Consider the following 144179-nt stretch of genomic DNA (forward strand, 5'->3'; position numbering starts at 1 on the left):
CAACCATGAGAAAGAGAGCTAGGCCAGCGGAGTATGATAAGGTGCCACATGAGAGGGTGAGCATCAAACTGAAAGAAGTGAGAGTTCAGGGTGTGGTGTGCCAATGGGTGCAGAATTGGCTCAGACACAGGAAGGTGAGAGTGATGGTGCGAGGAACCTCATCATGTTAAGAGTGGTGACCAGCAGGGGTCAGTGCAGGGGCCGCTGCTATTTTAAAAATCTTAACACATAATTCGCCTGCCTCCTCACTCACTCACTCACGTCCGTCCGAAGCCGAATGCGCAGTCGCCTTCTGCGCAGCTGCCCGAAAAACCTTACGAGACCGACATCCAACCCCAACTTCGCGGCAGGCGGCGGATTTACGGCCGCAAAAATTCAAAGAGAAAGGCGACTTCGATTAAAGCTCTAGAGGCCTGAAAGGCGATGTCGACTACAGCTCGAGGCCTAATTACGCATTCTGATTCAATTACGAATTCATTCAATACACCTATATCAGGATTGTGGTGCTTATACTTATTACTATTCTATATTGTACTGGAACATTCATCATTCAATATTATACTATAGGCGTGGAAAATTCATCAACTAACAGTACAAGCCTGTACAGTAATGAGTAAAGCGGACTACAATCATTACAAAACAACTTCTTCGTTGCTTATCATTTGTTCTTCATACACTGCTGACACAAACTCGTACCCCGTTTCATCTTACATTTTCGAAACGGGCTCTTTATCTAGTCTATAAATGATTTAGATAGGAATATAAGTAACAAGCCGGTTAAGTTTGCAGATGATACCAAGATAGGTGGATTGGCAAATCATTTGGAATCCATTAAATCATCACAGATGGACTTGGACAGCAGATGGGCTCGGGCAGATTTGTGGCAGATGAAATTTAATGTCAGGAAATGTAAAGAATAACACATAGGAAGTAAAAATGTGAGGTTTGAATACACAATGAGAGGTCGGAAAATCGAGAGTCCACCTTAAGAGAAGGATTTAGGAGTCATAGTGGACTCTAAGCTATCGACTTCCCGACAGTGTTCAGAAGTCATTAAGAAAGCTAACAGAATGTCAGGTTATATAGCGCCTTGATATGTGCAGTACAAGTCGCAGGAGGTTCTGCTCAGGTCTTTATAACACACTGGTGAGGCCTCATCTGGAGTACTGGGTGCAGTTTGGGTCTCCATTGAGAAGGAGCTGGGAGTCATAGTGGACTGGTCACTGTCTATGTGTAAGGAGAGGACAGAAGTGATCAAAAATGATTATAGGATGTTAGGTTATATAGCGCCATGATGTGTGGACTACAAGTCAAAGGAGTTTATCTTTAAGTAAATATAAAGAATTACATGTAGGAGCTAAAAATGTTAAGATTGAATACACAATGAGAGGTCTGAAAATTCAAAAGTCCACCTTCTGAGAAGGATTTAGGAGTCGTAGTGGACTCTATGCTATTAACTTCCAGACAGTGTTCAGAAGCCATTAAGAAGGCTAACAGAATGTCAGGTTATATAGCGCCTTATTGTGTGGAGTCCAGCAGGGGTCAGTGTTGGGGCCGCTGCTATTTTTAATATTTGTAAATGATTTAGATAGGAACATAAGCAACAAGCTGGTTAAGTTTGCAGATGATACCAAGATAGGTGGATTAGCAGATAATTTGGAATCCGTTATATCATTACAGAAGGACTTGGACAGCAGACAAGCTTGGGCAGATTTGTGGACAATGAAATTTAATGTCAGGAAATGTAAAGAATTACACATAGGAAGTAAAAATGTGAGGTCTGAATACACAATGGGAGGTCTGAAAATCGATTGTACACCTTATGAGAAGGACTTAGGAGTCATAGTGGACTCTAAGCTATCGATTTCCTGACAGTGTTCAGAAGCCATTAAGGAGGCTAACAGAATGTCAGGTTATATAGCGCCTTGGTGTGTGCAGTACAAGTCACAGGAGGTTCTGCTGAAGCTTTATAACACACTCGTCTGGAGTACTGGGTGCAGATTTGGTCTCCAGGCTACAAAAAGGACATAGCAGCACTAGAAAAAGGTCCAGAGAAGAGCAACTAGGCTGAGTCCAGGGCTACAGAGGATGAGTTATGAGGAAAGATTAAAGGAGTTGAACATTTTAACAGCTTAATGTCAGTAAATGTAAAGAATTACACATAGGAAGTAAAAACGTGAGGTTTGAATACACAATGGGCAGTCGGAAAATCGAGAGTACACCTTATGAGAAGGACTTAGGAGTCGTAGTGGACTCTAAGCTATCGACTTCCAGACAGTGTTCAGAAGCCATTAAGAGTCTTTATATTTGAATACACAATGGGAGGTTAGAAAATTCAAAAGTCCACCTTATGAGAAGAATTTAGGAGTCTCAGTGGACTCGACACTATCAACTGCCACTCAGTGTTCAGAAGCCATTAAGACGGCTAACAGAATGTCAGGTTATATAGCACCTTGATGTGTGGAGTACAAGTCACGAGAGGTTCTGCTCAGGTCTTTGTAACACACTGGTGAAGCCTCATCTAGAGTACTGAGTGCAGTTTGGGTCTCCATTGAGAAGGAGCTGTGAGTCATAGTGGACTGGTCACTGTCTATATGTAAGGAGAGGACAGAAGTGATCAAAAATGATTATAGGATGTTAGGTTATATAGCGCCATGATGTGTGGACTACAAGTCAAGGGAGTTTATCTTTGAGTAAATGTAAAGAATTACATGTAGGAGCTAAAAATGTTAAGTTTGAATACACAATGAGAGGTCTGAAAATTCAAAAGTCCACCTTATGAGAAGAATTTAGGAGTCTCCGTGTACTTGACACTATCAACTGCCACTCAGTGTTCAGAAGCCATTAAGACGGCTAACAGAATGTCAGGTTATATAGCACCTTGATGTGTGGAGTACAAGTCACGAGAGGTTCTGCTCAGGTCTTTGTAACACACTGGTGGGGCCTCATCTGGAGTCCTGGGTGCAGTTTTGGTCTCTGTATTACAAAAAGGACATAACAGCACTAGAGAAAGTCCAGAGAAGAGCGACTAGGCTGAATCGAGGGCTACAGGGGACGAGTTAGGAGGAAAGATTAAAAGAGCTGAGCCTTTACAGTTTAAGCAAAAGAAGATTAAGAGGAGACCTGACTGACGTGTTTAAAATTATGAAGGCAATTAGTGCAGTGGATTGAGACGGTGACTTTAAAATGAGTTCATCAAGAACACGGGGACACAGTTGGAAACTTGTGAAGGGTAAATTTTGCACAAACATTAGGAAGTTTTTCTTTACACAAAGAACGATAGACACTTGGAATAAGCGACCAAGTATTGTGGTGGACAGTAAGACTTTAGGGACTTTCAAAACTCAACAGTGAACAGGACTGGCGAGCTTTGTTGGGCTGAATGGCCTGTTCTCGTCCAGAGTGTTCTAGTGTTCTAATTTATGTGTATTTGGAGGATTCCACCAGGTGGCAGTGCAAGATGCTGTTGCGAAGGTGCAAAAAGAGACACAGAAGATGGAACCTTTAAATGTATCGTGTCATTACAATGGGGAATATGCAACACTTGTGAGAAATGGATGAAGAAAAGCATCATCAATATACTTTGTACTATGAAAGTACAATGTACTTTCATATGGCAGCATTTAAGTTTGGTGATTTGCTTCACTGCATCGAACCATTCATCAAACATCAAAGTGCACACATCCCTCCTGTTGGAGCTGCAATCTTGCAACAGCCGAATCCCTAACCCTTCTATTCTCAGACATTTTTTCGCTTTGCACGGACATGCAGTATCTGTCCCGAATTTGCTTCCATTTCGTCTTGCACGTTTCCACCTCCAGTTTCAAAGAGCTGCCAATTCGATGCCAGCTGTTCTGACAGGCATGTTTGCCATTATGGAGATGCTGACAGTAAAACAACAATGTTGACGTCACGTACCGAAGCTTGAACACATACGCCACCCACATTTTTTCTGCTTTTGCAGTTTACGCATGTGTTGCACTAATTGCTGATAACGTTCTTGGCGGAGCACTTGAAACGTGTGGCAGCCATGATGAGTGTCCGGAAGCATTCTGAGCGTCAAGTATAACCCATCCTGGGTTGCCGGATTTCCAAAATCAGAGATTGGGACAGCCACTATATCGAGCGACCAAAAAAAAAACATGTTGAGTATATTTACTTAATTTTTTAAAATCAAATTTTAGATAAAAATTGTTATATGAAAGAAAAGAAATAATGCCTATCATCATAGTAACGTTAAAGAAAATCTTGACTTTTGCTTATTTTACATATGTGAGTATTTAATACGAATAGTAATACAATATCCATCCATCCATCCATTTTCCAACCCGCTGAATCCGAACACAGGGTCACGGGGGTCTGCTGGAGCCAATCCCAGCCAACACAGGGCACAAGGCAGGAACCAATCCTGGGCAGGGTGCCAACCCACCGCAGTATTCTCTGTATGGTAAAATTAATTCAATTATTTTAAATTGCTTGAGTTAATTTTTTTTTTTGTATGTGACAGTAATTGTAATATGATTTTTGTTGCATACATTTGTTGTTTTGAAACGTTTTGAATGCTTTCTATTCATTTTGGTTATGTGTTAACTGTTTTTTTTTTTGTTAATAGGAGGAATCACAGAGCTTCAATAGTCACGTTTTATGTTCTCTGTTTTAATATTTAAGGTATGTTATTTTTTCTTTTATCTGTATATTGAGCTTTGCTATGAAGAGGATGAAAAATGGAAAGGCTGTTGGTCCAGATGACATACCTGTGGAAGCATGGAGGTGTTTAGGAGAGATGGCAGTGGAGTTTTTAACCAGATTGTTTAATGGAATCTTGGAAAGTGAGAGGATGCCTGAGGAGTGGAGAAGAAGTGGACTGGTGCTGATATTTAAGAATAAGGGGGACGTGCAGGACTGCAGTAACTACAGGGGGATAAAACTGATGAGCCACAGCATGAAGTTATGGGAAAGAGTAGTGGAAGCTCAGTTAAGAAGTGAGGTGATGATCAGTGAGCAGCAGGATGGTTTCATGCCAAGAAAGAGCACCACAGATGCAATGTTTGCTCTGAGGGTGTTGATGGAGAACTTTAGAGAAGGCCAGAAGGAGTTGCATTGTGTCTTTATGGACCTGAAGAAAGCATATGACAGGGTGACTGAGAGGAGCTGTGGTATTGTATGAGGAAGTCGGGAGTGGCAGAGAAGTACGTAAGAGTTGTACAAGATATGTACGAGGGAAGTGTGACCGTGGTGAGGACTGCGGTAGGAGTGACGGAGGTGGGATTACATCAGGGATTGGCTCTGAGCCCTTTCTTATTTACAATGGTGATAGACAGGATGGCAGACGAGATTAGACAGGAGTCCCCGTGGACTGTGATGTTTGCTGATGACATTGTGATCTGTAGCGAGAGTAGGGAGCAGGTTGAGGAGACCCTGGAGAGGTTGAGATATGAGGAAGAGTGGAGAGGAATTAAGGTCAGTAGGAACACCAAGACAGAATACATGTGTGTGAATGAGAGGGAGGTCAGTGGAATGGTGAGAATGAAGGGAGTAGAGTTGGCGAAAGTGGATGAGTTTAAATACTTGGGTTCAACAGTACAGAGTAATGGGGATTGTGGAAGAGAAGTGAAGAAGAGAGTGCAGGCAGGGTGGAGTGGGTGGAGAAGAGTGTCAGGAGTGATTTGTGACAGACGGGTATCAGCAAGAGTGACAGGGAAGATCAACAGGAAAGTAGTGAGACCATCTATGTTATATGGGCTGGAGACGGTGGCACAGGAGACAGAGCTGGAGGTGACAGAGTTAAAGATGCTAAGATTTGCATTGGGTGTGACGAGGATGGACAGGATTAGAAATGAGGACATTAGAGGGTCAGCTCATGTAAGACGGGTGGGAGACAAAGTCAGAGAGGCGAGATTGTGTTGGTTTGGACCTGTGAGAGGAGAGATGCTGGGTATATTGGGAGAAGGGTGTTAAGGATAGAGCTGCCAGGCAAGAGGAAAAGAGGAAGGCCTAAGAGAAGGTTTATGGATGTGGTGAGGGAGGACATGCAGGTGATGGGTGTAACAGAGCAAGATGGAGTGGAAAGAAAGATCAGAAGAAGATGATCCGCTGTGGCAACCCCTTAACGGAAGCAGCCGAAAGACGATAAAGAGTGAGCTGTGAATGGATTTTTATGTCGTTGCAATTTCGATTGATCGCAGTATTCGTTGTGTTACTGTGAGAGGAGGAGGAATCACAGTGCTTGAATAGTCACTTTTTATGTTCTCTGTTTTAATATTTCAGACTCTTAATAAGAAAAAAATAAAACGTCAAGAAATAAAGGGTGTATGCATTGCTCCTTTGTGGCAGTTTGTATGGCACGTTGCATACATATCACAACGCAGAAGCCAACCAAATCCAAAGGCCAGGATGCAATGGTACGGCGCGTGCGGAAGAGATCGGTAACATTTGCGAGAACTTGTCACAGTGCTCTGTGTCTACACTCAAACTGAACTGAATTTGAATGAATTGTTTGTGTTCAGTGGGCGGCACGGTGGCGTAGTGGGTAGCGCTGCTGCCTCACAGTTGGGAGACCTGGGGACCTGGGTTCACTTCCTGGGTCCACCCTGCGTGGAGTTTGCATGTTCTCCCCGTGTCTGCGTGGGTTTCCTCCGGGCACTCCGGTTTCCTCCCACAGTCCAAAGACATGCAGGTTAGGTGGATTGGCAATTCTAAATTGGCCCTAGTGTGTGCTTGGTGTGTGGGTGTGTCCTGCGGTGGGTTGGCACCCTGCCCAGGATTGGTTCCTGCCTTGTGCCCTGTGTTGGCTGGGATTGGCTCCAGCAGACCCCCGTGACCCTGTGTTCGGATTCAGCGGGTTGGATAATGGATGGATGGATGTTTGTGTTCATTACAGTAAGTGTCGGTATTTTCCGGAATGCTGTTCTGCCCCCCCCACACACACACATTGATCCGTGCCTATCCCAGGCTGTGCTGTCATCTGACTCCATTGTTAATGGCTTTTTCATAATATAATAAAACAAACCGTTGAAAAGAGACAATCTGAACCGTGTCTCCAAAGTGAGCAGCCTTCGGCTCGGCCTAATCCAATATGGTGAGCTTCTTGCCAACTGCGCGGTGCCTCGTCGGATCCTGAAAGTAAACAGAGCTGGGGAATACGCAGCATCCAAAACAATTAACCCTGGAGCTAAAAAGCGGCTCCCACCCAGCTGCACGCAACCATAATGAAGTGCTACCCTCAGGGAATTAGCAGGGGCCTCCACGGTCTGGGAGCTGGAGAAGCTGTGAATTAAAACAAAGCATGGTAGAACCAGAGTTCTTTGAAAATCGAGGCGATATCCAAAAATTATTCACATTATTTTTTTTGGGCAGGAAACTGTTTCTGGATTCATGAGTTCAATATTTTGATATGAATAAAATGAACATAACAAAAGAAAAAAAAAAGCATGGTGTGCGCTGTGATGGTGTTAAGGACAAAACAAAACACGGGACTCGGCGAGAGGCTCTCATATATTTATTTACCATGGGTTAATAAACTGCAGATACATGAATAATCTTAGTATTTCACCCCATGGATCCAAAATCCAAAGTTTGAATCCTGTGTCCGGTCAAATTCTCCCCATGCCTGGGTGGGTTTTTTATATTAGGGGTATACCAAAGATTTGCAGGTTAGTTTGAATGGTGATTCTCAAGTATCTGTTTGTGAAGGGGCAACAGGATGAACTGGCCCATCAGTAGCACACATCCGGCCTGGCGGTGGATTTGGCCTCACAGTGGATGTCTGCAGCCTGACCCAACTCCACCAAAGCTGCTTAGTGTCGTGCCCGAGTAGACTTCAGGCCCCCGGGTCCTTGGAGTGTTCCTGAGCCTGTGTGGGCAGTTTTTCCACCACACCCAGAAGTGGGGCAACGAGCACCTGAAGCACTTCTGGGTGCCTTATATACGAGGCCAGCGGACATTACTCGGTGAACCAGAGTCTGGAGGAGGGAGACAAAGCTTGCAGAGAAAGAGTGGAAGAGAAAAAGAAAGAAAGAGAGAAGAGAAGAATGGAAAAAGTGTTGTGTTTGTGCTTAGTGGGACTGTGTTGTGTCGTTTCCCACGAGGTGAAGAAAATAAAAAGCATTTGTGTTTTTATAAGTGCCTCCTGTGTCTGTCTGTGTCAGGCTGGGTGGCTGGCATGTCCCCTAGAGTTGTCACAATATATATATATATATATCCATCCATCCATCCATCCTCTTCCGCTTATCCGAGGTCGGGTCGCGGGGGCAGCAGCTTGAGCAGAGATGCCCAGACTTCCCTCTCCCCGGCCACTTCTTCTGGCTCTTCCGGAAGAATCCCAAGGCGTTCCCAGGCCAGACGGAAGACATAGTCCCTCCAGCGTGTCCTGGGTCTTCCCCGGGGTCTCCTCCCGGTTGGACGTGCCCGGAACACCTCACCAGGGAGGCGTCCAGGAGGCATCCTGATCAGATGCCCGAGCCACCTCATCTGACTCCTCTCGATGCGGAGGAGCAGCGGCTCTACTCTGAGCTCCTCCCAGATGACTGAGCTTCTCACCCTATCTTTAAGGGAAAGCCCAGACACCCTGCGGAGAAAACTCATTTCAGCCGCTTGTATTCGCGATCTCGTTCTTTCGGTCACTACCCATAGCTCATGACCATAGGTGAGGGTAGGAACATAGATCCACTGGTAAATTGAGAGCTTTGCCTTACGGCTCAGCTCCTTTTTCACCACGACAGACCGATGCAGAACCCTCATTACTGTGGATGCCGCACCTCCGCCTGTTGATCTCACGCTCCATTCTTCCCTCACTCGTGAACAAGACCCCGAGATACTTGAACTCCTCTACTTGGGGCAGGATCTCGCTCCCAACCCTGAGAGGGCACTCCACCCTTTTCCGGCTGAGGACCATGGTCTCGGATTTGGAGGTGCTGATGCCCTCCTCGAACCGCCACCTTATCATGTTGGAAGGGTTTGCGTGTCCCAATGATCCTAGGAGCTCTGTTGTCCGGGGCTTTATGCCCCTGGTAGGGTCACCCAAGGCAAACTGGTCCTAGGTGAGGGATGAGACAAAGTGCGGTTCAAAAGACCTTCTATGATGAACAAAAAATTTGGACGCCGTTTTCCCTCGCCCGGACGTGGGTCACCGGGGCTCCACTCTGGAGCCAGGCCTGAAGGTGGGGCTCGATGGCGAGCACCTGGTGGCCGGGCTTGCACCCATGAGGCTCGGCCGGGCACAGCCCAAAGAGGCAACATGGGTCCCTCTTCCCATGGGCTCACCATCTATGGGAGGGGCCATGGAGGTCGGGTGAAGTGTGAGTTGGGTGGTGGCCAAAGGTGGGGACCTTGGCGGTCCGATCCTCGGCTACAGAAGCTGGCTCTTGGGATATATATATATATATATATATATATATATATATATATATATATATATATATATATATAATCTACAGTATATACGCCTGATGAGCCCAGAATTAGGGCAAAACACGTGTCGCGTACTCTTTGCATTATTTGACAGTAAACTATTTCAACCGTATATACATATATATAAGCAAAGAATGCTTTTAGAAATATAAATAATGATTGTTTATTGTTATCAATTTACAAAATGCAAAGTGAGCGAACAAAAGAAAAATCTAAATCAAATTAATATTTGGTGTTCCTACCTTTTGCCTTCAAACCAGCATCAATTCTTACAGGTCCACTTGCACAAAGTCAGGGATTTTGTAGGATTCTAGCCAGGTGTCTGATCAACCAATTCTAGCAAACAGGTGCTAATGATCATCAATGTCACACGTAGGTTGAAACACAGTCATTAACTGAAACAGAAACAGCTTAAAACTGGGTGAGGAACAGCCAAACTCTGCTACCAAGGTGAGGTTGTGGAAGACAGTTTCATGTAGTGGTAAGATTGGCACAGCAACAAGACACAAGGTAGTTCTACTGCATCAGCAAGGTTTCAAGATGTGCAGTTCAAGCTCTTTTGAAGAAGCACAAAGAAACGGGCAACGTTGAGGATCGTAGACGCAGTGGTCGGCCAAGGAAACTTAGTGCAGCAGATGAAAGACACATCAAGCTTATTACTCTTCGAAATCAGAAGATGTCCAGCAGTGCCATCAGCTCAGAACTGGCAGAAATCAGTGGGACCCAGGTACACCCATCTACTGTCCGGAGAAGTCTGGCCAGAAGTGGTCTTCATGGAAGAGTTGCAGCCAAAAAGCCATACCTCCGACGTGGAAACAAGGCCAAGCGACTCAAGTATGCATGAAAACATAGGAACTGGGGTGCAGAAAAATGGCAGCAGGTGCTCTGGACTGAGGAGTCAAAATTTGAAATATTTGGCTGTAGCAGAAGGCAGTTTGTTCGTCGAAGGGCTGGAGAGCGGTACAATAATGAGTGTCTGAAGGCAACAGTGAAGCATGGTGGAGGTTCCTTGACCGTTTGGGGCTGCATTTCTGCAAATGGAGTTGGAGATTTGGTCAGGATTAATGGTGTTCTCAATGCTGAGAAATACAGGCAGATACTTATCCATCATCCAATACCATCAGGGAGGCGTATGATTGGCCCCAAATTTATTCTGCAGCAGGACAACAACCCCAAACATACAGCCAAAGTCATTAAGAACTATCTTCAGCGTAAAGAAGGACAAGAAGTCCTGGAAGTGATGGTATGGTCCCCACAGAGCCCTGATCTCGACATCATCGAGTGTGTCTGGGATTACATGAAGAGACAGAAGGATGTGAGGAAGCCAACATCCACAGAAGATCTGGGGTTAGTTCTCCAAGATGTTTGGAACAACCTACCAGCCAAGTTCCTTCAAAAACTGTGTGCAAGTGTACCTAGAAGAACTGATGCTGTTTTGAAGGCAAAGGGTGGTCACACCAAATATTGATTTGATTTAGATTTCTCTTTTGTTCATTCACTGCATTTTGTTGATTGATGAAAATAAATGATTAACACTTCCATTTTGGAAAGCATTCTTTGTTTCAGGCATTTTTCCACACCTGCCTAAAACTTTTGCACAGTACTGTATATATATATATATATATATATATATATATATATATATATATATATATATATATATATATATATATACTGTATATATATTGCATAGTTTACTGTCAAATAATGCAATATATATATATATATACAGTGCCCTCCATAAAGTTCTATATATTATATGTACAAATACAGTCAGTCATTTTCCAACCCGCTATATCCTAACACAGGGTTACGGGGGTCTGCTGGAGCCAATCCAAGACAGCATAGGGCGCAAGGCAGGAACAAACCCTGGGCAGGGTGCCAGCCCACCACATATATACAGTATATATACTGTGGTGCCCGGCAGGTGTTCATGCCTGGCCGGGATGCCCAGGAGGACCAGAGGAGGGCTTGTGGATCCTCCGGAACGTGAGGGGGTGTCCTCACTGGTTGCTGTGGGGACCACGGGTACAGAGCTTGGAAGCTCATCCCTGTAGGGGCCCGTGGTCACCGCCAGGGGGCGCCCCAATGCCTTGGGAGTGTTGGACCTCAGTACTTCCGCCACACCGGGAAGTACTGGGGGGAAGAGACTTGGAGACACCTTGTGGACTTCAAGTTTCACCGCTGGAGCTTCCGCTACACAGGGGTGTGGCTACGAGCCCCAGGATGCAGCTAGAGCCCTTCCGGGGTGAATAAAAGGGGCCGCCTCCCTCCAGTCAAGGGGCAAGAGTTGGGTGGAAGAAGGACGAAGCTTGGTAGAGAGGAGTGGAGGCAGTCCAGAGACTAATAAGGCATTGTGTTGTGGCCAGGACTTAAAGGGGTGATTGGTGCTTCGGCACTGGGTATGTGCACTATAAATATGATAAATAAACGTGTGTTTGGTGAAACCATCGTGTCTACCTGTCTGTGTCCGGGCTGTTCCCCACAATACATACTAGCTGATTACCCAGTGGCTTCGCTCACTGAGTGCAAGGGAAAAAAATAAAATGTAGTCTATAAGTTATTAAACAGTAAAACATTAACATTTTAAGAAGTAAAGATACATTGAGCACTACTGGAGTGGTTTCAGGTAAACTACATTCTAAAGGCGCTATAACACAACAGGTAAGTAGTACTAACAGCAGCTAAAATGTATTTGGATCATCTCTCGGTAGTAGATCCCTTTTGAAAGGCGCTACACGACCGCTGTGGTATAGAAATTAATTTTCTATGTGAATGTCCAAATTTCCGCCTGACAACCTTGCTCTATGTGCCTGTGATTTAAGAGAAAAATAATTCTGATAAATGTGGACGCTGCCCTTCCCTGCTTAACGGGCAGAAGGTCCAAACAATTCCCAAGTCCAACACTTTACATGAAGAGGTCTGTACATCTTATTAGATGTAAACTCTCCATCTTCTTAAAATAATTGATCACAAAAGCAACCTTGAATGTTGAGGGATTTCAGTGACCGAACTCACCTTAAGGGACAGTAAGTAGTTGTGCAGGGCAATTTACAAACAGAGTCCTGCTGGGATGGCGCCAAAGATTCGCAAAGATTTCCACTCTCCCAGGAGCCGACGGGGCACTTGAAGTGTCACAAACAGTGTGAGAAGAGAGGACGCTGCCCGAAACTGTGAAGCTCTCGACCCGGCGGAGCAGCCCAACATTCCGCGCCTCCCAGCGTTCACTTTGTTCTCACAACCTCTCACCACTGAAGGCGGTCTCGTCTTCACATTGTTTACAGCTCGGCGCAGTTAAAAAGTAGAAAGACGCAAAGCTGTTTTCCTCATCTCTTCTACTATCAAGTACTGCAACTAAAAAAAAGTTACAATGTGGCAGTTTCCACAACAGTCACGTGGATGAATAAATAAAACTTCTCTGTGAGAACGCGCCTGGCGGGATAGATTGGCGTGTTTGTGTTTACTTCTTTTCAATATCAGTAAAATAACTCTCACACAAATAATAACAATTCGTAAACACGATATAAAAATGGCGTCCACAAACGAAAGTGATTAGTTCCTGTATTATAATATGTTCTGTGGTCATACGTAATTTCCATAACGCATGGTCATACGTAATTTCCGTTTCAAATGCGAAAAGAATTTTATATATATATATAAAATATAGCAGTATAATAATACTATAATATAATAATAATATAATATAATACTCAGCCTCCCTGTAAAAGTCTATTCGGGGGTCCTGGAGAGGAGGGTCCATCAGATAGTCGAGCCTCGGATTCAGGAGGAACAGTGTGGTTTTCGTCCTGGTCGCGGAACAGTGGACCAGCTCTTCACCCTTAGCAGGGTCCTGGAGGGTGCATGGGAGTTTGCCCAACCAGTCTACATGTGTTTTGTGGACTTGGAAAAGGCATTCGACCGTGTCCCTCGGGGAATCCTGTGGGGGGTACTCCGAGAGTATGGGGTACCGGCCCCCTTGATAAGGGCTGTTCAGTCCCTGTACGATCGGTGCCAGAGCTTGGTCCGCATTGTCGGCAGTAAGTCGAACCCGTTTCCAGTGAGAGTTGGACTCCACCAGGGCTGCCCATTGTCACCGATTCTGTTCATAACTTTTATGGACAGAATTTCTAGGCGCAGCCAGGGTGTTGAGAGGGTCCGGTATGGTGGACTCAGGATTGGGTCACTGCTTTTTGCAGATGATGTTGTCCTGTTTGCTTCATCAGGCCGTGATCTTCAGCTCTCTCTGGATCGGTTCGCAGCTGAGTGTGAAGCGGCTGGGATGAGAATCAGCACCTCCAAATCCGAGACCATGGTCCTCAGCCGGAAAAGGGTGGAGTGACCTCTCAGGGTTGGTAGCGAGATCCTGCCTCAAGTGGAGGAGTTCAATTATCTCGGGGTCTTGTTCACGAGTGAGGGAAGAATGGAGCGTGAGATCGACAGGCGGATCGGTGCGGCGTCCGCAGTGATGAGGGCTCTGCATCGGTCTGTCGTGGTGAAAAAGGAGCTGAGCCACAAGGCAAAGCTCTCAATTTACCAGTCAATCTATGTTCCTACCCTCACCTATGGTCATGAGCTATGGGTAGTGACCGAAAGAACGAGATCACGAATACAAGCGGCTGAAATGAGTTTCCTCCGCTGGGTGTCTGGGCTTTCCCTTAAAGATAGGGTTAGAAGCTCAGTCATCCAGGAGGAGCTCAGAGTAGAGCCGCTGCTCCTCCGCATCGAAAGGAGTCAGATGAGGTGGCTCGGGCATCTGATCAGGATGCCTCCTGGATGCCTCCCTGGTGAGGTGTTCCGGGCACGTCTAACCGGGAGGAGGCCCTGGGGAAGACCCAGGACACACTGGAGGGACTATGTCTTTCGACTGGCCTGGGAATGCCTCGGGATTCTCCCGGAAGAGCTAGAAGAAGTGGCCGGGGAGAGGGAAGTCTGGGCATCTCTGCTCAAGCTGCTGCCCCCGCGACCCGACCTCGGATAAGCGGAAGAGGATGGATGTATATATATATATATATATATATATATATATATATATATATATATATATATACACATTTGCATTTAATCCATTTTAGCCAAGTGTAGTCGTTACATTTCTAAGATGTGTTGTATGTCAATTAGCACAGGTAAGTAAGAGTTTCACTGCACTCGTTGTACATGTGACAATAATTCTGTAATGACCGTATAATAATAAAAACAGTTGACATTGATGTATAATATCGGTTGTGTACAGAAATTACTGCAAGTGACTGAAAATGAAATTGATAAACAAGACTTGTGCCCAGAAGTTGGTTTCTCCCAGTGATTTCATTCCTGAAGTGCATTAAATGAATAATTTACAACACTTTATGGGGCTGGCAGAAGGCCCAGTTTCGGGAGATAGGAGGTGAACTTTGGTCCTCGCTGCCCCGGGTGTGGTAATATGTCCTTTTTTATTTTTATTTTTTTTTGTCCTTTCATGTCTAGTACACACATCTAGCAAAGCTTTGACTGGGTGATTTTTTTTTTTTATTTAAATCGTCATTGTCCATATTGATTTTTAGACTTGCCTGCTGTCCGTCATGATTATACATTTGCAATTTATCTGTCCGGCTTTCTGTTTTCATGTTAAAACATCAAGGCCCTTCTCAATTGAAGAAGCATCTGTTTTCCTTGAAGAGATTAGAATCTTTTTAAATGTGTTTGTAAAGTAAAAGATTTGTGGACATGACTCCTGGTTGACCTCAGGCCTGGAGGTCAGGAGTTAAGCTGTCCTTTCAGATTTTCTCCTTCTGTTTTTCTAGCCAGCGGTCACTTGCAAATATCCGAGCTGGACAGCGGACACATCCTGTGGGAGGGAACAGCTGGACACTGAGGGTCTGTTCCGGCTGCCTGGTGTCCAAGGCGGCCAGTAAAGGCTCAGAATTGTTGGGTCCCTGTGAGGAAAAACAGCCGGTCCAGATAAAGGATGGATGAATGAAGTTTTAGACTTTAAAAAGAGTTATGTTGTTTCAAAGTGGAAAGATTTCACTTACTTTTTTACAGAATTGTTGACAACTGCAATTTACTATTACCTACACTACTGGTTAAAAGTTTTAGAACACCTCCATCTTTTATGGAAATACACACAGTTTAATGTCTTAATGCAGGGGTCCCCGACTCTGTGGCTGGTGGGCCGCAGTGGCTGCAGGTTTTCATTCTAACCCTTTTCCTATTTAGCAAGTCGTTTTCGATGCTAATTAACTCCTTTTCCCTTCATTTTAATAGCCCTGTTTTTAAAGGATCCAGTCCTCTGAAATGATTCTTTGCTTCTTGAAATGGACAGCCAACAGAAATGAGACGTGAGGCGACCACAGTTAGGTCTCGGGGCTTCAAACTCCAACCAATGTCACGCCAACCAGTTCCTTAATCAGAAGCAGACACTTGTTGTTAATTCCTTGCATTGCAGACATTTCCAAAACTGTTTTTCCTAAGAACGCCGTCAAGATGTTTTGGTGATCTGAGCAGATCAGCCTTACTGAGACCTTCACCTTTCTTTATTTTCTGATATTGTGTGATGGGCACAGGTGAGTTGGCCATGTGGCGGCTGGTTTTGTGTCTCGCTATTGTCTGGCTGCCGCATAAGGAAAAGTAACAACTAAGGGGTCTGCGTAAATTAAATGAAATGAAGCAAAAGAAGTTGCTTTGCGGCAAAAAGTGGTCACTAATTAAGAAGATGATTAGAATGAAAACCTGCAGCCACTGCGGCCCTCCAAGACCGGAGGTAGACACCCCTGTTTTAATGCTTCTTGAAATTAAGACAAAGAACAAATAAACAATAGCAAATAATAAAATAAAATAAGTCAAGGAATCATTAAGTGTACAAAATTCATCCAAAAAGCCCCCTTTTGCTGATCTAACAGCCACACTTTGAGAACCCCTGTGATTCAGAATGCCAGTCACTCTGCTCACTTAACTATTGACAGTAACAGACATTTTAAGCAAACTTTTGTATGCCACTGTATGTTGTAGCAGATTGCCATTGTTACAGGTAATTCCACTTTGCCTTTGTTTTCCATGGAGCTTCATCGTGATTGGTATCCCTTTTGTGAAAAATTAACCTCTTATTTTATAAAGATTCTGCACTTGTCCTTATTACTAAGCCAGGGTTTGACAGTGACATCCCCCCTGAGTGGGAATTACTGGAAGTCTTTGGGACTACGTGCTTCAAAGCTCTTTAGTACTTGGGACTGTGAGCATACAACACAAATGACTGTCTCTAAAATTTGTATACAGTGTTTTCGGTTGACATCTCTAAGGGAAAGGGAGACAATTAAATAATCGAGGGTCCACAGGCAGATATTGTGAAGGAGAGCCCACCTAATGAAACAATCAAGTATCCACAGGCTACAATCACCAAGGAGAACCATCTCAATGACACAATTGAGTGTAATGCCAGTTGAAATGACCAAGGAGAAGCCGCCCAATGAAATAATCAAGTGTTTACGGGCTAAAAGGACCAAGGAGAGCACGCTCGATGACACAACTGAGCATCTATGGGCTGAAATCACCAAGGGGAACCCACATAATGAAACAAGTGAGTGTCTACAGGCTGAAATGACTGAGGAGAACAATCTCAATGAAATGACTGGATGTCTGCTGACTGAAATCACCAAGGAGAACCCGCTCAATGACACAATTGAGAGTCTGGCCAGTTGAAATGGCAAAGGAGAACCCACCTAATGAAACAATTGAGTGTCTACGGGCTGAAATGACTGATGAAAACACGCTCAATGAAACGATCGAGATGTTCATAGGATGAAATCACAAAGGAGAACCTGCTCAATGGCAAAATTGAGTGTCTGGCTGGCTGAAATGACCAAGGAGAACCCACCTAATGAAACAATCAAGTGTCCATTGGCTGAAATGACCAAGGAGAACCTGCTCAATGAAATAATCAAGTGTTTAAAGGCTAAAAGGACCAAGGAGAGCACGCTCAATGACACAACTGAGCGTCTATGGGCTGAAATCACCAAGGGGAACCCACATAATGAAACAACTGAGTGTCTACGGGCTGAAATGACTGAGGAGAACACTCTCAATGAAACGACTGGATGTCTGCTGGCTGAAATCACCAAGCTCAATGCTCAATGACACAATTAAGAGTCTGGCCAGCTGAAATGACAAAGGAGAACCCACCTAATGAAACAATCAAGTGTCCACAGGCTGAAATGACCAAGGAGAACCCGCTCAGTGACACAGTTGAGCATCTATGGTCTGAAATCACCAAGGAGAACCCATGTAATGAAACAATTGAGTGTCTACGGGCTGAAATAACCGAGGAGAACACGCTCAATGAAACGATCGAGTGTCCATGGGATGAAATCATAAAGGAGAACCTGCTCAATGGCACAATTGAGTTTCTACATGTTGAAATGACCAAGGAGAACACTCTCAATGAAACAACTGGATATCCGCTGGCTTAAATCACCAAGGAGAACATACTCAATTAAACGATTGTTTATCTGTGGGCTGAACTCACCAAGGAGAACCCGCTCAATGACGCAAGTGAGTGTCTGGTTGGCTGAAATGACAAACGGGAACCCACCTAATGAAATAATCGAGTGTCCACAGGCTGAAATGACCAAGGAGAACCTGCTCAATGAAACGATTGAGTGTCCATTGGCTGAAATGACAAAGGAGAAAACTCTCATTGACCCAATTGAGCATCTATGGGCTGAAATCACCAAGGGGAACCCGTGCAATTAAACAATTGAGTGTCTATGGGATGAAATGACCAAGGGGAACTCACCTAATGAAATAATCGAGTATCAACAGGCTAAAATGACCAAGGAGAACCCACCTAATGAAACAATCAAGTGTCCATTGGCTGGAATGACCAATGAGAACCTGCTCAATGACACAATTGAGTGCCTGGTCAGCTGAAATGACTGAGGAGAACACACTCCATGAAACGATCGAGTGTCCATTGGCTGAAATGACCAAGGAGAACCCGCTCAATGATGCAATTGAGTGTATGGCTGGCTGAAATGACCAAGGAGAACCCACCTAATGAAACAGTCAAGTGTCCATTGACATGACCAAGGAGAATACTCTCAATGACACAATTGAGCGTCTATGGGCTGAAATCACCAAGGGGAACCCATGTAATGAAACAATTGAGTGTCTACGGGCTGAAATAACCGAGGAGAACACGCTCAATGAAACGATCGAGTGTCCATGGGATGAACTCATAAAGGAGAACCTGCTCAATGGCACAACTGAGTTTCTACATGTTGAAATGACCAAGGAAAACACTCTCAATGAAACAACTGGATATCCACTGGCTGAAATGACAAAGGAGAACACTCTCATTGACACAATTGAGCATCTATGGGCTGAAATCGCCAAGGGGAACCCATGTAATTAAACAATTGAGTGTCTACGGGTTGAAATGACCAAGGGGAACCCACCTAATGAAATAATTGAGTGTCAACAGGCTGAAATGACCAAGGAGAACCTGCTCAATGATACAATTGAGTGCCTGGCCAGCTGGAATGACCAAGGAGAACCCACCTAATGAAATAATTGAGTGTCCACAGGCTGAAATGACCAAGGAGAACCCGCTCAATGACACAATTGAGCGTCTATGGGCTGAAATCACCAAGGGGAACCCACATAATGAAATAATTGACTGTCTATGGGCTGAAAGCACCAAGGAGAACCCGCTCAATAAAACGATTGTATGTCCAAGGGCAGAAATGACAAAGGAGAACCTGCCTAATAAAACAATCAAGTGTCTGGCCGGCTGAAAGTACCAAGGAGAACCCGTTCAATCAAACATGGAAACAGTGAACTTCTTTCAATAAATTCAGTAAACTGTTTGTACTGTCTTACATGATGAGCACTTTATTTAATCAGTTGAATAAATAAATTACAATAAATAGATAAATAATAGAGAAAAAAAATAATTCAGAGAATACATTTCAAGTCACACAACACGTTTGACAAGACTCGGGCAGACACAATTCTTTGGCTAACAACGTTTTTGTTTTTTTTTTATCGTCGTCATTCTCGTTTTTTTCTAATTATCCGCTACCAACCTAAAAATGAGACAACTGAAGGAGCCCAAAGATGGTTTTAAAGCGGCTCCCACATGATGGAACATTTCCAGTTTTTTTACTTCTCAGCTAGCAGCAAATGAGAATAAAGCGGGAAGAGGTTTTCAAGTCACGTCTGCAATTTCCGAGGGAGGTGGGATTTAATTAAGGAAAAGATGAGACGTGGCAAAGCACCGTGAAAGACATCTCGACACCTACGTGCAGTACACAGAGTGAATCTCCAAGCCCAAATGCTAAAATGGAGACATTTTTTGTGATTTGTACAACAGATGACCTCTTCTTCTTCAAGCTAATTCTTCCATGGCAGGTGTGTCGTTAAACTCTCTTTATCTGGTAGGGCGATTTCTAGTCCCCAGTCGGCACGTAAATGTTACTTTTTGGAGCAAAGATGTCAAATTTTCCTTTTCTAGACACTTAAAACCTCCGTTTAGAAGATGGCAAAACAGAACGAGTGGGCTGAGAAGCTGTTTACGATGTCAGATCTGTAATTGCCCATGTGATTACAACTAACATCATATCAGGTTGACGAAGTTTCAGTTAAATATATTTATAAATAATAAACAGTCAGCATGTCATTGTAGTTTTGTTTTCCGTGAACCTTCAGCTTCAATTTTTTTTTTTTACACAGTGTGTGGCTACCAAGAAAAAACTCAACCAGTCCCTCCAAGAGGATCTCCATAACCAGAGTGATTAAGAAACTTGACATCTCAGAAGCACCAAGCATCTTGGGAGTGCCCCGTGTCCATCACCAGGATTCCAAGCTGTCACAGCTCGAGTCTGGAGACAGTGCTTCCGTGTCGCTGATGATTCCCCACTGCTTCGGGATGCTAAGATGTTCCACGTTGCCCTTCAGGAGGTGGAGCAGCGAGCCAGGTGACTGAGATGATGATTGGCCACTTTGACTGTCCAACAGCTGCACCAGAAAAGTGATGTACTTCATTGCCATACGCAAAATTTCATTTTTGCTCAGCTTCTTCTCCGGTGGGTGAGTAGGAATGAGTTTCCGGAGCTCCGCAAAGGCGCTGTTCACGTTCTGTTGCCTCCACCGTTCTCTGGTGTTTGTCACAACCTTTCTTGTCATGCTGCCTGGCAAAGAAAGTCACAATTAGAAAACGATAGGAAAAAAAAGAAATGGCCCAGCTAGCCCTGGAACAACTTCCCACATGCTGCAATATATTAAAAACTAAGGATCTTCACCCCACTGCTCGCTTTGCGTGCCAGCCACTTCGTGTTTCTGCCACTCACGTATGTGGATTTCACTTTCACCAAACAACAAATCTTTTCATTCTCGTGGATACGCCTCTTCATTGGGAAGAAACACTACTTTTCCCTGATGGCAACATGAATTAGACGATCTACAAGTCACTGACTTAAAGTTTAAAGCCAAATAATATCTATATACTTTTGTCATATCACTTACTGTATGTCCATATATTCGATCTCTGTTCCGTTATTTCACTGAGTAATAATTTCCATTTGTTAGAACTAATGCGATCTTTACTAACATTTTTTTTGAGACATTCGAATTTTACTACTTTCATATTCTTTAACTTGCTCTGCATACGTTTTGGAACCTCTTTACGACGTTCTACTTTGTCTTCTACTCTTTGTCTTTTATTTCCGGCCCCAGACGTGCTTAAATCTCTTGGCAAAAAGTCTCGTTTCGCAGGACGTGAAAGTAGCTCTCTAGAAAAGTCTCGTCTCGTCCCAGGCTAAAAAGTCTCGTCACAGCCCAGGCTAAAAAGTCTCGTCTCGTCCCAAGCTAAAAAGTTGCATCTCGTCTCAGGCTAAAAAGTCTCGTCTCGTCCCAGGCTAAAAAGTCTCGTCTCGTCCCAGGCTAAAAAGTCTCGTCTCGTCCCAGGCTAAAAAGTCGCATCTCGTCCCAGGCTAAAAAGTCTCATCTCGGCCCAGGCTAAAAAGTCTCGTCTCGTCCCAGGCTAAAAAGTCGCATCTCGTCCCAGGCTAAAAAGTCTCGTCTCGTCCCAGGCTAAAAAGTCGCATCTCGTCCCAGGCTAAAAAGTCTCGTCTCAGGCTAAAAAGTCGCGTCTCGTCCCAGGCTAAAAAGTCGCATCTCGTCCCAGGCTAAAAAGTCTCGTCTCGTCCCAGGCTAAAAAGTCTCATCTCGGCCCAGGCTAAAAAGTCTCGTCTCGTCCCAGGCTAAAAAGTTGCATCTCGTCCCAGGCTAAAAAGTCTCGTCTCGTCCCAGGCTAAAAAGTCGCATCTCGTCCCAGGCTAAAAAGTCGCATCTCGTCCCAGGCTAAAAAGTCTCGTCTCGTCCCAGGCTAAAAAGTCACATCTCGTCCCAGGCTAAAAAGTCTCGTCTCGGCCCAGGCTAAAAAGTCTCGTCTCGTCCCAGGATTTTTTTATATAATAGAGAGATGTTAAGACACCTATATCAGCATTTCTCAACCTTTAAGTATTTATGACCTGAGTTTTCATAACAGTTTTAATCTCGCCCCCCTAACGTTTTTTTTTGAAAGGAGCCCACTAATACCAATTTGTTCTTTTTTAATTAGTGATATATCATAGATGCATATTTTATTATACCTACTTAACTTTTATCGACATTTATCGAACTCTATATTTATTTTTCTAGTATCAGAATGTAGTTTAAGTTAATTTGATTTGGTTTCAATAGATGTACTTTTCATATTTTTGATTCTTGTTTTTATTTTTTTCACCTCTTCGCGCCCCACCCCACAGTTTGAGAACCACTGACCTATGGGGCCTATTGCAGGTCTCTGGGCCTGAGTTACTCTCTCTCTCTCTCTTTGCCTGTCCCGCTTTCCTCAATTTTATTTGCTGCTATTCCTTGCTCTCCTATCATCCTACTGCTTTGAGATTTCTATACTCTCTTTCAGTTTTCATCAACTGCATATAATGTTTATATTACATTTATCTAACACAACCTGTTGGCCATAGCACCATTGCAGGTGGGCCACATCTGACCCCAGATGAAACCCCGTTCACCCTCACTGTTCCAATGATCACGGCGGGAGCATCACACTTGGAATCACGGTAGATCCTTGATGAGCTCCAAAACCTCCGCTCTGATGATCGTGCTCGATTCACCAAGGAGGAAAAGCGTTGATGATCGCACTTGATTTATGTAATGCTTTGATAGACAAACTTTGACGAGCACGCTTGATTCACCAAGGGGGACCACCCCACTCCCCACTGTGATATAGCGGGTCCACAGCTCTGAATAAATGGACCAGTTTTTAAAATAATCCATTTGGTCGTGTCAGTCTCCATGGGCGTGATCGTGCAGCCGCAGTGAGTTGTTGAGGTAATTGTGGCGAGATGCTCCTGCACGTGAGGGTGCGATTGTTCTCAGTTGCTTGTTCGGCTTCCAACAGTGCGTGATTGAGGTGCTGCGCCCACAGAGCCGTATAAGTACAGGCCGGCACAGGAGAAAAAACGAGAAAAGGAAAAAACAGAACAGAACAAAAGAGGCAGAGAGTGAGAACAGCATCAAGGTGAAAAACGAGTGGACGAGCGAGCCGGTTGAAAGAGAGGTCAGCGCGGTCAGGGGTCCCGGGTCAGATCGAAGGATTGGCACTCAAGGGACAGATCGTGCCCATTGAAGATGTAGAAGAGGGGGTTCGGTTGAGGTGGCATCTTTTCTAGGGATCCGAGGAATGACTGCATGTGCGAGGAGGAAGACGGGAGGACAATCGACCCCAAGCGGTCTGGCAGATACCGGCGGAGGCAGCCAAGAAAGGCGGGTCGGTAGTGTGAGGACGGCAGCGGATGAAGTCTCTCCAGCTGAGCGAGCCTTGGCTGAGCTGGAGAGACTGGGAAGGAGCTGTGTTTGGCTGATTTTGCCCCAATGATGTCTACAGGTTTTTAATTCTCATTTTAAACATTTGGATTTTTCATTGGTTTTTATGGATTATTTATTTAGGGACGTTTTTGAAGCACTGCACTCTGAACACTGTTTAGTCTGAGTATTTTTAATAAAAGAACTTGCACCTTTTTTGCACCATCCCCTTACTCAGTTTGATTTGTCCCCATCAGACCAGCTCATCCAGTTACATTATCGATGGTGTTCTGTTTGAGGGCTACCAAATGTGGAAGTGGGAGCAGGACCCGCACCGTCACAAATGGTGGCAGCGACGCTCATGCTAAATTCATGGAGGAGAAGCGTGTCGCAAAGACGCTGGCATGACAAAAACTGGGCTGTGACACCACAAAGCTTGGCAAGTCCCCAGGACCAGATAGCATCTGTCCTCGACTGCTTAACCCTTTGATTTAACAGGCTATAACATCATCATCCTTCACTCAGGATTCATGTTCTACCCCTCAGAATGAAAGCGAGACATTTCTACTTCAGAATTAGTTGTACTGGGCTCATATGTTACAGCAGAATAAGTTAGGCTTTTACAAAAAAAATGGCACTTTGAATGTATTCGTATTTCCATAGGTGTTACAATAAGCTTCCTAGCACTGCACAAGTGTCTGTAAATGTGTTAGGAACACCCAGGAAAAATATTATTATAAAATATCCACAAGGAATATGTTCAGATTTACTGTTTTGATGCAGTACAAAAAGCAGAATTCTTCCTTTCCGCTTATATTCTTTTATAAATAGTGTATCCATTATTGAAGACCCCCGGCTTAAGTATCATTTTGAGGGACAGATGTTACTGTGTCAGAAAATATTTCTATTTGGTAACGAAAGCATTTTGTGTATCCAAATGACAACACCAATGATGACAAGACTCAAAAGCGTCGTTATTAAAATAAAATTATGAAAAATACAAAGTGGAAAACGTACAAAATGGATTGTGGTGTCAGTTACAAGTTGAAACACAGCTCGCATTTAGTAGATAATAGTTTGTCCATCAAATTGTATGCAATTGAATTAGGATGTTCAAGAAAGTCTTGGGAGGGTATTGGGAGAAGGAGTTCCTGTCATACAGCAATGTGGCCATCTTTGAGGGAAGAAAGAGAAACAAAGCAACGTGTTATCAGGGTATGTAACATGGCATTTTAACAGCAAAACACTGCACTTTAATAACATTAATGAGGAAATGAAGTGTTTTATGTAGTTTTGAAAAACATTTTGCATTCGATCCTGATCCAAAGCAATGGAGATGAGTTTAAAGTGTTAATAAATTTAGTGAGTGCCTACATACACCCTCAATGTGCACTTTTTAAAAATCTCTGCAAAGATCAACAGATCTGTCAGCCACAATGATCAATGCTGTATCAACTCAAAACATCAGCAAGTGCGAATGGAGATTTCCATGATTACAGCGAATCCAAGACAGACAGATAAATACGTACATATCTAGTTCCATTCATATCTATTTATATATCTATCTAACAGATGGATAGGTAGATACTGTACATAGATTTGAAAGGCAATACATGATAGATAGATAGATAGATAGATAGATAGATAGATAGATAGATAGATAGATAGATAGATAGATAGATAGATAGATAGATAGATAGATAGATAGATAGATGATATAAAAGGCACTATATGATAGATAGATAGATAGATTTTAATTTAAGAGTAGTAGATAGATAGATCTTAAGATCTTAAGTTTTGTGTAGTAGGCAGCATAACATAAATAGTAGATGTGAAAGGCACTATATAATTTGTAGATAGATAGATGTGAAAGGCACTGTATTATAGATAGATAGGCAGATAAAGCGGTATATAATAGATGTCTTTCATAGATAGATAGATAGATAGATAGATAGATAGATAGATAGATAGATAGATAGATAGATAGATAGATAGATAGATAGATAGATAGATAGATGAGAAAGACACTATATGATAGATAGATAGATAGATAGATAGATAGATAGATAGATAGATAGATAGATAGATAGATAGATAGATAGATAGATAGATTATTAATGTAGAAGAAAATTACAGAGGGAATGCATGCAGACATAAAGGGCTGGACTATATATACAGTACATATTTATATGACAAGAATTCTAGTAGTCTTGGGTATACTGACAAGGTCCAAACACACATACTGTAAATATGACTTATCTGTAGTAATTTAACAAAGTGTAGCTATCTCCTAAGTATTAGGTATAGTAGAATTGCACATATTTATCAGTTACAGTTTCACAGTACAGAATGTCAGTCCTTGGCACAGTATATTGCACATGGCATCATTGTCGGTTAAGAGGTCTGCTAGATTGGCTCAGTACTATTCAGAACACAGAGGGCACAAGACCACCTGGGCTGAGGGGTGACTCATTATGCAGCCTGATGGCTGAGGGTAGACATGACCTCACATGGCACTCCCTGGAGCAGCAGAGTTGTCTCAGTCTGTTACTAAATGTGCTCCTCAGTCTCATACAGTACAAGGGCTGAATGTTATTGCCCAGGATAGTCAACAGCTTTCTGAGCATCTGTCTGTTCCACCACTTCCTCCACTGAGTCCCACCTGACTCCTAGTGTTCAACTGGCCTTTTCACTCTGTTTTGATCACCTACACTATTGCCATTTCTCCAGCACACAACAACATGGACACTACAGACTGACAGAAAACATATAAGAGTGGCCTGCCCACACCAAACAACCTCTCTGCTGGTACTCCACTGTTGTTCAGATGTACCCTCAGGTATTTGTAAGTCCTCACCACTTTCACATCTTCACCGTCAATAAGAGACAGAGCAGGCCTGACCCTCTTGAAGTCTACAATAATCTCCTTTGTCTTAGTGATGTGTTGAAATGTCAAGGAAATACTTTGTTTCCCTATTTAATTAGACGAGCTCATCTAAGATGACCTGCTCCTGTCAGAGCCACATTGGACTGGCACTCCATCGGGTTTTGTTCCTGCCTTGCACCCGAGTCTTCAGTACGTGGCTCTGTTCACCAGTATAATAAGCACATTCACAAAACAGATAGAGGTGGATGAGGATTAAGTGGGAGTGCACACTGCCAGTGGAATGGAATTAAATCACATAAAATGTCTAAAACCCGCACTTTGGGTGAAAGGGAGCTCTGCAAGTCTACCACAGGGAGTATAAACATTGAGATATCAAGACCCTCTTTCATTTGTTAAGAACTATTAACTGGGTGCAACAGGACTGAACATTCCAGTGAATGAATGGCACACACATTTTATTCACTGCCATCTTGGCGAATTGGCTTTAATTCTTTGAAGTTACAAATTAAGCATTTGCGATAGAAAAACGTATAAAGTACCATAAAATTAAATACTATATTATCAGTTACCTTTCCAATTTGCTACATCCCCAGCCAGAATGTAAAGGGTTCCAATTATTTTGGTGCATTTTTTTCCCCCTCAGTTTAAACTGTTTTCTATCTTTCGACTTATTTCAAATTAGAATTGAAGAATAGAATATTTCAATTCAATGGAAAATACACCTTGTTCGAGTAAAACGAATCATTTCGTAATTGGTTCTTGGTAGCGAAATGTAGGAGCCATAAACATTTACTCTTTATGAAGAAATTGTATACGGAAAGAGCAGCACCAGCCTGTTCAGCTCGGACCCCGTCGTTCAAATTCGAGTTTGCTTGCGCAGCTGTGACGCCGTCTGTTCGGTTCGGTTCACTTGTTTGAAATGCACTTGCGCTTACCGCACATATTTTCTCATTTCACAAATGAGAATTTATTCATAATTGGCATGTTTGTAATAATAGTTTTTCAAAAAATGCTGCTAAATAAAAAAGTAAAAATAGATGAACTGATGCATGAATGGGCATTGCTACCCCTGCTATAATAATAATAATAATAATAATAATAGTAAGAACAAAGAGGCAGCACCATAGCACAGTACTGAGTTCTGCTACGGCACTCGTGCAGCGTCGCACTCAAATCTCCAGCCTGCTGCTGTCTGTATGGAGTCGGCACATCACATTCTCCTCAAGTCTGTGCGAGTCTTCATCCACCAAACATGCGGGTTTGATTAATTAGTAACTCCAAAATAACCCATCGTGTGTGTGTGTGTGGACGTGTGTGTGATTGGGGCCCCCAATAAACGGTCACGTTGTCCACGGCTATTTAAATTATTATAATAATGGTGTCTGCGACTCTTTAACTGGAAAGAAAGAACAACATCTGAGAATGAGTGGATCTTTTTAGAAAGAGAAAAGTGCATCCTGACTACAAAGCCATTTATGCTTCAGTAACTAAAGATTTTTTTTTATTATTACCACGATTATATTAACTTCACCTGTTTGTTGTCTGGTACAAATCTTGTAATCGATATTTAACCCACTTCCTATTCTCCAAATGACTGGAAATTTTGCACACTTACTCACTTCCGATGACAATACACGAATCAATAATCACTTTCACTAATTATTCAATTAATGTTTATATGAAGAATAGTTCAAGATTTCACAAATAGATGACGGGATAGAAATATATAGAAATGGATAGAAATATTAAAGGAAGTGTTAAAATATTGATTACAAAAATATACTAAAACAAACCCAGGACTAAAAAGGTGAAAATAATGTATTATATATATATATATATATATATATATATATATATATATATATATATAAAATCTTTTTAAAAACCACGCTTATATTAATTTAAAAAGTGTACTAAAACGTACAAAATAAGTCTCTCATACATCACTCGTAAAATAAAAGGTGGGCGCTTTTCAACAATCAGCATTCAAAAAACAGCGCCCACCTTTTATTTTACGAGTGATGTATGAGAGACTTATTTTGTACGTTTTAGTACACTTTTTAAATTAATATAAGCGTGGTTTTTAAAAAGATTTTATATATATATATTTTTTTTTTAAATTACTGATGAAAAAGGGAATCGGGAATTACTGCACTTCCATACTTTCAAGCCTCACAGATGCTCAAAAATACAACAAGTTATACTCGTGTCGTGTTTTACAGATTTTGTATGTGAGTATACTCAGTATAAATGTGCTATAAAGTGTATTTTTGTGTGTGCGTGTTGTATGTTATATAGAGTATGAAGTGCTCATTTTTCTGCTTAATAGGAAATTAACATTTTCATTTTCTTCGGCATATATTTTTATACACTTTACATAGAACCCCTGACGCACTTTTCTGATATTTCTGGTTATACCTGAATGATGAAATGTGCCTGTTTTTGGATTTTTTTATTCTGCTTGTATACTGTTAAAATATATATAGATAAATAAATAATTTATATATATATATATATATATATATATATATATATATATATATATATATATATATATATATATATATATGTTGGCTGGGATTGGCTCCAGCAGACCCCCGTGACCCTGTAGTTAGGATATTGCGGGTTGGATAATGGATGGATTGGATATATATACACTCATATTTTATATACAGTATATATTATATATATATATATATATATATATATATATATATATATATATATATATATATATATATATATATATATATATATATATATTTGACAGTAAAACTATGCAACATTCCATTATCTGCTTCTCACAACTGAAAGAGGGCACCGTGGCAGATGTTTGCCGAATTGCAGACCAACCACAAGCGTTACCTGGTAGGTAACCACCCACACAATTCAGGTCGGGACTCAGACTACGAAGGCAAGGAATATATATGTATATATATATATATATATATATATATATATATATATATATATATATATATATATATATATATATATATATATATAATGTGTATATATATATATATATATATATATGTATATGTATGTGTATATATATATAAATTATCTATCAATCATTCATTCAGTTTATTTTTGTGTAGCACTATTCACTCAGTGCAGGCGCAGAGCTCTATGACAAGTTCACGGATAAATAAAAAAGCAAACCTTACATGCTATTAATTCCAAAATTAGTACAGTTACTTTTTTAAACAGACAGGAAAACAAAGCAGTTTAAAACTGATTAACAAAAATGCAACCCAGCGCTGTCTGTCCACCGATGGACTGCTGAACTATGGACAGTTTACGTGGTCTATTCTGTCTACTGTGTAGTGCTTTTCCTATCTATATATTATATTTTGCAATTTCTATTCATCTATAGTATATTTTACAAAGCTAGCCCCTGCTAAAGCTGCATATACTCCTGGCTACAGACCTCTAAGTAATACTGTAGGTTATGTGTAACCATACTAATTGATTAATGGTTGTTAATACAGCAATTAAAAAAGCTAAATAAAGTGACCTTAGAGCTAAATAACACTCGAGGCATAGGACCATAAACAAGCATTCACATGAAACCTCTGTGACCTCCAGAGTATCAAACAGAACAACACATTGAGTGAGTGAATGGAAAAGAGCCGGTGACATCCATCCTGTAGCATGAAGTCCGTATGGTTTATTTAGCTTGTTTACATAAAGCCAATTGCTTAATTAAATAAGATTAAAGTTAACTTACAGCAACTTTATTCTACTGTATGGGCTGAACATTATGAATAATATTGACCAGTACTTGTACCTTTTTAGAATATAAAGTCCTGTTAGAGTATATAGTGCCTTTCACATCTATCTATCTATCTATCTATCTATCTATCTATCTATCTATCTATCTATCTATCTATCATATAGTGCCATTCCTGTATATCTGCAGTATATATTATATCTTTTGCACATATACTGTATTTGTGCTTTTTGCAACTGTCTATCTAGTATATGGTGCCTTTCACATCTTTCTCTTTATATGTATGGATTAAAAAAGAAATACAGAGAGACAGAGAGCTTAACAGATGCAGAATGAAGTATTTAGTGTTTGTCATATTCAATGACATTTTTCAAATTTCCAAGTTCTTTTTGCTGCAGCCAGAAGAAGCATTTAGAAAGCAAAATGAAATGTGTATAATTTTACATGGCTGTACAAATTTGATATGGAACTGCGGCTTGCATGACTTTTAAATATGTACGTAACATGAGACACATTTACAACATTTACAATCTTTCTAAGAGGCCCATAGGATCCCACAAGCACACACACACACATAGAGATCATACCTGCTGCTGCTGTGATGTGACGTTATGTCCAAATCGGTAAGCAGGTAGCCAGTTGTTTCTTCTTCTCCTCTTCTGTTGCGCTCAGTCGCCCAGTCTCTCCAGCACAGCGAGCGCCTACACACAAATCCCCATTCTGTGTGCGGCGTCTGAAAGTCTCCGACAGGAGGGGGGAGGACAGGCGCTCACAATTTATAGCCAGTCAGCAGCTTTGTGTGATGCTTGTCATTACCTTGATCTGCCAGTACGACGAAAGGTTGATTCCCTTGGAGACTGTCACTTCGGGGATTTCATTTTTGTGTGGACTTTTACAGCTTTCACCTCTGATTTCACCCCTTGCTGCTTCTTCTTCTTCTTCAATAAAATTGGCTGCATAGTCTGAGTCCTCTCTTTCAAACCCACCACACACAGATGGGAGGGGAATTACTTTTTAATATTTTAAAGACTTAACCAATTTACATTGACATAGATTAAAGGCATACATTATAAACAGACAAAACAGTGCAAATTCATTACTTCTCTCCAACTCTTAGATAGATAGATAGATAGATAGATAGATAGATAGATAGATAGATAGATAGATAGATAGATAGATAGATAGATAGATAGACATGAAAGGCACTATATAATAGATAGATAGATAGGAAAGGCACTATATAATAGATAGATAGATAGATAGATAGATAGATAGATAGATAGATAGATAGATAGATAGATAGATAGATAGATAGATAGATAGATATGAAAGGCACTATATAATATAGATAGATAGATAGATAGATAGATAGATAGATAGATAGATAGATAGATAGATAGATAGATAGATAGATATGAAAGGCACTATATAATAGATTGTGTAGATACTACATGGACTGACATTGCAGCCAGTACTGGGGATGGTTTCTTATCCACACGGGAAGCTTCTGCCCAGGTTAGGTTTGAATACACAATGGGCGGTCTGGAAATCGAGAGTCCACCTTATGAGAAGGACTTAGGAGTCATAGTGGACTCTAAGTTATCGATTTCCCATCAGTGTTCAGGATCCATTAAGAAGGCTAACAGAATGTCAGGTTATATAGCGCCTTGATGTGTGGAGTACAAGTCACAGGAGGTTCTGCTCAGGTCTTTTTAACACAGTGGTGAGGCCTCATCTGGAGTCCTGTGTGCAGTTTTGGTCTCCATTGAGAAGTTGCTGGGAGTCATAGTGGACTGATCACTGTCTATGTGTAAGCACAGGACAGTAGTGATCAAAAATGATTATAGGATGTTAGATTATATAGCACCATAATGTGTGGACTACAAGTCAAGGGAGTTTATCCTTCAGTAAATGTAGAGTATTACATTAAGGGGCTAAAAATGTGAGGTTTGAATACACAATGGGAGGTTGGAAAATCGAGAGTCCACCTTATGAGAAGGATTTAGGAGTCATAGTGGACTCTAAGCTATCGACTTCCTGACAGTGTTTAGAAGCCATTAAGAAGGCTAACAGAATGTCAGGTTATATAGCGCCTTGATGTGTGGAGTACAAGTCACAGGAGGTTCTGCTCAGGCTTTATAACACACTGGTGAGACCTCGTCTGGAGTACTGGGTGCAGTTTTGGTCTCCAGGCTAGAAAAAGAACACAGCAGCAGTAGAAAAGGTCCAGAGAAGAGTCCAGGGCTACAAAGGATTAGTTCTGAGGAAAGCGATCAAGTAGTGTGGTGGACAGTAAGACTTTAGGGACTTTCAAAACTCGACTTACTAAGTGGAGAGGACTGATGAGCTTTGTTGGGCTGAATGGCCTGTTCTCGTCCAGATTGTTCTAATGTTCTAATTAGGGGCTATGTGGGGTGGTTCCCGCAGTGGGGCGTATATAAAAGGAGACTTGACACAAAGTCCGTCATCATTACCAGCACTTCTCCACAACAAGGACGTTGCCCTTCAAGAAACGTGAATCAGAGAAGTCTCTAACGGACTGCTGGTCCTATCTTTTTGTTTCCTTCAAGTGTTGACGGGGGGCAGAATTTCATTGCCGATTAATTAGGGTGCTAGCAAACACCTCATAGTGCTAACATCATCTTTTGATTGTCTCCCACAACAGGAAAAAGGGGAAAAAAATACCAAAAAAAATTTTTTTTTTTTTCCAAAAAGTTAGCCCAAGGCTATCAAGTCCAACCTTTAAGCTAGAAATCAGTACCCACAAAGACTGAAGGAAACATTTCTGAAACTGGAAAAATCCAAAATAATACTCTTAGTGATGAAGTTGACTCCACAAACGTCAGCTACCAATGAACCTCTGATTGACTGACTCCACAGCCTGAGCTATATATCCCTCATCAGTGACATCATGGTGGCCCCGCCTCCAGGAAAATTAATCAACATGCAGCACATGGCCACCATCCAGCATCACGATCAGAGAGGATAACTAGTCAAACATGGACCTTCCTTAGAAACCTCAGGATTCTTCCTTACCCAAAACATGTTTTTTGGTCCCGTCGACTTATTTAGAGTTGCCTACCCTGTACGACTTTGAGATGTGAAAGGAAAACCCACAAAGCCACAGAAAGAAAGAGTGAGAATTCGAATGAGAGTGGGAAATCTCCAGACAGGTTGTGCCTGTGCTGGGATTGAGACCCAGGATTCTGGTGTCATGTCTCAGTCAGGGTTCCTCGCCTAGCTGGAGTTCTAATTTATTTGTTCATTTTGGATTCTCTGATTTCCATTGATTATGTCCATCATACTTTATTTTATTTTTATTTGATTTTGTCTATGTATGCATGTAAGTTGCCTTTGTTATGTTTCATATATTTTGTGAGTGGTCCTGCAAGAGGCGGAGCCAACCTGCTAATCAGGTAAGGACAGGTCAGGTCAGGTCAGGTCAGGTTGGGGAGCATGCACTGGTATAGTATGGTATGGGGGATCCCCCATAGTGTCGTAACTCATTTTGGACTCTGTGAGCAACACAAAGTCAAACCAGCGGTACCCAAGGATTCTCTGATGAGACACACATGAAGGAGTCCAGTCTTCATCTCAGGTCACTGGATAGCGTCCATGTCTCATAAGACAGGGAGCACCAAGACTCTAAAGACTTGGACCTTCGTTACATTCGAATATAATTGAACCACATACATACTGCGCTATCACCACTGGGGTGCCCCAAGCCTGACTCGTATCGCTCAGTGCCTACAGGGACCTCCTCGAGACCTGCTCCCATTTCCCACCACCATATTTTGGCCTCCAGCCAGGCGACGTCTGAAGCAGAAGTTCACCCCTGCTCCTGCTACGCTCAACACGAGCGACCTCAACCGCCACATGGTCCTCTTCAGGGGTCCTCATTCCCGACTGCGTGCCTTCACTCTAAACCAGAAGTTCACCACTCGGGTTCTCAATAGTGAGGAATCCTGCAAGCCAGATCACCCTGGGGGAATTGCGCCACATGGCCGTAGTGCCGTAACTGACACTCCCTCACAATGCAGGTCACGTGCCTCATTCAGGACTCAATGAGCAACACAAAGTCAAACCAACGGTAACCCAAGGATTTTCCGGAAAGACACACATGAAGGAGTCAAGTCTTCATCTCAGGTCACTGGATAGCGTCCACGTCTCACAAACAGGAAGCACCAGGACTCTGAAGACTTGGACCTTCGTCCTTTTGCACAGATATCAGGAGCACCAAATACCCCTTTCCAGTGTCCTCATGACCCCCCATGCTCTCCCAGTCCGTCTACTGACTTCATAGAAAAAGTCACCAGAGTCACATGAATGTCACTGCTGAGGTAAGTAAACCTCTTGATGAGGTTGACACTCTCTCCACAGACAGACACACTGCTGATGGCCGTGCCCAACAGGTCATTAAAGGTCTGGCTCTTTGGTTTTTATCAGGACCCTCGCAAGCCCACACCTTCAGACTCCTCACCCAGTCTCTCAAGAGCCCCATCACAGCCTCCATTGACTCCGTGAAGATCACAGCATCGTCAGTAAAGTCAGGATCAGTGAATCTCTCTTCACCAGCAGATGCCCCACAGCCGCTGGATCCCAAGACCTTGCCCAACACCCACTCCATGCCAGTAACAGAGCAGAGTAGGAGCAGAACACACCCCTGACAGACCCCAGAATCAACTGGGAAAAACACAGAGGGTCTGCCTCCACCCTGCACAGCACTCACAGTACCAGTGGACAGCCCGGCCAGGATATCCAGCAACCCTGAGGGGATCCCGCAAAGTCTCACGATGTCCCACATGGCAGCTCGATCAACTGAGTCCAACACTTTACGAAAATCGACAAAGGCTGCAAAGAAAGTCTGCCGATACCTGCTAATCACAGCCCTCTGACTCTGGAGGGTCTTCTACAGCTCCTGGTGGGTCACTGTATATGCGCTCTGGAGTTGGTCAGTTCCTGTGCCTTTCGCTGTGCTTTTTGGGTGGTTTTTTTTTTGGATTTTGGCCATTTTGCTCCATTTTGTTTTTTTACGTCGCCTTCGGGATTCGTTTGCTTGGGATTGTCTGTGTGTTGCACAAATATTTATTTTTTTCTCTGCCTTTGGACAGTTTGTGGAAATAACCCCTTTCATTTTATAAAGACTGCGGTGGGTTGACACCCTGCCCGGGATTGGTTCCTGCCTTGTGCTCTGTGTTGGCTGGGATTGGCTTCCAGCAGAACTCCATGACCCTGTAGTTAGGATATAGCGGGTTGGATAATGGATGGATTTTATAAAGATTCGATGTGGCCCTTTTTGTATCTAGCCAGGGTTTTTGATGGGAGTTTCCCCCTCTAGTGTGAGTTTCCAGAAGTGCTTCTGGAACTTTTTGGGACTCCCTTGTGCCCAGTTTATAACATCTGGAACTCTGAGGCAGTAAAACTAAGCACTGTACCACCATAGCAGCAGATAACAAATGAATTTCTTACAACATGTGGTGGTGCCACAGAGGCAGTATAGTGAGTCGGGTCCACATTTCTTCCCTGCTTCTGCTATACATTCTCCATCACTCAGATGGGCATGTTGCAGTACCTCAGAGTTAAGTCATTCATTCATTTTCTGGAGCTACTTATTCCAATACAGAATAAAGAGCACTGGAGTCTCTTTAGATGGGTTTGGCAACTATGACACTGAGGCCCCCACCCCATTGTCATGCATGCTCATATGTAATACCACTCCAGGACAAGAGGGGGAGTTGTTGCTAATAGCATAGTTGCACCCAGTAAGTGCAACAGGCCCCGGCCCTTGTGGTCAGAGTCCTATAAAAACCGGACATCCCCGTGAGGAAGCGTCTCATTAGGACCAGAGCTTGCGGAGCTCCCCCAAGACAGACCTGCTCTACTGAGCCAAACTGAATTAAGAAACCGACCCAAGATGATGACTGCCTATTATTTGTGTTCTTTTGCACCATCGTGAGCCTGTTTCTTCTGCTATTTGCCAGCATCAGGTTAAATGGGACAAAACCCAGCTGGCATCCCAACAATTCTTTGGACGGCCCCTCGTCCCCCCAACTTGTTACTCACGTCGCATAATCCACAAGTCAACTCGTCCTGTCAAAGGCGCCCAATGTCTCACACGTGTGTTTGTGTTAAAATATTTTTAAATAAACCACCTTCTGCAAAACGCTATCGTGACAAAAGTTGAATGGTCGGGTTAAAGGTGCCATTAAAAGACATTAAAAAAATATTCAACATTGTCAATTCACCTTAAATGCACAAACTAACATCTAATTCATAATCGACAGGCTAATACCGTGGAGCATTTTAAAAAACTGCTAAAAACACATTATTTTAACATGGCTTTCTCATAGCTTCATTTTAGATTAATTCTGTTTAACAAGGCGCTATATAAGCGCCCGACCTGACACAGACTGGACATGGGAGGCACAAATAAAAATAAAACAAACTTATTTTTCTTCAGCTGGAGGGCATGTCTTCCCCGTAATCCCTCGCCCCCCCAGCCACAACACAGTCCCAAGCACAAACACAACACGCCTCTCTTCTGGCACCAACACTCCTCCCAGACAACCTCGTCCTCCTCCTCCTCCCGACTCTCGCTGCTGAGTGGTGGCTGCTGGCTCCCTTTTATTGGGCACCCAGAATTGCTCCAGGTGTTTGATTGCCGACATCCGGCTGCACTTCCGGGTGTGGCGAGACCAATGCTCCTGCTACATCACCCCCTGGCGGCGCCTGCTGAACCCAACAGGGCTGCACAGAACTTCAACTCCCATGGAGCCCTGCGGGAGGCTGAGAGAGCGGTCCAACCCAGGGGGGTGGCCATCCAGCATCCAGGGGGAGGTATTGCACTGTCCATATAATATATAGTGAAGGGGCGGCCCAGCCGGGTCCGCCACACCTGATATGCATTTAATTATCAAAATCATTCATGGTGGCTCCGTAATCTGTACTAACCCCCTACTTTATCTTCTGTTCTTTTTCCAGTTTTCTGTGATCTGCGCCCCCACCACCTGATCAAAGCACCGTGATGTCCCTCCATTGATGGATTAAAGGCCAGAAGTCCACATGACCGTCATCATCAAGTTCTTCCATGAGAACCCTGAATACCATGAAGACTGATTGAGGTCATTGATGTTAGGTAGAATGCCTAGAGGGGGCCGGGTGGTCTCGTGGCCTCGGACCCCCTGCAGATTTTTTTTTTTTTCCCCAGCCGTTGTTGTTGTTGTTTTCTGTCCTCCCTGGCCATCAGACCTTACTTTTATTCTATTTTAATTATCCACCCATCCATTTTTGTTCTTTATTTCACCTTATACAATTTCTTGTATTAGGAATTTGTTAGTTTTTGCATACCCCTTGGGGTCAGAGCGCGGGGTCAGCCATTGTACAGCGCCCCTGGAGCAATTACAGGTTGAGGGTCTTGTTCAAGGGCCCAACAGAGTAGGATCTCTTTTGGCAGTGACGGGGATTCGAACCGGCAACCTTCGGGATACCAGCGCAGATCCTTAGTCTCAGAGCCACCACTCCGCCCTATATTTTCCTATTTTCCAACCTGCTGGAGCCAGCACAGGGCGTAAGGCAGGAACCAATCCTGGGTAGGGCGCCAACCCACCACAGGACACACACACACACACCAAGCCAGGAACAATATACGGGTGGCTGCCCCAAATCTTTTTCAGTGTGTCGAGACTCGTTCTTTCACACCATACATCCATCAGCCAACCCGCTATATCTTAACACAGGGTCATGGGGGTCTGCTGGAGCCAATCTTAGCCAACACAAGGCACATACACACCCACACACACACCAAGCACACACTAGGGACAATTTAGAATCGCCAATCCACCTAACCTGCATGTCTTTGGACCGTGGGACGAAACCCACGCAAATACGGGGAGAACATGCAAACTCCATGCAGGAAGGACCCAGGAAGCAAACCCGGGTCTCCTAACTGCGAGGCAGCAGCGCTACCCACTGTACCACCGTGCCGCCCCTATGATAATTAGTTTTGTCTAATTTTATTTCTTATTTATTTTGTCTTTTTTTCTCTTTCTTCATTATGTAAAGCACTTTGTGCTCCAACATTTGTATGAAAATGTGCTATAGAAATTGTAGCGTGTGGCCAGGGCTCTTGCCCGGCTGGGACACCTCCACGCTGGGAGAACCAGGGCAGCAAGTGTGGCCAGAGCGTTACCTCCCCCGGGACGCTAGATGGCAACCCCCCTGGGTTGCAGCAGTACCTCAGACTCCTACAGGGCTTCATGGGAGTTGGAATGTGGGATCCGCAGGCGCCGCTGGGGGGTGTTGCAGCAGAGCCCTTATGGGCAGTTCTTCTGCCACACCCAGAAGTGCTGCTGGAAACGAGTAATCAAACACCTGGAGCACCTCCGGGGGCGTTAGAAAAGGAGCCACCAGCCACTACTCGGGGAGCCAGAGTCGGGAGGAGGAGCAACAAAGCTTGACCCGAGGACTGAAGGTAGAGAAAGATAAAGAGAAGGAAGAGACGTATGGTATTCTGCTAGATAGATAGATAGATAGATAGATAGATAGATAGATAGATAGATAGATAGATAGATAGATAGATAGATAGATAGATAGATAGATAGATAGATAGATAGATAGATAGATAGATAGATAGATAGATAGATAGATAGATAGATACTTTATTAATCCCAAGGGGAAATTCCCATACTCCAGCAGCACCTTACTGATACAAAGTCAATATTAAATTAAAGAGTGATAACAATGCAGGTATAACAGACAATAACTTTATATAATGTTAACGTTTACCCTCCCGGGTGGAATTGAAGAGTCGCATAGTGTGGTGGAGGAACGATCTCCTCAGTCTGTCAGTGGAGCAGGATGGTGACAGCAGTCTGTCGCTGAAGCTGCTCCTCTGTCTGGAGATGATCCTGTTCAGTGGATGCAGTGGATTCTCCATGATTGACAGGAGTCTGCTCAGCGCCCGTCGCTCTGCCAAGGATGTCAAACTGTCCAGCTCTGTGCCTACAATAGAGCCTGCCTTCCTCACCAGTTTGTCCAGGCGTGAGGCGTCTTTCCTCTTAATGCTGCCTCCCCAGCACACCACCGCGTAGAAGAGGGCGCTCGCCACAACCGTCTGATAGAACATCTGCAGCATCTTATTGCAGATGTTGAAGGACGCCAGTCTTCTAATGAAGTATAGTCGGCTCTGTCCTCTCTTACACAGAGCATCAGTATTGGCAGTCCAGTCTAATTTATCATCCAGCTGCACTCCCAGGTATTGTGCTGTGCTTGTGCTGGGACTGTGTTATACTTGTGGGGAACGGGGAAGGCGTTTCCCACAAGGGAAAAAGAAAAAAATAAAACCTGTGTGCCGTGAACTTGTGTCCCACACGTGTTTGTGTCGGGTTCAGCTGGCGGTGCCAGCCTGGTGGTCCACAAAATAAATGTTGTTGTTGTTGTAATCCACAGGTCCCAAAACCCCTCAATTGATGTAAGGAGTGAAACAATGCACAGGAGTGTGAGCTGCAGAAATTGTATAAAAACTGACTGTATTATCGTAGTACAGTAATCCCTCACTTATCGTGGGAGATAGGTTCCAAGGCCGACCGCGATAACTGAATTTCCGTGAAGTAGGGACACCATATTTATTTAATTATTTAACGTGTATTTGGACGTTTTTAAACCCTCCCTGTATTGTTTACAACCCACCCTTTACTCTGTTAATAACAGGTACAACTGCTAAGCAATATGAAATCGGTAGATAAGTTTACACTTACTGTATAGGGAAGTACACGTAGCAGCTTGTCGGCGGTCATGACGTCGTCGACCTTGTTGCAAAGATTCCTAAAGCAGATTCCATCCAGACTACTGCCTTATCACGTCCACTTGCAACTCGTTTTGCGCCCTGGTTAAAGGACACTGCGGCCGTAGATCTTATATGCTTTTCCTCCTTTTTAAATAAAAAGAATCGTGGACTCATTGATGCTGTAATGGTGTAGCTGTTCCCTTCCTTCAACATATCCAAAACGTTTACCTTTCCTGCAATCATTTGCATCTTCTGTTGGCGCTTGGACACGGCCCCTGAATCAGTAGCACGTTAATGCTGAATGAATGAGATGAGACTTCCTGGTTAATGCAACACTCCGTCGCTGAGCCAATCAGCAGCACACAGGAACTTAACTGCGTGCTCTGATTGGGTAGCTTCTCAGCCATCCGCCAATAGCATCTCTTGTATGAAATCAACTGGGCAAACCAACTGAGATAGCAAGTACCAGAAGTAAAAAGACGCATTGTCCGCAGAAACCCGCGAAGCAGCGAAAAATCCGCGTTATATATTTAGATATGCTTACATATAAAATCCGCGAAGTCGTGAATCCGCAAAAAGTGAACCGCGAAGTAGCGAGGGATTACTGTATTTCCCTCTACTCACCCTTTACCTGTTTTCTCAAGGGTAAGTGTTCTCGTCAAGTTCGTTATCGGGTTGGTCTACTGTTGCACTTTAAGATTAACACACACACATACACAGCTATACGCACACACACAGACCCTAACCACAACAGTGCCCCATGAATGACACACACACGCTGATTAACCCTTAGCACTTTAAACCACACAAGTGCTTCAGGTATAACACAGCCTGTTACTCAGCACTTACTTATTATCGGCACGAACAACATACGATGTTTTAGTGATATCTCAGACCTAAATATTACTTTTGGTCTACAAGAATACATTTAAACATACAAAGACTCAGCACTCTTGACTATAGGCCATTTATCAGCCAAGAATACCTTCTTCTCGTACTGTTCTCCTACTATTGAGTGAAGCTCTCACCCTCAGCCTTAATAAACCTCGCAGCACAGAAATAATGGCAAATGTCTGGCTGCTCCAGGTGCTCAAAAAAATCTAACTTATTACTTCAATCACTCTAGACATTAAGACAAAGCATAGAAAGTTAAAAGCAGCATGGTATTTATTACAAGAAAATTAATAATACCACTGGAATTCAGTTTTGTCTTTAGCCTCTTGTTTGCTAATACCTTCACCAGGTCCAGAGGGCGTCCCGTAACTGAGCCTGCCCTTTTTAATTTTCTTCATTACGGGTAAATTTCATGTAAATGTTCAGATTCACAAAACAAACCACAGACACCTGAAATAAATTACCAATAATAATAATAATAACAATTCTTTCCATTTATATAGCGCTTTTCTCACTACTCAAAGCGCTCAGCAATTGCAGGTTAAGGGCCTAACAGAGCAGAGTCCCTTTTGGCATTTACGGGATTTGAACCAGCAACCTTCCGATTGCCAGTGCAGATCCCTAGCCTCAGAGCCACCACTCCGCCAAGTGCAATGAAAGACAATCGGACTTTAGTGACCTTCGAATCTTGACTCGATGTCATGGTGGTTTCACGCAGGTGCGACTGGGGATCATCTTCCTGCCTTACCTCTGTTGAGGTAAGCGACACCACTCTGGGACGAGAGTCCACCATCTCTCCTTTTACACCCACAGCTCCGAGAAGCCACCAAGTGAGGGCAAATTGACCCAACAGCTGCGCCCAAAGCAATGCCCCAAACCCATAAAACCGAATGGTCACTGCAGTATCAATGTCTACTATCGGACCTGGAACATGCCATCGTGTCATTAACAGCTTCCACAAGCTTAAAACCAATTATTGGGCTGAGGACACCATCTCCGTGTGGGTCCATCGCATCCCGCTTTTATTTAATTTTACTTTATTAAGGGGGGGACAACCAATTGGTGCCCCAACATTGCAAAGCCACTCGTGCAAGTCTGTCCCTCACCCTCGGGTCACACCGGACAGGACTGGTGAGCTCTGTGAGGTGGAATAGCCTGTTCTCATCGAACTTCTTGGATCCTCTGGGACAGCGTTGTTCAAAGAGGTTTTAGACGGGGGACACAAATCTAAAAGCTGACGGTCACTGGTTGGTGTGATTCTCCATTACATTTCCTAAATTTATTTGGCAAAGGAGCATTTCTGTAACAAATACTGCATTTTCGTTTTCAAAGATTCCAGATTTCAGATAGGGATCCATAATAACGTGTTAGCCATGAAGATCGACTTCTTAGTCAGTGCCCTGCCAGCACCAGCAGCATGGGGGTTAAAAGACTAAGTGACATAGAAGTGACTTTAGAATGACAGCTGCATGGTGACTGCCATCAGCATTACTGCAGGTGTGGAACTGAAGTAAAATTTAGTTGTTACCGTTCACCAGAACATTAAAAGCCTTCTGCACCTACCTGCCCACAGGTCGTTCGACCCACTCGTCCTGAGCAAACTCCTCCAGTCGGGTCAGGTTTGAAGGGGGTCTTCTCCAGACATCATATTTCAGTTCTGTCCATAGATGTTTGAATCAGGGCTCCTAGAAGGCCACTTCAGAACAGTCCGATGTTTTGTTCTTAGCCAGTCTTGACTCAACAGAATATCTCAAATCATAACACAAATGGATAAAAATGATGGGACCCTTCACCTCATATTTGGTTGCACAACATTTAGAGTTGGCAGTCACGGCACACAAGCGATTCCTGGAGCTCTCCATGAGACTTCTACACCTCTCCGCATGTCGTTCAGCCCTCTCGTCCTGAGCAAACTGCTCCAGTCGGGTCAGGTTAGAAGGGGGTTTTCTCCAGACGTCATGTTTCAGTTCTGTTTGAATCAGAGCTCCTAGAAGGCCACTTCACTGCAGTCCAATGTTTTGTTCTTAGCCAGTTTTGACTCAACAAAATATCTCAAATCATAACACGAATGGATAAAAATGATGGGACCCTTCTCCTCATATTTGGCTGCACAACCTTTAGAGCAGGGGATCCCCAACTCCGGTCCTAGAGGGCCACAGTGGCTGCAGGTTTTCATTCTCACCCTTTTCTTAATTAGTGACCTGTGTTTGCTGCTAATTCACTTCTTTTGAATTCATTGGAATTGACTTGCTGTTGAAGACCCTAACCCTAACCTAAACCTAACCCCTTAATGAGATACAAAATAAACCAAAACATGACCAGCAAAACATGACCGACATTGTCCATTATACAATACAGTCATATGAAAATGTTTGGGATCCCCTCTTAATTCTTTGGATTTTTGTTTCTCATTGGCTGAGCTTTCGAAGTAGCAACTTCCTTTTAATATCTGACATGCCTTATGGACACAGTAGGATTTCAGCAGTGACATTAAGTTTATTGGATTAACAGAAAATATGCAATATGCATCATAACAAAATTAGACAGGTGCATAAATGTGGGCACCCCAACAGAGATATGACATCAATACTTAGTTGAGCCTTCTTTTGGCCTCTAGACGCTGTCCTCCTATAGCCTTTGATGAGTGTCTGAATTCTGGATGGAGGTATTGTTCACCATTCTTCATACCAAATCTCTCCAGTTCAGTTCAATTTGATGGACAGCCTGCTTCAAATCCTCCCATAGATTTTCAATGATCTTCAGGTCAGGGGACTGTGACGGCCATTCCAGGACATTGTACTTCTCCCTCTGCATGAATGCCTTTGTAGATTTCCAACTGTGTTTTGGGTCATTATCTTGTTGGAATATCCAACCCCTGCGTAACTTCAGCTTTGTGACTGATGGTTGAACATTATCCTGAAGAATTTGTTGATATTGGGTTGAATTCATCTGACCCTTGACTTTAACAAGGGCCCCAGTCCCTGAACTAGCCACACAGCCCCACAGCATGATGGAACCTCCACCAAATTTGACAGTAGGTAGCAGGTGTTTTTCTTGGAATGCGGTGTTCTTCTTCTGCCATGCAAAGCACTTTTTGTTCTGACCAAATAACTCCATTTTTGTCTCATCAGTCCAAAGCACTTTGTTCCAAAATGAATCTGGCTTGTCTAAATGAGCATTGGCATACAACAAGCAACTCTGTTTGTGGCGTGAGTGCAGAAAGGGCTTCTTTCTCATCACCCTGCCATACAGATGTTCTTTGTGCAAATTGCGCTGAATTGTAGAACGATGTACAGATACACCATCTGCAGCAAGATGTTCTTGCAGGTCTTTGGAGGTGATCTGTGGGTTGTCTATCACCATTCTCACAATCCTGCTCATATGCCGCTCCTGTATTTTTCTTGTCCTGCCAGACCTGCTGGTTTAACAGCAACTGTGCCTGTGGCCTTCCATTTCCTGATTTCATTCCTTACAGTTGAAGCTGACAGTTTAAACCTCTGAGATGGCTTTTTGTAGCCTTCCCCTAAACCAGGAGACTCAACAATCTTTGTTTTCAGATCTTTGGAGAGTTGCTTTGAGGATCCCATGCTGTCACTCTTCAGAGGAGAGTCAAAGGGAAGGAAGCACAACTTGTAATTGACCACCTTAAATACCTTTATATCTCATGATTGGACACACCTGTCTATGAAGGCTTAATGAGCTCATCACACCAAGTAATCAGCATTGAGCAGTGACAGGCATTCAAATCAGCACAATGACAAGGGGACCCACATTTGTGCACAGCCAGTTTTTCACATTTGATTTAATTTCATACAACTAAATACTGCGTCATTAAAAATCTTTGTTTGGAAAACACCGCAGTACTCAGATGTTCCTAGGAAATGAAAGACATACCACTGTTATCTTTATTGTTGAAAGGAGAGTCAATTATTATGCAGGCTGAGAGGGGGTCCCAAACTTTTTCATATGACTGTATCTGAAAATAAAGAAATATAAAGGTCTCAGGAATGTTGATCTGCGCAGGTCCACAAAACATTTCAACAGAGCTGCTCTTAGAAAAGAGGAAATCAACCATTTTGGAAATGTCTGCCATTGCACAATGAGAGCAGCAACAAGCCATGGAATTAAAGAACGGGTTTCATTAACGACAAGAGTCGGCGCCTAATTAAGCAACTAGTTGGAGTGAAATTGGTTGGAGTTTGAGGCCCTGACTTAGTTGGTCTTCTCTTGGCTCCCTCACTTCACATTTCATTTCTGTTTGGGTGCCATTTAAAGAAAGAAATGAAGCAATTCAGAGGAACAATGGAGAAATTCAGGGGAACAAACCTTACTAATATTAATTCATTACATTAATATAGCACTTCTGCGGTGGGTTGGCACCCTACCCAGGATTGGTTCCTGCCTTGTGTCCTGTGTTGGCTGGGATTGGCTCCAGCAGACCCCCGTGACCCTGTGTTCGGATTCAACGGGTTGGAAAATGGATGGATGGATATATAGCGCTTTTCTCAGTACTCAAAGCGCTATCCACACAGGGAGGAACTGGGAAGCGAACCCACAATCTTCCACAGTCTCCTTACTGCAAAGCAGCAGCAGCACTATCACTGCGCCACCAATTCAATTCAAATTAATTTAAAAGAAGTTCATTAGCAGCAAAACCAGGTCCCTCATTAAGAAAAGGGTTAGAATGGAAGCAAAACATCAAAAGGTTGGGTCCATTGCATTGATTCTGCAAGAACGGGCTGCCATCAGTCAGGATTTGGCCCAGAAGTTGATTGCCAGCCTGCCAGGGTGAATTGCAGGGCTCTTGAAAAAGAAAGAAGGGCCAACACTGCAAATATGGGCTCTTTGCATAAACGTCATGTCATTGTCAATAAAAGCCTTTGAAACTTCTGAAGTGCTGGCAATTCTACTTCAGTATACCAGAGAAACATCTGACAAAAAGATCTAAAAACACTGAAGCAGCACATTTTGTGATAAATAATATTTGTTGTGGCAGACGGCAGGCCTGGATGGACCACGAGAGGGACAATACCTCCCCTGGGCAAACGAGAGGGCAGCTGCCCTGGTCTGCATGGGGGCCACGAGAGCAGAGCTGGGAAGCTCATCCCTGTTGGGGTCCGTGTCCATCGCCAGGGGGCGCCCGGATGATTAAGGAGCCCTTGAATACAGCACTACTGCCACAACCAGAAGTAATTCCAGGTTTACCCGGAGTGGGTGCTCATATGGCACTTCCACCACACCAGAAATCAGCAGGACAAAGTAATATTTACCCTCAAGTTCTTAAGGAGGCTAGCGAGTACAGATATAAACTCTTGACACATATCTGTAGGAAGTCACTGCGCACTGGAGAGATTCTGACGGACTGGAAAATGGCAAATATCATCCCATTATATAAAAAGGGTGACAGGGCAGATCCAAGATACTAGAGGCCATTAAGCTTAACGTGCATCACAGGAAAATTAATGGAAGGAATTATTAAGGATAAGATCGAGCAACACCTGGCAAGGACAGGAGTTATTAAGAACAGTCAGCGTGGGGTCAGAAGAGGGAGGTCGTGTGTAACTAACATGCTGGAATTCTACGAGGAGGCAACAAAAGGATACGATCAAAGTGGAGCAGATGAGATGATTTATCTGGACTTTCAGAAAGCATTTGATAAGGTGCCACATGAGAGGGTGGGCATCAAATTCAAAGAAGTGGGAGTTGAGGGTGTGTGGTGTGTAGATGGGTGCAGAATTGGCTCAGACACAGGAAGCAGAGGGTGATGGTGTGAGGAACCTCATCAGAACTGGCTGATGTTAAGAATGGTGACCAGCAGGGGGCAGTGTGGGGGCCGCTGCTGTTTCTAATAGATATAAATGAAAGTCATCACAGAAGGACTCGGACAGCAGACAGGCTTGGGCAGATCTGTGTACGATGAACTTTAATGTCCGTAAATGTAAGGAATTACACATAGGAAGTAAAAATGTTATGTTTGAATACACAATGGGGGGTCTGAAAATCGAGAGTCCACCTACTGAGAAGGTTTTAGGAGTCGCAGTGGACTCTAAGCTATCGACTTCCAGACAGTGTTCAGAAGCCATGAAGGAAGCTAACAGAATGTCAGGTTATATAGCGCCTTGACATGTGGAGTCCAAGTCACGGGAGGTTCTGCTCAAGCTTTATAACACACTGGTGAGGCCTCATCTGGAGTCCTGTGTGCAGTTTTGGTCTCCATAAAGACATAGCAGCACAAGAGACGGTCCAGAGAAGAGCAACGAGGCTGATTGAGGGCTACAGGGGATGAGTGATGAGGAAAGATTAAAAGAGCTGAGACTTTACAGTTTAAGAAAAAGAACATGGAATGGAATATAAAGTATTACACACAAGAAGTAAAAATGTGAGGTTTGAATACACAATGAGAGGTCTAAAAATTGAAAGACCACCTTATGAGAAGGACTTAGGAGTCGTAGTAAACTCAACACCATCGACTGCCAGACAAGCCACTAAGAAGGCTAACAGAATGTCAGGTTATATAGTGCCTTGATGTGTGGAGTACAAGTCACAGGAGGTTCTGCTGAAGCTTTATAACACACTGGTGAGGCCTCATCTGGAGTCCTGGGTGCAGTTTGGGTCTCCAGGCTACAAAAAGGACATAACAGCACTAGAGAAAGTCCAGAGAAGAGCAACTAGGCTGAGTCCAGGGCTACAGGGGTTGAATTATGAGGAAAGATTAACAGAGCTGAGCCTTTACAGTTTAAGCAAAAGAAGATTAAGAGGAGATCTGACTGATTATGAAGGGAATTAGTCCAGTGGATCGAGACGGTGACGTTAAAACAAGTTCATCAAGAACACGGGGACACCGTTGGAAACTTGTGAAGGGCAAATTTTGCACAAACATTAGGAAGTTTTTCTTTATACAAAGAACGATAGACACTTGGAATAAGCGACCAAGCAGTGTGGTGGACAGTAAGACGTTGGGGACTTTCAAAACTCAACGATGTTTTTTTTTGGAAGAAATAAGTGGAGAGGACTGGCGAGCTTTGTGTTAAGCATGGGGCTGAATGGCTTGTTCTCGTCTGGAGTGTTCAAATGTTCTAAAAATAAAATCTATCAGCAAACACCTGGAGCACACCTGGGGGTCGCCTCACTCCATTGGACGAGCCAGAGTCGGGAGGAAGGAGACGGAGCTCGTGTGTGGAGGAATAAAGGTGGCAGAAAGAGAAAGAAGAGCAAACTAAGAGGGGACGGAGTCTTGCGACTCAATCATTGTGTGTTGTGCCAAAAAGAACAAGCAGTAAAGGTGTGTGTCTTGGACCTTGGTGTCGTGTCTGCTGTGTACAGGGGGGCTGCATTCCCACAATCCATCCATCCATTTTCCAACCCGCTGAATCCGAACACAGGGTCACAGGGGTCTGCTGATGACCCAATCCTAGCCAACACAGGGCACAAGGCAGGAACCAATCCAGGGCAGGGTGCCAACCCACCGCAGATTCCCACAATGTGTCATTCTCAAAACTTTTGGCCACGGCTGTAAGCAGTGGGTTTGGATTGGTACTAAAATTTTGACTTCGAGATCGATGTCGGACCTCACTACTGATTCCAAAATGGTTTCCCAAGCAAATAATGGATAACTTCCAAACCTCCCCATCTTTCTCCAGCCTCTTTGGAGCGCCATCCCATTGTGCCGCACTATAAACTCTCTTGACAGCATGAAGTGTGCAATCATCGAAGTAACACGGGTGGAGTGGTCGGGGGGGGGGATTGTGCGGGGGGGCTTGGTCACCCCATAAACACATCCATCCATCCATTTTCCAACCCGCTGAATCTGAACACAGGGTCACAGGGGTTTGCTGGAGCCAATCCCAGCCAACACAGGGCACAAGGCAGGAACCAATCCCGGGCAGGGTGCCAACCCACCGCAGGACACACACAAACACACCCACACACCAAGCACACACTAGGGCCAATTTAGGATCGCCAATCCACCTAACCTGCATGTCTTTGGACTGTGGGAGGAAACCCATGCAGACACGGGGAGAACATGCAAACTCCACGCAGGGAGGATCCGGGAATCGAACCCAGGTCTCCTAACCCGTAAACACGATTGTGTTAAAGTAGATAAGCAGGGGAAGCCTGTGGTCTCATTTTGTGAAGTTCTGTGAAGCCTGTGGTCTCGTTTTGTTTCGGACGGACATTTTTCGACATTTACAATAGCGAGTGCTGAGTAAAGGAAAGCCGACGGTAACGAAAATCCTAAATCTGTTTCACAATTTGGGTTTTTCGATATTTTTCCACCACCGGTATCCCACCCAAAACAAAAGGATGACCAAAGTGCGGGTAATTACCGAGTTACTCTCGCATTTACATAACTGACTAACGTATCTCGCTGGCTTAGCAGTCACTTTGCCCCGACGACTGTCAACTTGCGGACCACCACTGCTCCAGATCTGCTCCTACATCCATAAAGATGCGTCGGTTATCCTAACTGGCAATCCCCAAACTGACGCTCTGTGGTTGTGGACGTCTGCGTGAACGGGCCTTGCAAGGACTGGCATCCTTTATTCAGTGCTGCCAAGTTCTGTCCAAATGCCCCCCACCCGGATTGCGACCTTGAATTGGATTACGCGGGTTTGAGAATATAAAGCTTCCTTTGACCAGGAAATTCATTAACAGGCAGATGTTTGGGATGAGGGAACAAGGAAAACGAAAACAAACAGAAGACATTAAGTAGAAAGTGTGACTTCTCCAACATGATGCCCCTTGGCCATGTCAGAGGTGGGAGCCTTTCTTGCAGTAAATGCTGGGGTCTGCTCGTGCATCATCTCTGAAGCCGACCCCCCCAGGAATGAAAGATGCCCATCTTCCTTGTCCATTTCGGTTTTCCACCTCAACTGTTGGCAGCCCTAGAGATCAAAAACTAATGTCTAGTTTAGGCAATTGTTACTTTTTTTTCCCCCCCTTCAAGTATGTTGTTTCAAAGATGTTGCTTTCCATAGAAACTCTCGTCTGTGCTGAGTAGGAATTTACATAATCCGATTTAAGGGATTATCTTGTGGCCTGCTAAACAGCCTCTGCGGGCCTAAGCCAAATTCTTACTATTCATCACCCCTGCTACACGGCCAAGAGGCTGCACCTGCACAGCTAGCTGCTCCTTACAACGCCTGGAGCCGAAAAAATGAGCAACATCCCGTCCCCCAAATAAAATAACACAGCTCCTCAGAGGCATTGCCTTTAATTGATCCATCTGGATTATCCTCAAGAAGATGGAAAATGAAAGCCCACGCAGTTAGCCTTATCCGACGGGTCATCAGTTTCTGAAAAGGCCCACTGCGTCGCTTCTTATGCCTTTTCTTCTCCTGCCGGGTCTGATAGACACGTTTGGTCGGGTTTGCTCTAAAGGATGCTGCCTACAGGAAAAAAAAAAAAAATGACGAAGAAAAGGGAGTTAGGAGTGGCCACCTCCACCGGCAACCTTTAGCAAACCTTTGGGAATGGAAATGGGGGCTTAATACGTGCTGGGGACGTCTATGACATCCCACCGAAGGACTTTGTCTCACCGCAACGTTTAGATACACTTTGTGGAAACAGCCTATGGATTTCTGGAGACCCTGTGCTAGAAAAGTGGTCTGCAGAAATGAACAATATGAACCAAAAAATGAATAAAGAAATGAGTGAAAGAAAGAAACAAATGAAGGATGGAATACACAACGTATCATCATCAGGCTGTTAGCCACCTTAATAAAAGAATAAATGTCTATCTCTGTGTCCGCCTGCATGTTATGTCTCTGTCATTCTAAAAGATGCATCACAAACATCTGTAGTGATAAAATGCATTGCCTTTGGTATTCCCACCAATGGCACATAGCAAATATTAACACTGCTTTTACAAATCCCCTACCAAATGACACACAAATGCATTGCATATTTCATTCCAATAGGCGGCACATTACAAACACACTGCTTTTCCAAATCCCATACCAAATGACATATAACAAAATAAGACACAATGCACATGTCATTCCAAGAGATGGTGCATTACAAACACTAACTCTGCTTTTCCGAATCCCATACCAAATGACATACAAGAGTAAAAGGCAATGCATGTTTCATTCCAACAGATGACATATTACAAACACACTACTTTTATGAATCCTATACCAAATGATATATACAAGAGACAAATGTATTGCCTGTGTCATTCCAACAGATGGTGCATTACAAACACTAACACCCATACCACATGGCATATAACAGAGTAAAAGGCATTGCATGTTTCATTCCAACAGATGACATATTACAAACACACTGCTTTTATGAATCCTATACCAAATGACATATAAAAGAGACAAATGTATTGCCTGTGTCATTCCAACAGATGGTGCATTACAAACATTAACACTGCTTTTGTGAATCCCATACCAAATGACATAAAACAGAGTAAAAGGCACTGCATGTTTCATTCCAACAGATGACATATTACAAACACACTGCTTTTATGAATCCTATACCAAATGACATATAACAAAATAAGACACAATGCACATGTCATTCCAACAGATGACATATTACAAACACACTGCTTTTATGAATCCTATACCAAATGACATATAACAAAATAAGACACAATGCACATGTCATTCCAACAGATGGTGCATTACAAACACTAACTGTGCTTTTCTGAATCCCATACCAAATGACACACAAGAGTAAAAGGCAATGCATGTTTCATTCCAACAGATGACATATTACAAACACACTGCTTTTATGAATCCTATACCACATGACATATACAAGAGACAAATGTATTGCCTGTGTCATTCCAACAGATGGTGCATTACAAACACTAACACCCATACCAAATGGCATATAACAGAGTAAAAGGCATTGCATGTTTAATTCCAACAGATGACATATTACAAACACACTGCTTTTATGAATCCTATACCAAATGACATATTAAATGTGTTGCCTGTGTCGTTCCAACAGATGATGCATTACAAGACAATCACTACTTTATACACCAGAGACAAATGCACTGCATGTGTCATTCCTGTGGATGGTGCACCACAAACACTAGCAATGCTTTAACAAATCCCAAACCAAATGACATATAACTGGGCCAAATGTGTTGCATGTGTCATTCCAACAGACAGCAAATTATAAACACTAGCAATGCTTTTACGACTCTTATAGTAAATGACATATAACAGAGTAAAATGTATTGCGTGTGTAATTCCAACAGATGGCGAAATACAAACATGAACACTGCTTTTACAATTCTCATATCAAATTGCATGAAATGGGGACCTATGGATTGCATGTGTCATTCCATCAGATGGCACATTACCAACACTAACATGGCTTTTACGAATCCCACAGCAAATGACATATAACAGCGTAAAATGCATTGCATGTGTCATTTCAATAGATGGTGCATTATAAATACTAACACTGTTTTTACAAATTCTATACCAAATGGCATATAACAGATTAAAATCCAGAAAGTATTCCCAGCGCTTCATCACTTTTTCCACATTTTGTTATGTTACAGCCTTATTCCAAAATGGATTAAATTTCCTCAGAATTCTGCACATAACACCCCATAATGACAACGAGAAAAAAGTTTACTTGAGGTTTTTGCAAATTTATTAAAAATAAAAAAATTGAGAAAGCACATGTACATAAGTATTCACAGCCTTTGCCGTGAAGCTTGAAATTGAGCTCAGGTGCCTCCTGTTTCCCCTGATCATCCTTGAGATGTTTCTGCAGCTTCATTGGAGTCCACCTGTGGTAAATTCAGTTGACTGGACATGATTTGGAAAGGCGCACACCTGTCTATAGAAGGTCCCACAGTTGACAGTTCATGTCAGAGCACAAACCAAGCATGAAGTCAAAGGAATTGTCTGTAGACCTCCGAGACAGGATTGTCTCCAGGCACAAATCTGGGGAAGGTTACAGAAAAATTTCTGCTGCTTTGAAGGTCCCAATGAGCACAGTGGCCTCCATCATCTGTAAGTGGAAGAAGTTCGAAACCACCAGGACTCTTCCTAGAGCTGGCCGGCCATCTAAACTGAGCAATCGGGGGAGAAGGGCCTTAGTCAGGGAGGTGACCAAGAACCCGATGGTCACTCTGTCAGAGCTCCAGAGGTCCTCAGTGGAGAGATGAGAACCTTCCAGAAGGACAACCATCTCTGCAGCAATCCACCAATCAGGCCTGTATGGTAGAGTGGCCAGACGGAAGCCACTCCTTAGTAAAAGGCACATGGCAGCCCGCCTGGAGTTTGCCAAAAGGCACCTGAAGGACTCTCAGACCATGAGAAAGAAAATTCTCTGGTCTGATGAGACAAAGATTGAACTCTTTGGTGTGAATGCCAGGCGTCACGTTTGGAGGAAACCTGGCACCATCCCTACAGTGAAGCATGGTGGTGGCAGCATCATGCTGTGGGGATGTTTTTCAGTGGCAGGGACTGGGAGACTAGTCAGGATAAAGGGAAAGATGACTGCAGCAATGTACAGAGACATCCTGGATGAAAACCTGCTCCAGAGCGCTCTTGACCTCAGACTGGGGCGACGGTTCATCTTTCAGCAGGACAACGACCCTAAGCACACAGCCAAGATATCAAAGGAGTGGCTTCAGGACAACTCTGTGAATGTCCTTGAGTGGCCCAGCCAGAGCCCAGACTTGAATCCGATTGAACATCTCTGGAGAGATCTTAAAATGGCTGTGCACCGACGCTTCCCATCCAACCTGATGGAGCTTGAGAGGTGCTGCAAAGAGGAATGGGTGAAACTGGCCAAGGATAGGTGTGCCAAGCTTGTGGCATCATATTCAACAAGACTTGAGGCTGGCATCGCTGCCAAAGGTGCATCGACAAAGTATTGAGCAAAGGCTGTGAATACTTATGGACATGGGATTTCTCAGTTTTTTTATTTTTAATAAATTTGCAAAAACCTCAAGTAAACTTTTTTCACATTGTCATTATGGGGTGTTGTGTGTAGAATTCTGAGGAAAAAAATGAATTTAATCCATTTTGGAATAAGGCTGTAACATAACAAAATGTGGAAAAAGTGATGTGCTGTGAATACTTTCTGGATGCACTGTATTAACACACACACGCATTTTTTTTTATTTTATTATATGGGCAGCACGGTGGCGCAGTGGGTAGCACTGCTGCCTCGCAGTTGGGAGACCCGGGTGTGTGTGTGTGTGTACCCTGCGGTGGGCTGGCGCCATGCCCGGGGTTTGTTTCCTGCCTTGCGCCCTGTGTTGGCGCGTGACCCTGTAGTTAGGATGTAGCGAGATGTGTAACATATTGTGATGTGTGAGTCCCTGTCTTGCACACTAAAACACGAGGCTCAGTCTCAGTACTTTAGCAAAACCAGCTTCATTCAGCTTGAAACAGGAACAGCGCGGTTATTTATTGTAGCGGGATCTGCCTCTACAGACACAGTAAACAGGCAGAGTCGCGGCCAAGTTATTGTGTTCCCTGCATTTTTAATGTTCCTTGCATCACCCATTGGCGACAGATGCTTAAAGGGCGACAGCGATTGGCTCGGAGTTGTTTTCCGCGGTGCTTTGCTGTTGCGCTAAGAACGTGCAGATGCCTCTGCGACTGACAAGCAGCCCTCCACAGACGTGGCAATCACACTTCTGCGTGTCATCCCTTTGAAGGTGGATCCTAAAAGACTTCAGAAATCTCACAACATATTAATAAAATGTGTTGTTATTATTAACAAAAATAATGGACCATGACAAAACACAAACACCAATCTTAATCCAGTTTGGGGCCTGTACCTGCAGTGCTGGACTCGCTCCATCGCTGGGCCCACTCATGTGCACCGAATGGTCTCCTGTCATTGGTCAGACATGTCATGTTCTGATGTGTTGGCCTGCCAGTCCATCGTGGTCAGTGATTGAGTTCTACGCTCAATGTGGTCTGCTGAGGGCGGGTTGACAGACTGCAGGACTGACCGTCATCTCACTGAAAAGCCATGAAGCTGGTATGATTAACGCACCATCTTTAATGACATGTCTGTTATGATAGAAGTTTATTTCCTCTATCTTTTTTAATCTGAAACGTGCAGTTCATGCCTCCAGTTCTTCTCAGTTTCTGCCGGATATTCGTTCCAGAAGCTCTTCCAACAATGACCGTTCTGTTACATTTTCAGCTAAAGTCCCCTTTTATCCCCCCTTCCTGTGTTCTCTACTTTCTTCTGTCCTGTATCAGGTCACCCTTACAATTATGGCATAGTTTCCTTTATTGAATATGTAAAATCTAGACATTAGGTCAGGTCAAGAGCGTTTCCGCACCCACCACATGACCAAAAGCTCAGGATCCCGGTTGGCAACCCCCACCACACCCCCAGGCAGACACGTGGTCCAGTCCCACCCTCCAGAAATGACCCTCTATCTGCCACAGCCAGGTGTTACATGGGTGTATCCTTGGCCTGGTGCTGCCACTTGGGCCCTCAATAATGAGGATCTTGTGAGCCGGACCACCCTCGGGTAATCGCGACACATGGCCATAGTGCCATAACTGACAACACAGGTCACATATATATATATATATATATATCTATACACACACAGTTAGGTCCATAAATATTTGGACAGAGACAACTTTTTTCTCATTTTGGTTCTGTACATTACCACAATGAATTTTAAATGAAACAACTCAGATGCAGTTGAAGTGCAGACTTTCAGCTTTAATTCAGTGGGGTGAACAAAACGATTGCATAAAAATGTGAGGCAACTAAAGCATTTTGTTAACACAATCCCTTCATTTCAGGGGCTCAAAAGTAATTGGACAATTGACTCAAAGGCTACTTCATGGGCAGGTGTGGACAAGTCCGTCGTTATGTCCTTATCAATTAAGCAGATAAAAGGCCTGGAGTTGATTTGAGGTGTGGTGCTTGCATGTGGAAGATTTTGCTGTGAACAGACAACATGCGGTCAAAGGAGCTCTCCATGCAGGTGAAAGAAGCCATCCTTAGGCTGCGAAAACAGAAAAAACCCATCTGAGGAATTGCTACAATATTACGAGTGGCAAAATCTACAGTTTGGTACATCCTGAGAAAGAAAGCAAGCACTGGTGAACTCAGCAACGCAAAAAGACCTGGACGTCCACAGAAGACAACAGTGGTGGATGATCGCAGAATCATTTCCATGGTGAAGAGAAACCCCTTCACAACAGCCAACCAAGTGAACAGCACTCTCCAGGAGGTAGGCGGGCGTATCAATATCCAAGTCTACCATAAAGAGAAGACTGCATGAAAGTAAATACAGAGGGTGTATTGCAAGGTGCAAGCCACTCATAAGCCTCAAGATTAGAAAGGAGAGATTGGACTTTGCTAAAGAACATCTAAAAAAGCCAGCACAGTTCTGGAAAAACATTCTTTGGACAGATGAAACCAAGATCAACCTCTACCAGAATGATGGCAAGAACAAAGTATGGAGAAGGCGTGGAACAGCTCATTATCCAAAGCATAGCACATCATCTGTAAAACACGGTGGAGGCAGTGTGACGGCTTGGGCGTGCATGGCTGCCAGTGGCACTGGGACACTAGTGTTTATTGATGATGTGACACAGGATAGAAGCAGCCGAATGAATTCTGAGGTGTTCAGAGACATTCTGTCTGCTCAAATCCAACTAAATACAGCAGTCAAATCGATTCATGATACAGATGGACAATGACCCAAAACATACAGCCAAAGCAACCCAGGACTTTATTAAAGCAAAGAAGTGGACAATTCTGGAATGGCCAAGTCAGTCACCTGATCTTAACCCAACTGAGCAGGCATTTCACTTGTTGAAGACTAAACTTCAGACAGAAAGGCCCACAAACAAACAGCAACTGAAAGCCGCTGCAGTAAAGGCCTGGCAGAGCATTCAAAAGGAGGAAACCCAACATCTGGTGATGTCCAGGAGTTCAAGACTTCAGGCTGTCATTGCCAGCAAAGGGTTTTCAACCAAGTATTACAAAAAAAACATTTGATTTCCAGTTATTTAATTTCTCCAATTACTTTTGAGCCCCTGAAATGAAGGGATTGTGTTCAAAAAATGCTTTAGTTGCCTCACATTTTTATGCAATCATTTTGTTCACCCCACTGAATTAAAGCTGAAAGTCTGCACTTCAACTGCATCTGAGTTGTTTCATTTAAAATTCATTGTGGTAACATACAGAACCAAAATTAGAAAAAAGTGGTCTCTGTCCAAATATTTATGGACCTAACTGTATACATATATATATTTATCCATAGCCAGTCTAAATGAGGGCGAAACACGTGTCGCATACTCTTTGCACTATTTGACAGTAAACTATGTAACATTCCATTATTTGCTTCTCGCAACTGCGAGGGCCCTGTGGCGGATGTTTGCAGACTGGCAGACCAACCACATGCGTTACCTGGTAGGTGACCATCCATACAATCAGATCGAGATTCAGACTATGAATGCTATGAATGTAATTACTCCGATCTCCAGGCTGTCAAATAAACAAACCAAATGCCGTGGGGCAGCATAAAGGGGCTTCGCTTCTGACGCTGACGTCTGAGGTTCGATCCCCGAGAGGGGTGCAGTGAGGTGTGTACGCCTGATAAGCCCAAATGAGGGCAAAACACGTGTCGCTTACTCTTTGCATTATTTGACAGTAAACTATGTAATATATATATTTGTCACAGGAGGTTGGGGGACAGATCCAGCCGGGACACCTGGAAGGACAGGGAGGTGGCGTATTCGTCCTCCGGGCCACGAGGGGGCAAACGCCCTGGATCAGGAGAGGAGCAAGGAGGCTCAAGCCTGTTGCGGCCCATGGCCACCGCCAGGGGGCGCCCCGAGCCTCATGGAACCTGGGAAACGTTCACTTCCACCACACCTGGGAAGATGGAGGAAAATCCTTCCAGGGACGCCCAGAGTGTTTCCGGGTGCAAGAGCAGCACTTCCGCCACACCAGGAAGTGCTGCCAGAAGGACGTCATCAGGCACCTGTAACACATCCGGGTGGAAATAAAAGGGGCCGCCTCTCTACAATCAGTGAGCTGGTGTCGAGAGTGGGAGCAGGACGAAGCTCCCATGGAGACAGGAAAGGCGGCCCACGGACAGGGAGAGAGAGGCCCGTATTAAGGGTAATTGGTGCTGGGAGCATAGTGTGCTGTGCGGGACAGTGGTGTGTTGAGAAAAATAAACGTGTGTTTTATAAAGATGTGGCCTCAGTGTGATGGTGTCTGGGCATATCTCACAATATATACAGTACTGTGCAAAAGTTTTAGGCAGGTGTGAAAAAATGAATGCTGTAAACAAAGAATGCTTTCAGAAATATAAATACATACTGATTGTTTATTGTTATCAGTTTACAAAATGAGAAGTGAGCGAACAAAAGAAACATCTAAATCAAATCAATATTTGGTGTTCCTACCTTTTGTCTTCAAACCAGCATCAATTCTTATAGGTCCACTTGCACAAAGTCAGGGATTTTGTAGGATTCTAGTCAGGTGTCTGATCAACCAATTCTACCAAACAGGTGCTAATGATCATCAATGTCACACGTAGGTTGAAACACAGTCATTAACTGAAACAGAAACAGCTTAAAACTGGGTGAGGAACAGCCAAACTCTGGTACCAAGGTGAGGTTGTGGAAGACAGTTTCATGTCATGGCGAGATTGAGCACAGCAGTAAGACACAAGGTAGTTCTACTGCATTACCAAGGTCTCTCCCAGACAAAGATGTCAAAGCAGACTGGAGTTTCAAGATGTGCTGTTCAAGCTCTTTTGAAGAAGCACAAAGAAACGGGCAACGTTGAGGATCGTAGACGCAGTGGTCGGCCAAGGAAACTTAGTGCAGCAGATGAAAGACACATCAAGCTTATTACCCTTCGAAATCGGAAGATGTCCAGCAGTGCCATCAGCTCAGAACTGGCAGAAACCAGTGGAACCCAGGTACACCCATCTACTGTCCGGAGAGGTCTGGCCAGAAGTGGTCTTCATGGAAGAACTGCAGCCAAAAAGCCATACCTCCGACGTGGAAACAAGGCCAAGCAACTCAAGTATGCATGAAAACATAGGAACTGGGGTGCAGAAAAATGGCAGCAGGTGCTCTGGACTGATGAGTCAAAATTAAAAATATTTGGCTGTAGCAGAAGGCAGTTTGTTCGTCGAAGGGCTGGAGAGCAGTACAATAATGAGCGTCTGCAGGCAACAGTGAAGCATGGTGGAGGTTCCTTGAACGTTTGGGGCTGCATTTTTGCAAATGGAGTTGGAGATTTGGTCAGGATTAATGGTGTTCTCAATGCTGAGAAATACAGGCAGATACTTATCCATCATGCAATACCATCAGGGAGGCGTATGATTGGCCCCAAATTTATTCTGCAGCAGGACAACGACCCCAAACATACAGCCAAAGTCATTAAGAACTATCTTCAGTGTAAAGAAGAACAAGAAGTCCTGGAAGTGATGGTATGGCCCCCACAGAGCCCTGATCTCAACATCATCGAGTGTGTCTGGGATTACATAAAGAGACAGAAAGATGTGAGGAAGCCTACATCCACAGAAGATCTGGGGTTAGTTCTCCAACATGTTTGGAACAACCTACCAGCCGAGTTCCTTCAAAAACTGTGTGCAAGTGTACCTCGAAGAACTGATGCTGTTTTGAAGGCAAAGGGTGGACACACCAAATATTGATTTGATTTAGATTTCTCTTTTGTTCATTCACTGCATTTTGTTGATTGATGAAAATAAATGATTAACACTTCCATTTTGGAAAGCATTCTTTGTTTACAACATTTTTTCACACCTGCATAAACTTTTGCACAGTACTGTATGTATGTGTATATTATATATACGTGTGTGTGTGTGGAGGAATTAAATGGATAGGACTGGTGAGCCTTGTTGGGCTGAATGGCCTATTATCACTAGACTGTCCCAACGGAGAGTTCATTTTTATGGCAGCACATCCCTTAAGGTTCAGAAATGCACCCCACAATGCGTGGTAGTATTTCTCTTAAGGTAACTTGTGATGTTACTGAGCTTCGATAATTAAAAGAAATCAAAAAAAAGGGGGGACTATGGGACATCTTTAGGTGGCACATCCACTCCCACAGTAAATCTCCTGCTTCACACACACACAAAACACAAAAACCCACAGACAAACAAAGGGAAGAAAAGCTTCTGAGAAAAAGCACACGCGGCGGTGATCATCGGGGATCCATTAACCTAAGTAAATGTTTACCAGCGTTAACGGCCAGCAGTTGGGGTGATTTGAAAGCCTCGTCTTTTGTATTTAATTCTCACTTATTGTTGCAGGGAGTTCTGGTCATTTATACAGGCAACAACTGCTCTGTAGGTCATTAAAAGATGGTTCAAATAAATAAATAAATGAAACTTTGCAGTTATTTATGGTTTTCGTGCCGAGGAGAGCTCCAAATGGATGCTGGAGGGTTTCCTTTGTTTTGCTTCCCTTGCAGTGAGCGCTCGCTCCTCTCGGTGGGCTTGCACTTGTAAGATAAGCGTTTTCAGTAATCTGCAGGACTGTGATAAGCGGATTGTTGTGTTAATGAAAGATTGCTTTTTTAAGCGTGTAACGGGACGCCTTTATCAGTTCAACTAAAATATTTAAATGTGTCGGGTCCGACCAGATAGATGTATTAGAAAATGTCTAAGCGCTTGCCCATTTTAAGTGGATTTTAAAGTAAAATTATTATGAAATATTATTTAAGCCATTCAAAATTTAAGCCATTCACTAATTTTAGCCCTTTTATAGTAATTGAATCTTCATTCAGTCATAACTGTCCTAATTCTTCACTGCCATTATAAGATTTATGCGTTTTTGCATTTATTAAAATAAACAGTCTTTATACTATTAAGTTTTATCTGTCGTTTTTTAATCCCCATTCCAGGCTGATCAGCATGTGTGCCTCGTATGGCACTGCAGACAGTCATTTTCGAAATGTAATCATAACTCCAAATATCACATTCTCAAATTATAAGATTTATATATTTTTGAAGCTGTTAAAATACATGGTCTTCATATTTTCTGTCATATATTCTCCTCATTACAGGCTGATCAGCACATGTGCTTTAAATGGTGCATAGGGAGTCACTTATTAAATGTTCAGATTTTGACAATTATGACTACAAATACGGCATTCTCAAATTATAATATTTAGTCATGACCAAAATTATCGGCACCCCTCGTATTTTCCCAGAAAATGCACCATTTCTCTCAGAAAATTGTTGCAATTACAAATGTTTATTTTCCTTTATGTGCATTGGAACAACACAAAAAAACAGAAAAAAAAACAAATCTGACATCATGTCACACAAGAATCAAAAACCGGGCCGGACAAAATTATTGGCACCCTCAACTTAATATTTGGTTGCACGCCCTTTGGAAAAAATAACTGAAATCAAGTGCTTCCTATAACCATCAACAAGCTTGTTACACCTCTCAACTGGAATTTCTGACCACTCTTCTTTTGTAAACTGCTCAAGGTCTCTCAGATTTGAAGGGCGCCTTCTCCCAACAGCAATTCTGAGATCTCTCCATAAGTGTTCAGTCGGATTTAGATCTGGACTCATTGCTGGCCACTTCACAACTCTCCAGCGCTTTGTCTTCATCCATTTCTGGGTGCTTTTAGAGGTACGTTTGGGGTCATTGTCCTGCTGGAACACCCATGACCTCTGACGCAGACCCAGCTTTCTGACACTGGGCCCTACATTGCACCCCAATATCTTTTGGTAGTCTTCAGATTTCATGATGCCTTGCACACAGTCAAGGCATCCAGTGCCAGAGACATCAAAACATCCCCAAAACATCTTAGAACCTCCACCATGTTTGACTGTAGGTACTGTGTTCTTTTCTTTGTAGGCCTCATTCTGTTTTCTGTAAACAGTAGAATGATGAACTTTACCAAAAAGCTCTGCCTTGGTGTCATCTGTCCACAAGACGTTCGCCCAGAAGGATTTTGGCTTCCTCAGGTACATTTTGGCAAACTCCAGTCTGGCTTTTTTATGTTTCTGTGTCAGCAGTGGGGTCCTCCTGGCTCTCCTGCCATAGTGTTTCATTTCATTCAGATGTCGACGGATAGTTCGAGCTGACACTGTTGCACCCTGAGTCTGCAGAACAGCTTGACTATGTTTTGAAGTTGATTGGTGCTGTTTATCCACCATTCGGACTATCCTTCGTTGCAGTCTTTTATCAATTTTTCTCTTCCGTCCCCATACAGGGAGATTAGCTACAGTGCCATGTGTTGTGAACTTCTGGATTATGTTGCGCACAGTGGACAAAGGAACATGAAGACCTCTGGAGACGGACTTGTAGCCTTGAGATTGTTGATATTTTTCCACAATTTTTGTTCTCAAGTCCACAGACAATTCTCTGCTCTTCTTTCTGTTCTCCATGCTTAGTGTGGCACACTCAGACACACAACAGAAAGGTTGCGTCAACTTTTCTCCATTCTAACTGGCTTCAGGTGTGATTGCTGTATTGCCAGCACCTGTTTCTTGCCACAGGTGAGTTCAAACAAGCATCATATGCTTGAAATAATAAAACGATTTACCCACAATTTTGAAAGGGTGCCAGAATTTTGGAGTTCTGTGTGACATGATGTCAGATTTGGCTTTTTGTCTGTTGTTCCAATGCACATAAAGGAAATAAACATGTATATACAAAAACATTTGTAATTGCAATAATTTTCTGGGAGAAATGGTGCATTTTCTGGGAACATTACAGGGGTGCTGATAATTTCAGCCATGACTGTATATATTTCTGCATTTATTAAAATACGTTGTCCTTATACTGGGTGGCACAGTGGGTAGCGCTGCTGCCTCGCAGTAAGGAGACCTGGGTTCGCCTCCCGGGTCCTCCCTGCGTGGAGTTTGCATGTTCTCCCCGTGTCTGCGTGGGTTTCCTCCCACAGTCCAAAGACATGCAGGTTTAGGTGCATTGGTGATTATGAAATGTCCCAAATGTGTGTGTGTGTGCCTTGCGGTGGGCTGGCGCCCTGCCTGGGGTTTGTTTCCTGCCTTGCGCCCTGTGTTGGCTGGGATTGGCTCCAGCAGACCCCCCCCGTGACCCTGTTGTTAGGATATAGCGGGTTGGATAATGGATGGATGGATGGATGTCTTTATACTACTTGTTGTCTGGGCCATGCGTAATCCTCATTAAAGGGTGATACCACAGACGGTCACTTTCTAAATGTTCAGATTTTGATCATTATAACTCCAAATTATAATACTTACAGATTTAATTAAAATTAAAGTTCTTTACATTATTACATTTTTGTGTCATTTATACTCCTCATCCAGGATGATCAGCATGTGTGCTTTAAATGTTACATAGAGAGTCACTTACTAAGTGCTCAAATTTTGACAAATATAACCCCCAAATCTACATTCTCAAATTAAAAGATTTATATGCTTTTGCATTATTAAAATACATAGTCTTTATGCTGTTTTTTTTTTTTTTTGTTATTGTTATTTTTATGGTCATATATAATCCTCTTTTCAGGTCGATCATCATTTGTGCCTTAAATGTTACGACGGATGGTCACTTTCTAAATGTTCAGATTTTGTCAAATGTAACATTCTCAAATTAAAACAGTTATATGTTTTGGCATTTATTATCATACACAGTCAGCGCTGGTGACACACTGAGGACAGTCGAGGGGCGCAGGGTGGGAGGGGTGAGTGAGCCACGCCCACATTCCAACAGTCACCGCCCCCCTCAGCTGATCCCTCAGGACCGTCACGGTTAAAAGCATCATATTGATGAAATCAGCACAGGATTCACAGTAAAACATTTATGAATTATAAGAAAAGTAGTATAACGTGGATAATGCCGAAACCTAAATGAATGGGGGTGCAGATAATTGGGGTTACAGTGTAGCACATTCTCAAATTATAACAGTTAAATGTTTTTGCATTTATTAAAATACATAGTCATTACACTATTACTATTATGCTATTTTTTTTTTCTTTCATTTATAATTTTCATTCCATGCTGATCAGCATGTGTGCTTTAAAACGGTCCTACAGAGAGTCACTTTCTAAATGTTCAGATTTTGACAATTAGAAGAACCTCAATGACCTGACGTAATGTGGGCCGATGCCGCCTCCGACAACTAAAAACTCGCATAAAACATATGGCCGCGTCTCTCCCTAGTCAGCCGTTTGATACCCGTCACTTTCACTTTTAAGGATACCATAACACGTTTCCTTATCCTGCTCATTGCAATATTCAAGATGAAGACTTAAATCGACTGCAGAAATGTATTGACATGAAAATCCTAAATGAGCAAAACCGTAGAGCAGGAACAGACGATCGACACGCTGACGAGAGCCAATGGAGGGGTGAGTGAGGCTCGGCGCCGTACTCATGGCAAAGAATTTATGAATTATAACAAGAGTAGTGTATTACATTGACAGGACCACCTCAGATAATGCACATCCTTAATTAATCGGGGTGCAGATCAATGTTCCCTCTAAGCTGAGTGCGTGAGCGATTGCTCACACGAATTCAGAGCGTCGCTCATACTTCCCGCACGATCGCTCATTCCGATCGTCGGAGTTGGTGCTCATAAATTTTTGGCTTAAACAAAATGTCGCTCATAAACAATGTTTTTTGCTCACTATATGCTACTCCTTAGGGGGAACATTGGTGCAGATAATCAGGGTTCTCGTATACAGTATTCTCAATTTACAATAATTATATGTTTTTGCATTTATTGAAATAAATTCATTACCTCATCAAATCTTTTCTGTAGTTTATAAGGCTTGTTCCAAAGTGATCAACATGTGTGCTTTAAGTGGTGGAGCCACTCTCTAAATGTTCAGGCTTTGACAATTATCACTCCAGATATTACATTCTCAAATTATAAGATGTACATGTTTTTGAATTTATTAAAATAGACAGTCTTTATATACCTTTATGGATTTTTTTTTTCTGCTCATACAGTATTTAATCTTTATTCCAGGCTGATCAGCACATATTCTTTAAACGGTGCTACAGGGAGTCACTTTTGAAATGCTCAGATTTTGACAATCATAACCTCAAATAGAGTAGAACCCCAATTATTCGATATAATGTGGACCAGTTCTACCTCAGATAACTGGAAAACTCACATGAAACGTATGGCCGCGTTTCGCCGGTGCAGAAATTTGATAGCATGCAGTTTCAGTTGTAAGGTACCTGAACACGCTTCCTTTTCCTGCTCATTATGATATTTAAGATAACGACTGAATGAACTACAGCAATGTACAAACACAGAAATCATACGTGAACAAAACAATAAAGCAACTGTACACAGTCAACGCGGGCGACACACTGGCGAATAGCAGCTCTGTGGCTGTTGGGGTGCTGTATGCCCCCTGGTGTCCACAACTGGTAGCAGCGGAGTGTCATCATCCTCCTCACTAACACTGCAGAGCACCTACAGAAAGCCACAAGATGCTCTTCCAGAACTTCGTTTCTCAGGTTTCCTTTCCCCGAGAAGAAACATTTTTACTGCCTAAACTGCAGCCTTTGTTGCCCATCCAGTGTTTACGCCTGTAAGGTTATTGTAAGCGTTCCATTTTCATTCACAAAGGATTCCTTAATTACTGGTAAGCATACGTCTCAGTTCTCTTTCCAATACCACACGTGGTCTTTGACAGCAGACAGCAGCACCTGCTTATTTAAGGGCAATAAAGTTAGGAGGGGGTGGACGCTCAATTTGTCACCCCAGAAGGCATACGACAAGTACTGTCTTGGAGATATTCCGGAAGAAATTATCCATAGAATTTGTAGGAATCGACAGAAGCGACCGAGACAACTTAGAAGAGGGGGAGAATAAATAATTTTCTAAACTGGCTTAGTCCAGGAAAGTTGCTGAAAATTATCAGCCTTAAAAAAATATAAGTGTATGTGGGTCCATCGGGTTGTTATGCCTCTGTCATTCCAACAGATGGTAGATCACAAATATTTGTAGTAACAAAATGCATCGCATGTCATTCCAACAAATCTTAACACTGCTTTTACAACTCCCATACCAAACGGCGCATAACAGAGACATATGCATTTCCTATTCCAACAGGTGGCACATCACAAACATTTATAGTAATAAAAAGCAGTGCATGTGTCATTCCAACAGATGGTTTTATCACAAACATTATCACTGCTTTTATGACTCCCATACCAAATGACATAATAGATTAAAATGCATTGTATTTGTCATTCCTATAGATGGTGCATTAAAAGGTCGAACACTGTTTTTACAAATTGTATACCAAATGACATAATAGATTAAAATGTATTGCATTTGTCATTCCAACAGTTGGCACATCACAAACATTTGTAGTAACAAAATGCATCGCATGCCATTCCAACAAATCTTAACACTACTTTTACAACTCCCATACCAAAATGCATATAAGAGTACAGGGACATATGCCTTGCATTTGTCATTCCAACAGATGGTTTATTACAAAAACTAGCACTGTTTTTATGAATCCCACACCCAATTCTACTTCCGGGCAAAGCATCACTGGCATTTTATTACTATGAATGTTTGTGAAATGTCATCTGTTAGCAAACTTTCTGGCTCACCACAAGTAATAATGGCCGCCATACCAGTGTGTCATGGACTTCATTTGTTGGACAGATCATTTTTTTTTCTTGGAAAAAGTCATCATTAAGATTCAACAAGAGCTGCACTTGTGCACCAGCATGTATTCAATGATTACGGTCATGAACGAGGAGTCCCAAGGCACTCAAGTACCTAAAAAACCCCTCCAACAATGTCCACTAGAGGCTTATTCTCATCTGGAGAAAACCAGCAGCACTGTGAAGATCCCGTGTTTTAATTTCTCCAGCACCTTCAGTACCATTCAGTCACCCCTGTTATGGGGTAAACTCAAGGGATCTGCAAGGGAGGTGAGCCTGTGGTGTCCTGGATGATGGATTATCTGTCACGCAGACCACAGTGTGTGAGACTCAAGGACTGTGTGAGCAACACAGGAGCACCACCAGGAACAGGCCTGTCTGCTCTTCTCATCACTCTGAACACCTCAGACTAGAAATAGAACAGCAGCTCATGTCACTTACAGAAATTCTCAGATGATTCTGCACTTAGGAGGCGTATTGATAAGGGGATGAGACAACGGAGTGGAAGCAGGGAGAGAACTTTGTTTCTTGTTGCAGAAAGAATTACCTGCAACTGAACATCAGCAAAACCAAGGAACTGCTTATTGACTTTTGTCGCACCAAAAAGCCTCTATGTCTGGTCACTATTCGGGGATGGATGTAGAGGTTGTCCACTCCTACAAGTATTTGGGGGTCCATGTACAATGACAGGTTGGACTGGTGTCAAAACACAGAGGAACTAGAGAAGAAAGAGCAGAGCTGCTGGAAGAAATTCCAGGGACAAGATCATCACAAAGCACCTGGAGCAAACCCGGGGCGTTATAAAAGGGGCCACACCTCACTTCATTAGTCGAGCCGGAGCTTGCGAGGAGAGGAGTAGAGGTGGCAGAAGAATAGAAGAAGGAGAAAGAAGGGACTGTTTGCTTAATTTGTACATTGTGGGGTGCTGTGTATAGAAAAGAAATATTAAGCGTGTTTGCTTTGGACATTTGGTGTCTGTCTGTGTTCGGGGGCTGATTCTTCACAACAGATTGTTATTTTCATGGGAATTGTCACATATGCATAACAGAACTAACTATTTTACATTACAGCGATTAATTAACCATATTAAAAAATATTATAATGTAATCATTTGAAAGTAGGGCTGCATGGTGGCGCAGTGGTAGTGCTGCTGTCTTGCAGTTAGGAGACCCGGGTTCACTTTCCAGGTCCTCCCTGCGTGGAGTTTGCATGTTCTCCCCGTGTCTGCGTGGGTTTCCTCTCACAGTCCAAAGACATGCAGGTTAGGTGCATTGCCCATCCTAAATTGACCCTAGTGTGTGCTTCATGTGTGTGTGTCCTGCGGTGGGTTGGCGCCCTGCCCGAGATTGGTTCCTGCCTTGTGGTGCCCTGAGTTGGCTCCAGCAGACCCCCATGACCCTGTGTTCGGATTCAGCAGTTTGGAAAATGGATGGATGGATGGAATTTGAAAGTAAATTATGTTTAATGTTGTGTTAGTTATTTGTTGTGTAATATGTTCATGTTCTGTTTGGCTTTGCAATTAACACGCAAATAATTTTTAAACTTACACTTTTACTGTATAACCAGTAAAAACAATTTTTTTAATTACATTTTTGTCAATATCACATTGCATTTTGATTCTGTGTTTGGACTTTCTGCATAACAACGCAACGTATAACTGTCCGTGAGTGAATTTTGTTTCTTTCTCTCTTATTAAATAAAACGTCTTTTTCAAATGTTAGTGGTTCCGAGATTTGTTAATTGTCTTTGCAAAAGCTTTTCTAATGGGCAACTGTTAACATTTTAATACAAATGGCATATCAAGATCTCCTTTGGTGTCTAATGTTATCCATGGGGAGACATACTACATTACCTTTCTTGGATACATTCTTCTTTCAACAGTAATTCAGCCATTGGAAGACCGGACAGTGTTAACGGTTGTAGATATTCTACAGGATGTTGCAAGTTGATGTCTTCATCTTCCACACCATCACCACCAACTGTTCCATCATAATCTATTGATACGCATTCAACCAATTTGCCGTGTAACCAATCAACATTTTTGGCATAAATTTGTTTCACTTCGGTTCTAGGATTGCCCGTGTACACATTTTTTCTGTTGATAACCCTTTGTGATGAAATTCTTCAATAAGATATGGACAACGTTAAAATTTATAAGAGCTGAGTGAGCAGGAAATATCAAAAGCATTCACACGAATGAGAGGTGAGAGGACCATGTGCGTGGTTTAATACGATTGAGAGGAGGGCGGGACTTGAAAAAATCTCTTCAAAAAGTCTTGTCCCAGGATTTTTTATTTTATATATATGGTTGAAATAGTTTACTGCCAAATAATGCAAAGAGTACGCGACACATGTTTCGCCCCAATTCTGGGCTCATCAGGCGTACACACTCACTGCACTCCCTTACGGGAATCGAACCTCGGACACCAGCGCTAGAGGCGGAGCCCCTAATGTTGCGCCACGGCGTGTGGTTCGTTCATTTGACAGCATGTAGATCGGGGTAATTACATTCACAGCATTCATAGTCTGAATCACAATCTGATTGTATGGGTGGTTACCTACCAGGTAACACTTGTGGTTGGTCAGCAAGTCGGCTAACCTCTGCCACGGTGCCCTCTTTCAGTTGCGAGAAGCAGATCATAGAATGGTTGAAATAGTTTACTGTCAAATAATGCAAATATATATATATATACCGTATATAATATATATATATATATATATATATATATATATATATATATATATATATATATACTGTATATATAAAATATAATATATATAACGGACAGCTGGGATTCTTACCTGTCTGAGATGCCTCCATAATGGAAAGACTTGGGGTAAGAAGCTTGCATGGGTCAATACCTTTCCCAGGACGACAGAAGGCAGCCTCCCTGGTGTGTTACAGTACCACCGGTTTGGAGCATGGGAGCTTAACCCTGTTGAGACTCATGGCCACCCCCAGGGGGCCACACAGAGGACAGCTGAATCCTCCTCTGCGGGGCGACCGACACATCCTGGAGACGACTATGGAATACCTTGGTGCACTTCTGGGTGCTCTATAAAAGGGGCCGCCTCACTCCATTTGGGGAGACAGAGTCGGGTGGAGGTGGATGAAGCTTGCGGAAATGAGGAGTGGAGAATTGAGAGAAAGAGAGAGAAGAACAAGGGCTGTGTATTTAATATTTGGTGCCTTGTACTGTGTACTGCTGTGGGGAAGTGAGACAAAAGCGTTTCCCACATCTGAGTAAAGGTATGTTGTGTGCTTGACTTGGTCTCTGTGTTTGTTGTGTCCGGGGTTTGGGAAGCTGTACGCCCCCCTGGTTACCACAATATATAATAAAATAAAGTTTTCTCATGTTTACTTTGGAATAGTAGAAGATAAACAGAAATGTGTTTCAGGAAATAAGTAGTTACCAAAGTGGCTAATCAAGGCCGTAAGGGTGTGCGCAATCACAGTTCTGAGGAGGTCTGTGTCTGGTTATAGCACAGCTATGGTGTAGGCCTGACACAGAAGTATAAATCAGCCTTAATATAAGGTTGGACCTCACTGAGAGATGTGGGGGGTGTTATTTATCCTCATAAATGAAATAACAATAAGTGAGCCACCAGTTGGAGACCACCAACATATTGGGATGTTAGTCAGGTGGTGCAAAGCAACTGAGCCCAATCAGTCATATCTACAAAGGGGAAGAAAAAGTTTGAAACCTCACAATTTTGATTTTTCTTATTAGCAAAGTGTTGAAAGGTTTTCCTTTAATTTGGCATGATGTATACTGTATTGTAGGTCAGCTAGAAGTATCCTTACTTTATTTTAAGTTCAGACTTAATGTGAAAATATGTTTGGGAGGCTGAATGCTTTTTTAAGACACTGTAGCTTGTGTTGAGACTGATAAATAAATGTGTGGCCTGTGCTGCTGACTGCATCCTTGAAAGATTCATCTCTTCTTGCTTACTGAAATTTACTAAATAAATGAAAACAGGTTGCAATGTTCCACCAGGGGCCACTCAAAGTTTACACAAGATGCCAAAGCATTCCTACCAAAACACGTTTATTCATTGTTTTTCCAATTCTACACAAAACAGCTATACAGATATGAGATAATGATTCATTAAAGTGATTACTGGATGGAGGAAACACATTTTAAATGTGATTAACAATTACAGTAGGACTGCACTAGAACAGAAAAAAACAAACAATTCAAGTACTCCGTGATAAATTATACTAATGGCAAAAAACAACATTTATAAAACAACACGATTTCCAGTTCCCTTTACATTTAGCATTGAAATGATGGGTATTTAGACATTATCTTGCAATTTTGTATTATAATAGCAAAATTTACAGCATAATAGGTACAGTATAAAGCGGCATGGACGTGTTGTTTAAGTAATCTTGCTATTACAATTCAAGTTAACGTTTCCACATACTGCAACAAAAATTGACGATTTCCTAAAATGCATTTGTTGCAAGGCAAAACAATTACAAACATTTACTAAAGATAATTCACTGTGAGACACAAAGTTCTGAAAGTTTTAATGTCTAGAAACCATTTGAGAGACACTACTCATCTCTCTCCCTTCTCTCAATCTCATGTCTACTTGGCAATTAACGGTTGAAAGAAACGACTCTGGACAACAGAGATTTTGCTTCCTGAATACTTTTTGGGTGAATCGTATGGATTTTGATCTGCTGATCAAACAAACATCACATTAATATTTTTCTGTCATGTACCATTTTATTGCAATCGCCTATTTTTGTGATTTTTTTCTCTCATATTATGAGCATAAATACACACTATAAATAAACACACAGCTGGAACATCTGTAGTGATCTAAAAGTAAAGGCGCTGCTACTAGGAATGAAGCTCGGATATTCCAACGAATACAGGGTGACCCATATTTTTGTATATTATTGAAAAGGCATTATTGTCAGGAAACTACCAATGTTATTATCAAGTAACATAATGGACCATGAACATTAAGAACCTTAAATGTTTTTTCATCCCCTGTTCTCCATGGAGTGGTCCACCAATACACCATCCAGAACGATACACACACCTGAAGACGAAGAGCAATGTTGTCCCAGGCGGCTTGGCACATCCGTACTGGTATCCTTTGAAATTCTTCTGTGATAGATGCACGTAGCTCAGCCACATTGTGGATGCGATGTTGATCCATCTTGTTGTTACTCCCATTCTCAGGCTACACAGTGATGCCATTTTCAATACTTTTTCGCGCAGTAGTTTAAATGCTACAGCCTGTGAAACATCATATACATAAATATGGGCCACCCTGTTACATCCTACAAATGGGACAGTCGTACTAAAGAGTCTCATTACATTCAAAAGAACTGGCCGCTCAATGAGCAGAAAAACATGTGGCACATCAACCACTTGTGGAGACAACAAAGATATCTTCGCCTCCTCATCAAATAAAACTGATGAAAAAAATCTAATGAATGCGATCAACGACAAGGATGAAGGGTTTCAATATGAAGAGAGATGTTTGCATGAAGAATTAAGGCCAAAATTGAGGTAACTCTTTTCTTGGTTCACTAGACAGACACGCCATCAATGACAAATGTGTTGAAGATCTTCTAGTGGGGCCGGAGGAAATTGTATGGAAGGGATTCAAATAAGTTGTTGAGAATTTTCCTGGCCACTAAGGATTCGTCAACTATGTCCAGTTGGTTGACAACTTGTTTCAGACACAGAAAACCATGACGGAAAAGATTTAATTAAACTCCAGCTGCAGATCTCCGGAGCTCTACTCTGTTGAGGAAGTTGTCGCCCTGTATTATACATCAAAGATATCACTGGTTACACGATGGTTAGGGTTAGGGTTGGGGAAGGGTTATCTGACAGTCGAGTAAACCAGGTGACAAAAACCTGCAATGCAATTGGCTGTCTAGTGGAGCTACTGAATAGCGGTGCTGAAGAGGTCTACTGTCAAAGATTCATTGCCTGCATTCACATTTGGATTTTATCTCTGCTAATGTTGGTCCGATCATTGCTGAACAATACGAAACATTTCAGCAGGACATTACAATGATGGAAAAGCAGCATCAGGGCAAGAAGAATCCATCATTGCTGGACAATGACACGAGAAGCATCAGATACAAAGTACAAACGAAAATCGGAAGCAAATTGAACTAACGCAATGTGTCCGTATCATTAAATGACTAAACACACTAAACTCGATACAAGTTAATTTCACGTTTCTCCAAATTGCTACATGATGCGGTCAGTACGAAATTATATTTGTGTTCAGCTTGAAGCTGTCTCTCATAATCACCAAAAAGTTTTCAGGAAAAAAAAAAATGTTGTCAAGTACTATTGAGAAAGGGTTTTGCAAAAATGATACCTTTGAAGCCATGTCAGGACATGTTCTTCTGGGGAACCGCTACTTGATTGTAGCCCAAATCTGGTCTTCTGATAAATTCTCATTAGTATCTGCTGTATAAAGTGAACACATGAGCAGCACAAGACACATGACATTTTTAAAGATAATCTAATCTTAAACTCCTAAAGTGTGCAGCCTACTTCAGCACATTTACACTGTACATTTCACTCAACTATAATCAATGTAGCCCTGACGCTAATAACATTAAATTCTATTCAACGTTCTTCGTTTACTACTCATTTTTGTTAAAACTGTCAGAGCAGTGAGAACATTTTAGACTTTGTTTTACTCTAAATACAAAAAGAGTATCCACATTCCAAGATGGAAAACAAATAATTTTGCACCATGGGTCACTGGACTCTGCCAAGTGTGCATCGTTATATTCATGGACAGGACATCAAGGTGCATTTGCATTCTGCAGAGTTCTGATCTGGGGTCCTAAGGTTTGCCTTTCTTGCTGTTTGTAGATAACGTTGTTCTCTTGGCCTCAATAGACTCTGGTGCACAATGAAACAGGACACAGCGGAGTGTGATGGGCATTAGCACCTCCAAATATGGGGACATAGTCCTCTCTCAGAAAAGACAGGTTTGGAATCTGTAGAGAAGGTGGACTGGAGCAGCGGAATCCAGAAGAGGAGTTTAAGTACCTCACAATTTTGTTCACTTGACATGTTAAAAATGATAGTGATTGGCCATCAAATCTGTGCAGTGGCTTTACACTTACCAGTCTTACCAGCCAATCTAAATCGCCATCATCGACTTCGGTGACAAGATTTGGGTACAAGTTACTGAAAAAATGAAAGGCAAGTTCAAGCACAGGGTTGCCAGGCTCAGCAATGCAGTAGGACATCAGAATTGAACTGTAGCTTCTCCAAACAGAACTGAGCCAGCACAGGTTGTGCGGCCAAGTTGTCAGAATGCATATTGGTTGCCTTCTACAAAAGGGATGTACCATACATGACCACCTGGGAGAAGACACAGAACACAATGGTGGGATTAGATGTCTTAGTTTCATACAGGATTTCACCTATAAAGGAGCTGAAGGAAGCTGCTAAGGACAGAGTGACTTCGTCAGTCCAGCTTGTTTTGGTACCACCGCAACCCTGACCTAGACAAGCAGGGTGAAAAAGGACATGATGAGGCGTAAAAATTATGTTGACCATTTCCAAACAAGATACAATTGCATATGATGCTACATTACGAGTAAATCATTTGAAAACAATTAGCTGTTTGGGGTTTTACCAAAAAGGTATGGTAAAAACATGCAGCTAGAAGGACTCTTTTCAAAATAATTATGAGAAAAACAGTTTATTAATTATTCAATTCTACATGTTTACCTATAATATTAAAAATAATTTAAAGTCAAAGTACAACCATCCAATGAAGCGTATTCTTGATCAGTAAACTTGAATGACTTCGTCCCACTCCCTTAATGGCCAGATTCCGTTTTCTTGGACATTGGCAGGAGAGCTCTTCCAGTCCCATATTTTCAGTGGAATATACCAGTTCTTTCCATAATTTGCTTCAATATATTTCAGTGTTTCACAGGGAACCCGAACTTTTAACTCTGCTAGCTCGGTCCAGCACAAGGTAAACTTGGGGAAAATGTATCTGTAATTATAAAATGAGAAGGTGGGAGGGTACAAAAACAGCACGCTATTATACAGAAAAAGACTCAAAACTGACACAGACACTGCGACAAGCCCAAAGTGAAATATCAGTGCCATTTAATAGAGCAAAAGGAAGGAGAAAATGGAAAAAGCTGAATTTAAATTTTAAAAAAATTACAAGAACGTTTTGCAGTGGCAGGGCAGCATTGTGGGTATGGTGGTATTGCTGTCACTACACTGGTTACCTGTGCCATTTTGAATTGACTTTAAAATACTGCTTATGGTTTACAAAGCTTTAAATAATCTCTGCCCCATCCTATATTTTGGAAGGCCTTTCACCTTACACTCCAAATCGTAACCTTAGATCTTCAAATGAGTGTCTGCTTATAATTCCAAGAGCTAAACTTAAAAGAAGTGGTGAGGCGGCCTTCTGTTGTTACGCACTGATAGAAATTTGCCAGGCTGATACGGCGGAGCACTTTAAAAGCTTTTAAGCTAAAAAAAACCCCATTATTTGAACATGGCTTTCTCATAACTTCATTTTAGTGTAACCCTGGTATTCTGTATATGCATTAAATTATCATTTTTGGCATGGCTTCATGATCCGTACTAACCCCTACTTTCACTGCTGTTCTTTTTCCAGTTTTCTGTGTTGGCGATCAGTGCCACCACCATCTGATCAGGACACCATGCAGTTTTTACATTGATGGACTGAAGGCCAGACGTCCACATGACCATCATCATCTAATTCTTCCACGTGAAGCCTGAAAACCTGAGGACTGATTGAGATCATTCATGTTAAGTAGAATGCCTAGTGGGGCCTGGCTGGTCTGGTGGCCTTGGAACCCCTGCAGATTTTGTTTTTTTTCTCCAGCCCTCTGGAGTTCTTTTTGTTTTTACTGACTTCCCTGGCCATAGGACTTTACTTTATTCATTGTTAATTAGTATTACTCAATTTTATTTTTTATATTTATTCTTTCTTCATCTTGTAAAGGCCTGTGTGTTGGAGCTGGGGAGTCCTCTACAGCATATCTTCAACCTGAGCCTGGAACAGGGGAGAGTCCTAAGGCTTTGGAAAACACCTTGAAAAACCCCAGTCCCAAAGGTATAACATCCTAGTGAGCTGAACGACTTCCGGCCTGTCGCTCTGACGTCACATGTGATGAAGACCATGGAGCGGCTGCTTCTTCACCACCTGAGCCCACAGGTCTCGCATGCCCTCGACCCTCTGCAGTTCACATACCAGGAGAAGGTGGGAGCGGAGGATGCCATCATCTATATGCTACACCGATCCATCTCCCACTTAGACAGAGGCAGTGGTGCAGTAAGAATTATGTTTCTGGACTTCTTTAGCGCCTTCAACACCATCCAACCTCTGCTCCTCAGGGACAAGCTGAGGGAGATGGGAGTAGATTCATACCTGGTGGCATGGATCGTGGACTATCTTACAGACAGACCTCAGTATGTGCGTCTCGGGAACTGCAGGTCTGACATTGTGGTCAGCAGCACAGGAGTGCTGCAGGGGACTGTACTTTCTCTGGTCCTGTTCAGCCAAAATACATCGGACTTCCAATACAACTCGGAGTCCTGCCACGTGCAAAAGTTCACTGACGACACTGCTATCGTAGGCTGCATCAGGAGTGGGCAGAAGGAGGAGTATAGGAACCTAATCAAGGACTTCGTTAAATGGTGCGACTCAAACCACATACACCTGAACACCAGCAAAATCAAAGAGCTGGTGGTGGATTTTAGGAGGACCAGACCCCTCACGGACCCCGTGATCATCAGAGGTGACTATGTGCAGAGGGTACAGACCTATAAATATCTGGGAGTTTGTTGTCAAATCTGACACTCCTGGGAGCAGCACAGACATAACGTATTGAATCAGTTCTCATGATAAACGCAGACGCTACTGGAATCAGCAAGTTGTAGTTAATGCAGCTCTCGCATGCTGCATATGAGAGAATTCATTAAAACACTTTTCACCAATACAGATTTAGAAGGAGATTATAGCAATGAGGAATTATACAGCAGTGGACCTTGCATTGCTCTCAACAGTAGCCCTCCAGACAAAGCAGCCAAATTCCCAATACTTGCTCTTCTGGTCACATCACACGTCTGTACCCAGTGAGTGATTTCAACTGCAAGGGGATGCTGTCAGAGCGGAAAGGTCTCAGCTTCAAAAAGAGTGTTGACATTCTCATTTCCTTAAAAGGAAATCTAACATAAGTTCTTTACAGATTCTGTCAAGACCCACAGCTAACGGGGGTCAGTGAAGCATTCAAGCAGGAAATAAAAGGTCAGTGGAGCAATGCTTGATGATACCTCACTAAACAAAAAGATACATTTAGACTTGGATGGTTGGGCACTGAAGTAACTTAATATTAGAGGTTTGCAGGGTCATTATTGTCATGTGTGCTGTACAGAGTACAGTGAAATTCTTACTTGCACGGGCTAATTAGCATGCAACACGTATTAGCAAAGCATATTTGCCCTGCAGTAACCTAACATTTAAGAAAAAAAGAAAAGGCTTAAAAAATCGTATCTTAAAACTTGTGTATCTGCACAATGATCTGAACATACTGCAGTCCATACAAGAATGTCTAATAATAAGGAACACTAAACATACATTTCTTTTATGAAAATTTTATATTGTGGGAATTCTGTATCATTAAGCGTGAATCGCAATATGAATAGTAATAATGGAAAAGTGCATAAGTGTCTCATGTCTATGTACAGCTAGCAGCGTTTTTTTTTTTTTTTTTAGGTGTGTTCACTATAAATACTGCCATTTCTATCTCTCAATCTGTCATCCTTAACACCAAAACGATAATTTACAACTCCAAATTTGTAGCATATGCATGTGTGCATTATGTGTTCCTATGACATGTGTCCCAGACATGGTCGACTCTTACACCTGCTTCTGATGCTGCAAGGAAGAGCCAATAAATGATAATGATAAATTAGACTGGACTGCCAATACTGATGCGCTGTGCAAGAAAGGACAAAGCCGGTTATACTTCCTTAGAAGGCTGGCTTCCTTCAACATCTGCAATAAGATGCTGCAGATGTTCTATCAAACAGTTGTGGCGAGCGCCCTCTTCTACGCAGTGGTGTGCTGGGGAGGCAGCATTAAGAGGAAAGACGCCTCACGCCTGGACAAACTGGTGAGGAAGGCAGGCTCTATTGTTGGCATGGAGCTGGACAGTTTAACATCTGTGGCAGAGCGAAGGGCGCTCAGCAGGCTCCTATCAATTATGGAGAATCCACTGCATCCACTAAATAATGTCATCTCCAGACAGAAGAGCAGCTTCAGCGACAGACTGCTGTCACTGTCCTGCTCCACAGACAGATTGAGGAGATCGTTCCTCCCCCAAACTATGCGACTCTTTAATTCCACCAGGGGGGGTAAACATTAATATTTAACATTATACATAGTTATTGTCTGTTTTTTTCACCTGTATTATTATCATTCTTTAATTTAATATTATTTATTGTATCAGTATGCTGCTGCTGAAGAATGTGAATTTCCCATCGGGATTAATAAAGTATCTATCTATCTATCTATCTATCTATCTATCAATCAATACAAAGAAAGAGAGAAAGAAAAAGACAAAGAGACAGAAAGAAATTTTAGCATAGTTGTCAGGGATAGAGATAGAGAGAGAGAGATAGAGACAGAGAGACAGACAGACAGATAGATATCTATGTCTATTTCCTCCAACATCCTTAACACCAAAAATGATAATTTACAACTCTAAATTGCCAGCATATGGATGTGTGCATTAGGTGTTCCCCATGACGTGTCACAGACATTGTTGACTCTTACACCTGCTTCTGAGGCTCCAAGGAATAGCCAGTACAAAGAAAGAGAGAGAAAGACAGAGAAAGAGAGGGAGAAAAAGAGAAATTTTAGCGTAGTTGGCAGGATTAGATAGATACAGTCATATGAAAGAGTTTGGGACCCCCTCTTCATTCTTTGGATTTTTGTTTCTCATTGGCTGAGCTTTCAAAGTAGCAACTTCCTTTTAATATATGACATGCCTTATGGACACAGTAGTATTTCAGCAGTGACATTAAGTTTATTGGATTAACAGAAAATATGCAATATGCATCATAACAAAATTAGACAGGTGCATAGATAAGATGGATAAGATAGATATAATGTCACAAGAGAACCATTTTTTGTTCCCAAAAGATCCATTCAAATGAAAGTTCTGGAAAGAACTGTCACATATGTACATCCATAACAAGCTCCATACAGTAAATAAATGGTAGCAGATTTGTGAAATACCAATGGGTCATGTTTCATGGGTCAGGTCTCTTGCTGCATACATTAACACAGGATATGACCAAGTTTCTTAATCCAATAGTGTTCTGCTGTTTAGACTACCACACATTCAAAATTTCATTTTTTTTCTAGCAATGGTTCTATGAGGAACCACACAACCTGTAAAGAACCATAAAATTCCATCAATAAACCATTATTTTTAAGAGTGTACATAGATATGAAAGGCACAATTGAAAGCTATGCTATAGGTATATATGAAAGACACTATATAAAGGAGATACCTAGATAGATAGACAGAGACAGAAAAAGCTAATAAAATTAAAGAGGTGATTTGTTAATTTACTCTGGCTTGTATTAAAACAGAAACAGCATAAAGACGAGGTATTTCATGTTCTACCTAACCAACAAGCATTTTTGTTTTTGAAGACACTGTATATATTGATTCTGGAATTGACATCTACAACACATTCTAAAAAAATTGGAATTGGGGTAGTGTATGCTAATAATGAAGTGGCATGTTGATTTTAAATAGGATAGACAATGTGTTGTGGTATATAAAGAGCCTCCAAAAAAGCATAATATTTGAAGAGCAAGGATGGGTTGAGGCTTGGCAATTTGCTAACAGATGCGTGAGTGAATAAATCCTCTACAATGCACAATACAAGATTCAAGGACTCTGGATCTGATCTGTGTGTGTAAAAAGCAAGGCCGAAAACCACTTGTGAATGCATGTGATCTTAGATCTGTCTTCGAAAAAATGTTAAGCATCTATAATGATCGTCATGACATGAGCTCAGGAATAGTTTGTTAAACTTTTGTCAGTCAACACCATTCGCTGCTGCATTCATAGAGGCAAGTTAAGGTTTTACTAGGCAAAGCAGAAGCCATACATCAACACTACAGAAGCACCGCTAACGTCTATGGGCTCAGTTCCATCTGAGATGGAAAGTAGCACAATGGAATCGTGTTATGTGGTCCAACGAGTCAACATTTTAAATTGTTTTTGGAAAAAATAGCCATTGTGTTCTTCAGGCCAAATAGGAAAGGGACCATCCATGCTGTTTTCAGTGTCAGGTCTGAATGCCAGTCTGTCATGGTATTTGGGCCTGTCAAGCACCCACGGCATCTATGAGGCCAACATTAATGTAGAAAGATATGCACGAATTTTGAAACAACATATGCTGTCATCCAGATGCAGTCATTTTTAGGGACATCCCTGCATTTTCCAGGAGGACAATACCAAACCACATTCTGACCAGAATGCAAGTGATTGGCTCTGTATGTTGAAAGTGGCCTGCCTGCAGTCCTGATCTGCTTTGTAGGTTGAGAATTCCTATTGCTAAACCTTAATCAACTTGTGTCTTCAGTGCACAAACACGTAATAAGTGTTATTAAAAAAGAAGTGGTGCTGTTACACAGTGGCAAACACTCATCTTACACAACTTTTTTGGAGGTGTTGCAGTCATCCGATTTGACATGAAGTTTATAATTTCAAAAAAAAATTAAATTCACAAGACAAAACTTTACATGTGTTGTTGTAGTGTTTTCAAAATACAGTGGAACCTCGGGTCACGACTGAAATTCGCAACCCGATTTGGTGACCTGAAGCAATTTCCCCCCCATAGGATTGTATGTAAATACAATTAATCCGTTCCGGACCGTACGAGCTGAATGTAAATATATATATATATATATATATTTTTTTTTTTTTAAAGATTTTTAAGCACAAAAATAGTTAATTATACCATAGAATGCACAGTGTAACAGCAAACTAAATGTAAAAACATTGAATAACACTGAGAAAACTTTGAACAGAGAAAACTAACATTGCAAGAATTCACGCTACAGCCTTACGAACCGCTCGCTGTAAACACTTTTTTTTGTTAATGAGTTTTAAGCACAGGGGGAAAAAAAGGAACATTTGAACAAATCCGAACTTTATTTAAAAACCAACCATGAACAACCAAGAAAGTAACATTGCAGGAGTTCACGCTAATAGCCTTACGAACTGATTGCTGTAAACACTTTTTTTTTTTTTAAATAAGTTTTAAGCACGGGGAAAAAAATGAACATTTGAAAAATCCATAATTTATACAAAAACTAACCATAAACAACAAAGAAAACTAACCTTGCATGAGTAGAGTTCTGGCATGAAGGAAGTGAGGAGGAACTGGGTGGAGAGGAGATTACAGTTTTGAGGTAAAGTCCATCTGCGCGATGCACGTCTGACCGCGAACAATGTACTGTACAGGTACAGGGAGAGACTGAACATGTGCGGAAATCATCGGCGCGTACGAACTGGAAGGGAAACGAAATACAGCACAAAGAGTTCACAGCGAATGCACAGGGGGAGACTGAACATGTGCAGAAATCACCGGCGCATACGAACTGGAAGGGAAACTGGCTTGTTCATCACCCGAGTGTGTGGTCGTGAACAGATGCAAAAGTTTGGTCGTAACCCGATTTGTACGTGTTCAGAGACGTTCGTGACCCGAGGTTCCACTATAGTACAGGTGAATACAATGAACTTGTCACTCTTTTTTTGTTTTTTTTGTTTTAATTAGCATTCCCCATACTGTTCCAACTTTCTTGGAATTGGAGTTGTAAACAGAAAACCATTACAGTAGATGTAATAAAACCAAATGACGCACAGTAATTTACTGATGACAAAAAGGACATTCAATTCACTTACTCTATCAGCATACATAGAACATAAAGGTGTAGTGCAAAACAGTAAAAACAAAGTGTAAAAAGGACTGGAGTGCAATAAACATATTTTCCTCAATGCTCATTTAATGCATGGTGTCCATAAAAAAACATTACCACCCCAAGCCAATGTTATAAATTCTAACTCACTTGAATTTTTTGCCAGTTTTAGCTTGTGTTCCTCCATTCCACACATAGTTGTCTTCCTCATAGAAGAAGAAGATATCAAGTTTCACATCAGTACCTTGGAAGGACAACTCAAGGCTGTCCTCTACCTGTTGTTCAAGATTAAGGGGTCAGTTAATATTGGAATTATCAGTTACATCTTTGCAAAAATACAAGAAGTTCAAGGAGAAGAAGAAAATTTCTCATAGACTATGCGGCTAGGGTGGTTTGTCCTTCACAAGTACAGAAAGCATGCTGAATTAGCACTAGTCTGACACCAATAACTTTATAAAATGGCAAACAACTTTTATTTATTTAGTTTTGTGCAGACTGTGTATTGCTATATTTATTACAACTGGAGAGACGTGAATCTGTTCATGCTCTAACTGCGGTGTAAAAGCTCTTACAAATGCTGTCCCAATCTGATGGATTTAAAATTATGTTTCCATTTGTCCTTTCGCACATCCCTATTAGATCTCCAGTATACATCATCCAGAGGACTATAGTACCACCTTATGTCCCGTTTATGGTAACAGGAGAAGAAAGAAACCTATGTGGCAGTTCAGCCCGGACACAAACAGGCTGACACAGAATGTCCCGAAAACGCATTATTTACAGTTACCGCACACAACACAGTGACAGTGCACCAAACACCCTTAATGGGTCTGTTTCTCCAGTTTGCACTTCTCCTGCAGCCTTTACTCCTCTCCTCCCGACTCTGGCTCCCCTACTCGAGGGAGGTGGCCTCTTTTACAGCCTCCCGGATGTGCTCCAGGTGCTCTGTGACAGCCTTCTGGTGGCACTTCCTGGTGTGATGGAAGTGCCGCATGAGCACCCGGAAGCACTCCGGGTGTCTCTGGAATTCCTTCCAGCAGCACTTCCGGGGCTTTCCACTCCTCCTGGCGTGCCCTTGTAGTGGCCATGGACCCCAATTGGGCTAAGCTTCCATGTTCTGTTCCCGTGGCCCCCCTATATAGACCAGGGTAGCTGCCCTCTCATGGACCATGGGAGATATGGACCCTCTCCCGGTCCTTCCAGGCGTCCCACAAGCCGTCCACAGCACTATCAATAAGACCTATGTTCTATGATTATCGAGGTTTTCTACCTAAAACACTTTGCCAAGCGGCGGCATGGTGGCACAGTGGTAGCGCTGCTGCCTCGCAGTAAGGAGACCTGGGTTCGCTTCCCGGGTTCTCCCCGTATCTGCGTGGGTTTCCTCCAGGTGCTCCCGTTTCCTCCCACAGTCCAAAGACATGCAGGTTAGGTGCACTGCCGATCTTAAATTGTCCCTAGTGTGTGCTTGGTGTGTGTGTGTGCCCTGCCCGGGGATTTGTTCCTGCCTGGTTCTGCTCCAGCCACATTACAACTGGTAAAAGCAGCATATCATTCTTTTGATTTTCTTACTGTAGTTCATGAAAGAGGCACTTTGAAAAGCTACTGAATAAGGAAAATCCAATGGTAGTATTTGGGGATGGAGTCCCAAATGAAGGGTGAGTACCAAGAATAAGGAGAGAGCAAGTAAAGGAGTCACTGAAGAGAATTAGGCAATAGGACTGGAGGAAATACCAGCATAAGTGTTGAAGAATTTAGGAGAGGAGGGAGCAGATGTGTTGTGGGATTGAATTCAGAAGATCGCTCATCTGGACAATAAGGACAAATACGCTCGAATGCTGTTTATCGTCTTCAGCTCAGCATCATTCCTCAGCAGCTGACGGAAAAGCTGAGCCTGCTGGGACTGAACACCTCCCTCTGTATCTGGATTCTGGACTTCCTGACTGAGAGACCTATGTCAGTCAGGATTGGAAACAACATCTCCAGAACCACCACACTGAGCACTGGAGCACCTCAAGGATGTGTGCTCATTCCATTACTGTTCACACTACTGACTCATGACTGTACAGCAACGTACCACTCTAATCACATCATAAAATTTGCTGATAACACGACTGTGGTGGGTCTCATCAGCAACAACAATGAGTCAGCATACAGAGAGGAGGTGCAGCGGTTAACGGACTGGTGTAAAGCCAATAACCTGCCGCTGAATGTAGACAAAACAAAGGAGATGATTGCTGACTTTAGGAAGACTAAGAGTGACCATCTGCCACTGAACATTGATGGCTCAACTGTGGAGGTCGTCAATAGCACCAAATTCCTGGGTGTCGACCTGGCAGAGAACCTCACCTGGTCCCACAACATCAGCTCTTTAGCCAAGAAAGCCTTCCTGCGTAGGCTGAGGAAAGCCCACATCTTCCACCAGCTATTCTAACAACATTCTACAGAGGAACCATAAAGAGCATCCTGAGCAACTGCATCACTGTCTGGTTTGGAAATTGCACGGTCAGGGATTGCAAAGCAGATAGTGAAGACAGCTGAGAAGATCATCAGTGTCTTTCTTCCCTCCATCATGGACATTTACACCACACGCTGCATCCGCAAAGCCACCAGCGTTTTGAATGACCCAACACACCCCTCACATTCAGTTTACACTCCTACCATTGGGAAAAAGGTACCGAAGCATTCGGGACCTCACCTCCAGAATGTGTAACAGTTTCTTCCCCCAAGCAGTTAGACTCCTGAACATTCATGGACTGGACTGATATCTGATATATGTGTTCTGTCCTGCAGTGCTGCACATGTTTGCACATTTGACTCACATGCACCTTGTTATATATTATGTGTCTTTATGTTATGTGTCGTGGATTCTTCATTGTCCTGTGTTTTATGTAGCACCATGGTCCTGGAGGAACGTTGTTTCGTTTCACTGTATGCTGTACTACTGTATATGGATGAAATGACAATAACTACTCTTGACTTGAGAGAATACCAGAGGAGTGGAAGAACACTGCGATTGTACCCATTTATAAGCAGAAGGGTGATGTTCAGGACTGTGGGGACTACAGAGGGATAAAGCTAATGTCACACACAATGAAAATTTGGGAACGGGTTATAGACAAAAGGCTTAGGAAAGAGACCTGCACGGGGGAGGAACAATTTGGTTTTATGCCAAAGAGAGGAATAACTGATGCAGTCTTTGCATAGACACAGCTACAGAGAAGCATCAAGAAAAACAGAAAGGTGTTCATTGATTTAGAGAAGGCTTATGATAGAGTGCCACATCAAGATGTCTGAAAAGTGTGCAAAGATTGTTCAGGACATGTATGAGGGAGTGAGGACTCGAGTTAAAATCAATGTGGCAACAGATAAGATCCGTGTTACAGGAGGTCTGCACCAGGGATCTTCTTGAAGTCTTTACCTCTTTGAGCCATGTTGAGTCATGGGATAAAAGACCAAGCGCCGCCCCGGCGCAGGCTTATTTCTGATTACATTGTGTTGTGTAGCACTAGAAAAGTGGAAGTGGGAATTTGGAAAAATGGAGAAGGGCTTTGGAAGATAGAAAATTAAAGATAAATAGGAAGAGTGAGAATATATGAGGTTAAATGATGATCAGGATTCAAAATTTAGCCTGCAGGAAGAGCCACTGAAAAGAGTGGGGAAAAGTTTAAATATCAAGGATCAGGGGTAGCACTAGATGGAAAATCAGATGCAGAGATAACCCAAAAAAGTGCAGTGTGGATGGAACAATTAGAAGAAAGTATCAGGAAACAATAAAGAGAAAGGTCAAAGATGAAGTTTTTTTAAGATAGTGGTAAGACCAGCAATAATGTATGGAGCCGAGATAAGGGCTGTAAAGGGAGCTCAGGAGAAGAAGTTAGATGTGGCAGAAATGAGAATGTGGAGATGGATGTGTGTTGAAGTTACAAAAAAGGACAAAATAAGAAACGAGACAATCAAAGGCACAACAAAAGTGGGAGAAAAATCGAAGGAAGTACCAGACAGCAAATTGTTACGAGAAGACAATGAAAATGTGTGCTAAAGAGTGATGGGAATGGAAGCACAGGGGAAGAGAAAGCAAGAGGGGCCAAAGCGCAGGTGGATGGATACAGTAAAAGATTGTGAAGGAAAAGGATGTGTAGGACTGAACTGACTGGAGAAGGTTAATCAAGCATTTCAATCCCACAAAGAAGTGAGTAAAGATGAAGAGGAAGAAGAAGACTGCAGTTCAGTGAATGGCAAAGTCTACATTACCACTAGTAAATACTATTACTAGTAATAGTGGTGTAACTAACACATTTCTATAATAATAAGCGCTTTGAAAAACTGGAAGAACCTAGAAAAGTCTAACTGCTCGCATACAACTTTAAAAATAAATTTAATATAATTTTTTTTTTTTAATTAAGTCAAAATTTAAAAGTGGTACCCGTGTTCATACCTTTCCAAACCTGTGTTTAATTGGCAGGCCTGCCTTTTCAAATGCTGCAATAATGTCCGATCTGTAGTCCTTTATCCATACTCCTAGGTCAACATCCTTACTGTATGGAATAATATTGCACTGTCTAAACCAGCCTGTGAAAAAAGTAAAGAAATGACGAGGAAAAAACGAATTACAGATATGTAGTAAAACCAATGAATGTGATTTCAGGTAAATTTTATAGTAAATTGGTATAAAGTGCATCTTTCAGATTTCATGAAAGCAATATTGTGAAACAGAATCCCAGTTCTAAACATGGCAGGACATATCGACATGGAAAGGCTATATACAGTGCATTCAGAACTTATTCATATTTTTTTTTGTACATTTTGCTATTCTGCCGACTTATACGCAAAATAATACAAATTCATTTTTTCCCCCCTCATCAAGAAAATCTCAATCCCCCAGAGTGACAAAAGTAAATTTTTTTGCAAAACTGAAATATTATATTGACACATGTAATTCAGAGCTGTAGCTCATTAATTGGTGGCAGCATCTCTGGCAGAGATTACATCCTGGGGTCTTCTTGGGTTTGAAGCAACAGGCTTTGCACACCTGGATTTGGGGACTTTTTGCCATTCTTGTCTGCAGATCCTCTCAAACTCTGTCAGGTCTATTTGGTTCAGGTCCGGGCTCTGGCTGGGACTCTCATACTCCCATCATTAAAGGCAGCTTCTGCTTTGTTAGGGGCGTCTCCTCCACAGTCATGACCTTTACTTTACAATGTGACAGTGTTATGATTGAGATGTTCAGTTGGGTTCAAGTTCAGGCTGAGGCTTAGCCACTCAAGGACATTCACAGAGTTGTCCATAAGCCGCTCCTGTACTTATCTTTTCTTTGTAGTTAGGGTCATTGACCTGTCGGAAGGTGACCTTTCAGTCCATTCTGAGGTCCAGAGTGCTCTGCAGTAGGTTTTCATTACAGATATCTCTGCACTTATTTATAAAGTCATAATAAATAATTATATTTAATATTATTATTATAATTAATAATGCACTCCTCATCGGGATACCCAACAAGAGCCTTCAAAAGAGACTGTGGAAGATTGTGGGTTCGCTTCCCGGTTCCTACCCTGTGTGGATAGCGCTTTGAGTACTGAGAAAAGCGCTATATAAATGTAATGCATTATTATTATTATTATTAAAAGCTCCAACAAATTCAAAATAGTGCTGCAAGAATCCTGATGAGGGTGCGGAAATATGAACATATCTCACCAATCCTTCAGTCACTTCATTGGCTCCCTATCCATCTCCATATCGAATACAAACTCTGTTTACTCACCAGTGTATCTATGGAAATGCTCCACAATATCTTAAAGAACTCCTTATATTACAATCCACTACAAGAAACCTCCGTTTTACAAATACCCACCGCCTTCGCCCCCCTGTGACCCAACTTCACACAATGGGTGACCGAGCCTTTGCAGCCGCTGCTCCATGGCTCTGGAATGCCCTACCAGAGAGCCTGAGAACACAGCAGATTGTGGACTGTTTTAAAAAACAGCTAAAGACTTTTCTATTTAGGAAGGCTTATTAACAAGAATGCTATAATTATTGTTGTTTTATCTGTGTTTTTATCTTGCCTTTGTTTAATCTTTTTATGTTGCACTTTGAGATTTACTGCTAATGTAAAGTGCTCCTATAAATAAAATTCATTATTATTATTAAATAATATTGTTAGCACCTCTCTGATCATATTCTTTTGTTGCATCCACCTTGAATTCCAGCATGTTAGTAAAACATGACCTCCCTCTTCTGAACTCATGCTGACTGTTCAGTAAAGCTCCCCTGCTTGTCTTGTGCTGTTCAATCTTTTTCTTAATAATTCCTCCCTTTCATATACCTGTGATGCCCGTTAAGCTTCCTGGCCAATCATTACTTGGATCTGCCCAATCACCCTTTTTACATGATAGGATAATATTTGTCATTTTCTACTCCTTAGGAATGTCCCCAGTGTGCAGCAACTTTCTAAAAACAGAGTTTATGTAAGCACTCACTCACCCAAATGCTCACATTTCACATAATGACTGCTTTAAATTGTAACATTACTGCTAGTCCAGTAAAAACAACACGACAGCGCTTACCAAACACAAAACAAATTATCCTAAATGGTTAAAGGCTGAGCTGAAAAGCAACAATAATCTATATATATAAAATCCCTATGTGCGTCCAGGTGTCCGTGTGTGGGTGTCTTCTGGTGAACTGCGCATGCGCGGGGCACAGTGCTATGCGCGATATTACTGTCAGAGAAAGTTAGAGGCGTTTTACGGAAATACAAGCCAGTATTACTGCGAGAAGAAATTAAAGGTACACAATACAGTGACGCATATTACAGCCACATACAAGCCAGTATTACTGTCAGAGGAGATTAAAGGCATATTACTGACGCGCACACCTGTATTACCGCCAGAGAAAATTAAAGGTATATTACGGACGTACGGACGTACAAGCCAGCGGACGTACAAGAATCCTTCAATAAGGGCGCGCACAGGCATCCTTCAATAAGGGCGCGCACAGGCATCCTTCATTAAGGGCGCGCACAAAAAGGCGAGCCTCAAAAGGACGACCTCAATTGGGCGCAGCGAATAAAGGCGTGCATAAATAAAGATCTGCACCTGTTGCTCTTCACATATTCCAGAGCCATTTGAACTAAATTATCTACGCGTCCTTATTGAATAGAGCCGTACAAGACAGTATTACTGTCACAGAAAATTAAAGACACACAATACACGGCGGCAGCCCACGAAGAACGGTCAGCTCAGCAAGTAAACATCAACAAAACGAAAGGCTGAAAGAAAGAAAAATACGACCAACAAAAAGAATGAGGTCAAAGTTCCTTGCCATTTAATATAGACTGTTCCTACTAATGTTTATGCACTACTGTTCTAGCGCCCGTTATTGTAACGGGCTAAATGACTAGTTACTAATAATTGACTTACCAAGACATGTCCCACTACTAAGCCAGAATCTCACCCCCAGGCTGTTCAGAGTCTCTGCAGCTAAGAGAAGTAAGGCCTTGGCTTTTTTCCTAAACTCCACTGCATCTTGGGAGGTGTCATAAGGGTATTGCTGTTAAAAGAAATAGGAACAACAACAAACTTATTTCTTGCATTGCCCAAAATCACACAAGGAATTCCACAATGGGTTTTAATGGGCCCTGTTTTTTAGCAGCTCCCCAGCCTGGGCTCCCTAAGAACACAAGAAAAAACTCCGAAAAAAGATGGAAGAGCTCTTAGGAAAGGCAATTCAGTGACAGACAGGCTGGGTATGCAATGAGTGTCAAAAAAAGGGGTAAATACAACACACAAAACAGAACAAAAGTGATCCCCTTCAAAGAGCTAGAAGGCCAATCTATCATTGCCATTGAAAAAGCAGATATTCAGTTTTTAATATATGATAAAAAATGAACATTAAATTGACCAATAAGGTACGAGGCCTGCATGTTCAGATACAGTGTATAAGTACTATATGACAAAGACAACTACTAAGCAGCTAGTCACTTTTAATTAAACACATTTCTTTAGAAACAATGAATTATGGGAATACACATACAGTCATGAAAAAGTTTGGGACCCCCTCTTAAATCTTTGGATTTTTGTTTCTCATTAGCTGAACTTTCAAAGTAGCAACTTCCTTTTATATACGACATGCCTTATGGAAATAGTAGTATTTCAGCAGTGACATTAAATTTATTGGATTAACAGAAAATATGCAATATGCATCATAAAATTAGGTGCATAAATGTGGGCACCCCAACAGAGATATCAATACTTAGTTGAGCGTCCTTTTGTAAATCTAACAGCCTCTAGATGCTGTCCTCCTATAGCTTCTGACGAGTGTCCCGATTCTGGATGGAGGTATTGTTGACCATTCTTCATACCAAATCTCTCCAGTTCAGTTCAGTTTGATGGACAGTCTGCTTCAAATCATCCCATAGATTTTCGATGATATTCAAGTCAGGGGACTGTGACGGCCATTCCAGAACATTGTACTTCTCCCTCCGCATGAATGCCTTTGTAGATTTCCAGCTGTGTTTTGGGTCATTGTCTTGTTGGAATATCCAACCCCATAACTTCAACTTTGTGAATGATGCCTGAACATTATCCTGAAGAAGTTGTTGATATTGGGTTGAATTCATCTGACCCTCGACTTTAACAAGGACCCCAGTTCCTGAACTAGCCACACAGCATGATGGGACCTCCACCAAATTTGACAGTAGGTAGCAAGTGTTTTTCTTGGAATGCCGTGTTCTTCGTCTGCCATGCAAAGCACTTTTTGTTATAACCAAATAACTCCATTTTTGTCTCATCAGTCCAAAGCACTTTGTTCCAAAATGAATCTGGCTTGTCTAAATGAGCATTGACATACAACAAGCGGCTCTGTTTGTGGCGTGAGTGCAGAAAGGGCTTCTTTCTCATCACCCTGCCATACAGATGTTCTTTGTGCAAATTGCGCTGAATTGTAGAACAATGTACAGATACACCATCTGCAGCAAAATGTTCTCGTAGCTCTTAGGAGGTGATCTGTGGGTTGTCTGTCACCATTCTCACAATCCTGCACATATGCCGCTCCTGTATTTTTCTTGGCCTGCCAGACCTGCTGGGTTTAACAGCAACTCTGCCTGTGGCCTTCCATTTCCTGATTCCATTCCTTACAGTTACAGAAACTGACAGTTTAAATCTCTGAGATGGCTTTTTGTAGCCTTCCCCTAAACCAGGAGACTCAACAATCTTTGTTTTCAGATCTTTGGAGAGTTGCTTTGATGATCCCATGCTGTCACTCTTCAGAGGAGAGTCAAAGGGAAGGAAGCCCACCTTGTGATTGACCTCCTTAAATACCTTTATATCTCAGGATTGGACACACCTGTCTATGAAGGCTTAACGAGCTCATCACACCAATTTGGTGTTGCAAGTAATCAGCATTGAGCAGTGACAGGCATTCAAATCAGCACAATGACAAGGGGACCCACATTTGTGCACAGCCAGTTTTTCACATTTGATTTAATTTCATACAACTAAATACTGCGTCACTAAAAATTTTTGATCGGAAAACACCGGAGTACTCAGATGTTCCTAGGAAAAGAAAGACAGACCTCTGTTATCTTTTTTCTTGAAAGGAGAGTCAATTATTATGTAGGCTGAGAGGGTTCCCAAACTTTTCCATACGACTGTAGATATTAAGAACAACAGCTAAAGGTTAAAAACGAATTCATTTAACATTTATATTATAATGTATAACACAGAAAAACACTGATGGTATAAAGGTAACAAATATAATGCAAGCCATCATATAACAAAACTGAGCATAGAAAGCAGAATAATCTAAAATGTTAAGGGCCCAAACAATGATTAAATAGTATATTTTGAAATAAACACTTAAATGTCAAAGAGAAATGCCAATTTCTAATTTCAAGGCCAACTAATTCAACCAAATAAACATACAAATGAGCTACTGTACTGTATCTATCAGTGCTCCAATTGTGCAGTGTCTGCCACCTAGTGGTTGAAAAGCCAACTCTCCCCTCTCAACATCAGCACCTGATAAAAAACCCGAGCTTCCTTATATCGGCATTCTAGAAACCTCGCACCGGTCACTTCATCCAAGAAGCGAGAAATATTCTTCGGAATGTGGACCTGCAGTCCATCAAGAGTAGTTAGCAGTAGTTCTGGTCTGAAAAAAAAATAAATAAATAAATAAGGATGACAGGGATTAAATATAAAAGCAACTGCATATCAATTTTTATTATAGGAATATAAGGTCCAATGCCCACACAGTGAAAAAATGGGCAAGAGCCAAATGGTAACATATAATTCACAAATCCACCTCATCCAATTCACACTTACTTCAGCTAGAACCAAACCGTGAGGATTCGATGCAAGACAGGAACCAACCTGCACAGTGTGTCGGTCCATTGCAAGAATCACTCACACATACCAACCATACAGGGCCAAGTTAAAACGGCCAACAAGTAAAATAAATAAATAAATAAAAACTTCCAGAACACTGATATGCTGTAATTAAAGAAAGGCTAATTATAGTGGGCAAATGTTAAAGGGCAGCAGTATACCTCAGACTATAAATAAAACTCAAGGTCACGTCATGTCACTTACAGAAATTCTCAGATGATTCTGCACTTCTGGGGTGTATTGATAAGAGCGACGAGACAGAGGAGAGGAGTCAGGGGAGAACTTTGCTTTTGCTGATCTTTACATCAGCAAAGCCATGGAACTGCTTATTGACATTCACCACACCAAAGAGCCTCTGTGTCCGGTCTCTATTCAGAGAGTGCATGTTGAGGTGGTGCACTTCTACAAGTACTTGTACATCAAGGACAGGCTGGACTGGTCTCCAAAACTCAAGGTCATGTCACTAGCAGAAATTCTCAGATGATTCTCCATGTATGAGGTGCATCGATAAGGGTGACGAGACAGAGGAGAGGAGTCAGGTGGAGAACTTTGATTCTTGGTGAAGAAAATTATTATCTGCACCTTAACATCAGCAAAAGTAAGGAACTGCTTATTGACTTTCACCGCAACAACCAGCCTCTATGTCTGGTCACTATTTAAGGAGTGGATGTAGAGGTGTTGCATTTCTATAAGTACTTGGGGGTCCACATCAATGACAGGGTGAACTGGTGTTAACGCGGAGGAACTATAGATGAAACGGCAGAGCAGGCTCTTTTGTCTTAGGAGACTGTGCTAATTAAATATGGTGACATCCTTCACATATCTTCTACAACTCTGTGATGGCCTGTAACATCACTTCAGGGGAGGCCCACAGAACCAAGGAGATGGTTCAAAGGGGCAGGTTCAGTTACGGCACTCACTCGGAACCCCCTGGAGGTGGTGGCAAAGGACAAAATGAAAACAAAACTGAGTGCCATTTTGAACAATGCTGCACAACTTCCCTCTGACTCACTTACACTGAGGACTTTCAGGCAACAAATGGATCAGTAGAAGTGTGTGTGAAGAGGCACGACTGGTGCCGCTTTACACCAGCAGCAATGCGACCTCACTGTGGCTGTGACTGCCAAGTCAGCTTTATTTTATTTTTTTTAGTCATTCTTGTGTGTGATCAGACCATAGTGTGCATTTATTTATTTATTTATTTTTAGCTTCTGTAAAAAGTGACACTTTCCCCAGGGTACAAATAAACAGCACAATAAACAGATCCACTCAAAAAAAAAAAACACACAACCAGGGACTGTAATTATAAATACATTCCTATTTAAAATTGTGCTCCTGTTGCTGCCACCTGCTGGACACTTTCTAGAAAAACCGCAAGACTGATATCAAACTGTCTTTAAACAGCACACTGTAGACAACAAACCCCCTGTTGATGTCTGGACTTCTAGAATCAACGGCAATTTTTTAATTAGTCCAAGTGTTACAGAATTAGGCAGTGTGGTGTAGTGGTTAAGGCTTTTGGACATTGGAGATGTGGGTTAAACTATATTACTGACACTCTGACGACAAGCAAGTCACTTCACCCACCTGTGCTCCAATTGGAAAAACAAAATAAATGTATCCAAATGTATCTCAAATGTTGTATGTTGCCTTGGATAAAAACATCAGCCAAATATTAATATAAAGAGGAGGCAAAATATGTGTGTTGGGTCAACAAGTAGTGTGAGTGGCCAGTTCTTTTTAATGTGATGGGACACTTCACACTGGTTGTCCCATTCACAGTACTTGGTATATCTGAGCTGCGGTGCCACTACTTTTAGTCCACCATGGAAGTTCCACGTGTAGTTGTACTGTATATGTATACGTACAATATGGGAGGAAATCACAAAAATAAGCGATTGCAATAAAATGGAGGAAAATTTAAAGGTGATTTTGTGATCATCAGGCCAAAATCCCAAATTTACACTCAAAAGTATTCAGAAAGCAAAATCCTTGTTGTGCGGTGTTATCAGAGGCATTGAGTCGGGCAGAGATCAACAAGACTGTGTTAAAGATAACCAATTCCGGCAGATTTTTAAAAGCCGTTCATTACCTTAAACGGCCTTACTTTGGTCAAATTTTTTTTCCTTCAAATCCATGTGTGTGATAAAAAATAATGAGAGTTTCTCAAAAGCATTTGCTACATTTTCTCCAGCCCAATCAAACTTAACAGGAAATGTCGACAACTTTTTAATAGTTGACCTAAAATTCCCAGATTGCTACTGCAGCACTGCAGAATGACTGATATCCAAGCACAGGTGCATATGGCCCTCAAAATGTCATCATGAGATAGCAGAGAGTTGTAGCAGTATTATCAAGTGTACCAAATATGGTGGTATTCTTACTTACATTTCCGACCAACACGTAGCATTTCACCACTCTCCAGTGCTATAATTAAAAAGAATGCATGAAAATACATAATGGGCTCTTTAAATGAGGAGCTACTATTGAAGTTCTTGAAATTGAGAAACAGTATATAAATTTTGTTTTAAATTATGCTACTTATGCCCCACAGTTTGAGAACCGCTGCTCTAAAGCACCACATCCACCAAACACAATACTATTCCTCCTTCTCTCCTCCTAGCAGGTTAATCACACTCCCTCCCAACTCAGGTTCATGCTTGCTGGGTCTCCACCAGTCCTTTATATAGTCCTTGACCCGGAAGTGCTCCTGTCCTTCCGTCCATGTGATTCATCAGCACTTTCGGGCTGAAGAAAATACAAATCTCCATCTGACCCGGAAGTACTTCTGTTCTTTCGTCCCCATGACTTCGGAGTTCTTCTGGGCTATTTGGGAAACAAAAATCCCCGCATCCCCCTGCAGCATCACATGGCAGCACTCACGGTACCCAGCAGGGCTGTGAAGCCAAACTCCATCTCCCATGGTGCCTCTAAGCTGCAGGGAATGTGAATAAAAGTGAAGAGACTTTCCGAAGGCATCGTACATAGACGTTATTATTATTCGAGAGTGGATGTGAAAGCGACTTAAATTAGGAGGCTCACATTCACAGGCACTGAGGTCAAGAATGACAATCTAAAATAGGAGGAGTCTCGTCTGGTGGCTTGACCAATAATCTGGTGCTCAATACCACCAAGACAGCGGAAATGCTCATCGACTTTCGCAAACAGCAGTGACGACCTCTCCCACTAGAAATGAACGATTCTGCAGTCAATATGGTGGAATTCTTCAAATTTTTGGGTGCATCTATCACACACACACACTCTCAGGTTGGGACATTAACACCACTCCATCACTAAGGCGGCTTTTTTTGCCAACTAAATAAATTCAATATATTTCCCAGCCAATCCTAGCACACTTTTACCAAGCCATAAGTGTAAATCAGATTCTCCATTGTTGTCTGGTTTGGTTCGGCAATGGCACACTCCAAAAAAAAATTAATGACAGTGTGTTGTGAGGTCTGCAGAGAAATTAATCGGCTTTGCTCTTCCATCTGTTGCAGACCCATAGACATCCCGTGTCACTAACCGTGTCAAAAGGATCACCAAGGACTCAGCCCACCCAGCCCATCACTTGTTCCAAAAACTCCCCTGTGGTAAACGCTTCACATCAATTCAAACGAAAACTAAAAAGGACACCTCAACAGTTTCTTTCCCAGAGCCATAGGCCTCTTAAACAAATAACTGTCTTCTTTGTATATTCTTGTGTTCTATCATATACTGTATGAAGGTGTGTGTATCTTCAGTAAATGTACATACAGTGGAACCTTGGATTGCGAGTAACTTGGTTTGCGAGTGTTTTGCAAGATGAGCCAAAATTTTTAATTAAATATTGACTTGATAAACGAGCGAGGTCTTGCAATATGAGTAGTACATATACGCTTTGTCTGCAGAGCGTCACGTGATCACAACTGAGCTGATGGTTCTTCTCTCTCTTGCTGCGGGATCATCTCCCATTCTCGGGCTCAGTCAGCGTGCCTCACTCATATAGTCAACATCCATACAAGCGTATACAGTTTACTATAGCATTGTGACCACGTGTGTGTGCGCCGTGACGTGCGAGTATTGCACCCCAAAACACAAAGCTGAGTCTCGATACTTTAGTGACAGCAGCTTTATTCAGCTTGAAACAGGAACAGCACGGTTATTTATTGTAGCAGGATCTGCCGTACTCCTATACACAGACACAGCAATCAGGTAAGGTCATGACCAGGTTAGTGGCCAAGTAGTACTGTGCCCTGCGCATTTATAATGCTCCTTGTATCACCCATCAACGGCAGGCTCTTACAGCATGTCTGCGATCTTTTCGGATTCGCTTTTATGGCGAACTGCTACGGCACTGGGAGTCTGTAGTTGCTTCGGGATCCTCTACCACGTGTCGTCTCGTTGGGTGGCATCCCACAAGAGTTTAGAAACTCACTCATACCAGCCATGATTCTTTTCAAAAGGTAAAGTGCAGGTTAATTTGTTTTATGTATTTTTACTTTATATTTTGTATTAATCATTTTTATATGAATAGTTTTGGGTTGTGGAAAGAATCATCTGAGTTTCTATTATTTTTGAGAGAGAGAGAAATATGGAGAGATACTTTATTAATCCCAAGGGGAAATTCACATACTCAAGCAGCAGCATACTGATTAAAAACAATATTAAAGAGTGATAAAAATGCAGGTGTAATAACTTTGTATAATGTTAATGTTTACCCCCCTGGGTGGTATTGAAGAGCTGTCCGCTCTAACTGTGCGAAACCCGGGTAGCTCCACGTCAGCATCTGGGATGCTAGTCATTAGCCACGTTTCACAAAAAACACAACAAACTGCACTCTCTGTAGTTCCTGACATTTTTCACCAGCGCAGTCAGTTCGTCAATCTTATTTGGTAGTGAGTTCACATTTTCCAGGATCACAGAAGGCACCGAAGGCTTATATAGCCACTTTCTCGCTAGATGCTTAGCCTTTAGTTTAGTACCGGCTCTGCTGTCATGATACCGCCTTCTTACCTCGTCGGGTAAACAGGGAACCACACCAGCACGGGCCCTTGTTCTTAGCGCTTGAAGTTGACTACCTGAATAGACGAGTCTCGCTCGGTGTGTAAAAATCCATGTCCAAGTAGTAAAAAGTGTCCAGGGAACGAGTCCACATAAAAGAAAGTGGTAGGAGTGATCAGAGAAATAGAGAAAAAGGTAGAAAAATAAAGTCGTACACGGAGCTGCTGGAAAGACTGCCACTTGCGGCGGCGCCTGAGTCATATATTCGCTTTGATAAATGAGTACGTTTCCGGAATGAATTATGCGCGCAAACCGAGGTTCCACTGTATAAGTGTATACACTTTACATACTCTCGTCATCATTTGCAGATCTCCTTTATAACTGCACTAGTGCTGAGGTGTCACCTGTTGCACAGATGCACTCGGATCCTAATCCGGGTGGGTTCATCGTGTGGTGGGTATGGCAACACGCTGTAATCTGTGCATGCTCCCAATTTAATCTACAACTTTGTATTATCATTTTTCTCTTTTTTTTTTTTTTGTTTTAAATTATGCTACTTTTGTTATTCACAGCAAGATATTCATAATATTGACTCTCCTCCTACCTTTAATTCTCGCCTTAAAACACATCATTTTAAGCTGGCTTATTCTGTTTGATAAACATTTTAGCCGATAAATTTAAATTCAATTTTATTATTGCATTTATTCAGGTTTTATTGTACTGTAATATTCTATTCATTTTATATTGGGACTGTTATTAATGTGTTCTGTGAGGTGTCCCTGTGTGCCTTGAAAGGCACCTATAAATAAATTATTATTCATATGTGACATTGTGTTATGTTTTACACAGCTCCAAATCTACCAAGTCAAATTCCTGTACATCAAGTACTGGTGAATAAAAGTGATTCTGATTACGATTTCAGTTTCTGAACGCTGATGTTTGATGGCCGTAGACTGCAATCTTGAGACTCTTGAATCTTGAAGACAAGTCCGTCAAAGAGTCATACATGACCTGATAGATCATATCTTTGTTTTGAAGAAAGGGCCTAGACAACATTATGTCTGTACCCCCTGTAGAAATGAAAGTCAGTCAGTCAGTCATTGTCCAACCCGCTATATCCTAACTACAGGGTCATGGGGGTCTGCTGGAGCCAATCTCAGCCAGCACAGGGCGCAAGGCAGAAACAAATCCCGGGCAGGGTGCCAGCCCACCGCAGGGCAAACACACACCCACCAAGCACACACTGGGGACAATTTAGGATCGCCAATGCACCTAACCTGCATGTCTTTGGACTGTGGGAGGAGAACATGCAAACTACACGCAGGGAAGACCCGGGAAGTGAACCCAGGGCTCCTTACTGCGAGGCAGCAGCGCTACCACTGCGCCACCCAGAAATGAAAGTCTCAAGTTTTATAATGTTTTAAATAAAAAACACATTCCATGCATTTTGGAAATATCAAATTCTTTTCAGACTGAACAGCTATAAACACATTTCTTTGGGGAAGAGATCACTAGATAGGCACAGATCACACAAAATTCCTCTTACAAATTTCCTTTGTCAGTATACTCTATGAATTAAACTTCCTTTGTTTCATTCTGAATATTTTTCATGTTTAGTTTTCTTTAAGTCCGTTTTTCTTTTACATTCCTTGTTGTGCTTTGCTTTCAAGGGCCCTGACTGTTGTCCATGTTGCCTCTGCTCTACGGTTGCAACTAACACCATCTTAATTATGAACTAGATGCGGTATGTCTACTAGGACTAGGTGTTTAAATCCCTTTGTAATCAGGACAGCATTGATTTCTTAGGTAGGACTGGAGGTGCCCTCATGGATTTTCACATGGCAGTGTTACTGCCTCCAGTACGACACATCATCAGTTGTATAGCCCGGGGTCATTGAGCGTTTCGGCCTTTTATCACAATACACCCTCGCCCGAGGACGGCCCACCACAGGCTGATCAGACCTGGGTGTGTGCCGCATTGGAGGCTCCAAGAGCAGCCCATACGGTCTCATTCCACTTCAGCCAGAACCAATGGCTGCTTCTTATGGCGGTATCTGCCAGCTCCTTTATGCATAGTAAACTGTCTTCAAGTCTTTACATAAAGTATAAAAACTCTCAAAATTAAAACAAATCAACTTTTACCCATTCCACAGTTATTATTTTAGTGTTTCACATTTAAACGTCTTCAACTCGTAAAATAAAATAAACCACCAATGACACCGTTTAACTTTTTATGAAGGATGTTCTCACTGGTCTCATACAGGTGGATTCAGAAACTGCAGCCTAATGTGGCATTTTGTTTCATGCACTTAAATTTTTAACCACTCTCTTTGTTTAGTATCACTACTACATTATGCCAACGGTATTTTCCAATATTTAACAAAACAAATCTATGGTAGTGGGGCGGCACGGTGGCGCAGTGGGTAGCGCTGCTGCCTCGCAGTTAGGAGACCTGGGTTCGCTTCCCGGATCCTCCCTGCGTGGAGTTTGCATGTTCTCCCCGTGTCTGTGTGGGTTTCCTCTGGGCGCTCTGGTTTCCTCCCACGGTCCAAACACATGCAGGTTAGGTGGACTGGTGACTCTAAATTGGCCCTAGCGTGTGCTTGGTGTGTGGGTGTGTTTGTGTGTGTCCTGCAGTGGGTTGGCACCCTGCCCAGGATTGGTTCCCTGCCTTGTGCCCTGTGTTGGCTGGGATTGGCTCCAGCTGACCCCCGTGACCCTGTGTTCGGATTCAGCGGGTTGGAAAATGGATGGATGGATGGATCCATGGTAGCGTTGCAGGATACAGATGTTTATAAGATTCCATTTTTACTTCCTATACTCGGTCAATTTTATAAACAAGATGGCTTCCAACAAAATGAATGTCTCACCTAAAGTACACAGAGACCTGACCTAAATACTGAGAATTAACTGTAACTGATCTCGGAGGGTAAGGATCTGCACTGGTATCCAGAAGGTTGCAGGTTCGAATCCCCATCACTGCCAAAAGAGATCCTACTCTGCTGGGCCCTTGAGCAATGCCCTTAAACTGCATTTGCACCAGGGGTACTGTACAATGGCTGACCTTGTGCTCTGACTCCAAGAGGTATGCGAAAACTAACAAATTCCTAATACAAGAAATTGCATAAGGCGAAATAATGAACAAAAACAAAAAAAACTTAACAGATAACAGAGCACCTATTTTAGTTCTGGTGTGACAGAAAATTGCAGTACCTGCAAAAAATCACCTACCTATCATATGCTCCCGCATAGCGACCAAAGTCTAGTTTTCGGAAAGGAACAAACTTTTTGTCCATGTCTGATTTTAGTCGTAGGGGCCCATGCCAAAGATAATTGCCACTTCTTTCATAAAACACTACTAGGTGGACGGCGAAAGACTGTAGCCTGAACAGAAAGTGCAGAGGAATCTCCATCCCAGATAAGTCATCCATGCCGGCAAGACGAGGATCTTTTCCTCGGAGTTCAAGCAGCTCAAACCCATATTCTCCAGCTGAGTGAGCCAGGGCACTCTGAAAATAAATGCAAGAAGTTGAACAAATCATGCTGCATTTTCTATCCAGATCTAATTATGCAACTGCTCAACTGACAACCGTCTCCCCGCCATTTTGGAATGCAGGGCAGGTGCTACCATCTATCGGCAACAAAAAGTGAATTCTCTATGTGCAGGGCAGGTGCTGTGAATTCTCTATGTAATAAACTAAAGTTATAGCGTAATGAAAATTGCACAATTAGATCCGGACCACCCTATAAAGTACCGTATATACTCGGGTCTTGAAACCCGAAAAAAAAATCGATCATAAAATCGACTTATACACCCGTTCAAAAATGCAACACTTAAATTTCACACCAGTTTCTCAGACGTATCGAATTTTGTTGTAGCAGTGCAGTTACCAATTTCTGTTGCCACTTCAACGACGTTTAATTTAAAACCAGTTTCTTATTTTCTTCTGATCGAACGCTTCATCGTAGACAAGGGATGCTCTTACGAAAAAGGGGTACGAGAGTGCGAGATACCAAAAACACAAATCAGTGCAAACGTCACCTCGGAATAGTTCAGGTATTACCGTGTGGTCACGTAGGCACAGTACATAGAGATAAAATCGGCTGTGTGCTCCGTGGTTACTCTCTCAGGTGGGCATCAGTAGATCATTATCTCTTGGACCAATAGTAGGAGTTTTCTGCATTAGACTTATACAACCGACATTATAAAATACCAGAAATTGCACAGTAAAATCAGACCCCGACTTATACGCCCGTTCAAAAATGCGACACATTTTTTTTTCATCTTCTTGTCTCCTCCAATCACGTATCAGTTTCTCAGACGCATTGAATTTTGTTGCAGCGGTGCAGTTACCAATTTCTTTCGCCACTTCCACAACTTTTAATTTAAAACCAGCTTCAAATTTTCTTCTGATCGAACGCTCCATCGTGGATAAGGGATGCTCTTACGATAAAGGGGTACAAGGGTGTGTGATACAAAAAACACAAAACAGTGCAAACGTTGCTTCGGAAGAGTTCGGGTATCACCGTGTGGTCACGTAGGCACAGTAGAGAGAGGTTAGGAGCACATGCTGATACAGCGCATTGCCGCACCCACATAGAAAATAAAGGCCGTGTGCTCCATGGTTCCTCTCTCAGGTGGGCGTTAACAGATCATTATCTCTTGGACCAATAGCGGGAGTTTTCCACATTCGACTTTATAAAATACCACAAATTATACGGTAAAATCAAGTCCCGACTTATCCGTGGGAGAACTTATCTGCGAGTATATACGGTAAGCCTTGGAGGTACTGTATATAGCGCATAGAAAAGAAAAAGAAAAAAAAAACAAATTTAAAGCGTATGAAAAGGTAATCTGGTAATTAGGTATCGACAAATCTAATCTTAACCCGTTCGGCCCTGGATTTTCTGTTTTTAAGGGAAAAATTATTCTACCTTTGGGGTGTCTAGGAAGCTCAAAAATGAAAAAAAAAAAAAAAAGATCACTATTATTATACAATAATGCCAAATACTTCAATCTTCTTGAGGAAATAAAATTAGGGTTAGGGTTAGGGAGCTTCTTACTATGTGGTGCACACAGTCCGGAAGCGTCCATTTTCACTTCTGTTTTTCGTGGACTGTATGCCAGTCTCTCCAGTCCGCGCTAATAGTAGCACGCCCGGTTCCAACGGCTGTAAACGTACCTGTGCTTTACAAAAATGGCTGCGTCCATTTTCACTTCTGTTTTTCGTGGACTGTATGCCAGTCTCTCCAGTCCGCGCTAATAGTAGCACGCCCGGTTCCAACGGCTGTAAACGTACCTGTGCTTTACAAAAATGGCTGCATATTTACTAGTAATAGGATGTCAGGGCTGATAGGGTTAAATTGTTATTGATGTCAAAACAACTTTTGCAATCTGGGCACCACATTAAAAAAAATATCAGTATTTGAAAAGAAGGGTGGCACAGTGGTTAGCTCTGCGGCATCATGGATCCAGTGCAGGTGCAGGTGTGCAAATTCTTCCCTCGATGAGTGTGGGTGTGTGTGTGTGTGTGGGTCCTGTCATGAACTGGCTTCCAATCAAGGAAGGATTACTTACTGAAAGGACGAGAATTTCAGCAGGTATCACTCCCTCTGCCCAAAGAAATCTCACTACAAACACGTTGCCCAACAATGGAGCAATCCCGTAACAGAGTTTATTTGACATTGGCTTCAATAAGACTAATGGCAGAGCGCAACACTGTGCATGTTCAAACTACCCACTAGCCATCGGGAAAGCGCTGTATTGCGTCAACTACTATCCATTGCGGTTACCACATAATTTTCAAATTGCCTTTCCTTTCTGATTTACCCTCAAACACAAAAAACTTAATTACTTGAACATGCCCACTCAAAGCCAGACACCAAATCTCTCTTTAAAACAATTAAGTGTGACAGAAAAACAAAAATGTACCCTTGTGTGGATTTTTGAGTACTTTGGACGTCCCTGTCCTGTGCAGCCAAAACATTCTGTACCATATGTACTAAGCCCGTTATCAATGGAACGATGGGATAACAACAATTAACACTTTTTATTTTATTCTCAATACGAAATCTATAGACAAGAAGTCCTTTTTAGGAATAGATGTAACGCCAAAGACATTTAATCAGTTTCACTATTTTGGGACGTTTACTTATACAACAGATATACTGTAGGCGTGTTGAACAATTTTACTATTCAAATGATTTTTATGCAATATGCTCAAACTTTACGTTTGACTTACATCATATTTCCAAAGTTTAGCAAAAAGTGCAAATGTGATGAATTTCCTTTCTGTGCATAGCAACTTGCAGCTTTGTTCTTTTGGGTCGCTTTCCTTAAGCAGCAGAGAATCGGACGTCAACAACCTCAGGATTACAGGATCAATCAGGTATACGGGTAAATGATGTCTGGCCACCAAGTCCAGGAATTTCTTGACAACATTCTGATAAAAAGAAAATTGGGAATTATAAGAAATACAAATAAAACAGACAATAAAAAACGCAGTAAAATTTTAACCCTACATTTCAGTATGAAGACGCTCTGTCAAAAACTTCATTAAAAATAACTGCCAAGGTTACAGTGAACACTTCCTTATTTGAACAGAAAATGGAAAGAGATATACAGGAAAGATTGCGTTTATTTAGGAACAAAATCCAGCTCCTGGGAATCATAATAATTACCAGAACTTCCATTTTCTAAATTAAGAAATTAAAGAAAAACATTTTTTACATATACATTTGTAAAAAAAAATGTACATAATTTGCAAAAAATTAAAAAATGAAGAGTACAAATTATAAAATATTACTTTAAGCAGATGTATGTAATGTCTGCAATGGTTTGGCACCCCATCCAGAATGCAACCAGGGACCCACAACTAAATCACTGTTAAATCCTGATGCTCTGTATATTCAATTAATTATCATTATCATTCATGGTGGCTCCAAAATCCCTACTTTCTCTTCTGTTCTTTTTCCGGTTTTCTGTGGTGGCGATCTGCGCCTCCACCAACTGATCAAAGCATTACATCAATGATGTAAAGGCCAGAAGTCCACGTGACCGTCGTCATCATCAAGTCCTTCCATGAGAACCCTGAATACAATGAGGACTGATTAAGGTCATTGATGTTAGGTAAAATGCCTAGAGGGGGCTGGGTGGTCTCATGGCCCCCTGCAGATTTTATTTTTTTCTCCAGCCGTCTGGAGTTTTTTTTGTTTTTTTCTGTCCTCCCTGGCCTTCGGACCTTACTTTTATTCTATGTTAATTAGTGTTCCCTAATCTCTTATATATATATATTTCTCTTCTGGTTCGACCTGCTTCAACTTCAAAACCGGTCCCGCCCACACACAGCTGACACGGCATTTCTCAATTCCTATTCGTCGTCTTCCATGTCATGCACTATACTTGCCTGCTGAGCCTAATACATCCAACAAGTACTCGAGATGCTGCCACAACGGTAAAGTAGCTTTACCACCTTTGCGGGAGCCACCTGTGTCTTTGCAACAGCTTCTTACACAGCAAACATCAGAAGCTAAAAATGATCGTGAACACATTCGAGAATACAACTCTTCTCTAGCGTTTGCTTCCATGGGTGCACAGATAACTCAACCTCCTGGCCACTGACCATACTATTTTAAAATACACGGGCAAATTTATCACCAAATCTCTCCACTATACGCTAACACTTCTACCTCTCCAGGATATGGACAGTTGTATGTTTTTGACACAGCGCAAACTACTGAAGTACACTTACAAAATAAAGCAAACTCTGCATGCAGCGAAGATTTACTTCTCCAGCTAGATTCCATGCTCAGAATCATCAACCCCTTCGCTAAATCATACAAACACATGCATGAAATCGCTCAGTCCAATCCAACAGCATCTGTACGAATGGTTTAATGAAAACCCTAGGCAGGATTTACAACGATACAATGCCACGACATGTCACACCAATGTTGCAGCGATTTTCGTCGGAGAAGATGGCGAAATGCCTGCTGAAAGGAACATTTGCATCTATCCCATAGGCAACTCCTGTAAACAGATTTCCACGCTCAACATGAGTTGCGATCCTATGGTTTACTCACTTTTATTCCCTTACGGAGACATTGGCTGGCACAAAGATTTACAACATGTTCCCGATAAAAGAACCGGCAAGCGAATAAGGCTTACTCAATGCCAATTTTATGCGTACAGATTAGCAATGAGGAATACATTTAGTATTTTGCACTCCAGCAGCAAACTATTCCAACAGTACGTTGTAGATGCGTATGTTAAAACAGAGAGTGCGCGTCTCAACTATCTCAGATTACATCAACAAGATCTGTGCATGGAACTGTTAGACACACTGCAAGCAAACGCTGAAAACAACAACATACGTGTAGGCAAAATGATAATATTACCGTCCACATTTCCAGGAAGTCCAAGATACATGCAACAAAACTATCAGGATGCCATGGCCATAGTACGTAAATTCAGAAAGCCAGATTTATTTATCACTTTCACATGTAATCCTGCTTGGCCGGAAATTCTACATGCACACTGCGTCTTTCAAGAAGTATTTATTTCTTCTTGATTTCTGATGCTACGGCGGGCGTCGGCTAGTTTTAATTATTTATTTTGTCTTTTTTCTCTTTCTTCATCATGTAAAGCACTGTTGTGATGAGGGGAGGGCTGAAAACAGACTAAATACAAATCAGCTGCAGGCTTGTTCCTGCTGTGCTGTGTGTTCTGCATGTCACGCTGTGCGACGATCATTTAAAAGCCTGTACAGCAGCTGTCTTTTTGTCTCACTTCCTTGTCTCGTGGGATGTTAAATTGTCTCGAAGAAATTGTTGTTAAGTAGGGCGTGACGTGCAAGTAGTCTTGCAGGGCTTCAAAGTGTCTCTCCGAGATGATCACGTCTCGACCCAAAATTTTTTTATACGAGATATAGATATATATATATATATATATATATATATATATATATATATATATATATATATATATATATATATATATATATATATATATATATATAGAGAGAGAGAGAGAGAGAGAGAGAGAGAGAGAGAGAGAGATAGATTTTATATATTATATATAAAATCTCTCATCTATCTATATTAAATATTATATATACAGTATATACCAGTAACGGCACACTACATGATAACGTGCAGTGAATACACTTGACTTGAGCATTCATAGTATTCATCCTCTTTCTCTGTACGTTTACCATTCATTTGCTCAGAGGTTGATGTGCTAGCTGCTTCCTGAGCAGCACTTCTTTACTTCATCCTAGCGGCCCGATGCTTTTCTTCTTTTGTCACCATCTTTTCGCGTTAAAACTATTAAGTTAGTTTTTTTGTTGCAATTACTTAGTACGTTTTCTTTAACCTTTCACTTAATCTGGCACTTAAATCTTCAATCTGCCTCAAGAATGATTAGCGAAGGTGGTAGGGAATGAGAACGGCACCCGTACGCATGCGCCACACAGTTGCCCTGCTGCGCGCTGCCAAGAGTTGATTCTACAATAAAATAAAATAAAAAGAGTAATAAAATCATCACCCCGAAAGCGGATAGTAGACATCACATAGTATATGTGTACCAAATTTCAAGTTAATAGGTGAAACGGTTTTGCGAGCTACAAGTGATTTAAAATCCTGGACAAACGAACAGCCATGGTAGCGTATTATAGAAGAAGATATATATATTAAAAAATCCTGCAACGAGACTTTATGGAAGATTTGGACATGAGATTTATTTCAAGTCCTGCCCTCCTCTCAACCAAATTTAACCACGCCCACAGTCCTCTCACCTCTCATTGGTGTGAATGCTTTTGACAGACACAGTTTCTGCTCTCTCAGTTCTTATAAATTTTAATGTTTTCCTCACTTTAAGTTCCCAATAAAAAAAGACATATAATGTCCACATCTTATTGAAGAATTTCATCCCAAAGGGTTATCAACAAAAAAAATGATTACACAGGCATTCCTAGCACTGGGAAACTATGAAGTCACACAAATTAATGCCAAAAATGTCAATCGGTTACACGGCAAATTGGTTAAATGCGTATCAGTAGACTATGCCGAAACAGGTTTGTGGTGATCGTGCAGAACATAAAAACATCAACTGACAATATCCTGTAGAATATCTACAACCATTAACACGGTCTGGTAATCCACCACGCGAATAACTGTAGAAAGAAGGATGCATCCAAGAAAAGTAATGTATGTACATCTTCCGCGGATAATATTACAACAAAGGAGTTCTTGATATGTTATTCATATTATTTCTGAACTGCCTTCCATCAATACAGGGTTGTAGCAAGCAAGAAGCGATCTGAACAGCTGACAGAATCTAACAATGCATGGTGGTGACAATAAGTATAGCTTTAGGATGTGGAAGGAAAAGGGAGCACCTAGACTCATGCGGGTGTCAAACTTCAGGGGCCTCATGTATAACGCCGTGCGTAGAACTCACACTATAACATGGCGTAAGCACAAAAGCAGGAATGTGTGTACGCACAGAAAAATCCAGATGCAGGAATCTGTACGTACGCAAACTTTCACGTTCTTCCGCTACATAAATCCCGATCAGCGTGAAAAGTAACGCACGTGCACGCGCCTTCTGTCCCGCCCCAACTTCTCCCAGAATTACGCCTCTTTGAATATGCAAATCGATATAAATAGCCTTCTGTGAAAAGACAATGAGAAAAGCACGGGGGAAATATAAGAATTTCAGCGAATACCAAGTGGAGGCAAAGGAAAAACGTACTATTTGTTGGTTTAAACAGTGGTATAATCAACAAAAGAAAGTTGATCGAGTGACAGAGTGTCAGAGAAACTCGAAGGCTCAAGTTCACAAAGTCGCACAGTGCCCGAAATAAAAAAGAAACCACATATCAAAGTCGCCGTGAAAAGGCGAGTCGTAGCCCACCGTCTGAGTGTCATATGAAAGCTTATTAGGGTACAGACACAAAAAAAAAAAAAATAGGCACACAATGGGGAAAAACGCACGAAATGTCAACTTTAATCTCGAAATTTCCACTTTAATCACGTAGTTTATTTTGCCATTAAAGTAGAACATCATAAACTTCATCTTAAAATCGTTTAATTTACTAGTTTCTCAAATCCCATTGTAACTAAAGTACACGTTAAATGCTTTGTTCTGTATTTGATCTTCTATGTGCTCTGTGTGTGAATCACTACCTGCTTCCGTTCTTTCTCTGACAGGACACAGAATCCATTGCATTCGTGATATTACAGCTCTCTGAATAATTAAAATACTGAGATGTATATGTGATATCTTTTTCATGATGACAGGAATGAAAGCAGGTTATTAAACATGGGAACACGGTGGCGCAGTGATTGTTCATATCTCACGCAAGAGGCTTGCTGCGCCATGCGCGACCTTCGATGAAATAATTTATTGCAGCAGTACTGTCTCTTTCAAATGTACTAACCTCCAATTCCTGTCCTTACTTTTCTTTCTCCAAATACCCAATCGCCACACAATCAGCTCTGTAATAGACATGAAGCCATCTGTGAGCTTAGAACGCCGATTCTTCAAAACGTTTAAGGAAAATTGAAATATCTTCATAGTACATGTTTAATTATTCTATCCGTCTATCCTTCCAGTGTCGCGTCAGCACCAGCAAGAATACAGCACAATGCAGGAACAATCCCTGAACTAGCTAGTGCTGCGGCACCGTGTCCTCACATGTTTAATTATTAACAATACAGATTATTTAAATGAAGTTAAAGTTTTATCTGTATAATATAATCAACATACTTTGCTGCATTTCATCTTAAAAATGACATCGTCATCATACGCGCTTTATAAAGTGGCGCAGGTTGTGCAATATTATAACTGTAGTGTAAGTTTACAGTGAGGTAATTGTACTTATAAGTCCAAACAGTTCTACAAGGAGCACTTGATGGACTAACTGAGTGCGTTTAGAGTTCTTGGGATGAAACGTTTTCTAAACCGTGAAGTCCGTACAGGAAAGTCTCTGAAGCGTTTTGCTGCGGCTCAGGCAGCGTCTGCTTCATGCTGTATACTGATATTTCTCGTTCCAATTAGCTGCTGCTGTGATTCCCCACTCAGATACAGTGATATAAATACTCCGAGTGGTGCAGTGAGAGTAATATGGAAAAAGATGATCCGCAGTGGCAACCCTTAACGGGAGCAGCTGAAAGAAGAAGAAGATGCAGTGACAGTAACAACGCTAAAGCAGTTATGGTATTTGGAATACTATGGCTATTCCCTGGACCATTATATTGCTACAGGTTAATTACAATCAGATGCATTACACTAATAAAGAATATGCAGTTAGTTTCAGTGTATTTATAAAGCCGCGTCAGGAACGTGGGTCTAAGAAAGAAAGGGTGACCACACAGGAACAGTAGCACTGCTTTGATGCTGGGTGCCGCCAGTCTGCAAAACCGAGCGGAGAAATTGTGTACGCCAGGGTATGAGTTACCGTGGAAATGTGCGTGGCTTTACGCCAAGTTTAGGTTTTATACATCGCGATTTGAGCGTGGAAACGTTCGTACGCAACATTTCTGTGCGTATGCACCGTTTATACATGAGGCCCCAGGGAGGAGGGCTGCAGTGGCTCAGGTTTTTATTCTAACCCTTTTCCTATAAGTGGAGTTGTTTCACTGCTAATTAACTTCTTTTCCCTTTAATATTTTAATAGCCCTGTGTTTAAGGATTCAGTCCTCTGAATTAATTCTTTTCTTCATTAAATGATAGCCAAACAGAAATGAGATGTGAAACAAGTCGACAGATGACCAGCTAAATTGCAGCTTCAAACTCCAACCAGTTTCTTAATGAGAAGCCAATTCCTGCTGTTAATTAAACTCGTTATTTAATTCTGCGACAGCAGACATTTTCAAAACTGTTGATTTTTCTGTTTTTTCTAAGAACACCGTCAAGATGTTTTGGTGACCTGAGAGATCAACCTCACTGAGACCTTCACTTTTCTTTATTTTTAGCTATTGTGTGATGGGCACAGGTTAGCTGGTCGTGTGGCTTCTTGTTTTGTGTCTCATTATTGTTTGGAAGGAAAAAGAAACAAATAAGGGGCCCGAGTCAAGTTAATTGAAACTAAAGCAAAAGACGTTAATTAGCAGCAAAAACTGGTCACTAATGAAGAAGCTGGTTAGAATGAAAACCTGCAGAAACCGCAGCCCACCAGGACTAGAGTTCGACACCCCAGACCTAGAGGATATAAAAGCCAACTCCACTCAGATGAAGATTACTGATCTGTGAGGCGGCACTGTGAAACACTGGCCCACCATGCCCCTCTATTTATAGACATTCATCCTTGAACAGAAACTTACCCACTGGGCACTGCTTGATGACGTGCTACCTTTATCAATGAAATTACGTGTTCCATCCTGAAAAGTAGAAAAATATTTTTAAGATGTATTTATAAAACAAAAAGTCACCAAATTCAGAAAATTAGCCTTAGGCTGTAAAATTCCTAACATGAAAAAAAACATTATTTGGTAACACGTTTTAAGATGGCTTCTGTATTTGATAGTGTGGCTATGTTATAAAATTAAAAACTAGAAACAATTTCTTCTCAGAACAGTTTGAGCAACATTTCTCATAATAATTATTACTGTGGTCCCACAGATATGTTGAGGCGCCAACCTGGTCGTCCCCGATTAATTCAGTTAATTTGGAGAAAAGCTCAAACAGAAGGGAGAATTAAATTAAGCAGGTTTGAGAATGTTATTTTTTTTATACAAAGAAAGCTTTTTACTGCGGTGGGTTGGCACCCTGCCCGGGATTGGTTCCTGCCCTGTGCCCTGTGTTGGCTGGGATTGGCTCCAGCAGACCCCCGTGACCTTGTGTTCGGATTCAGCGAGTTGGAATATGGATGGATGGAAAGCTTTTTACTTATTTCACAGATAGCACAGAGGCAGGTGAAGTTACTGGTTCAGTCACACTGGGGCTACAGGTACAATTGATTGGTTAAAATTCTAATTTCACTTCCAACAAACACCATATATTTTTGTATTCTTTACAGACTATAACATCCTGTGATCCTTTCTGAACTAAAATGGCTTTTGTTAAAATGAAAACTTTACCTTAGACAAATATAGCCTGTAATAATACAGTTGAAACAAGAGAAACAGAGAGCTTGTAACAGTGAGGAGGGCCAAAATGACAGTCTTATTAATCCTAGGCATTAGTCTTTTTCTTGGTCTTCTTTAAACAGCAGCAGTGGACGGCATATGTGTCTTGATTCATGATTAAACTTCTTTACAGGTACAGCGACACCTATGAAACACACACAAATAAATACTTCAGGTTACACGCTTTGGAGCAGGGGTTGCCAACTCCAGTCCTGCAGGACCCACCGTGGCTGCAGGTTTTCATTTGGACCCTTTTTTTAATGAGTGCCCTGTTTGTGCTGCTAATTAACTTCTTGTAAATTCATTTTAATTGACTTCTCTTTTAAGATTTGTTCCCCTGAATTTCTTCAATGTTCCTATGAATTGCTTCATTCCTTTCCTTAAATGACACCCAAAGAGAAATGAAATATGAAGTAAGGGAGCCAAGAGAAGACCCACTAAGTCAGGGCCTCAAACTCCAAGCAGTTGCTTAATTAGGCACCGATTCTTGACGTTAATTAAACCCATTTCTTTAATTCTGTGGCTTGTTGCTGCTCTCATTGTGCAATAGCCTGCATTTCGTATTTGTTAATCTTCTCTTTTCTAAGAGCACCTTTAAAATGTTTTGGGGACCTGAGCAGATCAACATTCCTGAGACCCTCATCTTTCTTTATTTTCAGATATGGTATGATGGTCACGCGTTTGCTGGTCATGTTTTTGGCTCATTTTGTATCTCAATATTGCTTGGCAGCTAATTAAGGAAAAAACAAACAATTAAGAGGTCAGAGTCTTCAAGAATAAGTCAAATAAAATGAATTCAAAATGAAGTTAATTAGCAGCAAAAACAGGTCACGCATTAAGAAAAGGGTTAGAATGAAAACCTGCAGCCACTGGGGCCCTCCAGGTCCGGAGTTGGGGACCACTGATCTAGTATAAATCAAACTTACAGTGTTTTAGTTTGATGAACACGGATGCAATGCAACACCGATACTTACTTGAAAGCGAGGATGCAAAGATTGGGCACATAAAACCATTAAAACGCAAATTCATGAAAAAGAAACATTAAAAAAAAAAAAACAGCTCAGACTGTCAAATTTTCTCTCATAATCAAAAACTGTACTTGTAATAAATGTCTACCTCCTGCTCCAGTATTCACCACATGTATGTAACGGTACAGCAGTCCACTTGGCTAGAAAATACAGCGATGACGACTACTACTACTAGTACTACTACTACTACTGCTGCTGCTGCTGCTGCTGCTGCTGCTGCAAATATTAAATTTTCCGTAATCGCGTTAATTAATTGGGAGCTGTGGCTTATACTTGCGTTTGTTTTGTATTATATAATAATAAAATAAGTATATAACGTTACACTGGATGTTGACAGCACCAATGCATTCACTTAACAATTTCATAATACACAAATAAATGTAACTAATTCGATGCGAGGCGACAGTAAAAATGTTAAAAGGTTGCAAACTTAAGTAATGGAACGCATTCCAAAGCAACGTTTTCTGCAGTTGATAGATAGATAGATAGATACTTTATTAATCCCAAAGGGAAATTCACATACTCCAGCAGCAGCATACTGATAAAAAACAATATTAAATTAAAGAGTGATAAAAATGCAGGTAAAACAGGTTTCATTAAACGCCTCCTCCTTATCGGGAAACACGTCCGACGCACGCGAATTCCTTACCTTTAAGATTTAAAGGAAGAAAATCCCTAACAACAGAATAAAATAGCAATTCCCATTCTGCAGCCACAACAGATGAGCGACATCAATGACTGCAGCTGCGCATGCGCGGCATCTTCACAGCTCGCACGCCCTGCGCTCGCGAGACTCCACGTTTCTGCGCATGCAGATTTATCGACGAACGGCGACTTGCGCAGCTGTCGAACAAAACATGGACAGTTGGACCGTATATGCAGTGACGGAACATACAGGATCTGCAGGACAAGAATGGTCAGTCAAACCAAAATACATACAAGATCTGTCAAAAAGTATCAGATTTTCACCGCGTAAGGGCAGTAATCTTTCAGTGACTGCCGTTTCTTTCTTTACATGTTGAAAGTGAAGAATTGCAACTGATTAAATGACTAATTTGAAATGATCTTCTTCTTCTTTCGGGGACTCCCGTTAGGGGTTGCCACAGTGGATCATATTTTTCCATATCTTTCTGTCCTCTGCATTTTGTTCTGTTACACCCATCACCTGCATGTCCTCTCTCACCACATCCATAAATCTTCTCTTAGGCCTCCCTCTTTTCCTCTTCTCTGGCAGCTCTATCCTTAACATCCTTCTCCCAATATACCCAGCATCTCTCCTCTGCACATGTCCAAGTCAATGCAATCTCACCTCTCTGACTTTGTCTCCCAACAGTTCAACCTGAGTTGGCCCTGTAATGTCCTCATTTCTAATACTGTCCATCCTCGTCACACCCAAATCTTACCATCTTTAACTCTGTCACCTCCAGCTCTGTCTCCTGTGCCACCGTCTCCAGCCCATATAACACAGCTGGTCTCACTACCGTCCTGTAGACCTTCCCTTTCACTCTTGTTGATCCCCATCTGTCACAAATCACTCCTGACACTCTTCTCCACCCATTCCACCCTGCCTGCACTCTCTTTTTCATCTCTCTTCCACAATCTCCATTACTCTTTATTATTACATTAATGGATTATACTAATCTGCCTTTTCCTTTACACAGGTAGCAGGAGCCTTTGATAGATAGATAGATAGATAGATAGATAGATAGATAGATAGATAGATAGATAGATAGATAGATAGATAGATAGATAGATAGATAGATAGGAAAGGCACTATATAATAGATAGATAGATAGATAGATAGATAGATAGATAGATAGATAGATAGATAGATAGATAGATAGATAGATAGATAGATAGATAGATAGATAGATAGATAGGAAAGGCACTATATAATAGATAGATAGATAGATAGATAGATAGATAGATAGATAGATAGATAGATAGATAGATAGATAGATAGATAGATAGATAGATAGATAGATAGATAGATAGATAGATAGATCTTAATTATAGTATAGTAGGCAGGATACCATAGATAGATAGATAGATAGATAGATAGATAGATAGATAGATAGATAGATAGATAGATAGATAGATAGATAGATAGATAGATAGATAGATAGATAGATAGATAGATAGATAGATAGATAGATACTTTATTAATCCCAAGGGGAAATTCACATTCTCCAGCAGCAGCATACTGATACAAAAAACAATATTAAATTAATAATGCAGGTAAAAACAGACAATAACTTTTTATAATTTCCTTGTAGCGTCTACGCAAATTCAGGAAACAGTTTTGAGAAAGGCAGGTTCCATTGCCTGGCACACGGATGCCATACTAATTTGGAGCCACCTGTTAACTTGAAATTCACACCTTTGAAAGGAAACGGCAGGGTCTAGAGAAGACCAAAGAGAAAACACATGGGAGATTTGGAACTTGCTTCCAGTGAAGGGTCCTGTTAATGTCACAGCAAACAAATGACATCTTAGACATCGGTGTGCTTCCAACTTTGTGGCCACAGTTTGTGAAGACCCTTTGTTGTCCCAATAAGACTTTGTCTCTGTGCACAAAGCCAGGTCCATAAAGACGTGAAGAAACTCGATAGCCTGCACAGAGCCCTGACATCAACCCTACAGACCACCTGTGGGATGTTTTTCTTCCTCTTGAGTGTGATGGTGCAGGTCAGCCCCACATTACCGGGTCCTTCCATTGAGCCACTTGAACCTGCTACCACCGATTACGTACCCGAGGATGAGCCGAATATAGTAAGGGGTAGGTGTAAAAGTGCCTTGCTGCTTTAATTAAAACAGTCAAAACAAACAGTGTCCAAAAAGTGCAGAGCTCTCTTCAAAAAAAAAAAATAATCCTTAAAAAAACAGGTGACAATCCGTGAGATTAAAAATCAGAACTAAAAGCAAGAGTAAGCCAACAATCAACAGATCCTTCATGTTCTGTCAGACGAGCCCGGCACAACTCCCTCTTTGTCTCCCCGGGTCACCCATTGTTTGCTCAGCTGGCGGAGACCCTAGCAGCTGTGGTCCTCACCACTCAGGGATGGTTGTCATCCCATCTTCCTTCTCGCTCCCCTGGCATATCTCGGATCCCTAAGGTAGGACTCCTTTTCGATCGCACCCACTCCTCACTAATATTCAGTGGAGACGATCCACCCTCTAGAGCGCCGATCCTTCACTCCCTCGGGGGGCTCACACCCCTACTGCCCTTCACTGCACTGGCTGGCTGGTCCTGCCTCTCAAATGCTCTTTCTCACTACTCTCTTTTTATCTCGTTCTTTTTTTCTCTTCTTCTTTTTTCTCATGCTGGCTCCCCCTTATATACCTCCGTGGGCGCAGCTCCTCTATCACCCACCGGAGAAGGTAGATGAAGCAATTGAGACAAACTAAACCCTCACTCGCAGGTGCGTCTCATCCCAATTACCTCACCAACCTCCCTACAGCTGCTCTAGCATGCACACCCACGGAGATCGAGCCAGTCATTCAATTATTTATTTAAAAACGGGCCACTAAAATGTTAAACCGCAGACCCGCTTTACCACACTGAGTTAACAGTAGCTCACTTTGTCTAATGCAGTGGTTCTCAAACTGTGGGGCGGGCACCCCTAGGGGGGTGTGAAGTAACAAAAAGGGCGGGGTGCGAAAATGTGACAAAAAGAAAATAAGAATCGAAAATATGAAAAATACATCTATTGAAACCAAAACAAATTAACTTAAACTACATGCTGATACTAGCAAAAATAAATATAGAGTTAGATAAATGTCGATAAAAGTTAAGTAGGTATAATAAAATATGCATCTACTAGCCAACCTGTGGCGTAGCATATGCCGCATAATTATGTATTGATGGATGAACACTTCCTGAAAGACACAGTTGTCCAAATGGGGTGGGATTGAGGATACGACTGTGAGTGAATGCAAAGATGGAACTCTGGAGAGAGGGCGGGGAAGCGGGCCCGAGAGGTTTCGGGTCCTAACTGTCCAACGACGGGTCGGCACAACCGGTAACGATCCTTCCGCAGGTTCACCTACGGAACCCGTGTTAGGACATTTACACCCTCTAGATAGGCAAGTTCGATTGTCTGACGCCCATTCCGCCGCCGCCATTCTAGTCTGCCGATTTCTTAAGTCATCTCTTAGTCATCGTTCAGTACGCACTGCCTGCTCATGTGTCCACCCCCAACTCCTCACCTGAATTGCTTTCGTCTGTGTACATTCCACATGCACTTGTGAGTCACGTTGACTGTTCATTTTCCACACACCGCCTCAGTCGCATGCACTTGCGAGCCACGTTCGGGCCGGGTGAGGTTTCCCGTGTTGAGTCAAATTAAGCCACAGGCTCCACACCTGGTGGTGCCCTTCTATCAATTCCTTTAAGTTTCAGCTTTGCAACCATACTCCCCCCGGAACCCAAAGACTTTGGTTACCCGGTTGGCTGCCTGGCGGGTCATGGGAATAACGCCGCCGGATCGTCAGTCGGCATCACGTATGGTCGGAACTACGACGGTATGTGATCTTCATCGAACCTCCGACTTTCATTCTTGATTAATGAACATATTCTTGACAAATGCTTTCGCTCTCGCACCATGGTCGGCTGTTTAGTGAATTGTTGGCGGGCGTGGCTGTCTTGCATGCGTCTTGCTTGCCATGAACTTAGTGAATTATATATATAGATGATATATCATTAATTAAAAAAGAACAAATTGATATTAGTGGGCTCCTTTCAAAAAAATGGTAGGGGGGCGCGATTAAAACTGTTACGAAAACTCGGGTCGCAAATACTTAAAGGTCGAGAAACGCTGGTCTAATGAAATCTTCATTTCATGCGCATCAGATCTATGGCTACAAACAAAGCAACAGGCAAAGGTTTAACATCACTAACAACAAACGTATGGAAATCCTTTAGGTTACAGTAGGGTTACCAGATATCCGGCAAAAGCCTTTTTCGGTATTGTATCCTCTGTCTGGCAGGCATTGCCTAAAAAGGTGAAAATGTCCAGCTTTCATCAATCACTGACTTGACCGTGTTATTGGCTGAAATCGCATGCTATCATCTCTACGTTTTATCAAAAACAAAACCTGCTCCAGAAACTGGCCAAGGATAGGTGTGCCAAGCCTGTGGCATCATATTCAACAACACTTGAGGCTGGAATTGCTGCCAAAGGGGCATCGACAAAGTATTGAGCAAAGGCTGTGAATACTTATGGACATGGGATTTCTCAGTTTTTTTATTTTTAATAAATTTGCAAAAACCTCAAGTAAACGTTTTTCACATTGTCATTATGGGGTGTTCTGTGTAGAATTCTGAGGAAAAAATTGAATTTAATCCATTTTGGAATAAGGCTGTAACATAACAAAATGTGGAAAAAGTGATGCGCTGTGGATACTTTCTGGACGCACTGTAAATACCGGGTTTAATTGACAGCAAGAATGGGCTTCTTATTAAGAAAGTGATCGGAGTGAAATTGGTTGGAGTTTGAAGCCCCAAATTAGCTGGGCATCTGTCATCTCATTTCTGTTTGGCTGTCATTTAATGAAGAAATGAATCAATTCAGAGGACTGAATCCTTACAATCAGGGCTACTAAAATAAAGGGAAAAGGAATTAACTACTGCGGTGGGTTGGCACCCTGCCCGGGATTGCTTCCTGCCTTGTGCCCTGTGTTGGCTGGGATTGGCTCCAGCAGACCCCCGTGACCCTGTGTTCGGATTCAGCGGGTTGGAAAATGGATGGATGGATGGAATTAACTAGCAGTGAAAACTGATTAGGAAAAGAGTGAGAATGAAAACCTGCAGCCACTGCTGCCCACCAGGCCCGGAGTTCGACACCCCTGTGTTAGAAGCATCTCAAAAATATATATATATATATATATATATATATATATATATATATATATATATATATGGTTGAAATAGTTTACTGTCAAATAATGCAAAGAGTACGCGAAACATGTTTCGCCCTAATTCTGGACTCATCAGGCGTACACACTCCACTGCACTCCCTCTCGGGAATCGAACCTCGGACGTCAGCGCTAGAGGCGAAGCCCCTAACGTTGCACCACGGCGTGTGGTTCGTTCATTTGACAGCATGTAGTTCGGGGTAATTATATTCACGGCATTCGTAGTCTGAATCACAATCTGATTGTATGGGTGGTTACCTACCAGGTAACGCTTGTGGTTGGTCAGCAAGTCGGCTAACATCTGCCACGTGCCCTCTTTCAGTTGCGAGAAGCAGATACAATCAGATTGTGATTCAGACTACGAATGCCATATATATATATATATATATATATATATATATATATATATATATATATATATATATATATATATATAGTGGCGGGTGGCCAGGTCCCATGCCCAGCCCTTCTACTTATGTTCTGGCGGAGCAGCCATGGGCTCCTCAGTACCTCTCCCGGGATGTTTGGTGGTAGCCTCCCTGGTTGACGATGGTGCCACAGTTTCCCACAGGGTTCCATGGGAGATGGAGTTCTCCACAACCCTGTGGGGATCTGGGGTGGCCTCCAGGGGGTGCTGCATGGATCCCGGAGCCAACCTGGACACCTCTACAGCCCTGCCCGGAAGTGCAATTAGCAACAGGTGATCAAGCACCTGGAGCACTTCCGGGTGGGCTATAAAAAGGGTCATCATCCACCACTCAGGGGCCAGAATCAGGAGGAAGAGGACGAGGTTGCCTGGAAGGAGTGGTGGTGCCAAGGTGGAGAGTTGTGTGGTTTATATTAAGTGCTTTTGGGACTGTGTTGTGGCTGGGGGGTTCACGGGGAAGACTCCAGATGAAGAAAATAAAAAGTCTTGTGTGTTTTTACACATGCCTCTGAGTGAGTCTGTGCCGGGTCGGTGGCTATATAGTGCCTTTATCACAATATCTATACCAGATAATATAACTTGACAAATCCGCTCGAATGGGACACGTGGACTTCAAAAGCGGGGACCCCTTAGGCGCAGGGCCTGGGACGGCCACCCCCAAACGCCACTCTTGTCCAGCAGTAACACTAACAAGAGGAAAGGCAAATTCTTGGACCACATGAAAACGAAGTATCCATGCTTTGGTGAAGGACACGCTGAAAACGGAGCAAAGTGTTTGGATTGTGATCCATTGCAAACAAGGGTACCTTTTGTGACCTGTCAAATCACAACCCCAAATCAGAAAAAGTTTGGACAGTGTGGAAAATGTGAATAATAAAAGAAAAAAGCAAATTATAAATTCTCCTCAAATTTTATTTCATTGCAGACAGTATGAACACAAAATAATTCATGTTTTTTTTTGTCAACATCATTTGATTTGTAAAGAAACATCCATTCTTGCCATTCAGGCTTGCAACACATTTCAAAAAAAGTTGGGACAGTACAGCATTTACCACTTTGTACAGTTCCCCTGTCTTTTAACGACACTTAAAAGACGTTTAGGCGTTGAAGAAATCAAGTGACTAAGTGTTGCAGGTGTTAGTTTGTCCCATTCTTCCTGCAAACAACGTTTTAGGTGCGCAACAGTACGGGGTCTTCGTTGACGCATTTTTCGTTTCAAAATGCGCCAAACATTCTCTATAGGAGACAAATCAGGGCTGCAGGCAGGCCAGTCAAGCATCCGCACCCTCTTCTTACGCAGCCATGCCTTTGTTATGCGCGCAGTATGTGGTTTGGCATTGTCTTGCTGAAATAAGCGTGGGCGTCCCTGGAAAAGACGTCATCTTGAAGGCAGCATTTGTTCCTCCAAAACTGAGATATACTTCTCAGCATTGATGGTGCCATCGCAGAAGTGCAAGTTACCTTTGCCAAAGGCACTGACACAACCCCATACCATGACAGACCCTGGGTTTTGGACTTGTATCTGGTAACAGTCTGGATGGTCCTTTTCCTCTTTGGTCCGCAGCACACGGCGTCCATTTCTTCCAAAAAAGATGTGAAAAACCGATTCGTCTGACCACAATACACGTTACTACTACACAATGGACCATCCCAGATGCCTCCGAGCCCAGAGAAGTCAACGGCGCTTCTGGACACTATTTATGTAGGGCTTCCTTTTGGCACAGTACAGTTTTAGCTGGCATTTCCTAATGTAACTACATACTGTAATGCTTGAGAGTGATTTCCTGAAGTAGTCCTGAGCCCACGCAGTTATATCATTTACAGTGATCCCTCGCTATATCGCGCTTCGTCTTTCGCGGCTTCACTCCATCGCAGATTTTAAATGTAAGCATATGTGAATATATATCGCGGATTTTTCACTGCTTCGCAGATGTCTGCGGTCTACAGTACGTGTGCTTCCTCAGTTGATTTGCCCATTTGAATTGAAACAAGGGACGCATTTGAATTTAAACAAGGGACGCTATTGGTGGATGGCTGAGAAGCTACCCAATCAGAGCATGCGGTTAAGTTCCTGTGTGCTGCTGATTGGCTCAGCGACGGAGTGCTGCATTAACCAGGAAGTACTAATCTCACTCATTCAGAATTAACGTGCACAAGCGCCAACAGAAGATGCAAATGATTGCAGAAAAGGTAAAAGTTTTGGATATGTTGAAGGAAGGAAACAGCTACACCGCTGCAGGACACCATTACAGCATAAATGAGTCCACGATTCTTTTTATTTAAAAAGGAGGAAAAGCATATAAGATCTACGGCCGCAGTGTCTTTTAACCAGGGCGCAAAATGAGTTGCAAGTGGACGTTGTAAGGCAGTAGTCTGGATGGAATCTGCTTTAGGGATTTGGATTGAAGAGTGATGGAAGAAGAACAACGGCGGTGCTAAACAGTCGCCTGAAGAGGCTCCTTTAGAAGAGCTGTAACGCTATCCTTTGTTGTGCAGTAAAATTAAACTCATCGTTATCGGACAAGTCGTCGTGTCATTGTTGGTGAGTAACCATAATTAATTATTTACGTACAATACTTATTACATGTACATAGTTTAGTGTCACTGTACACACATTTTATTGTATACAATTTTTCTTGCATTGTACGTATTTATTGCTGGTGGCCTGTCTGTCGTAATGGCTGTAACATATGTGATATCGGAGACGCTCGATATCTTTAAAATAATATTTAGGTTTTACTGTATGTAAACTATGTTTACATACATAATTTCAATGAATCTTACCTAATATCTAAGAGAATACAAAGGGTTTATGCTGTATAACTGTGCGTGAAATGTTTATAATAGTGTGGGAGAGTTTATAAGGGCTTAAAATATATAAAAATAACCACATGAACATATGGTTTCTACTTCGCGGATTTTCTTATTTCGCAGGTGGCTCTGGAACGCAACCCCTGCGATGGAGGAGGGATTACTGTATTGATGAATGACGGTTTTTAATGCAGTGCCGTCTGAGGGCTCGGAGATCACGGCCATTCAGTTTAGGCTTGCGCCCTTGGCCTTTGCGCACGGTAATTTCTCCAGATTCCCTGATTCTTTTCACTATGTTATGCACTGTAGAGGGAGAAATGCCCAAATCTCTTCCTATCTGTCTTTGAGAAACGTTTTTCTTCATCATTTCAAAGATTTTTGCCCGCACTTGGTGGCAAACTGGTGATCCTCTGCCCATCTTTGCTCCTAAAGGAGTAGGCCTTTCCTCGATGCTGCTTTTGTACCGAATCATGATTGCAATCACCTGTTAACATCACCAGTTTCAAATCACATCATTATTTAGTTATTATACCTCATTACTACCCCTTAATTGCTCCCATCCCAACTTTTTTTGAAATGTGTTGCAAGCCTGAATGGCAAGAATGGATGTTTATTTACAAATCAAATGATGTTGACAAAAAAAAACATGAATTATTTTGTGTTCATACTGTCTGCAATGAAATAAAATTTGAGGAGAATTTATAACTTGCTTTTTTCTTTTTTTATTCACATTTTCCACACTGTCCCAACTTTTTCTGATTTGGGGTTGTAGTTGTTTTTACAGTTTTCATTGTAACACCCAGTTCGCACTGTATTTTGTGACTAGAACGGGACTCATTCTCCTTTGTCCTCCTTTATGATCTTCGGTGTTCTCCTTTGGGTTCACAGGTATCTGGTAACACTAGATCACAGAATGCTGACAATGTGTTATAGAAAAGTACCAGTCTCTTCCTGTTGGCGTGACTATCTTCGGACAGCAGAGGTCACCATTATACCATATTTGTCCTTCACTTTGTCCACATAACGTTCATTGTGAAGGTTTGAAATTACACAGTAACACCAACACCAGCCTACTTTACCCCCCACCCCATCCTCTTCTTCTCAGATCATTCATTGATTGTCACATTGTGTTGGAGGTCTATCTGAGGTCTTTTCATTTTGGTGTAGAAGATAGCTCAAAAACTCTGGAAATGTTAGAGTTGGGTTGTGCCCATGTAGATCACAAAAAGGGGACAAGAAGTTGGATTCAAGTCAGGTCAGGTCAGGTTGGGGAGTATGCAATGGTACAGCACGCTGCCGCACCCACTAACATGCTTTGCAGTAAGGAGACTGTGGAAGATTGTGGGTTCGCTTCCCGGTTCCTCCCTGTGTGGATAGCGCTTTGAGTACTGAGAAAAGCGCTATACAAATGTAATGAATTATTATTATTATTATTAACAGGGCTGTCTTAACAGCATTATAGGCCCACCTGGGCAAAGCAGTGCACTGGAGCCCCTACCTATACAACCACTCACAGGAATAAAAATATAAATAGTTGATAAAATGAAACATATATTTATTGGATTGGTACTTCCAACAAGGTCGTGTGCCTCATTCAAAGGATTCTCCAAAGAGACACAGTAATGAAGGAGTCCAGTCTTTGTCTCAGGTCACTGGATAGCGTCTTACAACCATAAGAAGGAAGCACCAGGACTCTAAAGATTTGGACCTTCGTTCTTTTGCATAGAGCGCCACACACAGATTTCCAGTGACCTCATGCTCTCCCAATCCGTCTACTGACTTCATAGGAAGAGTCACCAGAGACGAGAACGCCACTGCAGAGGTCAGTAAGCCTCTCAACGAATCGACACTCTCTCCGCAGACAGCCACACTGCTGATGGCTGTGCCTAAGAGTTCCTTAAATTGATTCATGATGAACAAATTAAAGTCAGACATGGAACAGCTCTTGAGTGAAAGAGCCGCGGTCCACCCATCTCATCTTGCCTGAAGAAGGGTCCTGAGTAGCCTCGAAAGCTTGCATATTGTCAGTCAGTCAGTCGGTCATTCTCCAACCCGCTATATCCTAACTACAGGGTCACGGGGGTCGGCTGGAGCCAATCCCAGCCAGCACAGGGTGCAAGGCAGGAAACAAACCCCCAGGCAGGATGCCAGCCCACTGCAGGACACACGCACACAATTTAGGATCACCAATGCACCTAACCTGTATGTCTTTGGACTGTGGGAGTAAACCCACGCAGACACGGGGAGAACATGCAAACTCCACGCAGAGAGGACCCGGGAAGCAAACCCTGGTCTTCTAACTGCGAGGCAGCAGTGCTACCACTGTGCCACCGTGCTGCCCGCTTGCTTATTGTAATCTTTTTAGTTAGCCAATAAAAGGTGTTATTTTGCTTAACTTCTCACTACATCCATAATGGCTAACACGGTACAAGAACCCTAGTGCTCCAATGTTTCCAATGGTTTTGTTCTTGTTTTTCAGCATCATAATGGCCTCTTTGACTTTCTTGTCCTCGTGTTGAACAATGGCAACTACAGACTCCAAAGGGTAGAAGCAAGCTGAGGTATTTTATGAAGCAACAAAACACACCTCAGGAATCAGAAACAGCTGGGATGCCAGTTGGCCCCAAAAATGATGGTGCCCTGAAATGGGGGAACTGTGTAGAAAAAGCGTTGTGTGACCGAAATGTCTGCCAATCCCCTTAAATGAAAGTCTGCAGTGTGCACTTTTAATCACAATGTCTGAATTGTTTGATTTGATCCCGTGCCATTGATAAAGTTTGGAAATTTTAGTGTCCCCTTCTTATATATCGCTTTCTGGTTGGGGCAAGAAAGTCTGATTCTGTTTCTCCAATATTAGCTTCTTTGCACTGGCTGCCTGTCAGTTTTTGAATTGATTTTAAAATCTTGTTGCTAGTTTTTAAATCTTTGCAAGGGCTTGCTCCTGCCTATTTATCCAAATTGTGTGCTTTACACCAGCCATCTAGAGTGCGTAGATCTTCTAGTCAGTTGTCTCTTGTTGTCCCTCGTACTAAGGGGGACAGACAGGGCTTGTGCAGCTGCTGCTCCTCGCCTGTGGAACTCTTTACCTCGTCACATAAAAGAGTCGTCTACAATTCAAAACAAGACTAAAGACTCATTTCTATTCACTTGCATTCCGTGACCTTCAGTAATACTGATGGTTTCCTCATTGTGATTATGTAACATTACTTCTATTTATTATTTATTTTATTTCTATTTATGTTAATTAGATAGATAGATAGATAGATAGATAGATAGCATAGTTGGCAGGATTGGATAGATAGATAGATAGATAGATAGATAGATAGATAGATAGATAGATAGATAGATAGATAGATAGATAGATAGATAGATAGATAGATAGATAGATAGATAGATAGATAGATAGATAGATAGATAGATAGATAGATAGATAGTGTGGGACATGGCCAGCCTTTTATCCCAGGCAATATCCCCAGGCCGCCAGGCGAAGCCCTTCATGCAACACAGAGGTGCCCGAGTTCCAGCAGGGCATCATGGACAGTGGAGTTTTTCATCACAACCCTGCTGGATACCAGGGGAACCTCCAGGGGACACTGCAGGAAGGCTCAGAGACTATTATGTGCCCTATAACCCGGAAGTACGTCATAGTCATAGCGACAGGAAGAATGACGTGCTTCCGGGGTGAAGAAGAAATGTTTTTATATGACCCGGAAGTGTTCCTAGTCACGTGGACAGAGAGGGCAAAACACTTCCGGGTCAAGGACTATAAAAGGACTATGGGAAATCCCAGACGTCGAGCTGAGCTGGGTGGAAGGGTGGCAACACGTCTGGGAGTGTGGAGGATTGTATTGTTTGATTACTGGTGATTTATGAGTATTGTGGAGTGGAGGGTGCTTTGTGCACATTATTGTTCAAATAAAAATAATATCTGGACTTTTACCTGGTGTCTGGAGTCAAGTCAGAGGGTTCAAGAGGACGACAGCGCCCTCTATCTGTCACAATAGATAGATAGATAGATAGATAGATAGATAGATAGATAGATAGATAGATAGATAGATAGATAGATAGATAGATAGATAGATAGATAGATAGATACTTTATTAATCCCAAGGGGAAATTCCCATACTCCAGCAGCAGCATACTGATACAAAAAAAACAATATTAAATTAAAGAGTAATGAAAATGTAGGTAAAAGAACAGACAATAACTTTGTATAATGTTAACGTTTACCCCCCCGGTGGAATTGAAGAGTCGCATAGTGTGAGGGAGGAACGATCTCCTCAGTCTGTCAGTGGAGCAGGATGGTGACAGCAGTCTGTTGCTGAAGCTGCTCCTCTGTCTGGAGATGATCCTGTTCAGTGGATGCAGTGGATTCTCCATGACTGACAGGAGTCTGCTCAGCGCCCGTTGCTCCACCACGGATGTCAAACTGTCTAGCTCCGTGCCTACAATAGAGCCTGCCTTCCTCATCAGTTTGTCCAGGGGTGAGGTGTCCTTCTTCTTTATGCTGCCTCCCTAGCACACCACTGCGTAGAAGAGGGCGCTCGCCACAACCGTCTGATAGAACATCTGCAGCATCTTATTGCAGATGTTGAAGGACGCCAGTCTTCTAATGAAGTATAGTCGGCTCTGTCCTCTCTTGCACAGAGCATCAGTATTGGCAGTCCAGTCCAATTTATCATCCAGCTGCACTCCCAGGTATTTATAGGTCTGCACCATCTGCACACAGTCACCTCTGATGATCACGAGGTCCATGAGGGGCCTGGGCCTCCTAAAATCCACCACCAGCTCCTTGGTTTTGCTGGTGTTTAGGTGTAGGTGGTTTGAGTCGCACCATTTAACAAAGTCCTTGATGAGGTTCCTATACTCCTCCTCCTGTCCACTCCTGATGCAGCCCATGATAGCAGTGTTGTCAGCGAACTTTTGCACGTGGCAGGACTCCGAGTTGTATTGAAGTCCGATGTATTTTGGCTGAACAGGACCGGAGAAAGTACAGTCCCCTGCGGCGCTCCTGTGTTGCTGACCACAATGTCAGACCTGCAGTTCCTGAGACGCACATACTGAGGTCTGTTAGTAAGATAGTCCACGATCCATGCCACCAGGTATGAATCTACGCCCATCTCTGTCAGCTTGTCCCTGAGGAGCAGAGGTTGGATGGTGTTGAAGGCGCTAGAGAAGTCTAGAAACATAATTCTTACAGCACCACTACCTCTGTCCAAGTGGGAGAGTGATCGGTATAGCATATAGATGATGGCATCCTCCACTCCCACCTTCTCCTGGTATGCGAACTGCAGAGGGCGTGGCGTACCTGTGGCCTAAGGTGGTGAAGCAGCAGCCGCTCCATGGTTTTCATCACATGTGACGTCAGAACTACAGGCCGGAAGTCGTTCAGCTCACTAGGACGTGATACCTTTGGGACTGGGGTGATATATGATGTTTTCCAAAGCCTCGGGACTCTCCCCTGTTCCAGGCTCAGGTTGAAGATGCGCTGTAGGGGGCTCCCCAGCTCCAACACACAGGCCTTCAGCAGTCATGGCGATACTCCATCTGGACCCGCTGCTTTGCTGGCACGAAGTCTCCTCAGCTCTCTGCTCACCTGCGCTGCTGTAATTGTGGGTGGGGATGTCTCTGCTATGCTGGTGTCAGCAGAAGGATGGGTGGAGGGTGCAGTACTCCGAGGTGAGAGTGGGTTAGGGTGATCAAACCTGTTAAAGAAGTTGTTCATTTGGTTTGCTCTCTTCACGTCTCTCTCGATGGTGGCACCCCGCTTCGAGCTGCAGCCAGTGATGATCTTCATCCCATCCCACACTTCCTTCATGCTGTTATTCTGCAACTTCTGCTCTAGCTTTCTCCTGTACTGCTCCTTCGCCGCCCTGAGCTGGACTCGGAGTTCCTTCTGCACGCGCTTGAGCTCATGCTGATCACCGCCTTTAAAAGCCCTTTTCTTTTGGTTCAAAAGGCCCTTGATGTCACTTGTAATCCATGGCTTGTTGTTAGCATAGCAGCGTACAGTTCTTACTTCTTACTTCTAATTGTATGTTTTCTTCTTTTTTTATTGTAAAGCACTTTGGCCACAGCATTCCTATATTGTTTTAAATGTGCTTGTGAGATGTTCAGCCTGGACACAACCAAACGGACACCGACAGTTCATAAAACACACGCTGTATTACACAAGTGTCCCCAAACACAAGTCCCGCACACTCACAGTGCTTCCCGCACCAAACACCCTTACTCGGGCCTTCACCTGTCCATGGGCCGCCTTTCCTCTCCTCACAGGAGCTTCGTCCTGCTCTCGCTCCCAACTCTGGCTCCCCGACTGTAGGAAGGCGGCCCCTTTTATGTGCTCCAGGTGCTCGTTGATGACCTTCCGGCGGAACTTCTTGGTGTGGCGGAAGTGCCGCACTAGCACCCGGAAGCACTCCAGGTGTCCCTGGATGGTGTGGCGGAAGTGCAGGTCTCCCAAGCTCTACGACGCTCAGGGCGCCCCCTGCCGGTGGCCAAAGGCCCCAATGGGTTTGAGCCTCTTTGCTCCGTCCCTGTGGTTCTCCCTCATCATCCAGGGTGGTTGCCCCCTCGTGGCCCGGGGAATGTGTAGACCGCCTCCCGATCCTTCCAGGCGTCCCGGTTGGGTCTGGCCCCCAGCTTCCTGCCACAGTGCTATATAAATAAATTGACATTGACATATACAAGAGCAGAATAATAAAAAACAATATAATTTCCTGATGTTCATACATCTTTGAGGAAAAGCCCAATTATATAGAACAATTTTTGAAGTATTTTGCCTCAGGGTTAGGAGCCTTGCATAACTGCTTGTATGCAGAGCTTCTCATCATACAGGCGGCCAAAAGACGCGTCCTTAATGCAAGTGTATTTTTAGATTAGTTTTAGTAGCCGCCAGCCTTGCTGGGCTGTTTAAGTGGATTTAAATCAGAATTGTAACCTTTGTCATCTTTGCTGCAATGGCTTACATCACATTTTAAAATGGGAAGCGTTCTTTTTTTGGTTTTGTATTTCTGTTCTTATTGTCATTGAGGGGTCAACTGTATGCAGTGGTCAGTGCTGCAAAATGAACGTTTTGTCGACGTCCCCAGGACTGAGTTTGGGAAGCACTGAGCGGCATCATTTGTATGAAAATGTGCTTTATAAATAAACTAGCCAACTCGCGGCGTGGCATACGCCGCATAATTATGTATCGATGGGTGAACACTTCCTGAAAGGCACAGTTGTCCAAATGGGGTGGGTTTGAGGATACGACTGTGAGTGAATGCAAAGATGGAACTCTGGAGAGAGCAACGTATAATTGTCCGTGACGGAAAACGGGATACGCACAACAGAGCCCCACCCGCCAACTGTAACCCTCCTCCCGCGTCATGCTCATGTGCCCGCACGCAACACCTCACCAAACACCGTCTCAGTCGCTTTCGTCTCTGCTACAGTCCACATGTAACTCTGAGCCATTTTGACTTTTCATTGTTCTTTGCAGTTCTGGCTGCTTTTAGCGTATCCCATGGTCTCTGTCTTGTGTGCCATGGTCGGCTATTTAGTGAATAATACAGGGAAATCCGGGGAATAAGGACAGTTTGTGAGGTAGCAGCTGCTATAGTTTTACACTCCAGTACATTGCGGTGAATGCTAGTAACAGTCAGGCGGGCAGGCAGGTGGGCAAGCCAACAAAAACACTATGCTCTTAGTATGGTATGAATCAGGTTTTTGTAGACAAAGGTTTTCTCTGTTCCTGCAGAACCATCTAAGAAGAAGCATATTTGTCGCGGATGGGAATCGCTGTATGTAGCGTGTAAAACAGTTTCTGAGGTGGACGCGGTCGTGCATATCCCATGAGGCGGGAGGAGGGATATAGTGTTGGCGTGCGGGGCTCTGTCGTGCGTATCCCAATGTCTTAGAGTTGGTGGGCAGGGCTCTGTGAGTTGACGGGCATGGCTCTGCTGTGCGTATCCCATAGTCTCTGTCTTATGTGCCATGGTTGGCTGCTTAGTGAATTGTTGGCGGGCGGGGCTCTGTGAGTTGGCGGGCATGGCTCTGCCGTGCGTATCCCATAGTCTCTGTCGTACGTGCCATGGTCGGCTGCTTAGTGAATTGTTGGTGGGCGGGGCTCTGTCTTGCATGCGTCTTGCTTGCCATGGACTTAGTGAATTATATATATAGATGTTGTTGTTTCAAAATGAGAGCAGCAACAAGCCATGGAATTAAATTGACAACAAGAATCTGTTCCTAATTAAGCAACTGGTTGGAGTGAAATTGGTGGGAGTTTGAGGCCCTGACTTAGTTGGCCTTCTGTTGGCTCCTTCACTTCACATTTCATGCTGTGATCTTCATGGAGTCCATGGAGGCTCTGATCGGGGGTCTCGAGAGACTGAGCGAGGAGTCTGAGGGTCTGGGCTTGCGAGGGTCCTGATAAAAACCAAAGAGCCAGGCCTTTAATGACCTCTTAGGCACGGCCATCAGCAGTGTGTCTGTTTGCACGAGAGAGTGTTGAACTCGTCAAGAGGTTTACTTACCTCAGCAGTGACATTCATGTCTCTGGTGACTCTTCCTATGAAATCAGTAGATAAACTGGGAGACCATGGTGGGTTATGAGGTCGCTGGAAAGGGGTGTGTGGTGCTCTGGATATCTCTGAAAAAGGACGAAGGTCCAAGTCTTTAAAGTCCTGGTGCTTCCTGTTTATGAGACATGGACGCTATCCAGTGACCTGAGATGAAGACTGGACTCCTTCACGTGTGTCTCCTTGGGTACCGTTGGTTTGACTTTGTGTTGCTCAAGGAGTCCCGAATGAGGCACATGACCTGCATTGTGAGGGAGCGTCAGTTACGGCACTATGGCCATGTGCCGCGATTCCCCGAGGGTGATCATCTCACAAGATCTTCATTGTTGAGGACCTGAGTGGTGAACCTCTGGTTTAGAGTGAAGGCACGCAGTCAAGAATGAGGACCCCTGAAGAGAACCATGTGGTGGATGCTCGAGGTGGCCGATGAGGTCGCTCGTGTTGAGCGAAAAAGGAGCAGGAGCAGGGGTGAACTTCTGCTTCAGATGTCGCCCAACTGGAGGCCAAAGTATGGTGGTAGGAAATGGGAGCAGGTCTCATGGAAATCCCTGTAGCCACTGAGGGATACGAGTCAGGCTTGGGGCACCCCAGTGGTGACCAGCTGAGGTGGTCAGTGTGTAAGCCCATGTGATGGCACAATATGTACAGTGGTGTGAAAAACTATTTGCCCCCTTCCTGATTTCTTATTCTTTTGCATGTTTGTCACACAAAATTGTTCTGATCATCAAACACATTTAACCATTAGTCAAATATAACACAAGTAAACACAAAATGCAGTTTGTAAATGGTGGTTTTTATTATTTAGGGAGAAAAAAAAATCCAAACCTACATGGCCCTGTGTGAAAAAGTAATTGCCCCCTGAACCTAATAACTGGTTGGGCCACCCTTAGCAGCAATAACTGCAATCAAGCGTTTGCGATAACTTGCAATGAGTCTTTTACAGCGCTCTGGAGGAATTTTGGCCCACTCATCTTTGCAAAATTGTTGTAATTCTGCTTTATTTGAGGGTTTTCTAGCATGAACCGCCTTTTTAAGGTCATGCCATAGCATCTCAATTGGATTCAGGTCAGGACTTTGACTAGGCCACTCCAAAGTCTTCATTTTGTTTTTCTTCAGCCATTCAGAGGTGGATTTGCTGGTGTGTTTTGGGTCATTGTCCTGTTGCAGCACCCAAGATCGCTTCAGCTTGAGTTGACGAACAGATGGCCGGACATTCTCCTTCAGGATTTTTTGGTAGACAGTAGAATTCATGGTTCCATCTATCACAGCAAGCCTTCCAGGTCCTGAAGCAGCAAAACAACCCCAGACCATCACACTACCACCACCATATTTTACTGTTGGTATGATGTTCTTTTTCTGAAATGCTGTGTTCCTTTTACGCCAGATGTAACGGGACATTTGCCTTCCAAAAAGTTCAACTTTTGACTCATCAGTCCACAAGGTATTTTCCCAAAAGTCTTGGCAATCATTGAGATGTTTCTTAGCAAAATTGAGACGAGCCCTAATGTTCTTTTTGCTTAACAGTGGTTTGCGTCTTGGAAATCTGCCATGCAGGCCGTTTTTGCCCAGTCTCTTTCTTATGGTGGAGTCGTGAACACTGACCTTAATTGAGGCAAGTGAGGCCTACAGTTCTTTAGACGTTGCCCTGGGGTCTTTTGTGACCTCTCGGATGAGTCGTCTCTGCGCTCTTGGGGTAATTTTGGTCGGCCGGCCACTCCTGGGAAGGTTCACCACTGTTCCATGTTTTTGCCATTTGTGGATAATGGCTCTCACTGTGGTTCGCTGGAGTCCCAAAGCTTTAGAAATGGCTTTATAACCTTTACCAGACTGATAGATCTCAATTACTTCTGTTCTCATTTGTTCCTGAATTTCTTTGGATCTTGGCATGATGTCTAGCTTTTGAGGTGCTTTTGGTCTACTTCTCTGTGGCAGGCAGCTCCTATTTAAGTGATTTCTTGATTGAAACAGGTGTGGCAGTAATCAGGCCTGGGGGTGGCTACGGAAATTGAACTCAGGTGTGATACACCACAGTTAGGTTATTTTTTAACAAGGGGGCAATTACTTTTTCACACAGGGCCATGTAGGTTTGGATTTTTTTTCTCCCTAAATAATAAACACCATCATTTAAAAACTGCATTTTGTGTTTACTTGTGTTATATTTGACTAATGGTTAAATGTGTTTGATGATCAGAAACATTTTGTGTGACAAACATGCAAAAGAATAAGAAATCAGGAAGGGGGCAAATAGTTTTTCACACCACTGTATGTTGTTCAATTTGTGGTTCAAACATATTTGAATGTGATGTCACTTTAGTAAGGGGTATGAACATAAATCAAACATTTTCAAGGGTGGAAGGTATAGAAAAAGTTGGGTGACACGAGACTGGAGTGAAGGCGAGCAGTCAGGAATGAGGACCCCCAAAGACGTCCGTTAGGAGGATGATTGAAGTGGGGGTCAAGGTCGCTTGTGTTAACGTACCGCTCCAGACATTGCCCAGCTGGAGGCCAACGTATAGTGGTGGGAGATGGGAGCAGGACTCACGGGGGTCCCTGTAGGCACTGATAGACACGAGTATGGCTTGGGCCACCCCAGCAGTGACCGGCTGAGGTGGTTGGGGTGCAAGCCCATATGATAGTATGTATGTGGTTCAATTTGTGGTTCAAACATATTCAAATGTTTGCAAAAATAAATCAAACATTTTCTAGGGGTGCAGGGCATAGAATAAATTTAGGAACCTCTGGTTTAGAGTGAAGGCAAGCAGTTGGGAATAAGGACCCCGAAGAGGACCGTGTGGCGGATGGTCAATGTGGAGGTGGAGGTCGCTTGTGTTGAATGTAAAAGGAGCAGAAGCAGGGGTGATCTTCTGCTTCAGATATCCCACGGGGGTCCCTGTAGGCACTGAGGGACACGAATCTGGCTTGGGACACCCCACTGGACAAGAGGAAAGGCAAGTAGTTAAGAATTAGAAATCCCATAACAGGTCCATGTGGCAGACGCTGTTGAGTTTAACAGGAGTGGGAGCAACCTACTGGTCTAGACCTCACCCAGCTGGAGGCCGAAGTATGGTGGCGGGAGATGGGAGCAGGACTCGTGGGGGTCCCTGTAGGTGATGAGGAAAGGCAGCGAGGGGCATGAGTCAGGCAGGTGACTAGTGGCTGGGGTGCAAGCCTATGTAATGGTATGTATGTGGTTCAATTTGTGGTTCAGACAAATTCAAATGTGATATTACTTTGGCAGGGGGTCCGAACATAAAAAACATTTTCACGGGGTGCGGGGAATAGAAACAGTTGCAAGCCAATGGACAAGAGACATGCTTAGGTGTGAATGAAGCCTGATCTGCTGCTAATGTCTTAGTGGCTGATCTCACAGGGCACCTTAAGGAGTCTTATAGAGTTGGAGGCAGGTGGTCTTAAAGTTTTGGCTCATCACTGTATGCACTGAATAATTGAACCATTGGACCAGGCCCATCATGGACCCCATGATCATCTGAGGTGACTGTGTGCAGAGGGTGCAGACCTATAAATACCTGGGAGTGCAGCTGGATGATATAAACTGGACTGGACTGCCAATACTGGTGAGGACAGAGCTGACTATACTTCCTTAGAAGGCTGGCGTCCTTCAATATCTGCAATAAGATGCTGCAGATGTTCTATCAGACGATTATGGCGAGCGCCGTCTTCTACGCGGTGGTGGGCTGGGGAGGCAGCATAAAGAAGAGGGACGCCTCACGCCTGGACAAACTGGTGAGGAAGGCAGGCTCTATTGTTGGCACGGAGCTGGACAGTTTGACATCCGTGGTGGAGTGACGGGTGCTGAGCAGACTCCTGTCAATCATGGAGAATCCACTGCATCCACTGAACAGGATCATCTCCAGACAGAGGAGCAGCTTCAGTGACAGACTGCTGTCACCGTCCTGCTCCACTGACAGACTGAGGAGATCGTTCATCTACCACACTATGTGACTCTTCAATTCCACCTGGGGGGGGTAAATGTTAACATTATTCAAAGTTATTGTCTGTCTGTACACCTGCATTGTTATCACTCTTTAATTTAATATTGTTATTATCAGTATGCTGCTGCTGGAGAATGTGAATTAATAAAGTATCTATCTATCTATCTATCTATCTATCTATCTATCTATCTATCTATCTATCTATCTATCTATCTATCTATCTATCTATCTATCTATCTATCTATCTATCTATCTAAGTTAACACGTTTCACATCTATCTATCTATCTATCTATCTATCTATCTATCTATCTATCTATCTATCTATCTATCTATCTATCTATCTATCTATCTATCTATCTATCTATCTATCTATCTATCTATCTATCTATCTAAGTTAACACGTTTCACATCTATCTATCTATCTATCTATCTATCTATCTATCTATCTATCTATCTATCTATCTATCTATCTATCTATCTATCTATCTATCTATCTATCTATCTATCTATCTATCTATCTATCTATCTATCTATATGACTGCCTGTCTGTCTGTAGACCAGACTGAAGTGACCTGTTGTAAGCTAAAGGCAATCAGGGTCCGCACCCAAATATATGACACAAACCACCACAACAGTCAAATTATCCTCTTTATTCTTTGGAATAAATGATTTCTGTACAAGGTTAATACTTCAAATCTTGTAGGGCACAGAATGTTGCAACTTCATTATCTCCTTAATAGCAACATCCTGTGATGCAGATACACACAAAAAAAGGAGGCAAGAGGCTAAAATCACCCAGCAAGAGATCGACCTCCAGGGACTGTGGACCATTCATCCAGATAGCAGCTCTCAGTTGTATGAAGCAAAGCTGTCCGGTTCTTCTTTACAAAAATAAAGTAAATCTGTGGAACTTAAACAAGCGACGTTATTCTGAGGGTTTTCTGGTTACATACCAAAGGCTTTTGAATGATGACGTCTACACTATTTCAGTTTGAATGATGGTAATGGAGCAGACAGGCGTTGCAAAGCAAATCAGAAAGGAACCAGAGAAGTCAAACCAAGGAGAAAAACAATGGAAATCCTTTGGATAGGACAACCACACAATCTGCTTTTTCAAAAACATTTTGGATTTAAATGGACTACTTTGCAAAAATCCTAATTCCTGGAGGTGCATCTTCTGAGCTCATCAGAGAGGTCTGTCATAACCACCCCAGGGAGAGAGGGGGCGCCATCGTTAATTGTGTTCGTGTCGTCTCCTTTTTTCTCCATAGCTTCGAGAAAAGGGCAACTGACTCCACCCCATTTTGGCCAAAAGCTCAAAAAAGGGGGTCTATTGATGGACTGAGCTGACCACAGGACAGGCCGCCATCCTGATCAAGAAGATCAGTAGCTCTCAGGCTCTTTCCTTTTGGAGATCAGTATTGAAATCACGCCATCATTCGCTGCTTTTGTTTGCATTTAGAGGAATTCAACGGGACCACCCTGCTGGCGTCCCAACTTTTAATATCTTTTAATATCTTATTTATTCATTCACTTGACAAATCTTTACATGTCCTGCATGCACAACATAACTGAACAAGCCAGATCCGCATAAAGCTGTGTCTCATTAGACGGCTTTTCTGAGAGGGGGGGGTCCCCCTTTGCGAGTTGCGTAATGTGGCTGGGATGGAGTTGGTGGGGTGGGGGGTGGTGGACCGGGATGGGGTTTGTGAATAAAACACAGTCAGTCCAATTCCTTTACATTAGTCTCAACGAAGTACGTGGTTTCTTAATCTTTGGCCATAGCCACAACATTAATACACAATAATATGGAAGTGCATCTTGAAAATATGAATGTGTAACAGTCCAAGCCTTCACATACAGAAAGTCGACATCAAAGAACCATAACTTATGTGAAATAAAGTATCATTACCGTATTTATGCGTGTACCATGCGCACATTTTTTCCCGAAAATTAGTATTAGAAAATCAGGTGCGCGTCATAAACGAGGAAATTTTTTTCTGTAATGTTTACTTCTTCTGCTTGGGCTCTCTCTCTCTCTCTCTCTCTCGCTCACTCACGCTCTCTCTCTCTCGCTCGCTCACACTCTCTCGCTGTCTGTCGCTCACTCACGCTCTCTGTCTCTCTCTCTCTCTCGCTCTCTCTTTCTCTCTCTCGCTCACACTCTCTCGCTGTCTCTGTCGCTCGCTCACGCTCTCTCTCTCGCTCATGCTCTCTCTCTCGCTCACGCTCTCTCTCTCTCGCTCGCTCACGCTCTCTCTCTCTCTCGCTCGCTCATGCTCTCTCTCGTTCACACTCTCTCTCTCGCTCGCGCTCTCTCACAATGGAAGAAAGAAAAACTTTTGTCATGCAACAAAAACAGAAGGGCATTTTGTGGAAAACATGCCCTACATGTTTCCCATACAATCACAACGCGCCTCGTACACGGGGCAAAACGGTTTTTGCGATTTTCTTTGTAAAAATTAGGGTGCGCGTCTTACACAAGGGTTTGTGGTACAGGAGTAAAAATGGTAGTTAGGAGTTACCTTAGTTCAAATCCCACAAACTATAATGATGTAACGACAAGTTAACAGCACAATGTACATTTCAACAGATGACAGTAGAAAGATACTCATTCATAAATGTGACTTGAGAAATGTATTCATATTTAATTATCATTAAATATTTAATTACACTGATGCCTAAGCAACTGATGTTTTTTAGGTGGCTATTTTGGAGCTTGTGCTGCATTTTATGAACCAATTATTTTAAGAGGAAAACGAAGAAAATCTGTGTAAGCAGGATGGGATGGGGTGGCTAACTCCGAACCAACCACAACTAACCATGCAAATGAGGACAGCGTTACATCGGCGGGTATGAAAATCCACACCCCCCCTCCCCAAGCTCCGTTCCCGCCCACCTGAGCTCCGTTTCTGTCCTGTCCTGTGTCCCACAGCGAGGGCTACTTGGCTTTTGCAGCAGTTTTCAGTCATTACCTTCATTAATTTACATAATCTTAGCTTTGTCTGTCCCCGCCCCCTGAGCTCCATCTCTGTCCTGTCACATGTCCCAGTGAGGGCTACTTGGCTTTTCAGTCGTTACCTTCATTAATTTACAAAATCTTAGCTTTGTCTGTCCACACCCCCTTAAGCTCCGTTCCCGCCCCCTGAGCTCCATCTCCGCCCTGTCACATGTCCCAGTGAGGGCTACTTGGCTTTTCAGTCATTGCCTTCATTAATTTACATAATCTCAGCGAATCGGAGGCAGTCAGTTTCCAGTCATGGTGTGTGACATGCCCTCCAACTAGTATGCAACTCACTCCGACTAAATCAAACTCGTCTGATTTTGTCTCCAGTCATAGTGTATATGAATCATCTGTGTATATGAATGCTGACAACCAAAGAATGCCCCTCCGGAAGTACAATGCATCTACTGTAATGATGAGAAAAAAAGAAACAAGAGTGTTTTAGACCTCACAAAATAACAGAAGTAAAGCTGTCAAATGTTTTGTATTCTACGTACCACGACAGAATCGAAATAAAGAAAGAAAACTGGCCAAGACGGCAGCTGAACTCACTGTAACTGTTAACCCTACATACAGCACTAGCTCCAGCAGGCAGCACGCTATTGGCTGTCGCAAAAAGGGGCGGGCACAACTGTGTCATGTCGAGCGGATTTTCAGTCGCGTAAACTGACGTGCAGCTGCAATCCCGACTAGAAGTCATATCATGTGACATCGGCGTTACTGTCGTCAGATTTGCTCGGCTTTTCTATTTTCCCACCCCATCATAACACCACACCTCGACACTTTACCCTTTTTCACATTATTATCATCGGGGATCGCTGGAATTTTAACTCGCTCAATGCACTTTCGGCCACATTTAATAATTCAAAGAGAGCTTTTCTAAACAGCTGCTCACTGCTCCTATTAGTTTATGACACTTTGACTCTCCACCTCCATTCCCACTGAATTCCAGTACCAGAACATTTTACCGATTCACACTAGGTACACTCCAGTTTAATTCTGTGATTGTTGTAAATGAACAATGTAGCATTCAATGCTCACTTAAAGACATAGTCCATCTAAAAAATGATCATTTAGGTACGTGTTCCTCATCTCAAGTTTTCACAGAGAACGGAGACAACAAAGTCTTTCCCCCATTTACATTTACTCCAGCGTTTCTCAACCTTTAAGTATTTGCGACCCGAGTTTTCGTAACAGTTTTTTTTGAAACCCTAATAAAATGTATTCCTATATTTTTTGCTGCCGATACACCGCTACAAGTTTAAAATTTCCCTATGAGTAGCGAAACTACACCACATATGGCAACATTTGCGCCCGCTTTTTTGTTACTTCGCGGGTTGAGAACCACTGATTTACTCACTTAGCAGACACTTTTTTTCCAAAATTACTTACAAAAGAGCTCAACATAATCCTTGGGAACTGTCTGGGAAACAGGTGTAACAGGACAAGGTGACAAAATTGATTATCACAAAATTGCAAAACACCGAGTTCACCATGGCCAGAAAAGAAAATCACACGAGCGTGGTCTTAAACTGCGAGCGTGACATGCGTTTTTCCTTTTTTTCCACGATACACTTTGCCGTATTGTTTTGAAAATGCCACGTTTCATCACCACCGTGTTAAACGTGTGTTCGTTTGAAGAAACACCAGTTACAACTTTTAGCCCCGCTTCATCTGTCAAGATTGGAGGCACACAGGCGACACGAATTACGGGAATTAAACTGTCACACCCTGCATATCATTTATGGGCGTTCTGATTGGTGCAAACCAAAATGCTGCTTAAATTGTATTTTGTACATGAACCCACTTTATTTAAGGCCATTGGTTTATTATTCGAGCTGATTGAGTGCACTGCGCTGACAACCTTCAAGCCTCCTGTAATAAATGACGTCCTGAATTTCATTATTAATGGTGACTCTTGAGTTTTAACCCAGCCACAGTGCCGGTCGTAAGCTCGGATAAATGGGGAGGGTTACGTCAGGAAGGACATCCGGTGTAAAATTATGCCAGATCAATATGCAGACCACAATACAGGTTTCCATACTGGACTCTTGAGTATTTTCCCTAACAAATCCTAACAAAACCCTCAGATCTGTCCTTATAAAAATGAGGTCCTGACTCTCTGTGGTCATAAAAGATCCCTGGGCATCCTTCGTAAAGAGTAGGGTGTATCCCGATGTGCTGCACCAAGGCCTAGTCATTCTAGCCCTCTTATCATCCCCTGTCTGTAACTGGCTTGCTATCTCTCACCCCTTCACTTCCTAATGGGTGATGAGTGTAGTGGTTCAAAATGGCCGCTGTCGCATCATCCAGGTGGATGCTGCACATTAGTGGTGATAGAAGTGGTTTCCCTTTTACTACGAAAAGCGCTTTGACATAAATGTAAAGAGTTATTATTATTATCTCGAAAGTGAAGTTGCAATTACAAATAAAATGTACGCTCATACAGCGATAGTACAAAATCGACCTTTAGAAAAGTACTTGTTCTATTGGCCCAAGGAATGGGAATGGATGCGAAGGCCAAAACAGACATTGCTAAAACAGCATTTCAAATTAAAGGATACATTCAAAATTTTTCAAGTTGAAGATATTTCATCACAAACATGGTATATATGCATTTGCCATGTGAAATTGTGCTTGAAATTTAAGCGTTTCCTATAAATGAAAACAAATATGTCTTACACACGCTGGTGCTCTGCAAAGAAAGCTATGGGGGCATGGGGCATCGCCGGAAAAAGTTTCAATATAAGGAAACATGCCTTCCGACACACGTTTGTGATAATAATGGTTTTATCGCATATTCCTGCTACTTTTTTTCTCATGTTAAGAATACGTTTTTTACTCTCTTGTGTGAATTCTCACATAAATACGGAAATTAATCAAAACAGAACCAATCATGTAGCATGAAAAAGTTTACTGTGATTTGGTCTTTTGAGAGGAATATGAGCCCCGGCGGGGTCAAAGGTTAGTGTAAGAAGACCAGTCCTGAGATGGCATCCATAGTTGGCCTTCTTTTAAAATGAGTGAATCTCATAATATTAATATATTAATAATAATTAATTAATAATTAATATTAATAATAGTTTTTCATTCAAAAATAAATGACATGCATAAGTTGTTTACCATGTGCATGTAATCGCAAGATGCGGATCAATTCTCGACAAATGTTTTGGACGTATTCAGAATGGTTTTTAAGCTTTTATTTTCCGGTGATGCCCCAATATCCTCCATTATGAAGTACCAGTGAGGGTTAAGTTATTTTTAAAAATTTATAGAAAACGCTTAACTTTAGAACACAATTTCGCATGACAAAGGCAAACATACTGTGACCACAAATGGGCGCAACCAAGCCCCGAACACCAGACACAACTCCACAAAACCCAAGTTCAAGTTAAAACAAGCTTCTCCATCATCCATCCATCCATTCCGCTATATCCTAACTACAGGGTCATGGGGGTCTGCTGGAGCCAATTCCAGCTAACACAGGGCACAAGGCAGGAAACAAACCCCGGGCAGGGTGCCAGCACACCGCAGGGCACACACACACCAAGCACACACTAGGGACAATTTAGAATCACCAATGCACCTAACCTGCATGTCTTTGGACTGTGGGAGGAAACCGGAGTACCCGGAGGAAACTCCACGCAGGGAGGACCCGGGAAGCGAACCCGGGTCTCCTAACTGCGAGACAGCAGTGCTACCCACTGCGCCACCGTGCCGCCCAGCTTCTACATCAGTCCATCCGATATAGTCTAATAAATGGATGCCTTTAATGTCCCCTCCTACTTCCCCTTCCTCCCGACTCAGCCCACCCAGGAACCCTTCCGGTGCCACAGCATTGCAAGTTGGAAGCACTTCCAGGCCCAGTGGAAGCCCCCAAAAGTAGTGACATTGGTTGCCTGCAACTCTTCCTGGTGGCACCCAAGTACTCTATCTGGACTACAACTCCCACCATGCCCTGCGGGTGTACAAATGGGGAATACTGAAAATATGCCTCTCATCAAGGTGGAGTATGGGAAAGACAAATCCGAAGAAAAGATTCTAAACTCAATACTCAACCAACAGACATTTGACGATGAAAGTCTCCAAACAGTGAGGTGTGAAGTGGAATCAATCATCATTAACAGACCCCTCCCAAAGACATCGAATGACCCAAATGACTTGGTGGCACGCACAGCCAATCATTTACTGTTACTGAAGACACAGCCCAACATGCCCCCGGGACTGTTTTCTAAAAATGACCAGTATGGAAGCAAGTTCAGTACATGGTTGATTTGTTTTTGGAAACGATGGTCTAAAGAATTTTTGCCAATACTACAAGAAAGTCCAAAATGGCTTACATCAAGAAGAAATTTTGAACCAGGAGACACTGTTTTAATAGCAGATGATGCTACACCCCACAACTCCTAGGTAATGCGTCGAATCATCAAGACAATGCCAGATGCCGAAGGTGCAGTCAGAAGAGTTTGGGTGCAGACCAGAACCAGCACACTGGACAGACCCGTGAACAAACTGGGCCTGCTGCGGGAAAAACAGTTAATGCTTGAAATAAGAAATGCTTAAATATTTGTTAGCAGTTAAATTACTAGTCATTTATTAATTAGTTTATTGAGTGTATGAGAATAGATTGTGGATCTTCTGAAGTAAAATATGGTAATTGTCTCTGCTTCTGCTTAAACAATCCCGTGTCCTTTTACTATGACCTCCCGACCGGGAAAAGGTACTGACAACCAACCCAGCTGGAATGCCCGTCCATCCATTTTCATTCCTTATGGCGCCTGGTCAGACAAGCCACCGCTTTCCATTCTAGTCGGGACACTCACAATACCAGGTTTGTGAAAAATACCAAATACTTCTTCTTTGATGATTTGCACATGGTATGTGATTTGGGGCTAAAATCAATGTCACAGTTCTAGCTGTAGGGTGATACAGGAAGACGTCACAGCTCATTCCAAGGAGGAACAAATGAATGTCTGAAATATTAACATATACTGTAGATCACGTGAATGGAACGAAAGCTGTGAAAAATGCAGAATCCTCCGAATATGTCAAAGGGGGAGATGAAAAAAATAAAGGTTCAAATGGAAAACGGATTGACGTGAAACGTACTTGAACTCTGCAGAATTCAAAGGGGTACTGAGAATTCGTAATTGTTTTATAATGAAGAATAAACGGAAATTATTTTTGGGCTGTGCACTATAATCAAAAAATACTGTCAACCAGTACAAATTATCTGGAACGTAAATAACGACGAGCCCAATGCAGAGGTATATGGAGAAGACAATCAAAAGTTGTGCAAAAACAGCAAGAACGGGAAATGTGGCGAGGAGCGTCGGACTCTGTAAACACATTTAATGCGTCCTTATAATTTGAGGCAGGTCATTTTGCACGTGGGTAAAACCCCAACAGTCCCTCATCGCCAGTTATTTTTGAGTTTGCATTTTCTCGAATATTTTAGTACAGCCTGCTCAGCATTAAGTAAGCCCAACAGTGATGGATTCATGTGACTAAAAAGTCAGCGAAGTCCGAAATGTGATCAGAATCAACCAAGCGCTTGCATTTGGGGTCTCTAACATTCGCTCCCTTTTCAACGTCTGCAGGGTTGAAAAGAAAAAAAAAAAACACAACTAATTCTTTCGATTTATATTACAAACACTAAAGGCAACCAGGCCTTCGCAGCAGCATCGGTTAACACTTTCTATACGTAGCCAAGTGGTGGAGTATCACGTTCTAGCAGCGGAGCGAGTGAACGTGTCTCTCTGGAAGTCAAGGAAGCATTTTCTGCCATCATTGAGCTCCATTGTTGAGGCTGCTTCCCGAGCCACCTAATCCATTTTCCGATTTCTGGAAGCTTCTTACGGCACTGGGGACTTGGATTCCAGTAGACAGAGCTAGACCTCCGCACCAAACCTGTAAAACAAAAAAAAAAAAAAAGAAGACCTCTCTATTATAAAAGGAAATCCTGACATGAGACTTTCTCGGAGATAATTTCACCTCCAGCAAGACGAGACTTTAGGCCAAGAGATTTTGACAAGTTCCGCACTCCTCTCAAACATTTATAACCACTTCTCATTCGTGTGAATGCGATTGTCAGACACGGTTCCTGTGCTCTCAGCTCCAAGCGGGGTCGGAAATAAAAGACAAAGAGTAGAAGACAAAGTAGAACGTCGTAAAGAGGTCCAAAAACATTGGCGTAATACACATTGTCACAGGTGGCTGGGGGTGTTAACCAGCTGGGACGCCCCAGAGGACCGGAGGAGGGTTTACGCCTCCCTCAGACCATGTGGGGGCGACCACCCTGGTGGCTTTGGAAGCTCAACCCTATAGGGGCCCGTGATCACCACCAGGGGGTGCCCCAATGCCTTAAAAGCACTGGCCCTCAGCACTTCCGCCACACCCGGAAGTGCTGGTGGGAGAAAGACCAGGGACACCTGGAGTGCTTCCGGGTGTGCAGCCGGTACTTCCGCCACACTGGGGAGTGCCGGCAGAAGCTAATCGGGAGGCACCTGGAGCACATCCGGGTGGGAATTAAAGGGGCTGCCTCCCTCCATTTGAGGGATGGAGTCGGGTGAGCAGAAGGAGAAGAGGTGGCCTGAAGAGAGTGAGGCATTGTGTGAGGGCCTGGACTTTTGGGGAGTTTGGGGGTTGTGTGCACTTTTGTAAATAATAGTCGTGTAAATAAATGTGTGTGGGAGATTATAACGATGTCTGCCTGTCTGTGTCCGGGCTGCGTTCTACAACATGCAGAACAGGTTAGAGATTATGAAAATACTAAAATTCGAAAGTCTCAAAAAACTGATAGTAAAGATTGCACTAGCGCTAACAAACGGAAATTATTACTCGGTGAAATAACGGAACAGCAAAAAGAGATCGAATATATGGACATAGGTGATATGACAGAAGTATGTAGTTATTGTTTGGCTTTAAATTTAAAGTCGGAGACTTGCAGATCGTCTAATTCATGTTGCCATCAGGGACAAGTAGTGTTTCTTCCCAATGAAGAGGCCTATCCATGAGAATTAAATCATTTGTTGCTTGGTGAAAGTGAAATCCACATACGCAAGCGGCAGAGACGTGAAATGGTTGGTGTGTAGTGCAGGCCGGAGGGTTGGAAGATCAGCCCGAACACAGACAAAGACGCAGACTCACAAGTCCCAAAGTACACGTTTATTGCTCCAAAGTCTTTCTGCACCACACACACAGTGCACAAATCACCAATCAAACGCTCACAGTCCTTTTCTTTCTTTTCTTCTCCTTTCTTTTCTGCCGTCTCTCCACTCCTCTCCCACAAGCTCTGTCCTCTTCCTCCCTCACTCCGTCTGTTCGAATGGAGTGAGGCGGCCCCTTTAATGTTGCACCCAGATGTGCTCCAGGTCCTCCCTGATGATCTTCCTGGTGTGGCGGAAGTGCTGCATGGGCACCCGGAAGCACTCCAGGTGCTCCCGGATTCTCTTCCGCCATCACTTCCTGGTGTGGCGGAAGTGCTGCAGTCCAGGGTTCTTGGATTGCTCAGATGTTCCCTGCTGGTGACCACGAGCCCCCACAGGGTTGAGCTTCTAAGCTCTGCTCCCATGGCCCTAACGTCAACCACGGCGACTGCCCTCTCGTGCCTCGGGGCAGATATTGTTTCTCTACCGGTCCTTCCCCTCTCCAGACAAGCTCTTTAGATTTATGGACACGCTGGAGGGAAGAGCTAGTAGAAGTAGCCAAGGAGAGGGAAGTGTGGGCATCTCTGCTCAAGCTGCTGCCCCCATGACCCAATCTCGGGTAAGTGGAAGAGGATGGATGGATGGATGGATTGATAGATTTATTT

The 144179-nt window shown here is 42.7% G+C and overlaps 3 protein-coding genes and 1 long non-coding RNA gene across 8 annotated transcripts in view; all 4 read right to left on the minus strand.

The window, feature by feature from the left end:
- Positions 1–19232: 19232 nt before the first annotated feature.
- tal2 (T-cell acute lymphocytic leukemia 2) lies at positions 19233–30651 on the minus strand. The gene is made up of 2 exons (XM_028805055.2): positions 30458–30651; positions 19233–20570 (listed from the first exon to the last, which is right to left on the minus strand). Exon 2 carries the CDS (start codon positions 20563–20565, stop codon positions 20230–20232), a length of 336 nt encoding a protein of 111 aa, XP_028660888.1. The 5' UTR covers positions 20566–20570; positions 30458–30651; the 3' UTR covers positions 19233–20229.
- Positions 30652–71487: 40836 nt separating this feature from the next.
- On the minus strand, positions 71488–112439 carry fktn (fukutin). Of its 2 annotated transcripts, XM_028805052.2 has the most exons (11): positions 112343–112439; positions 110618–110810; positions 109862–109918; positions 102778–102978; positions 99767–100044; positions 91184–91316; positions 88586–88715; positions 85609–85742; positions 81324–81448; positions 73941–74177; positions 71488–73674 (listed from the first exon to the last, which is right to left on the minus strand). In XM_028805052.2, exons 2-10 carry the CDS (start codon positions 110717–110719, stop codon positions 73964–73966), a joined length of 1374 nt encoding a protein of 457 aa, XP_028660885.1. In that variant the 5' UTR covers positions 110720–110810; positions 112343–112439; the 3' UTR covers positions 71488–73674; positions 73941–73963. The 2 variants fall into 2 exon arrangements, with proteins under 2 accessions (XP_028660885.1, XP_051785768.1); XM_051929808.1 differs by lacking the exon at positions 112343–112439 and having other exon boundaries at positions 110618–110892.
- Positions 112440–133997: 21558 nt separating this feature from the next.
- LOC127528798 (uncharacterized) lies at positions 133998–139400 on the minus strand. The gene is made up of 4 exons (XR_007935409.1): positions 137738–139400; positions 137284–137529; positions 136444–137253; positions 133998–136337 (listed from the first exon to the last, which is right to left on the minus strand). It is a non-coding gene; the product is annotated as an uncharacterized LOC127528798 (long non-coding RNA).
- A 2594-nt stretch (positions 139401–141994) lies between these two features.
- Positions 141995–144179, minus strand: part of fsd1l (fibronectin type III and SPRY domain containing 1-like) — a 141849-nt gene continuing 139664 nt past the window's right edge. For all 4 annotated transcript variants that reach the window (XM_051929806.1, XM_051929805.1, XM_051929804.1 and 1 more), the window contains one exon: positions 141995–142276. In XM_051929806.1, the coding sequence (XP_051785766.1) occupies positions 142154–142276 (123 nt within the window). In that variant the 3' untranslated portion in view covers positions 141995–142153. The remainder of the gene's footprint in view (positions 142277–144179) is intronic.

The sequence above is a fragment of the Erpetoichthys calabaricus genome, chromosome 7 (genome assembly GCF_900747795.2).
Source record: "Erpetoichthys calabaricus chromosome 7, fErpCal1.3, whole genome shotgun sequence".
In the NCBI taxonomy this organism is placed as follows: domain Eukaryota; kingdom Metazoa; phylum Chordata; class Cladistia; order Polypteriformes; family Polypteridae; genus Erpetoichthys; species Erpetoichthys calabaricus.

Excerpts from the sequence above, each read along its gene's own strand:
- tal2 (XM_028805055.2), bottom strand. The coding sequence starts at position 20,565 with ATGACAAGAAAGGTTGTGACAAACACCAGAGAACGGTGGAGGCAACAG.
- fktn (XM_028805052.2), bottom strand. The coding sequence starts at position 110,719 with ATGCCTAGGATTAATAAGACTGTCATTTTGGCCCTCCTCACTGTTACA. Across the intron at positions 85,743-88,585 it reads TAGTAGTGGGACATGTCTTG|GCTGGTTTAGACAGTGCAAT; the intron begins GTAAGTCAATTA and ends CTTTTTTCACAG. Across the intron at positions 74,178-81,323 it reads AAAACTGGCAAAAAATTCAA|ATACATTTTCCCCAAGTTTA; the intron begins GTGAGTTAGAAT and ends TTATAATTACAG.